The sequence below is a fragment of the Podarcis pityusensis genome (genome assembly GCF_964106645.2).
Source record: "Podarcis pityusensis genome assembly, chromosome: 2".
Taxonomy (NCBI): domain Eukaryota; kingdom Metazoa; phylum Chordata; class Lepidosauria; order Squamata; family Lacertidae; genus Podarcis; species Podarcis pityusensis.
In genome coordinates this window covers 85,070,663-85,214,393 of record NC_138029.1, presented here as the reverse complement: position 1 = coordinate 85,214,393, position 143,731 = coordinate 85,070,663, and the positions used below count along the sequence as shown (strand labels likewise).

The 143,731-nt window shown below is 46.1% G+C and overlaps 3 protein-coding genes and 1 long non-coding RNA gene across 4 annotated transcripts in view; 1 reads left to right on the top strand and 3 right to left on the bottom strand.

Moving 5' to 3' along the window:
- The window catches only part of UQCRC1 (ubiquinol-cytochrome c reductase core protein 1), a 15,610-nt gene extending 10,847 nt beyond the window's left edge, over positions 1 to 4,763 (bottom strand). The window contains exons 1-3 of the mRNA XM_080996049.1: positions 4,605 to 4,763; positions 1,808 to 1,948; positions 183 to 269 (exon numbers count right to left, since the gene is read on the bottom strand). Of these exons, the coding sequence (XP_080852175.1) occupies positions 183 to 269; positions 1,808 to 1,948; positions 4,605 to 4,679 (303 nt within the window). The 5' untranslated portion in view covers positions 4,680 to 4,763. The remainder of the gene's footprint in view (positions 1 to 182; positions 270 to 1,807; positions 1,949 to 4,604) is intronic.
- LOC308471777 lies at positions 4,764 to 11,425 on the top strand. The gene is made up of 2 exons (XR_013983151.1): positions 4,764 to 4,854; positions 10,466 to 11,425. It is a non-coding gene; the product is annotated as an uncharacterized lncRNA (long non-coding RNA).
- A 110-nt stretch (positions 11,426 to 11,535) lies between these two features.
- On the bottom strand, positions 11,536 to 44,702 carry SLC26A6 (solute carrier family 26 member 6). Its single transcript, XM_080996774.1, has 21 exons — positions 44,607 to 44,702; positions 38,252 to 38,426; positions 36,136 to 36,275; positions 35,248 to 35,358; positions 34,055 to 34,230; positions 33,085 to 33,249; positions 30,291 to 30,443; positions 28,636 to 28,718; positions 27,486 to 27,633; positions 25,999 to 26,112; positions 24,889 to 24,966; positions 24,391 to 24,486; positions 22,239 to 22,345; positions 21,597 to 21,666; positions 20,484 to 20,576; positions 20,100 to 20,192; positions 19,244 to 19,330; positions 16,691 to 16,891; positions 15,775 to 15,829; positions 14,166 to 14,302; positions 11,536 to 13,130 (listed from the first exon to the last, which is right to left on the bottom strand). Exons 2-21 carry the CDS (start codon positions 38,380 to 38,382, stop codon positions 13,107 to 13,109), a joined length of 2,262 nt encoding a protein of 753 aa, XP_080852900.1. The 5' UTR covers positions 38,383 to 38,426; positions 44,607 to 44,702; the 3' UTR covers positions 11,536 to 13,106.
- Positions 44,703 to 54,307: 9,605 nt separating this feature from the next.
- CELSR3 (cadherin EGF LAG seven-pass G-type receptor 3) lies at positions 54,308 to 141,523 on the bottom strand. The gene is made up of 36 exons (XM_080996631.1): positions 137,472 to 141,523; positions 108,904 to 109,536; positions 98,391 to 98,613; positions 96,838 to 96,953; positions 94,143 to 94,231; positions 93,316 to 93,473; positions 90,744 to 90,907; positions 89,890 to 90,015; positions 88,885 to 89,054; positions 88,440 to 88,625; positions 88,086 to 88,196; positions 87,380 to 87,548; positions 86,790 to 86,931; positions 86,246 to 86,366; positions 84,598 to 84,781; positions 83,506 to 83,607; positions 82,170 to 82,184; positions 78,318 to 78,412; positions 76,474 to 76,683; positions 74,459 to 74,642; positions 73,621 to 73,770; positions 72,459 to 72,645; positions 72,097 to 72,264; positions 71,339 to 71,465; positions 70,782 to 70,988; positions 70,264 to 70,438; positions 69,576 to 69,688; positions 68,477 to 68,556; positions 67,890 to 68,016; positions 66,357 to 66,470; positions 65,822 to 65,958; positions 64,944 to 65,050; positions 63,909 to 64,082; positions 63,058 to 63,258; positions 60,376 to 61,498; positions 54,308 to 59,889 (listed from the first exon to the last, which is right to left on the bottom strand). Exons 1-36 carry the CDS (start codon positions 141,493 to 141,495, stop codon positions 59,862 to 59,864), a joined length of 10,440 nt encoding a protein of 3,479 aa, XP_080852757.1. The 5' UTR covers positions 141,496 to 141,523; the 3' UTR covers positions 54,308 to 59,861.
- Positions 141,524 to 143,731: the final 2,208 nt, after the last annotated feature.

Sequence of the window (143,731 nt, the reverse complement as noted above, 5' to 3'; positions counted from 1 at the left end):
CTAGCAGGATTCAAAATGCCAATCAACTGTATCCAACAAGACAAAAGCCTGCTCCATGATCTAAGGAAACATCATGCAAAATTTGGTTACAATAGCCTTAGAGGTCTCCAAATGCATAGTGAACAAACAACTCTCCAAAAATACATAGAAGATATTGATAAGAGAATAACTTGCCACCTCACCTTGAAAGCCAGGTGTTCCACAAAGTTGCCAACTCCATTGTTCTTCTCAGTTTCATAGCGGCTTCCCACTCTGATCCACACCCCAACCTGACAAAAAAGAAACAGTGAGTAAATACACTACGTATTAGACCAACTTTCCAGACATTTGCCTGCTATTAAGACAGAGTGCACAGAAAGCAGTAGCTTAGCTACAATTTCCACTACGCAGAGAATGACAATTACACTCTTAAATCCGTATTTCTCCCTGTATTTTGTAGTTTACAGAGGCTTTTCTTACTGAGGCACAGCCTTTCTACTAATTGAATTTGTTCAAAGCATAATTGGAACTGAGAGTACAACAGGGGTTTGGTTCTAAAGCCTCCTCAGTGGTGGCACCCCTGGTGTGGAATAGCCACCACAAAGATGCTTGCCTGGCACCTTTCTTATGGCTGTTTTCATGCCAGATTAAGACCTTTTCATTATATTAGGCTCTTAAAATCTTAATTTTTATCCCACTGATTATATGCAGCAATGCCTTTAAAAATATTGTCATATATTGCATTTTATTATTTTATGCCTAGGAATGGCTTGAGTGTAGGTACAGCTTATTAGAACTATAAAGGTGTCTCTATTTCTAGCAATCTGGCTCAAGTTATTTATTCCACTCCATGGCCTTAAGGTACCCCAAGTGAACCAGAGTTACATTATAGAACAGTGTTTTAGTAAGAAGAGCAATTCTTTCCTTTAGCAGCAAACTGCCTTTAAAACTATGAAGTGGCCATTATAATAAGTCCTAAAAACAGGGCTGCTGTTGAAGAATATTCGAAGGCTATAAATGGGCAGAAACCAGTAAATATGTCAATGGGATGTCAAAAGCATAATACACTCCAGAATTTCACTAGCCTTTCATACACTTTTCAGAGCCATTCAGACCTCATATGACCAAGATACGTTCTTCCTGTATCTTCTTACAATGTCTATCACCACTCTAGGTAAGTTGTTTTTAGACATTAACCTTGAGAGAAATCTTTCCACGTTGACTTGTCTACTGAGGTCAGAAGTCCTGTGTGCCTTGTAGAAGATTCTGAAGCATATTTTAGGGAATGGCTCAGCCAGCTGGTCCTCACTGTTGCCCTGCCTGAACTGAAACTGAACCCAAGAAAACACTCAACGGCTATACACTGAAAAGTAGATCAGTTGCGCTGGACATGTTTCAGGAACATTTGCCTGTCATTCTGGCCTTCTCACGGAGAAGCCCCAGATAAGTTTCCACAGGAACCTTAGGATTCTTCAGAATAAAGCCTGAGAATCACTGCCATTGATCAGTAACAAGCAAAGAACAAGCAAGCAAAGTCCGAAGAGATGGACAGTTGCTGCTTCATAGCTGTGAATTCCTTTTCCTGGAGAGTCACTGAACATTTTTTGAATCATTGAGAGGAATTATTTAGTGTTTGCTCCTCATTTAGTTTGATATTTATCTTTTAGAATTATCTTTTCTGTTTTTCAAAAATAGTACTTTTTAACTTGAAACTCAGAAAGATGGCAGGTTATGCGCTTCAATAAAAAATAACAAACTTTAACTGAAGATAGGCCCAAGTGAAACAACAGAGACTCTAATAATTTTCAGAACCCCATATTATGCTTACCGTACAAGTAGGCTGGCCAGATTGTTCAGAAGCCACATGTAAGCCATTGTCTAGAGTGGTGACATGCGTCTCAGGAATATTATGCAGCACCTGAGCATAAGATGCAGTGCTTCCTCTTCTTGTCAAACTCCATAAAGCTGGCTAAAGAAAAGTTTATTGTCAAAAGCACAATTCATATAACAAGATAAATACACAAAGAGTTATATAAAGACATCAGATACATGTGAAAAATTACTTGTATGCAATTTTATGTTGTTACAGAAACCACCTGATGAAATGTGACCACCACCAAAAAAATCACAGCGTTAATACAAAAAATAACTTCTGATCAGAAAGAGGACACCATGGGATAAGCATACATCATATACCTGAATGGAGTTTTCAGTACAGTCATACCTTGGGTTACAGACGCTTCAGGTTACGCATTTTCGGGTTGCACACCACGCCGAACCAGGAAATACTGGAATGGGTTACTTCCAAGTTTTGGCGCTTGCACAAGCACAGAAGCTCTAAATTGCGCATAAGTACCGAATTGTGACCCGTGCATGCGCAGACGCGTCGCTGCAGGTTGCAAATGCTGCGGGTTACGAACGTGCCTCCCGCATGGATCATTGTATTACATCACCAGTATCTAACTGACCTAACCAATTCCTTCCTATAAGGGTCCAACACAGCAGAAAATCCATTTTTGTTCAATCAATCTCAATTTTAAATATAAAGAAGCACTAAAGAGAGATGGCTTTGCAACTTTCCACTGACTGAGCTGAATGTAGCACACTTTTATTGCATTTTGTCTCTAAGATCTGAAACATCCCATCTACAACATTGCAATAAACATTTATAAACAACTATTTAAAATTTAGGTAAAGGTAAAGGTACCCCTGCCCGTACGGGCCAGTCTTGACAGACTCGAGGGTTGTGCGCTCATCTCACTCTAGAGGCCGGGAGCCAGCGTTGTCCGCAGACACTTCCGGGTCACGTGGCCAGCGTGACAAGCTGCATCTGGCGAGCCAGCGCAGCACACGGAACGCCGCTTACCTTCCCGCTGGTAAGCAGTCCCTATTTATCTACTTGCACCCGGGGGTGCTTTCAAACTGCTAGGTTGGCAAGCGCTGGGACCGAAGGACGGGAGCGCACCCCGCCGCGGGGATTCGAACCGCCGACCATGCGATCGGCAAGTCCTAGGCGCTGAGGTTTTACCCACAGCGCCACCCGCGTCCCAATTTAAAACTAAATTTAAAATTTAGTTTTCTGCAAAAACACAGTTATTTGCCCCGGCAATAAAGGAGAGTCCAAGGCACTCAAAGTCAATGGTCTATAAATAGTCACTAAAAGGTGCTGCTATTAAAGATATTGCCATTTGGCAGTAGCAGGTAAGCAGTATCTAAAGTACAAAACTGAAAACAACAAATTCTCCATCCAGTCCCATTTATTGTTCTAATGTATACATCTCACTATAACCTACATCTTTCATAAATAGGACTGCCTCAGATTACTGCCCACCAGTTAGCTTAGCATGTGCATTTGTCAAAGTGTAATGATGAGCGATTCTATGCCATGCCTCCCTAGCCACTGAAATTTCAAATGAAAGCAGGCATTTTGTAGATCCCAATGCCATCCATCCACAGAGGGGTGTCAAATACATCAACTCCAAAATTACCTGTTCAGGAGGATTTGCAGAAAAAGGCTTTACAATCATTGTACTATTAGCTAAAAAGAATGCCTTATGAAATCTTCCTTCCAGTACTGAAAACTACATCTTTTAAAGTGAAAAATGAGGTGCAGAGGTTCCGCCAAATAAACTTGTGAATTCCTACATTAAATCTTGGCAAATGCACTTGGGGAAATACACAAATGAACACCACAAAGCATATAAATTACCTGTAGCAGAACATTAAACTTAAAGGTATTAAACTTGCCCCAAATACTAAGTCAAAATAAGGATTATCTTTCTAGATAGATTGATGACAGAGATAGCTCATTATTTATTATAAATTCAATGTATAAATTCATTTGGGAAATGTCTCTAACAATTAAAACATCCCCAAATTTCATTAAATGACCTGAACTCCTAATTCTATTATCCCATGAATCAAATCTGACGTGCGCACATCAGAAGCTTATTTTGCAACACAAAAACGGAGAGATTTTTACATCCGCATAAAGGGGGCAAATTGACAATTTCTGCCCAATCTCACTTTAGCTCAACAATGAATTTAAGAGCTCTGGGTCTACCACCACAAACGTTTCGGAAAACATGTTTCTTCCTCTTTTTTGGGCTATGTTCCCAGAACGCTACCCAGCAAGATGTGGTCAGTACTACCCGCCTAAAAAGAACTGCACCACTTGACTTCAGAAAGAAACCCTGCCCCTTCTTATGAAGTCTTAGAAAGGATAAACACTCTGCAGCTGCTCAGAGGCACGTTTTATTTTTGCTCCAAAGGACACGGCCAATGTGAGGATATGGGTGGGTAAGTGGCGATGCTGTCAAAATGAGCACCGCCCCAGCAACGGCGGCGGCGGCGGGGGGGGGCGTGAAGGTTGGTAGTGGGGCCTGCAACCCACGATATCTGTAGAATGTCACGATTTGCGCTTCCATCGCCGGCAGCTCTCAGCCACTAGGCCTCGCCCGGCTGGTGAAATGGGCGGCCTGGACGGGCGCCGTGACCTTCGCGGGCGGCTTCCCCACGGGCTCCGCACACACTCCCCGCTTCTTCCGCTCCCCCTCGACCCACCACCGCCGCCCCTTCCTCCTCCTCTTCCACCCCGTCAGCGGCCCACCCGGTCAGGCACTCACCGGAGCGTGAGGACCCCGCAGAAGGGCCCGGCTGGCCACACAACCCGCGGCCCGGCACACAGAGGACGCCGCCATCTTGCCGCCTTAACCCCGGCAGCTCGGCAGGAGGAGAGGGAAGAGCGCGTGCGCGGGAGGAGGAGGGGGGGAATCAGAGATGGGGCAAGACATCCGCATGCGCAGGAGAAAGATGGTAGGGCCCGTAGACGTCGTAAAGGGACTGTCTGTATTAAGAGGGAGTCACCAGAGAGAGGTAAGAAAGAGTTAAGAGTCACACACACAGGCTAAACTTACGGTAAAAGATTGAAGGCCGCCGTTGGTCAGGGGCCTCTCCCTGGGCGTCGCTCGCTTGCGTCATTTGAGGGAAGAGGCCTATACCTCGCATGGGAAGCCTGAGTGGAAAACTTGTTCCAGTTTAGACCGGAAGTGTGTCAAGAGGAGCTAGCAGTGCTTTTGGCGAATCTTCTACCTCTATGAGGGCAGAAGCCCGTGCTGTTTCTTTCAAAGTTAGCCCGGAATCTGACCCCGTGCTTGTGTGTTTCCGTATTTCCTAAGATATATTTTTTTAATTTTTTTATTCAAAATTAAAACAAATCATATTATTCAAAAACATATCATCCTTATTTCCCCCCCGTTTTTCCTCCCTCTCCCCACCCTCCCACACAAAACCCACCCCCCAGCCCCGGCTTCCCTCATTTCCAGTCTTTGGTTTCTCTGAGAATGCTGTTTTTTGCATGTTACAAAGTTGTATAGATCCTCAAACTATTTGGCTGATTATTAACAATAACAAGTTTGTGAATGTTTATTCAAAGCCAGCCAAGGAGTCCAGTTCGCTTTGTTGCGTCTTCAAATACTTTGTAAAGGGTTCCCATTCATCTTTAAAGTCGCAGTTATCCTTGTCCCGTAGCTTATATGTCAATTTTGCCAGTTCTGCATAGTCCATCAATTTTTCTTGCCATGATTCTTTAGTTGGGGTTTCTTCAGTCTTCCATCCTTGTACTATTAGAACTCTCGCAGCCGTTGTCGCATACATGAAGATGTTTTTCAGCTTTTTTGACAGATCTTTCCCTACAATCCCTAACAAAAACGCACCAGGTTTTTTAACAAATGTTAAATGGAACATTTTCTTCAATTCGTTGTATATCATTTCCCAAATTTTTAAAATTACATTACAATCCCACCACATACGATAAAATGTCCCTGTGTTTCCTAAGATTTAATTCTTTCTCTTAAACATAAAAAGTCAGAGATAGGGAGGCTGAAGAAAAGAAGAACCCATCTCATAAAATGGACAGGCCGTTGGTAAAATCTTCCACTGTCCTGGGAGAGAGGATTTATAACGAGGGGGTTCCAAATTAGGTCTTTGACCAGGGTGAAATAAAGCCTAGTTTCGCCTCTGCCTTTTCCCCTGACAGGGACTCAAAGCGGCTTACTGCTAAAATAAAAGCAGCTAAAAACGGGGAAAGCAATCATTAAAAAACACACACAATCAAACATTAATAGAATCAAACTTCTAAAAATTCATCTCTTTATCCTCATTTTAATCCAAACGGGAAAATATTAAAACGTCCGTCCCCCCACTTGCACAAAAGGTTCTTCAAGGCAGTGGGACCTGCAACATGATGTTTCAGCGTGGAGCATTGATGTTCAGGGTTCGGTAGTGGCTGTGTTTAGTGAGATGGAGCTATGAAGCCACCATCCTGACACTTGCGCTGCTCCTGCTTTCCTGGATGGGGCTGGGGGCAGGGCAATGGTGAGGTTGGGGCAATATGGCACTCCTGCCAGTTCAACCACACAGCCCTGATCTCGCCGCCACCTTGCCCCAGGCCTGTTAAAAAAAAGTGTCCATCCCAGCATATGCGCTGCTCCTCTCAGTGTTTTATGCCCTCTACCAGGGTATTTCATTCCGTTCCCTCTGGCCCCTCTCCTGATTTTCCATTCCCTTCCACAACAGCCAGGCTACATTCTGTGGTTGCTGAGCACTTTTGGTCCTCTTTGGGCTGCTTATTGTTACAGAAGTCTGGAAACCTCTTTTTACTATGTGAGCAGGGTTATTTGGAGACAAGAAATCTGTTTTTGTCCATTTTAAACATTGTTCTTATTTATAGCATTTATATCTTACCTTTTTCTCCAAGGAGCTGAAGGTGGCATATGTGATTCTCCTCTTCCTCATTTAATCCCCACAACAACCTTGTGAGGTAGGTTAGGCTGAGTAGCAGTGACTGGCCCAAGGTCGCCCAGAGAGCTTCATGGCCAAGTGAGGATTTGAAATCTGGCCTCCCAGATCCTTGTCCAACACTCTAACCACCATACCATACTAACTTGCAAAACTATTTACCTGGGGAGAGCCCCTATTTCCGGTATCCATCATCAGCAAACCCTTGACCTTACTTTGCCTCTTGGGGCAGTTTTGGAGACACCACTTTGAAAATGGTTGTCATGTGTGCCACTGTGCGCTAGAGGCCACTATCTTCCTTTCAGCCACTGCTACAACTGCTTATTGAGATGAGTTGCAACTATTCTATAATAAGCACAAATAGATTCAGAGTAAGACTAAACATTCTCAAACTTTTTTTTTAAAAAAGGAAACAGTGGTGGTTTACGCTTTGCTTCAGAAGCCGTTTCGGTAAAAAAATAAAACAAAAACTGTACAGGCGATTTCTCGGAAAATCTATAGAGTTTACAGTAGACAGAAATAGCCTTCACCAGTGTTGCAGCAGTTGAGGGGGTATGTGTTAGCAAAGTCACTTACGGTAAAGCAGATGGAGTCCAGAGAGAAAAGAAATCTTGATATTGCTTTACTGAGGAAAAAACAGGATAATTGAGAAAGGAACAGAGAGGTTTTGCCTTGCTTTACTTCAGGCCTTGTGCAGACAGGGAGACATTCAGCTAAACATGCAGAGGAAAACTCCCTCAGAACTACCCAACCAATTATGGCACGTGATACCTCATCAAATATCACACCACTGTGCACGGTTACTAAGCAATACCTCCAACTGTCCACCTCTTGGCTAGTTGACTTTAACACTTACCGTTAGACTGCACATGGAATGATCTCTGCTGTTGCACTTTGCACAGGGAGTGAAGCTATAGAGCCACCCCCTTGACACTGGTGTTGTTGCTGCTTACTTGGACAGGGTAGGGTAGGTGCTGGGGAGATCAAGGCTGCATGGGTGGCACCAGCAAGAGAGCCAAATTGGTCCCAATGGGGCACCTCTGTAGCCTGAACCTCACCACCAAGTTAGCATCAGAGTCACTGGTGTCAGGGGGATGGCACTGTGGTCTAAACCACTGAGCCTCTTGAGCATGCCGATCGGAAAGTCGGCTGTTCAAATCCCCATGATGGGGTGAGCTCCTGTTCCTCTGTCCCAGCTTCAGCCAACCTAGCAGTTCGAAAGCATGCCAGTGCAAGTTGATAAATAGGTACCGCTGTGGCAGGAAGGTAAATGGCATTTCCGTGACCCAGAAAGCTGTCTGTGGACAAACGTCGGCTCCCTCAGCCTGCAAGCAAGATGAGTCCCGCAACCCCATAGTCGCCTTTGACTGCACTTAACTGTCCAGAGGTCCTTTACCTTTTACCTTTCTTCCCCGTCATCAGTGTTGCTACTGCCAATGTGTAAAGTGGGAGATTAGCATACCTTCCAACACCTCAACAGCAAAATCCTGGGACGCAATCTTCCTTGACACCATCTTCCCGTTTTCTTCTCATGAGAGGATGGCAGCCGTTTTGGACATAATGATCTCGCACAATTTCACACCCTGATTTCTCCCCGAAAAAAGCGCTTTCCTCAGGCACGGTGCCCAAAACTGCACGCTTTGGGGTGCTGAGCAAGATCATTGCCCCAGGAAATATCATGGTGAGAAAATGCTCAAGATCACTGCTTCCAAAATGTCAACCATTCTCTCACGAGAAAAAAACGGGATGTCCTGGTTTTTCTGGGACACTTGCGGGGTATGGGATAGAGGACTCAGACAATGACCCTTGCTGTAAGAACCAGTTTGTAGTGCATGTGTGCACACAAGAAACTTGCCTGGGCAGGCCTGAGAAAGAGCTTAGTGCAGTCACAGTGGCCAAGGGTGATCAACTATGACTAATCATTGGCAGGGATACCTTGCCCACAGTGTTTCATGTGCTGGTAACTGAAGGAAAGCATTGCTTTTGCACATGACTGCGGCATGATGGGAAGCTTTGCTTCTGCACATGACTGTGGCATGATGGGAAGTCTTGCTTCTAAGCTTTGTTCTGCTCATGCTGCACAAACCGTGCTGATGCTAAGACATTCCCTCATCACCCTGGTACGTTCTGTTCACCTTGAGTTCACACCATATCAATCTGTACTTACCCCTCCTTGTACATTCCTTTTCGTACCACCCTGGTACAGGCAGCCCATTAGTAGCACCACATCGATCATGATAAGAAGGAAACCATGTCTGTGTAAACTCCGCGTTCCTTTTCCCAACCTTTAATCTGTCTATGATTAATGTCTTATATGCAATAATTAATGTCTTATATGCAACCCTTGCTTTGTACTTATGTTAACCAATCAGCAACAAGCACACACGTGGCAAACGCAGTAATATTCAATAAAAGGGACTCTCCAAGGCTTGCTTGGAGACGCCTCCCGTATGACACCTACCTATTCGTCTGTCGTTCATTTCAACCCAACAGGTAACCTCGTGTTTGCATTATTGCAATGTGCTCTAAGTGGGGCTGCTTTTGAGCTTGGTTTGGAAGTTTCAGTTATTGCAGAACACTGTGGTTGGGCCAGGGGAGAGGAACCTTTTTCAACCTGAGGGCAGAGGAAGTTTTAGGGTAGCACAACCAGTGTGGTTGTACTGGGTGCCACACTGCAGGGGATGCCACAAGAATACTGTAGAACAGAGCTCGAGAGGTGGGGTGTGTGTGTGAATTTTAGCATAGCAAAGACCACGAGCCCAAAGTCCACCACTTCTTAGGGACACATTTCTTCCTGAGCAACCTTCTCATATCTCTGCTGCATCAATGTGTTTTGCTGCTGTCAATGTTTTAAAATGTTATATTATTTTGCATAACTTACATTTTATTATGTGCTTTGTCAGTTATTTTGTGCCCTACTCTGGGATATTTAAAAAAATAAATAAATAAAGAGCAGGTTAGAAATCTTCTAAATAAATAAATTATATTTTAGCCTCCCCACCCCCAGTACCACCACTCAATTGAGCAATGAAGCCAAAAATTCCTGGTGAATTAATTATGAAGGCCTTTTATGTATTATTTAGGTTGTATTCAATTTTTTTGTCTCAGCAGTCAAATGTAATATCATTTGGGCCTTTGGGCTTTGGGTAAAATTCTGAGTCACTGGAGGGGACTTAAATGGAGGTGGGAGGATTCTCAAAGGAGCACAGTAAAAACAAAGCAGGACAATGTTGCATAAAACCCAGGATTAGATTTATAGCAATTTACCATCCTTGATTTATCAGAAAAGAAGTTATCTTCTGGCAGCTTTGAGGCCGAAATCAAAAGGTCACTTGCCAGAATGTATAGAGATTATTATTTTTTCTGCATTAGCAACTGCTAACACTGAAACATTAAAAGTACAGTTACATTGTTTATCTGCAATCCCATATAGCTACTTGCATGGGAGGAAGTCATATTGAACTAAATCAGGCTCTCTTCTGCATAGCAGAAGCATGGAGCCTTTTTTAGCCTGAGGTCCACATTCCCTTGTTGGCAACCTGCTTGGGGCCACTTGTAAGTTGTGAGCGGGGCAAGAAGCAAAAGTGGGCGGAGCAATGGGTGTGAACGTTACCATTGTCCAGTCAGCTAGTTTTTACTTGCCTGTTGTGTGTACACCTTCGCACACCCCTCTCTGTCTTCTGTCCAGGGCAACCAAGGGTTATCCTTCAAGCTGTGAGATACAAGGCGTGTTATTCTGTACCAGAAGGTACCCTTTAATGGTGAGCCATGAAGCAACCTCGCTTCCCCTTCCATGACCATGGTACAACCAGAAGGAAAACTCAGATCCTAAATCCCCACTGCCTTGCGGGATATCTTCAGGAGAAGAAAATGCTAAGGAGTAAACCCTACATGAATCTGGTGGGATGGCGCCTCGTATACCTCCTTCTGACAACTCCTGCAGACAAGCTGGTGCCAAATGTTTTGCCCTGCCATAAGAAGGGGGACAGGAAGGGCAATTTGTGCAAATCCCTGTCTTGTTTAGTCGTTTTTGGGGGTGATGCATAAACCCTAGCAGGGTGGCCCAGCTTTTCATACCAAGATGGCCACAAGGGTACTTCAACATGGAACCTGCAGGCTGCTCACAGCCTTGTCACGTGGAGGTGGTGGCAGGAGTGGGGGGAAGCAAGCCCAGAATTTGGCACCCCCCCACCCAACCCTCGTACTGTCTTCCCAAAGCTGGCTAAGTGAAGTTTCTACCACCCATCTGGCTGGGTTTCCCCAGCCACTCTGGGCGGCTTCCAACAAAAGATTAAAAATACATTAAAACATCAGTCATTAAAAACTTCCCTAAACAGGGCTACATGTGGCCTTTGGGCTGTGCATTGGACCACTCTGTGCCTAGACCATAGAGACTTGTGTGTGACTTGGCCATTATGGTAATTAGCAGCTTTTGGATAATAATGCATTTCATTATTTGATTTGAAATGTTAACTTATTTTACATGCGATGTCTAAAATTCTCATTAGTTGTTGACCATGCTCTGAATGCATCTGAGAATGAACTGCTGTTCCATTCCGCCCTAATACTTGGGCAGATTATTCTGGAAATAATTTGGTATGATGGGAACCATAAATTGCATAAGTGATAAATAATGTTACAAAAGTTATGTGCCTCTCTCTGTGTGTGTGTCAGTTGGTGGCAAGAGTCCATGGCATTCCAGGCAGTCACCCAGGGTCTGTGGTCCTTTGGAGAATTGAGACATGGCAGAAACAATCATAGCTTTCAGAAATACAGTTTATTCACCTATTTACATCTTCAGTCTGCATGGCGGGAGTCCAGATCTTGGTCATTTCAAGCATGGTCATTTCAAGAGAATGCAGCCCTGGAGTCTAAGGCATCTCTCCCATCCAGCCTGCAGCCAGCCTCCCCAAAGATGGATCCCAGCCTTTCTTCCTCTTTTTCCTTCCCAGAACCCCTTGCTTCCGGACTCCCTTTTCCTGTCACCTCAGACACACCCACCCCATGACCTTGGCAGCATCTGTCTCCCCAGGTCAATGGATTCCTCTCAGATGGCCCATCAACCCCTTTTGTCATGTTAACAGATTTACTCTTCACTAGGCCAGCCAGGCTGGTTTGCATAAGCCAGCCCAGGGATTCCTGGTCTGGCACAGTCCTGCAGCTTGTACTTTCATCCATTAATCAAAAACCTACCATTTATTAATTTTTAGGGTTTGGGGGGGGGTCCCCCACAAATTTATAACAATAATAAAGGACATAGTATCTCATTTCTTACAAGAGTTTTCCTAAGTAAAATCTGTACATATTTACATTTTTCTTGACCTTGGGGTTTGGGGTTTGCATTCATTGATTTCTTCTGAAGTGAATGGAGTTTAGCAAAGCTTAGCAAAACTGGAACAGCACTCAGGCAGAACAAAAATGTATGTCCGGAATATTTTCTGCAATTACACCAGTTGTTAGTCGCACTCTGCTAAATGTATACCTCATACAAAATGGGCAAGGACATTTGATATATAAGATTCCACATATCTAAAACAAATTAAGAGGTGGGCACCAGCGCATCCCACCCATTCCAGTGGGGCTCTTTCACATGAAATCTTTCTCAGGTCAGACTTCCATTCATTTATTATTTCAATACATCTATAATTTTCCAGAAGCAGTAATATTCCTCTTGACCTTGCCTCCTGTACGTTGTCTCAGCAAGCTGTAGATAGGGTCTATTGAAATGGGGCAAGTTCAAAGATATAAAGCTGCTTTATACAGAGTCCGTCTAGATCCACCTTTTCTGCTCTGGATGATGGCGGCTCTCCAACAGGTCCTTTTTATCACTGATTATTTGATCCTTGTAACTGGAGATGCCATGGACATGGTTTTAAAATTGCAATCCAGGAGAGAAGGAATAAGTAGGACTCAAGGTCCCCAGAGGGAATATGTTAGTGTTCTGCCTCTCCAGCTTGATAGGCACTTTGACACAGGTAGAGAATGCTGCAGATGACCCTGTGCTTCACCAAATCAGTTGGCAGGATTCAGTGGAAAAATCCAAAAGTATCCATAGCAACAAGTGAGGCACTTCCAATGTCTGAAAGGGGTCTCCCCCACCCACCCTGGCAGGAATTGTGGAGTTTTGAAGTAGGTGGGCAGGAAGGCCCTCAACCGAGTCTCAGTTTCTTGAAGGTCCCAATAAGTCTCTCCAAAAAAAGCCAAAGCAGGTTCCCACCACCCAGTGGTGGAGAATCCCACATAACTATTTTGAAAAAGGCAATTCATACAGTCATCTGAAAAGGTGCTGGCTCCTCTGTGAGAACTGGAGGAGCAGATGATTCCGCTGGTTACATTTTAGTGGCGTTGTTATCCTGTGAAGATGAAGAATAAAGTTGCTAGCATAGATTTCTGAGAACCTCAAATTAACTCAACATTTCTCTTCCGTTTACTTGTTCACTATCTGAGGTATCCATATCTCTGATAGAGATGTATATAGATTCCTCTAGCGCCTGTTCAGTCATAGCCTTTACATGTCCATCAAAGAAGCTGTCAAGATCTGCCTAAGGAATAACTCTTGTACAAACTGGATGGTAAATAGCTTCTTGTTTTCACAACATCCCCTCTAAGGGAGCTTCCAGGCCAGCAGTTTACTGAGCATTTACAAGTAACTTGCACAGATGTTATACAATGTCACTGGCTTATTGAGCGATCATCCTGACATGTCTGCACGAATGTTACACAACACTGCCAGTTAGAGGCTGTTATCCTACAATTTCTACTGCAATTTCCCATCACTTTTCTTGTCAAACTTTTTGCAACGAGAAAAGTGATGGGATAATTTTACCAGAACATGCGGATCAACAACCAACATTTGTGCAAACAGACTTGCCTGCAATTAAAACACGTATGTTGGGGGTTTGCACGACTGCTCAGGTATAGCAATTCCTACAAGATAAGTCCCATGTTACAGTTGTAGAAGCAAGGTCAAGGCGAAGAAGTAATGACTTGCCTCAGGCAAACTAGTAGTCCATGGTAAAGAAGGCATTTGATCAAGCCACTTCCTGGTTAGTATATTGGCTGTGTCTTAGTTAAAGCAATGTACATTTGATGGGCAGAGCACACAATGGATGGGGAGAGTCTTCCTAGCACACTCGAGATATGGTGCACCCATTCTACAGATCTGGCTGTGGAGTGTGCACTGGCCTTTCAATGTAGGGAGGCCTAATGACATATATGATGGAACCCAGAGCTGAGCAAGGAAGATGAACAGGTCCATCACTGTAGTCTGAATGCCTGGCTTGGAAGTAGCAATGCGATATTGCCCTGTGAGATTTCTAGGACTAAAGTTTCCAGCCAGAAAAGAAAAAGGAAAGGAAAGGAAAGGAAAGGAAAGGCTAACCACGTACTGTGACAGTTTGTGGCAAGCTCTCTCCCCGGTTCCTGGTAACATAGGTAACAGCATCATGTACAGATGGGAAAAGGTGCTGCTTGGTTATTGTCTGGCTGAAGAAATTGCCTCTTTCCAGCTGGGTAATGACGGAAGCTGCAGGGGGAAAGACAAGGAAAAGCCATGTGAGGGTGCCATTTCAGCTCACTTCCGCCAACTGATGCCAGCCACACTAACCATGAATGCTCAAACCCACCTATCACCTGCTTTTTCCTCTAAGCCAAGAACATAGGGATTTGCTGGCTGGATCAGACTAAGCGTTTGTCTCCAGTGCTGGCTGCCCAGATATCCCTGGAAGCTCACAAGTTGGGCATGACTTAAGAGCCATGGCACAGAGCAGCTTCTCCACTTAGGACCAAACCAGGCGTAATGCTGTGGGAAATCTACAATTAGGACCTCCCACTGAGTGTGAGGAGTGTGTCTGCTTAGCTAACTAGCAGCCCCCTGCAGTTGCTCTGGGAACTGGTGCTCTGGAAAAGAGTCTTTCACCTTTTCATCCCTTTCCCTGATCTAAATCATTCCCGGATGCTATTACCACCACAGGGGAGATGGGAGACACTTTTGCTCTTGAAGTTGCTGATCTAATGGGGGGGGGCAGAGGAAGATGTAGACTGGGCAAAGGTCGGCTGCTGTGATGCCTTCCAGATGTTGTGGGACCCCAACCAGTAGCAGCTGAAGCAAATGTAGTGAATTCTCAGCGTTATACAAGGACTTTTGTGCCACATATCCTGAATCGTTAACAAGACTCAGGTTCAAACTTTAGCATGAGCAACTGTGCGTCCCACTGTCATTTAACACAAATTATAGTCATTTATGTCCTGGATCCTCTGCCACAGCATCTGAATCACTGGCTCCTTCTGCCCTTCAGTAGTACATTTTTAACCAATTCAAAGGCTTGATGGAATAATGTGACTATGAAACAGAAGAAGTCAAAAGGGCAGGAGGAAGTACTCATCCAGGACAAGGCTGAGAACGGAGGAATCACCAGTGATAGAAGATGCACACACTCTCAGGTTATGTTAGGCTTTGGGGAATCGGATCCCTCCCCCCGGTGGCAGTGAATAAGCAGATCAAATGAAAGGAGCGTTCTTTCCAGTTAGTTTCTTTAATAATCACAGCGAGAGACAAAGGAATGTGTATCTCTTCTAGAAATGGCGTTGTTCCCAGTAAAGGCTCACCTTCTCCCCCATTAATCTACATCACTCCTACGCCAGGTAATCTGAGCTTGTTGCCTCTGCTTTCTCTGTTCTATCACTCTCAAAGCCCACCTAGTCTTAGGCGAAGAGGGGGGGTCAGGAATGCTGTCCAAAGATACTGAACCTGCTAGCTGTCTCTTTCCTGGTGTTTCCTCTTCTAGCTGTTCCTCACCCAGTATTTCCCAGCTTTTCCCCTCTGGACTATGCCCCTCTGCAAACCATTGTTCTAAATCAATACTGTCCTCCTGCCCTTGTGAAGGTTCAGGAGAAGGGTGTGTGTGGCTCCCACCATTCCTCCCCAGTCCAGCCCCTGACAGGCTATGACTTGCTTACTGCAGTGTGGCTGACCCGTGACTTCCTAGAACTCCTTACCATGGCAACCGACGAGAAACACATCCACTTCAATCTCTTGAAAATCTTTAAATATCTGCCAAGGACAACAAGCATAAACAACTGAGACAAGATACTTCACAGGAACCTGAGAGGTTGCATTTGCCTATCCTGCCACGGCAGGGCAGCTTCAGATACTAGGAAGTTATTCCACAAAGCCCACATGTTATCTGCATGGACCTCCCTGTGCAATCTTTTGCTGAAATCGATGAATTTTATGTGGGTAGTAATGGCCATTGGGCAGTGGTTAAGATGTCTGCCAAAGTAAAACAGAGAAAATAAAATGCCTTCCTCACATTTGGCTGATTTGGATTATTTGGTGTCTTAAATGCCAGTAATTTCTGTGACAGATGTGATTGGCAGAGAGAGAGAGAAGCAATTAACAGATGAAAGCCGGTGATGAGCAAGGTTCAGAAGCACAGATTAGCCATCACAATGTAATCGAAGCCACAGTTTGTTGGAAACCCCTTTTGAAGGGCCAACGAGACACGATGTTAAATCTCTCCTTTAAAGTTAGTATTAGCACCAGTGGGGAATGCAAAAAACAAAAACCCAAAACAAACACCAGCTTCAGAGGAGGGATTTTCCTCAGGACTCCAGCAGGGGAGGAAAGGGCTTAATTCCTTCTGCTACATATCAATCCCCTCCTCACAGCACCTTCAGCTGGTGCTGTCTGCATTTTAAGAAACCTACAGGTTTAGATGCAAAGCTGCATTTAACCTCACATGGAGTTTGGCTCTCAGTCATCTAGCTGGCAGTCAAACAGCTCAGGCCATCTGAAACCCCTCCCTTTCCAGAGGTCTTCCTCATGAGGCAGATTTGCCTTTTAGATTTGGCTGCACATAGAACAACCCTCTTATGACGGGTGTCCCTCTTCTGATGGTTGACCCCTCCTTACGTTTTTAAAGGTCTTTATGCAGACGGTGTCCACAAAGTTGACAGGGGTGAGGTCCAGGATGAGCGAGTGAAGAGGAGGCTTCTTCAGTCCCAGGGAATGCAAAGTGGGTTTGCCAGAAGGTTGTGGCTGGCTCTGGGTTTGTGGGGCCAAGTCAGTCACACTTCCATTAGCAGCAGTGGCTGCTGTGTCATTTCCCTGTTCCTGTGAGGAAAGAAAAATCACAGTATTTCCCCCCAACATGAAAGTGTTCTGGTCATTGGGTTTTCTCAGGTTGGTTCTGCTCATAATGTGTCTCAGCAACACTAAGGGTGGGTGAGAAATTCAATTCACTTCAAATTTAATTTGCATGTTCCAAAACACTATATGGAACAAAACACAACCACCCTTGGAAATTCACACTTCTGCAAATTTCGCAGTGCAGTTCTCTAGTCAAGCAATGTGCACAAGAATGCACATACTGCAGTAAAGTGTGCCTAAAAATGCATATGTGTCAGGGAACTGACATTGGAGCTAGAGACGGAGGGAAGGCTCTCAAATGATGCTGGAGAAGGGCCCAGCAGGGAGAGAGGCAGCTCCGCAGATGGGGAAGCAAATCAGCGCTACACCAGGGATAAGAAGGGGCTGATGGGGGAATCGGCGAGAGGGCTCCAGGACTCTTCACCGGACACCAGCGGGGAGAGCACGGGTGCCCTGCTACCCACGCCCACCCTGTTCAGAAGACTTCCGTGCAGAGAGAGTAGAAGGAGACTGGGTGTCAAACAACTTTTATGTTGGAAAAGATTTAAGAAACGCCCACTGATGGATTCTGCTAGCGACTGAGGCAGCCACGAAGTGAAGGGCTGCCCAGACTGAAAGGTTTAGCAAGGCAACAAAGCCTGGAGAGGCGGCAACTTACGCACGAGCAACCCATACACATCACAATATGCTAGCGCACTTATATTAATACAGTGGTACCTCAGGTTAAGTACTTAATTCGTTCCAGAGGTCCGTTCTTAACCTGAAACTGTTCTTAACCTGAAGCACCACTTTAGCTAATGGGGCCTCCTGCTGCCGCCGCTGGAGCACGATTTCTGTTCTCATCCTGAAACAAAGTTTTTAACCTGAAGCACTATTTCTGGGTCAGTGGAGTCTGTAACCTGAAGCGTATGTAACCCGAGGTACCACTGTATGATAAAAGTGATTCATATTAAGGGAAATATAAAAATTAGGGAAAATATGCTTTGCATAAAATCTGGATATATGGCAAAATTGCATACAAAATGCGTATATTAAAAGTTCGAACTGAAATGCTGCTGAATTTTCATAAGGACTTTAAAAATAATCACAAACCGATGTGGAAATGTGGAGAATTGAAGTTAAGTTTGGGGAAATGAGGAACTAAGAGAAACCAAAACTGGCAGATTCACCCATCTCTATTCAGAAGATGTACAGAGAGCTGCAGCCGCAAGAACAGCCCTTTTGGAAAAGGAGCAGGGGTGGACTTTGCTAATCTTTTTTAATATGGCCAAAATTTGGCACTCCCGAATGGATCGTCTCAATTATGGATCATCTCAATTTTGCTCCCCCTTGGCTTGGAGCCCTGTGCAAGGGAACGGCCCGCAGTGCCCTAAATCTGGCACTGAAAGGTGGTTTCCATCTCCCTCATAATATGCTGGACTCTGACATCTTTGGGATGTTTCTTTGCACAGGTAGGCAGCCTATCGGATATTTTGTATCTCATATTGTTTGGGGTTTATTCCATTTATTACAATCAATTTATGAGTTGTCTAAAAGAAAAAATCCTTTAGGCAACAGGTTCTGTTCTCATTGGCCTGGTTCACATGTCATGTCATGCCAAGTCATGGCATTGCAGGGAACTCATGGGCTCCCAGGGAGGAAACTGCAGCTGCTGGGCTCCTCAGCGATTGTTCTGTTGCTGTGCTGAGTGAAGCCATGATTTCACTTAACATGTTGTCGGAAACCAGGCTTGTAGTTCAGGACAAACCTTGGTTATAACTTGTGGTCAGCCTGGAGAGTGCTAACTCACAAGCCTAGGTTCACATGACACATTAAGCCAAATCAGGGCATAGCAGAGCAGCAGAGTGACAGGAGAGGAGCAAAAAAGCCACAGCCTCTTCTCTGGGAGCCAGCACATTTCCACTAAGCCATGGTTTGACTTTGTATGACATGTGAACCAGGCCAATGGGAAGGTGTGCGTACAGTCCTTGCAGTGGGGAAGCTCCTCAGTGAAGAAGAGGCATAGAACTGATTGCAAACAGAAAGAACAGGTCACTTTGTGTTTTGCAACCCTCTCTTTGTGCCACAGCTTTTCTAGCAGCTCTGGTGGGGAGTCACTTTATCAACAGTATGAAGGGTCTGCGGCAAGTCTACTCGGAGACAGACCAACACATTTTGGTGCCTGAGACAACAAATCCAGATTGTTCCCCACGGTACCAAACATCATCATCATCACCAACAACATCATCATATGGGTTTTACTCATATGATCATGTTAAATGCCTGCTCCAGGAAATGTTGACCACAACTTTCTTTCATGCCCAGATTGATAAATACCTGTGGCCTTGCCTCCATATCTATATTCACAAACGCCAGGTTGTTGCTCCCAGAGTCACACACCGTTTTGATCTGAGAAGTCATTTTCTGTTACCAAAACAAGAGCAGAACAGAAGTCCGAGTAAACTCAAAGCAATTGTGTCTCCATGTGACATTTTGAGAAGCTCCATAAATTACTTCTGGGACAAAGAATAGCAGGGCAGAAGGAACAGAGAAGTTACATCTTCTGGCTTGAGCTTCTATAGAAAGCTTCAAACCCTGTGTCCTTATGGCTGGAAGATGTCCTTGAACTATGACATACACGATAGAGCAAGGTGTGTAAGCATGTGTAGAAACTAGACCCACCCTACTGTTCATTGCTCTGGCCACTTTTGCCTCTGGCCCTGCTGACCTCTGGTTTGTGGCCACTGTAAGGCTGCCGAAATGGAATATGGCCCTTGTGCTGAAAAAGATTCCCCACCTAAATGGATCTCACTTCAGGTTGAAAATGGGGTAACTATCCTGTAAACCTCCAGATGCTGGGGGACTCCAATCCCCATCAGCTCCAACCAGCATGGCCAGTGGTTGGGAATGATGGGAGTTGTAGTCCAACAGCATCTGAAGGGCTACAGGTTAATGATCCCCGAGTTAAAACATGGCTGCCTTAGGCTGTATTAACAAAATCTGCAAGTATTTACAAAACACCAAAGGTCCTTTTAGCAAAAGCGTGCTTAGTGTCATGTGTGAACAGGTCCCCACATGAAAACAATGATTTAGCCGCCTTTCCTTCTTGCCTCAAATTATTTATGAATTAACTACACACACAATAAACTTCATGGAGACACACTAATTAGTAATTTAGAAGAAAATGGTCCACCTTTGCCTTCTTGGCTTCCTTCTTGTCTTTCTTCTGCTTCTTCTTTAGGGCTTTTTTCTTCTTTTCAACAAGACGGTCCACATCAAAGCCACACTGAAAAAGAGACATATATTTATGTACCAGCAGCTATTGGTTTTAGCAAGGTATAGATCACTCTAGCCTGTTTGCTTGCTTCTTATGTGCTCCTTGTACATGTTATATAGTGATACCCATAGCCATGGTCTATGAGCCTCTTTCATACTATGAATTCTGTTTGGCTTCTGCAAGTGAGGCCCAACTTTGGAATACAGTCCAAAGCCATTTTATTTCTAATGCATTGGTCAGCATGGAGACCCTCTGCCCCCCCCCAAGAAATATGAGGGACATCTTCTGAACCCTCCTCACCTTCTTCTTTAGGGCTTCTGCATACAGGTCAGCATTAGCAAAATAGATCGTAGCAGAGGAGCGGAAAATCTTCACGCCTGGGATCTCCTCAGCCTAGAAACAGAACAAAACAAGGCGTTAGTACGGTGTCATAGCAGCTTGAACTCAAGGAGACTTTTGTTCAGATCCTCACTCAGCCACAAAGCTCACCAGCTCGCTGTGGACAAATTACAATCTAACATCCCTCAAAGTGGTGTTGTGAAAATAAAGCAGAAAGTAAGTTCATGGTTGATCTCCTGTGCTTCTTGTTAGGATTCTTGCCCCGTGTTGCAGTCATGGGATTGGTTTTATCACATGATGGTGTATGTTTTCATTCCACATAGTGGGAAGTGACGGAGACAGGATGTTTGTATTACTGTGTTTCCGTGATGTAGGACGTTTGTTCCTTTGTCTCTTTCTCTTTGCTGTTTGATGCTGACGAGGAAGGAGCTGAGTTAGAATGCTCCGAGTGTATTATACGTAAATAAAGTAGTTTAGCCAAAATGCTGTGCTACTGAGTCTGTTACCCGGACTGCCAGGACTCTGCTGATCCTGAAGTGTGCTGATGCCTGCAAGGCATCAATCGCTGTGATGTTCGGGCTGGAGAAAGCTTTTGAAGCTCCAGAACGACCGACCAGGAGGGAGAGAACATGCCAGTCGGGCATGTGTCTCTGCTGGATGCCTACTCATGTGCAGGACCTCCTAACAGGTGGGATAAGTATTTGATAAACAAACAAACAAACAAACAAACAAACAAACAAACAAACAAAGGCTAGGCTTTTGTACAGGGCATGTGATTTCTGTGGCTAGAAATCTGGATTCGAGATAGCACTTGGTGAAATGCTTTGTGGTTGAACAGAGGTTGCTCCTAGTAAGATGTGAGCAAAAGGGCTTGAGAAGGATAAACCCTTCTGCATCTTGCGATTGTCTCATCCCAGCCCTCCATTAGACATGTACATCTTCCAGGCTCTTTCCGCTCATGTTTGCTTTGGTCGAAGAGGAAGCACAGTGCTTTGTTTTTCAAAGCACACACGCCATTTTCTACATAGCCCCTCCATAGTCGTCTCCCCGAGTCATTTTCCAAATGTACTTTACCTTTTGATATTCAGCTACATCTCTGTAAACATCGGTTGTGGGCACTTGTCCTAAAATGGAATAATGGGGCCTTAGAGAAGATGGAAAAAGAGGGATTAGCAAAGACTCTGTTCAGGCTACTTAGCAACAACTTCATGACACCTGGAATTTTATGTTGATGGAGAAGTTGCCAAATTCATATGGGTGAAAGTTGGAACTTGTTCAATACACCAGTCTGAAATTATGTTAAGTGTCAGTTCTGGCTAGAAGTATCTCCTGGGAGCTGAACACATTGGTCAGACATCAACACACTTTCATCATTACAGACAGCTGCATTGATGAATGCCAAAGACTAACACAGTTCCTTTAATATTTATTTATTCCCAAATGTCTGGCCACTGGCTGTCCTTAAGAAGAAGGGCTATGAAGTGCTTCTGTTCAGGCTAAAACTACTGGTAATGATACATCTTTCCTGGCTATGGCTTGCTCTCTGCTTTGGCTCTGATTCCTGGCTTGATCTTCTGGGTTCCTGGCTCAGCTCTGACATTTTAACTGAGTGGCACCAGGAGGTGGTACCAGAATGCTACCATTTTTCTGCTACCTGGCAAAGGGCCATTCCCAAGCCCACCTCCCCCTCTCCTTTGCAGGCCAAGGAATACTCACATCTGGGTCCGGAAGATTACGGTGAGAAGTGAAAAGGCCACAGCAACCCCCAGCCCCATGTCAAGATTCAACACAATAGTAGCTATAAAGGTTACAACCCAGATCAGCTTCAGAGCGTGGGAGGGGAGAGAGAGAGAGAGAGAGAGAGAGAGAGAGAGAGAGAGAGAGAAACAATAGAGAAAGTGTAAGTACAATTGCCCCCAAATAGCAACAGAAGACTTAAGGAAAACCAGCGGCGTAGCGTGAGTTGTCAGCACCCGGGGCAAGGCAAGTAATTTGCGCCCCCTAACCCGGGGCAAGGCAAGTAATTTGTGCCCCCCCAACCCCTAACCTGCCGATCTGAGTCGAGTTGCTGCTGGCGCTGCCGCCCAAACCACGCCGCTTGCCCGGAGGAGGAGGGGGGAAGAGAGGCGAGGAAAATGCAACATGGCCCAGCAGCTGCAGCAGCAGCAGCGGAGGCGGGGCTGTGAGGAGGGGCTGCCTGGCACGTCCTCCGCGGCCCTGACGCGCGGGGCTGAGAGCCGCTGCCTGCCGGACGCCTTCAGCCCGGGCGCGCGCACAGCTCGTCGGTTCCACGAGACATGGGGCTCTGCTACAGCCTGCGCCCGAGGCTCTTCGGCGACTCCGGAGGCAGCGAGCGCGCCCCCCCAGATGTTGCGCCCGGTGCGGCCGGCCCCCCTGGCACCCCCCACGCTACGCCACTGAGGAAAACTTGCTGAATTATGCAACTGTCTGTCCTGATCTACAACTGTTCCCTGTTGCACCAAGCCATTGGGACTGTTCAGAAGCGTCAAGGCAATGACACAGAGGTCTGTTGCCTCCATGGCAACTGCAGAGTTATCCAGTGGGTGGCAGAGGGTGGCTAATATACATTGTGCAGGCTACTGTGGAGCCCCTGGGTGCTCCTATGCATTATTATTATATTTATACCCCTTTCTCTTTACTGAAGGGACGTGGGTGGTGCTGTGGGTTAAACCACAAAGCCTAGGACTTGCCGATCAGAAGGTCGGTGGTTTGAATCCCTGTGACGGGGTGAGCTCCTGTTGCTCAGTCCCATCTCCTGCCAACCTAGCAGTTCGAAAGCATGTCAAAGTGCAAGTGGATAAATAGGTACTGCTCTGGCAGGAAGGTAAACGGCGTTTCCGTGCGCTGCTCTGGTTCACCAGAAGCAGCTTAGTCATGCTGGCCACATGACCCGGAAGCTGTACGCCGGCTCCTTCGGCCAATAAAGCGAGATGAGTGCCGCAACCCCAGAGTCGGCCACGACTGGACCTAATGGTCAGGGCTCCCTTTACCTTTTACTCTTTACTGAAGTACACAAGGCAGCATAAAATAGTGCAATGCAAACAAAATATGAAAGATAGCCTAAAAACTAAAGCAGAGCTAAAACAATAGCTTTAAGCCAGCAATTTTAAAGAGCATGCATGGAATCATCCAGGGATGTGCTGTTCCTGCATGTACCAGGAGATGCAAGGAAGCATGGGTCCTGGATGCACCGTGGGACGCATGGTAGCCTTTGTGAAGGCTGTCGCTTTGATCATGTAAGCTGAGCTTTCTGTACTTCACTGCAAAGTTTGCAACGAGCCCAAGCCTGTCAGCTGCAGTTGCCAACATTTATGGCACTGCCATGTGCCAGGAGCAGCAGGCAAAACAGTCGCTGGGGTAACGAAGCCAGACACACAGCAGGGGTCTGGAAAATACTTCAATAAATGTAAATTATTTGCAAGTGAGATCTGCAGGAAATACATATTTGAATGCTGCCCCTACTTTCATTTTTGGGTAAAACAACAACAACAACAGAAACATTCTGGCACATAGAAAACTAGAATGTTTGGGATAAAAACTGAGCACTGAGATTTCTTCATGACTCAAGGGTTCTATGTGCAGGGATTCCCCAAACCCCCACTCCTGAGGGGAAGCATTCAAACATGCAATCCTGTGTGTTTTAGTTAGGGAGGACCAGTTTGGTTTCACATATTTTTCCAGGTGTCTGCTAGACAGACCTCTGGTTTGCTGTTCTGGAGTTTAGCAAGAACTGCACTGCGTGATCGTGCTGATTGTGTGGTGCAGCAGTGTCAAAGCAGGGCCACAGCAGGCTAGCAGATGAACAGACTTCCCCTTATTTCTATGGAGCTCCTCTTTTCTTCCTTACCAGGTCAGTAACGTTGGATCTCCAAAGCATACGGATATCTCTAAACTGCTTGAACATGCCCTTCAGGTTGACAATAATGATAGAAGCTAAAATGGCCTGAGGAACAAGGAAATTGCAAAGATATAACAGAGAACAGGGAGTATCATAACACCCACAACACAGAAAACAACATAAAAGCCTCAGTTTAAAGAGACTTTTATTGCATAGTTGTGAAGTCTTCAAAGGGAGATGTGGCTGTTTAGTCTTGTGTGTAAATGATAGTTTTCTTTGATATTCTATGTGCCCCTCTGCTGCTGTTGTCTTTCACAAGCTAGATACATATGGCGCTGGCACATATAAAGACACCCCCTGCCCCAATAGTTAATCCCACCAACAGGTAAAATGAAACAAACAGTATACTCCTGTGCATGTTTACACAGAAATAAGTCCTGTTGAGCTTATTCCCGCATGTTTAGGATTGTAGCCAAAAACTGAGAGCACTAAGTTTGTTTAACGTACCTTGGGCAGCTGTTCAAAAAGTGCCCCAATCTTCAAAATGGTCACTAGGAGGATGAGACAGGAGACCAGGGCAGCCACCTGCAGAGGAGAGCATAGAGATGAGTAAGTGCAAGGCTGGTTGGAGTAGAAAAGGGCAATAACCCCCCCCCCCCAATGCACACACATACACCCTCCCTTTTCTAAACTACTGACGACATTCCATTCGTTTTCCTTGTGAAAAACCTAGAGCTCCTCCAGACTTATGAACATTCCTCCTGTTTGGATTGCACAAAGCTGACATGGAGGTTAGACTATGCCTGGTCTTTACTGAGCATTCATCCTGATTTGCTTGCAGGGTGCTTATACCCCGTTCCCATGAATCATTCATCCAGTGCATTTCCCCCTTGCTTTTCCAATCTGGAAAAAGACTGCTTCTTCATTTTTTTTTTTTAAAAAGGGGGGGCATTGTTGCACTGGAGTGAGAGAGCACTTTAACCCACTTTAATTGTGCAAAGCCATGTTTCTCAGAAGGTGCTCGAATCCCTCCTGAAAAACACTTGACAGTCTGGAGCAGGGGTCAGCAAACCTTTTCAGCAGGGGGCCAGTTCACTGTCCCTTAGACCTTGTGGGGGGCCGGACTATATGAACGAATTCCTATGCCCCACAAATAACCCAGAGATGCATTTTAAATAAAAGCACACATTCTGCCCATGTAAAAACACGCTGATTCCCAGACCACCCGTGGGCCAGATTTAGAAGGTGATTGGGCCGCATCTGGCCCCCGGGCCTTAGTTTGCCTACCCATGGTCTGGAGGCACCCCTAGGCTCATGCCTTGCCCTCAGACTGGATACGGTTCCCTGTGATTGGATAGCCAAACCATCCTCAGCACATCAAGTCATTTGTGTTCTATGTTCTGTGAAAATAATGGCAGGGAGAGGGAGATTTGAACTAGGCATTTGATGCAAGAGAGGGACGGCAAATCCTAGTTACCTAACTTAGCCCAGGATGCTGTTCCATTAGCTCCAAGTGAGCTCTCTCTGCAACGCGGGCTCCAATGCTCATCAGCTAGATTTAGAAACTGCTACCTGCTCCTACCAGAAAAAAGATGACATCCTACATTGGGGACGTACCTGGCTGTTGCCTCCAGTGCTCTCCTGCACAAGGGAGCGGGACATGGAGCAGCTGATGCTGTAACATTGGAAAAAACTGCCCACGAAGTTACTGAGCCCCAAGGCTATCAGCTCCTGCAAGAGACATACCATGGAAAAGGGCTGAGAGTCTGCGTGGCTCTGTGGTCCAGTTTCACATTACACAGGGAAACTCATAAGGATTGACTAGGATGTTCCTATTGTGCAGCCTGCTCTTTTAAGGGCTGCCTGGCCCAAAGCCAATTGAAAGATCAAGGACCAAACACAGGCCTTGAAGATGCCCGTCAGCAGCACCTGGACCGGAGACTGAGCAGGCACACAGGTCAAGGGATATGCTGCATTTCTGTCCAAAATTAATACAATCATTTCTAAGTGTGCATCTATGCATATAGTTTCAGATGTGCAAATTTTATGCACACCTGCGGCCTGTTTGGTCTTTTCTTTGGTTTCCTCACCTTTGGTGGTGTATAAATGGCCAACCTGGGACTGACAGGCAGAATATATGGATGCTCCCCAAACTGAAGACCCACTTGTATCATAAGTACTCAACTATCCAACGATAAATTAAAACAGATGATAAGATGGGTCAGAGAACCCAACTTCTTGCAGAAGGAAGCACCTACAGATCAATCCACATCTGACACAAAGAAAACATGTCCTGCAAATGCAGTAACAATATTATAGCACAACAGTAGTTTTCAAGCTCAGTGAGACTCAGGCCTCACTTTCAACCCAAACTCGCATTAGGAGACCCATTTCTTAATCATTTGCCATATATTTGCATGGTGGTATGTCTCCTGCTGCAGCCCACCTAGGATCAGGCTGCGACCCATTAGCGGGTCCTAACCTGCCAGTTGAAGACCAGTGTAGGACAAGACAGAAAGAAAAGCCAGTCCATAATAAATGAAGGTTTGTGTCTGAAGCAAGTAATGTAAGCAACAACGTAAGTCTGAAGTAAGTAAAGTAAGCAATGCAAGTAAGTAATGCAATAATCCTAGCCAACACAAAGGGAAGTCCAATGATCCAATCGCTCAAAACCGCATTACTTCACTGGCTGAACATATCAGTTGTACTGACTCATACTGACTCAGCAGAATGCTGCTCATAAATCAGTTTCAGCTTATTACCTTAGTCATGAATTCCTGATAATCATATCCTGAAAATGCAAGATAAGCCAGATGTAAAGCAACACCTGTACTCAGCAAACCCTCAGGAAGAAGGTTCTCCTGAAGCGCTCTCACCACCGAGTCTCCACCGTTCTTCACAGCTCTACAGTGCCCGCTTCCGCCACCCCTCTCCAGGAAATACATAACAGAAGGAAGGGCGGGGGGGGGGCTCTCTTTTCGATGGAGTGGGATGCGGGAGTGGGAAAGAAGTAGATAGCAAAGGCAGAGAACACAAAGCAGCGACAGGGTAAAGGTGAAAGTAATGAAAACCAGGGAGCCAGATAACGGCCAGAGCCTCCTTACCTGGTTGCTGTCCACTTTGTAGCCATGCTTGAGAGCAAAGATCTTGCCGAGCGAGATAGCAATAACGTAGCTAACCATTGCGATGGCAAAGGCATTTCCTACCACCTTCTCAAAATAGTGTACTTTGGGGGCCTGAGGGGGTCTCATCCTGCAATAAGGAAACACAGACGCAGTGAGGCACTTCTGGTCCACAGACAATACAAGGCAAGGTGAGTGAGGAAAAGCTTAATGCCTCCCTGAGCAGTTCTTCTCTACCTGGAGATGGGTGTGGGTTGAGGGGGCAGGAAAGGGAGCTCAGTTTAGTTTCCTGGGGCCCAGGGGTGAGGAACCTCTGCATCATGGGCTAACAGGCCTCCCCCATCTGGCCCGAGAGGTCATTTTGGCCAAGCCATACCCTTGCATCTAATGTCATATATTTGGCGTCAGGAGTGGGGCAGGAAAAGGTTTAGCTCAGCCAAATTGTGTTTTGTAGGTGCCACTGATCAGTTGCTGGGAAGTGCCTGCAAAGCCCATTGCACAGGGCTTCACAAGACCTGCCAATTGTCACCTCTTGTGAAGCCCCTTCCAAAGCACTTTGAGGCCCATGTCTGTGCCTGCATGGTTTGATTTCAAACTATGTGAGCCAAAATGGGTAATAACAGCTTTTTGCAAGCTCTCCGACCCAGATAAATTAACCAGTGCACAACATGATCAAGTGAAAATCTGGATGAACCCTTATTTTCACCATGAGGTCCCAGAGTGGGTTACAAAATTAATATCCTCTTAAAACAAACAAGAAAGCCAACAAATATTTAAAACGACAGCACCATAGGTCTAAAAAATAGGTCTAAACAAATATTTAAAACGACAAATATTTAAAACGACAGCACCATAGGTCTAAAAAATAGGTCAGCACAGTAGGTCTAAAAAATATTTTCCAGCTGTCAAAGGCCAGGGAAAACAGGTGCATCTTTAGCAATCAATTCTAGCTATAAAGCAAAGATGCATCTCTCTGTCAGGAGAGACTCCAAATTCCCTCTCCCAGGACACTACCACCTAAACTTCTGAAAACAGCAGAGCTAGCAAGAGAACTTCATCTCCCCATCAACACCCAGGAAGAGAAAAATTGCATGTCCTAAGGTGGTTATGGGAAGCAGCCAGAGTGACTCACCCGCTGGGGATTTCACCCACGATGCTAATCCCAAAATTTTCATTCAGCTTGGCAAAGTAGGAGATCACTGTGGATATAATAATCTGAAAACAGGTGGCAGGGTGAGAGGAAGGACTTGGCCACATCTGAGCATTGTTTATATGTTCATCCACTTTCCCCCCATTCAAATTCGACCAGAGTAGTCCACACTCACATGCATTTGAATTCAAATTCAAATCAAAGGATTCAAAGGATCAACTTTGATCTTTCTCATTCATGCCGGTAGCCATTCCCTTTTGTGTTTGTCCTTGCCTTCTAATTTGTTGATTCTATTATGCCTAGTAGGGACCAACAGGACATTTGTGCAGGCAGCTTTGTGCATGCCTTAAAAAAAAATCCCCACCCAATAAGTGTGCAAAATCACAGTCAGGCAGTGGTAAACTTGCCTGTGCATTCTTCTGAGTTTGTGCAAATGTGAGGAATCAGAAGAAATATATGTATATACTGTATATATAAGGCCAGTGTGATTTGACTATGTAGTATTCTGGTTTTGTACAAATATGAATGATCTTAAGAACTGTCATCTCTTCTGCTTCTCGTTTCTGATATCCAAAGGTCACAAGTCAACTCCTATTGGCAGATCCATGAGTAAAGATGAGCTATTCCCACCCAGAGGTAGATGGGATGCTCTGGTCTAGTGAAAGCTAAATGTTTGTAGCATATTTGTTAGGGGAGGCAGGACTTTTGTTAAGGGGGCCAGATTAGTTGGTTGGTCAGTTAGTTAGTTAAGTATTTCTATTGCTTTACTTGATCAAGGGGGGCAGCTGCCCCCCTGCCCCCTCCAGCTGCACCCATGTTTGTAGAATGAAGCTGATCCAGACTAGACTAGTCTGCCTTGACTTTCCATAATGGATAATTGCTGGCTATGCAAACACAATCAAAACTACTGAGTAGAGCCTCCCAAAATATGGGGGAGATCAAGCAATTTTGCCCATTTAACTAACCTGCACTGTGCTATATAAAGGAGAGAAAGCACTGCGGAGTCAATTCCAGAGAAGAACTCCATGTTAAAAGTGAAGGTCCAGTAGCATGGCTTTCAGGTTGTCATCTTCCATTACAGGTGATTCCCTGGGTTGCTCAACCACTGGATGCAGAGCAGGTAGGTGCTTTGGACCCCCCCCAAACCTGGTACCCTCCAGATGTTTTGGACTCCCACTCTCATCAGCAGGCTGAGGCTGTTGGGAGTTGTAGTCCAAAACATCTGGATGGCACCAGGTTAGGTGCTGCTACTTCAGACACAGCCTTTTCGGTTGCAGCCCCCAAACCTAGAGCCACCTCTGAAGAGAGATATGCCTGGCCCTTTTGTTACTCACTTCTGGCTAAGCAGCAAAAAGTGCTTTCATTTCAGTGGTCCTTATTAAAATACTGCTTTTTAATAAGAACTTAGCTCCTGCCATTTTGTTGTTTTAGTTTGTTAGTCTTCCTAATAATTGTTAAACATGATTAAATAAATCCCATTCATTTTTCCGGAAAGTTCTAAGGATGATTTAATAGCTACTACAATGTTGTTTCTTGCTAATTTACTGTTTGTGAGCCCACCATGCTATTTTTATTTTTATTTTTCTAAAAAAAAGAGGGACAGGGTAGAAATCCTAGAAATACAGAGAATAAATTACCGTGAGAAGCTCGATGGGGATTGGGATCGGAAGCTTCTTGCCAATTTTGTCATTGAGCAGCTTCACAAGCAGGATCGAAACCATGGCGACCAGAGAAGTGACCAAGGTGCCCACATTGGTATTTGGCAATTTTGAGCAAACTTCCAAAAAGGTCTGTAGGGGAGGCACAAAGCAGGGGAAGTAATTGTGAAAGAGGAAACGTGAGAGGAGCAACCAGAGACCCCAATGCAGTGTAATGTTCTACACTCCCTTCACCTAAACTCGGGGATAAATATGTGTAAATAAACCATATTTCTTAAAGATACCACCATTTCTGCTGTGCCTCAAACCATGGCTTAGTGTCAAGACCCCTGGAATTTTGCTAATGCTCAGCAAAATGGTAATGGTAACACTATGGTTTGTGAATGACCCTCCTTTGATACAGACATGCTGATCTCTTTTATTGTGGTGGGTTTCCATTTTTAATGCTGCTTTCTTGGTTTGTCCTCCGTATATTTCAATTGATTTGAATAATTGTTTATTGTTTAGATCCCATCTTTAAAGAATAAAAATATATATTTGCAAGGAAAAACACCAAGCAACAGCAATAAAAAGAGCCACGCCTGCAATCAATGGCGGTTATTCTTCGTAGCGTGGCATGCATAAAAGCCAACAGAGGAACAGTTTTAGTATTCCAAAATCTTTTATATGCCTTGCTGTGGGTCCATTGGGGCGGAAAGGAGGAGTATTAAAGGACTGCAGACAAAAGAAAACAAAGGAGCCGACACTTGTCCCTTAAAGTGAAGTGATTCTCCTCAATCCCCAGTTGATCTTTGCTGTAAATTACGTTTCCATGAGACTTTCTCTGCTGTGGGCACACTTTGCAACCATTGTCAGTGGCAATCTGCTGACAGCATCAACATTCCGCAGGAGAAAATAGGGATGTTTCATGTTTTACCCCCATTCCGATACCAAGGCCTTGTCCACACCTCACCTCCCTACTGCCACTTCCCCCCAAGAAAACCTGCGGTTTACTGCTGAATCAGACCAATCCATAGATTGCCATTTGTTTCAATTCAGCAGTAAAGATCATGTTTCTCAGGGGAAAGCTGTGGGGCAAAGCAAAACTGCTCAGACCAGTGCCAAGGAAGCTCAGGACAAGCGGAAAATTGCTTGGACCTGAACTTTCTGGGTGCTGGACAAGCAGAATTGTGGAGGAGCCCTCTCTGTCTGACCCCTCTCTGGCCTTCCTTGATTCTTCTCTGACTGTAGTATTCATTTTCTCAGAAATAGGCTGTCCTGCCCTGACTATGGAAGCAAAGCTATTTATTAGTAAACAGACCACAACAGCTTCCTTCCTTCAAGGCTTAAGAATTTTTAATCTCACAGTGAATCTAAGTGTGCTTTTTATAGAACCACTGCGCCACAAACGTTTTCAGAAACATTTACAGTCTTTATAGGGAGTTATGGGGAGCTGGTGGTGATGGTGGGGTGGGGAGAGCTCTTCTACAGTATGCATGCTCACACCAATAACGTTTTCAAAAAGTAAAATAAAATCAAGCATCCAAAATCCTCCTAAAAGAGGCAAAGCGGAGATATAACTGGGGTAGTGATTTACCAAAGCTGCGTACCAGAAAATGGGAAACAGGTGCATTTGGCATGTATGGATTTGTGCATGCTTAAAATAGCATGGAATCTTTATATTGGGATTTATTACACCTGCCAGACATAGCTAGTGATTCAGAAAACATGATCTGAATCCCTGGAAGTCACACAAGGGAAGGCACTGGCATCTTCCTGGAAGCTGTGGCACTGCACTTGCCATGATGGGATGGGCAGAGCAAGGTGGCTCTGAGGTTGGGGTAGCTCCAGGGCAGTGGAGGCCAACCTGCTGCTCTCCTGACCTCACCCTCCCTCGCCCTGCTCCATCCTTATCCCAGCAAACACAGCCCTGTGACATCAGGAGGAGGCCACTGCCTTCCCTCGTGTGGCTTCCAGGGATTTAGATTGTGTTTTCTGAACCTCTCTGTGGCATGAGAGGATGAGTTCATTCACACAAGCTAGAGGAACAAGCATGTATAAAAATGTCATGTGGAACATGGTTAAGAAAGGGCAGGAGTCATTGGCACCCTTGGGGGTTTCCCTCCCAATGCAAGTAGCAGCCTCAGGGAGACGATCAGTGCTTTTTTTCTTAAAAAATGTTTAAGGGTACTCTCATTTTGACTCAAGAAAATCACCATTTTATAGTTTAAATTGGGAAAAATAAATATAGTAAATGAACAAAAGTACAAAGATCCACAAAACGTTTAGGGGTGTATGCGTACCCTTGCGTCCCCCCAGAAAAAAGCACTGGAGACTATTATTATTTGGACCTCACAGCAAGTGGGGAGGAGGGTTTAACTCTCCTTTTCTAATGCTACAGTCTGGCTGTTGTTTGGTAAACCTGCCCAACAATCAACAACAAACAAACATGCATATTAATAGCCTCCGTAGATAAATAGGTACCGCTCCGGCGGGAAGGTAAACGGCGTTTCCATGTGCTGCTCTGGTTCGCCAGAAGCGGCTTAGTCATGCTGGCCACATGACCCGGAAGCTGTATGTTGGCTCCCTCGGCCAGTAAAGCGAGATGAGCACCACAACCCCAGAGTCAGCCACGACTGGACCTAATGATCAGGGGTCCCTTTACCTTTACTTTAATGTTGACTTTACATCTAGCATGTTGCTAAGATAGCTTCCAGCTCCAAAAGATTTCAAACTCCTCCACCGACTCCTCTCTAGCCTAAACCTGCCCTTTCCCGGGCCCAACTGTACTTACATAGATTATTGACAATGGCCCTGCATACTCCTTCACAGTCACCCCAAAGATGTACTTCAGCTGGGAGATCAGCACTTGGATAGAGGCCGCTGTGGTGTAGCCCCGCACCAAGGGCTCAGAAAGGTAGGTGGCCACAAACCCAAACTGAAGTAGACCAAGGGCAATCTAAAAAAAAGAAAGCAGAGGGAATAAGATCCTCATGTTGTCTCTCACACACAACTCCCTTCCAGAAATCTCCCTGTGGGACACAATAGATCTGGGGGTGTATTGCAGAGGTATCTTGCTATGAAGCCTGCTGCGACTTGCCAGAGACCCAGGACAGAAAACAGAACATAAGATCAACCAGTTCTGTCCCTGTGAGATGGGGCCAAACATAAAGGCTTATTTAAAAGCCTGTCAGGTTGCAGGAGAAAAACCTGAGACTTTAGAACAGGGGTAGACAATGAGCTAGACAATGTTGCTGGACTAGAAAAAGTGCATTATATTAGGGAAAATTACAAACAAAACCAAACATATTAGAAGAAATATGCATGGAAATGTACACAACCTTGTGTGTGAACTTATAAAATATATTTACAGTGGTACCTTGGGTCACATACGCTTCAGGTTAAATACGCTTCAGGTTACAGACTCTGCTAACCCAGAAATATTACCTCGGATTAAGAACTTTGCTTCAGGATGAGAACAGAAATCGTGGTCTGGTGGCGCAGCAGCAGCAGGAGGCCCCCTTAGCTAAAGTGGTACCTCAGGTTAAGAACAGTTTCAGGTTAAGAATGGACCTCCGGAACGAATTAAGTACTTAACCCGAGGTACCACTGTACAATAATCACAATCTAATGGGGAAATGGGCTGGACTGAGCTTAAGGCTGTAAAAATGATGAACTGAGACATAATTGGCAGATTCATTCATTCTTGCCTCCTTTGTAATTGTTGAGAGAGAACATGCACACTTTTGGGTCCCACCACTCACCTGAAATATGCCAACCAAGAAGGCGAGTGCACCCACCAGTTCCACTCTGGCAGCATCCCTCAGAGTCTCATTGACAATGGTGACATTCGTACCGTTAACTGCCTCCATGTACTTTCCGCTTGGTTCCAGTGAATCTGTCACACTCCCGATCATCACAGAGATGATAGCAAATGGGCCTGTGAGGAGGAGACAGAGGCTTGGGCCAAGAGATCAGCTACCTGTCCAACCTTGCATCCCACAAGAATCCAGTCCTCTTTTGTCACAAGCTCAGTTGGCTTTGCTTATCCATCCACATCACCAAGATAGCAGGATTTACATTGGGTGCCAAAGGATCACAATTTAGGGCCAGAGGAAGAAGATCCCAGCTTCCTGCCTTTAAGGGTATTTTGATGATGATGATGATGATGATAACAGAATAATAATAATAATAATAATAATAATAATAATAATAATAATAAAGTGATAAACCATCAAACATTAAAAACTTCCCAAAACAGGGCTGCCTTCAGATGTCTTCTAGAAGTCAGATAGTTGTTTATTTCCTTGACATCTGATGGGAGGGTGTTCCACAGGGCAGGCGCCACTACCGAGAAGGCCCTTTTTGAACAAAGAGGGCTTGTCCCCTTACACCTCACCAGTCACCTGGTTCGAGATAGCAAATGAGTCTTGTGAAGCAGGGCAAGTGGCAATTAAGCCAACTTAAATTAATTTGAAGATGCGTATACAAAACTGCCAAGTGGAAAATCAGAAGTCATTATTTCCTTTTTTTAAATTTCTCTTCTTATCTCTTTTAAAAATCTTTTTTTCGCTATGATTTTTAAACACTGTTCTTTTTCGTTAACTCTTATCTATATTTATGTTCTGTGATGGATGGAAGATGAGAGGCAGGGCAGAGAGGATCTCCCAAGTTAGGAGGCTGGGGAAGAGGAGGAAGCCCCCAGGTGAGATGTAGGGATGGCTTACCTCCTTTGGTGTGGATGAAGAGTAAAGCTATAACCTAGATAGAGGGCTTTGTATTTTCCTATCTTTTCCTATTCTCTTCCATCTTCTTCTTCTTACTCCTTTTTTTTTTACGCTTTCCCTTTTCTGTTTTCCCTCTCTGCTTTGCTTTTATTGTAATCTAAAACTTTCAATAAAAACTGAACTCCTACGCAGATCCCAGAAGGCCTCTTTTCCCAGCATCCCCTGCTCACCCACAGAGATGTGCCTGGAGGTCCCAAAGAAGAAATACAGCAGGACGGGATAGAAGGCGGAATACAAGCCGATGACGGGAGGCAGCCCTGCTAGAAGCGCATAGGCCAAACCTAGGCAAAATAAAGGCGGGTGTTAATACGCAGCCACTGCTTGGTACCTTTGCTTAGAACGCAGGCTCCATTGTATCCTAGGCACCCCACTCAGACGTGCTGTAGTTTTATCCACCCACCAAGCCTATGTATGCAGGCAACTTACACGGCCTCCTGCTATTTCCCAGCATGGTTTAGTGGTTACAGCCATGAACCTCACTGGGTGGCCTTGGGCCGGTCGCTGACCCTCACCCGCACCTACCTCACAAGATTGTGGTGGGGTTTAAATGAAGGGTGGGGCCCATACACGCCACCTTGGAGAAAAAGGTGGGATAGAAATGCAATAAGGTTGATAAATAAATATGAGTCTGTCTCAGAAATTCTAGATTGCACCCTTCATGTACATCCCCTTCTCATCTAGCTTTTTTAGCCAAAGCTTTGTTTTCCCCAAGGTCCTCAAGGCCGTATTTCCAACAGTAACTTAAATTGGAAGCATGTTTTCATTTGGGTTCCCTATCCAGTAGCGTTTTGGTATCTGGCAGCTCCTCCAATGTTTATGAAAGTTCAGCACAATATAGCAGAAAGACATGGCCTCTTGTTAATCTGGTGTCAATGGCACACCTATGCCAGGTACACAGACAAGGACCTGTCCACTTAAGACTGAAACCCAGAAGGGCCACAAAACCTCAAGGAGGCTCTTTGCTCTCCAAGAACAGGGGAAGAAATGGATGACAGTCAGGGCTGTCATTAATGGCCTTGTGGGGTACAAGGTTGACAACTGGCTCCCTGAAAGCTTACCCTGAGGGAGATGCATGATTCCTACACTGAATCCTGAGATGATGTCCCCTAGCAGCCAATCCTTGACTGGGTACCGCGGTAGCCATTTCAGGATGGGGAAGAACTTGAACAGCAAGGACTTTGCAGTCGAACCTGAGCATCTGTGAGGGAAAAGTGCAAAAAGGCATGTCTGAGAGGGAAGTTTGGTCTTCAAATTGCACTGTGGCCCAGCAATGGAAGAACTGGGAGGTCAAAAATACCCCGTTCTATCTTGGGCATGCCTCTTCTTGCAAGAACATGACTGTCAGGGAACTGCCATCAGAACAGGGGAGGGAGGCAGGGGGATACAGAGAGCCTCCGACTCTTCTCCAGCGGTAGGGAAAGCCACACCTCCAGTGGAGCAGAGGCGGAAGGGGCCAGCCAAGCGAGGAGAGGGCTCCGAGATGATACTGAGAGCCCAAGCACCTCATCTAGCCTGGCTGGCCAGAAGGCAGACGCGCCGTTTCCGTTGCCCAGCTTGCGCAGATGGGTGAAATGTAAGGAGGGGAGGTGGAGATTTGGGGTGTCTAAGTTCTTATGTTGGGAGAGAAACCAGAAGGGGCCACTCCTGGAATCTGCAAGTGACTAAGACAGACATGAACTCTGTGGTTCTGCACTGTAAATAGTTTGCATCAATAAACATGTAAAAGACAGGTCGGAGTCCTGCCTGGTTACTCATGAGTAACCACCACCAGCGCCTAACAATGACTGTTAGCCAGCAGGCGTCTCCTTCAGAGACAGAAGGGACCAAATTCCACATCTGTAACATTTGGGCAGATGTGGAGGCTAAAGAAGGCAATGAAGGAGGTGGGATTGCCCCGCCCACCGCTAAACTACTCATGTGCAAAGCACAGTCTCTAGCTCTTCCTGCCCCTTTCGGTTCAGGGACTTGGCCAGGAGTTCAGCAGGGCTTGGGAGGGGAGGCTCCGGACTTGAAGCCCTCCCACAGGCCTTCTGACTGGTAATTGGTGGAAGGAACTGGCTACAACCCAAAGATTAAAATCTTTAAAGTGGTAGAAGCAAAAGAGCACAGCACCCTCCATTTTCAGGGTTGGTGTGCATGACTGTGAGCCACTTCAAAGGTACAGTTCATATGCACATAATATAGTCCTTTGAGGTCTGATTCACTTGTGACTGCAGAAGAGAGTCTCACATCTTTGTCCATGGAAAAAGTCCTTGCATAAGGAAAGCTTGCATATCAAGGACAGGGTTCATCTAAAGCCCCTTCTCACAAAATGCCAGTATTCCATGGGAAAGAAGGTTTTGTTACAAAGGGAACATGCAATGCCCTCCACTACCAGCACCACACATTCGCTGCAACCCTAAGTGGAATGACATTAGAAGGGCAATATCTTGTCTGATGCGTGTTCTCTGTGACAAGAACATGCATTGAGGTTTTTTTTCCTTTTAAGGGAGACTAGTGGGATCCATGACAAAATGTTGCAGCATGGAGTGCTGTTGTTCATTGTGTCAGTCAGCTAGCCAGCCAGCCAGTCACACCCTCCTCCATGATGCTCCATTCCAGACCCCCTCCACCGAGTTTTCAATCTATTTCCCCCACCCAACAGTCAGCGTTCTGTAACTAACATACTTAGCTGTCATTAGCCCTTTGGGTGGTTTCCTGCCCCTTAAGGCTTTTTCTTGAAAAGCTTTTAGTAAACCTTGGGTAATCCCCAAATAACTCCTTTTTGTGTGATGGTGGCATTTTTGGCTCTATAAGCAACAGCACACATTTTATTTTATTTTTGTCACATTTTGTCACACAAGCATCAGAAGTAGAAAGAGAAAGAAGGATAAACCAATGGAAGTGACTGGAGCACTGGTCTATGGTCCTCCTGGTTTCTAATCAAGTCATTCTTCTTTTCAGGCTGTGTAGATCCCATACATTTAAAGCATACAACTTACCCCAAAGAATCCTGGGAACTATAGTGTTTGGAGTTGTGGCTGTTAGGCTGAACTACTGTTCCCATAATTCTTTGGGGGAAGTCATGTGCTTTAAATGTATTGGTATGTATACAAATTCAGGGCTTGCAAGTTCCACAAGGTGCTCTACAGCCTTCCCAAAAAGTCCCTTTAGTGAGCTATAGAAACATCATACCTTATCTTCTGGATCTTGGTAGAGAGAGAGGTTGAAGGAGCCTCATTTCTCAGGCCAATCGTCTCTAGTTCAGCCTCAGTCAATGTATGATGCTCGGCCCTGGAGCGGCACGACACTTCGTTTTCTTTCATCTCCTTGGCAATAATGCCACCTGCTTTATGGACTCACTCTGAGGCTAGGGAGAGGGGAAGGAAGCAAGAGGGCCATTAAGACCACCTGCCACTCTGAGAACTTTGCAACCTTGGATTCTGCCACACATTTTCTTTTAAATGGGCCTGGGAATAGAGCATTTAAAATAAATACAGTATAGGCCAAGGATGTGGAACCTGTGGCCCATCTGTGGTGGTGACGGCACTGGGCTGTTTCATCTAAAGTGCCACAACACTTGGGCCTTTAATACCCAAAGGCTCCATGGTCAATGGTCAGGATGACAGGAATTGTAGAACCATAGAATTGTAGAGTTTGGAAGGGACCCAAGGGTCATCTAATTCACGAACAACATAAACGGAATATAGAGGTTCCCGTTATATGAAATTGTGGGCAACTCATGTCATGCAAGAATGAAATAACACAACCTCTTTAAAATAAAGATAATAACCAGTTATCTGATGCTGAGCAAAATGTTGGACCTCTGGCCTATAACTCCGAGAAGTCAAATGAGGTTTCCCCTGGCAGATCGGGACAAATATATTACTGTTTTAGTGGCTTCCTTTTTAGTCACAATTTTACCTGAAAGGGTTCCCAATGAACCATCCTTTCGGGGAACAGACAGGGCGAAGCAGAATATCTAAGTGCACATGATCATAGTGTGACCTTAGGACCCTTGACAGCTTCACCCTTGTCCTTTTAATTATCCCTGTGACCTGAAATGCTTTATACTGCGATGCCAATAAAGGTATTTGATTTGCAAATATTGTTCAACAATAGTCCTAATATACATTTTTAATTCATTTTGATATTATTATCCAATAATGTTTGTAAATGAATATAGACAGACAACAACAATTGTATATATACAGATAGGTAGCCGTGTTGGTCTGCCATAATCAAAATAAAAAAAATCCTTCCAGTAGCACCTTTAAGACCAACTAAGTTAGTTCTTGGTATGAGCTTTCGTGTGTGTATCTGACTTGCACACGAAAGCTCATACCAAGAACTAACTTAGTTGGTCTTAAAGGTGCTACTGGAAGGATTTTTTTTTTTTTAATTGTATATATAGAAAGATTTATTTGTTTACAGACATTTTATGGAAAAAATTGAATAACAATTATATATAAAATGGACAAAGACAATGCGAAAAGTTAAAGACGACATAAAAAAGCCGGAAGGAGGAAGGAGGAAAGTTCGCTTGGGAGAGCAAGAACAAATGTGAAACATAATGTATGTGTATGTATAGTATGTAACTAAAAATTCAATAAAGATCATCTTTTTTTAAAAAAAGGTATTTGATTTGATTTGATTTGATAACCAGTTATTGGATGTCTGAAGGCTACTGAAGGCCTGACCATTTCCTGAGCTGGCATGCTCGCGAAACAGAGCAGGTACATGACCCCATATAGTTCAGCGCAAGTGTTCAGGGAGGAAGCAGCAACGGAAGTTTGAGGAGGGAAGGGAAAGGACTGGGGAAACTGTGGCCCTCCAGATGTTGCTGAACCACAACTCTCATCAACCAGATCATTGGCCATGCTGGCTTGGACTTATGGGAGCCATAGTCAAAGAAGTTCCCCATGCCAGAACAAAGTGGAAGTCTTCCTCTGGGCAGATTTAAGGCCCCCGGCCTCCAGAAAGATCATAGGCTGGCAGCAATGGCCAAACATCAGGCATCTAGAATGCCTAGTTGCCTACTGTTATATCAATTATATTAATTCATTCATATACAATTCCTGTGTGGGCACTCAGTGTTTGGATGGTAAGTCTGTGGCAGCAAAGCCCACCCTTGTTTTAACCATATGGTACAAAACATCTCGAAGGAATAAAACATATACAACCAATTATATATATGAAAACAGTTTTAAATCCAATACATATACAAAGTCAAGTATCTTCAGAAAATGAAGATGGTGCTGCTGTAGGAGAAGGGCTGTAGCTCAATGGCAGAAGATCAGGTCCCAGGTTCAAATCCTGACACCCCCAGGTAGAGTTAGGGTCAGAAACCGAGAGACCTACTACCAGTCAGCATAGACAATACTGACCTAGATGGATGAATGGTCTGCCTCAGTATAGGGCAGTTTCTTATGTGCTTCTATGTAAGAGGCTGCAGTGTTGTTTTCTCTTCAGAACTGTTGTGCAGTTCTTTAGGTGCATAACAGCTAAGAACATATTTATTGCTCTGCAGTTTGCGAGTACAAGTAGTATTCCCTGCCGTGCACATTTTTTATAATGTTTTTAATTAACAGCACAAAGTTCAGTAACTCGTTATATGCCTTTATCATTTCATGCATAGGCTGACTTGGAACGGCCTGCCCTGCTGAGTATCTATAACCATCTGAGGTTTACTTTATGGGAACTATAAAATGATGATGCACATTTCCAATATGAAATTGAATGCATATTTTAAAAGCATTGTTTATATTTACGAAGGAATCGGGCTCTCTAAAGAGTGGAAGATTTGACACTAGAGTTGTCTTTTTAAGAGACTGCTTTTTCCTCGCACGATGGAGAATTCATAAGGGTATTCTGTTAATTGTGGTACTCAGATCGGTGCACAGAAGCTAACACCTTCATCTTGCAGCCTATGGGCTAGTTTTATGATTTAACAATGTTATAACTTAAGAAGACTCTGATAGCATATATGACTTGTTATGCCGAAATTTTTATTGCTCGTAAAAGTGTTGTGAAATGATTGTTTGTAATGAGTCTTAGTAGTGATCCTAGGGCTGTGTACACACCATACATTTAAAGCACCTCTCCCTAAGAGTCCTGGGAACTCTTTTTCAAGAGGAAATGTGCTTTAGATGTATGGTGTGAATAACAACAACAACAACAACAACAACATATTTATACCCTGCCCATCTGGCTGGGTTTCCCCAGCCACTCTGGGCGGCTCCCAACAGAATATTAAAAACACTATAAAAATCAAACATTAAAAACTTCCCTAGAAAGGGTTGCATTCAGATAACAACAACAACAACAACGATTTATTTATTTGTACCCCGCCCATCTGGCTGAGTTTCCCGAGCCACTCTGGGCGGCTCCTAATCGAGTGTTAAAAAAATACAGCATTATATATTAAAAACTTCCCTAAACAGGGCTGCCTTCAGATGTCTTTTAAAGATAGTATAGCTGCTTATTTCCTTCACATCTGAAGGGAGGGCGTTCCACAGGGCAGGTGCCACTACCGAGAAGGCCCTGCAGCCTATCTGTTTCATTGGGAGTAAACAAAGCAAAACTAAAACTTAAACCAAGTCAGCCATATAGCCATTGTACTACCTTGCAGAAAAACTCATGAGAAAATGATCTCAGTTAATGCCCTAGCTAGCCCCTGCCCCCTCTCTCTAACAACTCCTTGTCCCTCCAAGCTGAGCTCTATAATTGGGTATAAAGGTGGCATTAACTAAGATTTTATTTCCTCCTCAAGAGGATGCAATTAAGGACATGCCTCCCTGGCCAACTAGATGCCATTTAAGGACAAGTCTAGGTGTTGACTGAAGGAGCAAGTGAAAAGGTATAACTTGAAATGCCCTAAAGTTAGACTCTGGACTGCAGCTATTAGCCATTTTGGAAACCTCCCTGGGCACTTGAGGACACAGGCAAGTGGAACTGCACTACATAAAGGCAGGCACGCAAGGATATGTGTAATGACTCCCCACTAGGTACTATTACAAGGAGAAACTGCAGGGCACGTTAAATGCATTTTCCATCCAATGTGCCGGGTCTGAATAATGAAAAAAGCACCAGCTAGAGTGGGAGGGAGGAGACTGGTAATGAATGAGATTCGGTGATTTACTCCCATTGCGAATATCAGCTTCAGAAGAGAGATTTTCTTAAGAGCCCAGCAGTGGAGAAAGGGGCTAAATCCCCTCCTTGTGTCTGCTCTGAGCCTGTTAATTATTAGCACCCTCAAAGGAAGATATTCCCTTTTTTAAAAACATGCACATTAGGGCTTATCCACACTTCCTCTTGTCATGTTGCGTTCCCCTGGGGAAACTGCTCTTCAGTGCTCAGTCGGGAAAAAATGGCAATTTGGGTTTCCTTCAGATTGATGATTGTTCTAATTTATTGCTAAAGAGCAGGTTTTCCCTGGGAAAGGAGTGGGGAAAGGGGAAAACCGCTCATCCCTGTGGTTTTAAGGCATGGGACAAGCAGAAGTGTGGACAAGCCCTCTGACGCAAAGGAGTATTTGACCCCATATCTAGTTTGGCCCTGATAAATGTAGCAAAAAAATTACACTGGAGGATTCCTCTGACAACAGAGAAAGGTTTTGATACCACAAAATGCAATATAGGACTAGGACAATGTGGGGAATCTTTGGCGGTCCCAGGCACCCCATCTACCCCATTTGGATTTGGACCCCAAAGACCACAGGAACTTGTGGGTGCATGGAAGGTAAGCTGTAAGCAAGCACAATTTGTGACAGTGCACAACACCATTGCTTGTCTTTTATGGCATCATCCTTAGCTTCCACTTCCCCAAGCTTAAGCCAACATGAGATAGGCTTACATTGCTCTTAAGCCTGCAGGTCTTTTAGTCACCAAACATAATAGAATTCTCAGCCATCTGGATCAAATCACAATTCACAGAAGTACTTGTGGTCAGCCGTGACAATTCATCTGGCAAGTTTATATTTATACCATAGATTTTTTTTTTACTTGTCTACAAATACTGACATGGCGCTGTTGGAGAAAATTTTTTTGGGGGGAGTAGGGTGCTGAAAGGGAGCACATTCAGTCATTATTTTAGGAGCCCACCTGTAAATCTCCATAAAAGGACACAACTTTGCATAAAATTTACATATGGTAATATTGTTATGCGCACCCCAATCTCTAAGTAGCGAGAGACATCGGGGTGCCAGCACTTTCCTTGGAATGAAGGTCAATGAAAACTGGTATATTGGTTTTATTTACACATCTATGCAGGCTGTGCATAAGGTGGAAGAGCTCACAGCATTAACTCTCCAACAGATCTTGCTCCCCCATTAAGTTTCCAGGGAGGCTCCCAAAGCTATAGCTTTGGTTTCAGCACAGAGAGCAAGTCAGGTCTCTGTGCCTTCCTAGCTGAGGCAAGAGAGATGTGCCCTGGCCTATTGTCCTGGACTTGGCCTCCAGCCAGGTGAGGGTGGGGGAGGAAGAAGAAGACCTAGCCCCTCCTTATGGAAGCATCACTGGATAGTTGTTTCTATGGCAACACATCTGTACTTAGCCTTAGGTACCTAAGAAGATCCTGATGGAGCAAGCCAAAGGCTCATCTAGTCCAGCATCCTGGTCTCGCAGTGGCCAGCCAGATGCCTGTGGGAAGGACCATCTCTTGTAAAAAGGATGCTCAACATGCTTGGTTAGGGCCATTAACATAACAAAAAACCTAGTCTGCCCATTTTCAGCAGTTCCATCTATTACACATTCCCATCTTACAGATATAGAATCCCAGGTCTGGAGGGACCAAAACATATCATTCAAACCACACACCCCATCCTATAACACTACACACACATAGATGAACTATAATTTAAATAATAACCCGATGCACCTCATCCCAGCATAAAGACTGTGATCTGTGTGCCCACTCAGTCTGCTTTGCAGGCGCTTACTGCTGATGGGCAACTTCAAGCAGTTGGGTTGAAGAATTACAACCCCCCCCCAAAAAAAAGGAGATGGGAGAGGGAGAACTAAAGGGGCAAACCCTCCCCAACAGATTGATGAGCAGGACTGAACATGCTCACTGGATTTTACACCAAGTGTTCAGCTTCAGCCAATCCCAGTTTCCTGTTGAGTGTACCTCTATAAGGCTATATAAACACTGAACCTATAAAGCACATTTGAAGCACATTTTCCACCGCCTTCAAAGAATCGTGGGCACTGTAGTTTGTTCAGGGTTGCTAGGAATTGGAAACTACAGTGAACAGTAAACTACAGTGTCCAGAATACTTTGGGGGGGGGAATGTGCTCCAAATATACTTTAAAGATACCGTGTATGCAGCCAAAGCTAGGTTTTCAAATTTCCACACTAGTTATATTCACAGTTTGCATTTTGGGTGTATGATTGGTGAGGAGGACAGCATAGCTGTGGCATTCAGATGGCAGCTAATCTCTCTCTCACTCACTCTCTCTCACACACTCACTCCATTCTGTCTGTACCAGTGGCTCCTCCTTCCCTTCCCTGGGGAATGCTAGAAAGGGAATCCCAAGAATCGCCCTCTTACCTGATGTGTGATAAAAGGCAGCAGGATTGGCAATGTGTGCTGTGGCCGGACGGCTTTCTAACTGTGTGCTCCCCTTTGCTCACTATTAATACCTGACGGTGATCTTTGAGACACCACTCCCTCCTTGGCTCCCTTGCTGTTAAGTTGACTGCACTACGTCTTGGGTCACTGGGTTTCCGTTCGCCATAAGCGTGGCTCTTGGGCTTCCTGGATCTGAGCCATGGGGTGAGCAAGCTGATGGACTCATTGACCCAAGAAGAGAACCTAGATATAATGGACACATGAACATGCTGTAGAAGGAATTGAGGGGCAGGTGGGGCTCATCGACATGGGAATGGAACATCCACCTATATCTGTAATCAATAAAATGGTGGCCATTTCTGATCCAGATCATTGCCTGTTTGCAACAAAGCAAGACTCCATTTAGGTTTTGTCCTAACAAGTTAGAATTGTTGAACATATCCATCTTGTAATAACACATAAATCTTAAAATCTAAAGCATCTAACGCAGTAATAGTTCTTAAACATTTATTGTTACAAATTTTAAAAGGAGAGCTTTTGTTTAAGTCCAAAATGTTACCCAGTTCTGTATGAAAGCTCACCTGCTGACAGTGCAGAGGTGGGGATATCAGGTGGTGGGATGAGTTTCGTTTCAACTTTTATGACTCTCAATTTTGTCATGTTTGCATACTCCCTACACAAAATGTATTCCATTATTTCTAGACTAGTAATTGATAAGCCAAACTTCAGGTACACTTTTGACCTTCAATTATAGATTGACCATCTAACAAACTTCAGATAAACTCTGGCCTTGATCATTAAAATTCCTCAAATAACCCTTTGACCCTTAGCAACAGGGATTTAACTCAATACTCTTTCCTTTTTGTACCCAAAGCCCCTTGGGAATTTTATGCTACCCAGAATTCATTATGAACTTGCTTTGTCTTTGTGTCCCCCCCTTAAAGCAATCACTATTCTTTGCTTATTTACATCTTCAAAGACTTGGCCATCCTGCATGACCGTTCTCATTTGCCTATGCTATAGCCTACCTTTATAAAATAAGATATTTTCTGTTTCTTGTTCAGAGATGGATTGGTGCTGTTCTCGGTTGCCATTCTTACCAATTCCAGGAAAGCTAAATAGACTCTCCCTTTAGGAGACTTTTTTTTGTTTTATTTGGTTCTCATTTAAAAAACAAAATGAAAACACAGCTGTTGCATTTTTAATTATATATTTTATTGTAGTTTTTAAAAATTGTGGGATGTTATTGAATAAATAAAAAAAGAAAATTTACATTTGCCCTTCTAGAAGTTTCTCAAGAAATGTGGGATAAGTAACACTGAATAGCTTGGTTTTTTCCCCTTTATGTAATATGGAGCATTTTATTTTTGGTACACCTTGTGCCTCTGATGGTTTCAGCTATAGGTTTATGTTTCTGTATATTCCGAAAGTCATGTGCACCACACTCCTGTTCTCTCCTTTCTTACGAAGGTACTCTCCACTTACCTGTCTGTATCTCATTGCAAATATCTGTATAACCAGCTTTATCATTTTTTCTTGTGAATGAATATAACAGCCCATGCCAGCCTTTGTTTGGTTTGGTTTGGTTTTCATGTGTTTGTCCCAGGAAATTCTATTTTGTTATTTGGACTATATGGGCAACAATTAATAAAAAATACTTTTAAAAACATTTTATTTCCAAGTCACCTTGAGATAACCTGTTCCTAAAGGTGGAAAATAAACAAACTATGAACAAAGAATGTAAACTGTACCCATTTATTTTTTGGGGGGAACACACTTCTAGACACAGGTATCAGGCAGTGGATGGCAAGACTAGGTGCTCCCTCCCCACAAATCATTGAGACTGGAAATATTAGCAGAAAGTCAGTAACTGGGTGACTCTCACCATCTCTGCTCCACCAGTGTTGGCATGTTCACATCAACCAGTGAGAATTCAGAAGCAGAGTGCCTTAATCGTATTAGTCTCATCTTCCTTCTCTGTCCCTTTCCCTCCTCATGAGTAGAGCCCTGCTTGATCAGGCCAAAGGCCCATCTGGTCCAGCATATTGTTCTCGCAGTGGCCAATCATAGGTCTATGGGAAGCCCACAAGCAGGACTTGAGTGCAGTAGAACATGCTAGAATCTGAAGGCTTCTTCTTTGGCTTCAGAGGTCTAGGGCAGAGGTGGGCAGCCTCAGGCATGGGGTCAAAGCTGATCCTTAGGCATCTCTAACCACCCTTCAGGACTCTCCTCAGGCCACAGCCACTCCCCAGACAACACACCTCACAGATTCTGCTCCATGTCCTCTTCTAGTACTGTTGTCTGGCTGAAATGTTTTTGCATCTGAACTCATCTATGTATAAATAAACCATATAACATAAAGATACCAGTCTCTGTTCTGGTATCCGTTACTGAATCTGTTATTGAATCTGAGGAGACTCACATAGGAAATGCAAATGCTCCTGGCAGATGTCTCCTACAATCAGCAACCATTGGTAAGTGCTGGTGTTTGCCAAACCCTGGGGAACATGGTGTGCTCTTTTCTGTGGAATCATGGCCCATGCAATTATGAGTTACACACATGGAAGGCCCCAATCACCTTCCTTATCTTGTTATGAAATTATAGATCGCAGATGGCAATTCAATCCTTTGTGTACTCCATGACCTTGATAACAAGATCAGATGTTGGACTGTGGTGGGTTTTGTTTTTGTTTTTTGTCTCGTTAAGTTCTCTGTTGCTGAATCATGACCAGAGGACAGCATGCCATGCCACCTTGTTATTTTTAGATTATTACAGTAGGAAATGAATTAAATGACAACAATAAAGCTTGGGTCACACACTCAAGATGCAAATGTGATACAGTCAAGCCAATGAGAGCGATCACGGGATTTTCCAGTGCTTCATATAGCCCATGCAGCAATGCCATTAGGAAATTTCAGATTGTGAACTTAATGGTCTTATGGGGGTGGGGTCATCTTTAGAATGATGACAACATATTGTTATGAATTTGTCGGTGCCAGGCTTCTAATCCTTATAAATCTAGCTTCTGCTGCTTCTGTAACTACTGGTCTTAAGTCTTATTGCTGTGATAGCAGCTTGTGTGCTACGCTTTTCTAATCTGAGCCATGCTTTCCTCAGGGAGTTGAGAATGTTGTTGATATCTGTTTTGGCAGTGTCATTAAAACATCTGTTTTTATTTGTCTCTGTGTGCCACAACTCTGGGTCCGTTCTCTTTCCTCTTTTTGGCCTCTCCTCTTATACCACAAAACCTATGGCCTTCCAGATACAACTCCCATCATTCCTGACCTTTGACAGTGCTGGCCAGAGCCAATGGTATTTGCATCCTAGGACTCTCATTCCTGCTTTATATAGTTAGCTTTGCTTGCAGTTATTCTGTTTAAGGTATGAAAAGAATTATTCTACAGCCTCCAGCGAATTACCAGTCTCCCAAAATTCTGTCTTTCTCCATAATTCCATTACTAAGCAGTTTTTATCTAGTGCACAACCATTAAAAATGTAATAGACCTGTAGGATCAAGCCAAAGGCTCATCTATTCCATCACTCTGCTCTCACAGTGGCTAACCGTGGTTTGTTTTGCTTTTGCTCTTGCTTTTATTATGTGTTTTGTGTTTTTTATCTTGTATTTTTATGTAGTGAACCGCCCTGAGATTTTTGGATGAAGGGCAGGATACAAATTTAACCAACAAATAAATAAAAATGAGTGTTCAAATATAGGTCAGGCTAGCTTCCTCATGAGGTGATTGCCAGGGCCATTAAAACAAAAGAGGGAAAGGGGCCCTGTGCCAGGAGACAAATGGGTGGGGCCCCTCCTCCAGCTCTTAGATGGTTAGAAAGACAAAGCCCGAGTTTTTAGGGCAAAGCTTTGTGTGATGTTAAGAAGCTATGGGAAAAACAGCAAGCAGAGGGTTAGCAATGCTTGATATCTGTTTGAATCCGAGGCTGCAGCTATGAGAGAAGCAGGATCTTTTTGGGGTGTTAACACTGTGAACCCCTCCATCGTAGACTCAGGTTGCATATATGTGTAAATAAACCATATATCATAAAGATACCAGTCTCTACTGTGCCTCATTTCCAAAAGGAAATGCAAACCCAAAGGGGAAAGCATCTGGAACTCTTTGAGTCTTGCACCACCTGGAGACTGGGATGACATCAGAGGACACACCCTACACAAACTCTGCTCCATGTCTTCTTTGAGTGCTATTGTCTGGCTGACATGTTATTGCATCTGAGGAGACTCACATTGGAAGTGCAAATTCTCCTGGCTGATGTGTTCTACAATCAGCATCCACTGGCAAGTGCTGGTGTTTGCCAAACCCTGGAGAACATGGTGTGCTCTTTTCTGTGGAATCGTGGCCCATGCTATTATGAGTTACACACATGGAAGGCCCCAATCACCTTCCTTATCTTGTTATGAAATTATAGATCGCAGATGGCAATTCAATCCTTTGTGTACTCCATGACCTTGATAACAAGATCAGGTGTGGGACAGCAGTGGGTTTTGTTTTTGTGTCTTCTTAAACCCTTTGAATCATGACCAGTATGCCACCTTACTATTTTTAGATGATTATGGGGGAAATGAATGAAATGACAACAATGAAGCCTGGCTTGCAGATTCAAGACCCAAATGTGATGCAGTCAAGCCAATGAGAACAATCACAGGACTTTCCAGCAGGCCATGCGGCAATACTGTTAGGAAATTTCAGATTGTGGACTTAGTGGTCTTATGGGTTTGGGGTCATCTTTAGAATGATGGCAACACATACACATATATGGTTGTGTATATGTGGTTACTGCATTTGGAAGGGGACAGGGCAGAGAATGGCGGTTGGGGGCAGACTCCAACTCATTCTGCTGAGTGGGGCCCTGGTAGAGTTTAGAAAAGGTCAACTGAAATGACCAAGGGGATGAAGTGACTCCTTGGTGAAAAAAGGCTGAAGAATTTGGGACTTCTTAGTTCAGAGAAAAGGTGAGAAAGCAGCAACATGATAAAGTTTATAAAGTTTTGCATGGCATGGAGAAACAGAAAATGGCAAATGTAAGTACAATCGTACTTTGGTTCTCAAACAGAATGCGTTCCAGGGGTCTGTTCGACTCCCAGAACCGTTCGAAAACCAAAGCGCGGCTTCCGATTGGCTGCAGGAGCATCCTGCAGCCTATTGGAAGCTACACTGGACGTTCAGCTTTTGAAAATCGTTCAAAAACCAGAACACTCACTTCCGGGTTTCGATTGTTCGGGAGCCAATTTGTTCAGGAGCCAAGGCATTCGGCTTCCAAGGTATCAGTGTACTGTACACATTGGGGCAAAAATGGTCACAGTCATATATTCTGTGTTATGTACTGAAGTTCTCACCCTGGGCCAGCAGGGGGATTCTGTAGATAGTTTTCACTCAGGTCCACATATGCAAATAAGGGATTGAAAGTGATGTTCAGTGATTGGGTAGTTACAGAAAGTGGTTACTGTTGCATTCTAGTGGAGCTGTATATAAGCAGGCTGGCTGAAGCCTTCAGTTCAGTTCTGTTCTGGCCTGTGAATAAACACGAGCTGTTTGAAGAATCACTGTTTCGTCTGATATGTTCACCCAGAACTTAACATTCCGTATTATTCCATTTGAGTTTGTTTGTTTTTGTACAATCAAGCAGTGTATAAATTCTGTGAAATTAGTAAATAAGGCTGTTCATTTTTGGACATCTAATAAAGTTGAACGTTGGACAATTCAGGACTGATGAAAGAAAATACTTCACACAGCACCTAGCTAAATTATGGAACGTTGTCCCACAAAGACAGTGGGGGGGGGGTCACCAGCAGCTTGGATGGCTTCACAAGAGGATGAGTCAAATTCTCATAGGATAAGATTATCAGGGGCTACTAACCCTGATGGGTATGTTCTACCTCCTCAGTGAGAGGTGGCATGCTTCTGAATAGCGGTTGCTGGAAAGTTCATTAGGGCAGAGTGCTCTTGTGCCCAGATCCTGCTTATGGGCTCCCCTTGGGCACCTGGCTGGCCATGGTGAGAACTGATCGCTGGACCAGATAGGTCTTATGTCTATAGCAATATGGCTAGAGCCAAGAGCAAGGCAGACTTTAGGCTTTGTTCTTCCCCTCCTCCTATCCGGTTACTGGCTATTGGATTCCCATTAAACCACTCCTTTCCTTATCTGCTTGTTCAAGGCTGAATTGCCACTTAAGCAAGAGAGACACAACCCCTCAATTAAGCTATAAACGAGGTCCTTGCAGAAAAGGACCCAGAGACCTTTCAGTCTTATCACTTATGCTTTCACTCTCCTGTGCCTGCCTAGTTTTCTTTGCTCGCTTTCTTGTAGTAGGTTCTTGCTTCTTACTCGCCCATGAGTTCTCTTGCTTCATAGCTAATTTTCGGTCCTCTTCACAATCAGGAAGGTGCAAATCCTGTGTAGACAAATGGCATCCCAAAGCCAGCGTTCTACAGCAGCTGAACTGCCAGTTGGATTTACCTGCTGTTATGGCTGCTGGCTGACAAACTTAACTTTATTTTTCAACTCCTCAAAAATACATATAACAAACAATCCCCATATTACCACCCCCCACAGAAACATCCCACGCATAAACAATGTTAATGATGTACTCAAACATTATGCAGGTCTGTGTAATGGTTTAGAGTTGGTTATATCAGGTAAGTGCCTTCCACCCTCTGTTTCAACCAGTTTTCCCAGAGTGAGCCATGCGGAGGTGGCGGTGAGAGGACACCATCCTTTCCAGTTCCCCGAATGGGCCATGCAGTTTCAAAGCTGTCTTTGTGTTTCTTAGCGCTCCAAGATGCTTAGTTTCTCCATAAGGGTTTGTGTTCCATCTTCCTGTGGATGATGTTGAGATTCCTGCATTGCTGGGATTTGGACTGGATGACCCCCAGGTCCCTTTCAGCTCTGCAATTCTATTCTGCTAGCATTCTGAAGCAAAAGAGAAGACGGGAAGTGCGAGATGCCTGCCACTGTTTGTGTGAACCCGACAGTTACATATGAACAGGGAAGGTTAGAGGTAAGTGAGGTGTGTCAGCCTCACATTGCAACGTATTGTAACTGCATACTCAAAGTTCTTTTGTTTGGAATCAAGAAAGCAGGGTATGAGTCAGCACGGGGGTAACTGAGCATGTCCAGACAGCAGAAGAAGAAACCAGACCTACACAAGCATCAGCAGGGAACAAAGAAACATAAACTGTGCATGGCTGTAGTTCAAAAAATTTCTGATCATTTATTTGTTAAATGTGTATACCACCATTCATCAGTAGATCTCAGGGCGGTTTGCAGGATAAAAGGACTGTGGTTCTCTTTGTTCGAGGCAGTTAGACTCATTCTGTGGAGGCTGTCCTTTGCTGCAGCAGAGAATAAAGAGGGCACCCAGCTTGATGCCATGCTTCAGATTTTTTTTTAAAAAAATATTGTCAAGGAAATGCCCTTAGGTGTTTGTCCCAGGTGGGATTAAACAAAGACGCGACCATGAGAAGTGCTAAGCAAGGCACCCAGCTAGGGGCATCCTCCGCACCACCATGCCTCTAGGGTTAAGTTAGTAGAAGTTTTCCAATATTTCCATCTGCAGCCATGAAGAAGATTAGTAGGTCTTTAAGCAGTAAATCATTAAGTTCATCTATAGATTCAACAAAGCAAGCCTTGGATCAGGTTGTATATCACCTGTCCCATAACAGAAGAAACTTCTTCGGAGATTCTTTTTCCAAAACAATTGTACCAGTTTGCAATCCCAACCATATATGGAAATATGGAACATAGCTGTTGACATCCTCTTCAACATAAAGCAGTTGAAACAGAAATTAACCTGTGGCATTTCGTGGGTGTCTGGTGCCATCTGTGCCACTTTCCCTCATTTTAGCAAACACTGACTTCAAAGGGTTTCCCCACCAAGTTTTCGCCAGTCTGCGTTGTCAGTTCCACAGTGTACATGCATTTCCAATACAGATTTTAATGAGATTAGATCCCCTGTGATCACAGCACAGATAATCTTGTAGATATTTGAGGGAAGTTTTTTTAAAAAATGTCTATGTATAATTAAAAACTAGTTGTTCAAATGTAGATTACTAGTTAACAATTCAGGATGGTTGACATTCCATCAGTGGGACCTGATGCTTAAGAGATGGGCACAATTCAAAGCGTTGGTGCTGACCTTTAAAGCCCTAAACGGCCTTGGCCCAGTATACCTGACGGAGCATCTCCCCAGAGAGGTTGAGGAGGCCCGGCCAGACGGGTGGGGTATTATTATTATTATTAATTATCATCATCATCATTATTATTATAATCAAAGCTTGGATAAGGTGACCTACTCTTGCTTTTATATCTGTCAGTGGCTTTTAGCAGGTATAGGCAAACTCGGCCCTCCAGATGTTTTGGGACTACAAATCCCTGGCCCTGTTAGCTAGGGATGATGGGAGTTGTAGTCCCAAAACATCTGGAGGGCCAAGTTTGCCTATGCCTGGCTTTCAGTCATGATGTATCAACAGAGCCTCTATGTATCAGTTACTGGAGATGGAGGACAGGGGAATGTCCCTCCATTCATGCCTTGCTTGTGACCACCCAGTCATTTGACTGGTTTCTGTTGAAAATGGGACGCTACAGTAGAGCGACCTTTGGTCTGTCCTAGCAAAGCAATTGCTCATATGCCCTTTACAAGCTTTTCACTCTGGAGTCAGCTCAAATAGTAGCCGGAAGAAGACAGCAAGTTTAAGATTGCTCATGGGGTGGAGTGGAGGGTGGATCCATTGTTTGCTGTAAATATTTATCCCTCTTCACTGTCAGAGGAAAATAAAACTCTGGTATGCTCAGTAACGCATTCCTTGAGTGTTCCAAAGTTGGGCAAAGCTATTGGGTTACTTTTTCTTCCTTCCACGTTTAGCTATTGTTTTCAAAGAGATACTTATCCAACTATGATGACTGACCATCAATAAAAAAATTAGTAATCAATTAATGTCAGTGTTTTTTTCCTGGGGGGACACAGGGGGACACATACCCCTAAATATTTTGTGAATCTAAGTTTGGCCTCATTGAGGGGCAGTATTTCAATATGAGTAGGAAAATGAGAGTACCCCTAAACATATTTTTAGAAAAACAGCACTGATGTCATTCATGATTAAGGCTGCAAGCCTTTGTAACGCTTACCCATGATTAAGTTCCACTGAACTCAACAGAAATGACTTTTGAGGAGACATGCAGAGAGGAGTGTGTCCTGCACACATTTACTTGGAAGCAGGTAGGCTGTATTGAAATGTGGGACTTAAATCTTGAGGAGGTAGGCACAGACTCACATTGTAAATTGAACAGAATACGCCCTACAGTCCAATAATTCTCCAAGTGATTCTTACTGGTTTACCAGGGTGGTTAACCAGGAGCCCTTCTGGTGTTGATGGACTACAACTCCCATCACCGTGGACCACTGATCACGCTAGCGGGGACTGATGGGTGCTGGAGTCCAATGACATCTGGAGGGCCATAGGCTCCCTAGTCTTGTTCAGTGGGGTACCATTTTATCCAGTGGAGAGGACCAATCTTTTAATTTCCTCATCCTCATCATGAAACTTTCAAAAACCCTGGAACTTCAGCACTGTTCATCATCATATAAGCATTTCTGCCATACTTTTTTCCGTGAATGAAAAATTTAGAAGAAGTAAGAAGCAGACAGGCACAAAACGAGGAGCCACACTGTGTTTTATCTTTTATTTCCAAATCTGTTGCTTTCATGGTACAATTTTACATGGCTGGGGAGGACGTCCACAGACCTCTCTCTGCCAACAAACTGGAGAGGGGGAGGGAAAGACGAAAAATAGAATTAACCAACCAAAACAAATGCTCTCCAGAGCCTAGGCCACCACATGTACAATCAAAGAACCGCTCTGCAGATTCGCACGGCAACTTCATCTCCCGGGAAAGAGACGGGGATAGGGATTGCCTCCTCCCAGGAACATTCTGAGCTCTTCAAGGCAGTGATAAGAGTGCCAGCTGTCAGCAGCAACACAGCAAACAACTAGGAAGGCATGAGAGAGGCTGACACTTTTGCCTATAGCTCAGTGTCATTCTTTTTGGCACACATCTCTGCGAAGCGTTTGATGAGTTTGGTGGATCCTTTCCTTACCCACAAAGAGGCATGCAAACCTCTCGGGCAGAAGTAGCGCCTCTGAACATGACCCATCTGCTTTCTTCCTCAAACTAACAAACAGGGTTGGTGTTGTTAAAGGAGTGCCCTGGTAGACCAGGACAATCTGCACACAGCTTGGGTGGGTTTGATGGCCTCGCACCCCTCCAAGACAAAACCATGTTCAGCATGCTGGGAAGTAGAAGTGGAGGTTCTGAAAATGGAAGCCTCCTTCTAAGAAAGATCTGTACTGATGCAGTTATGTGTGTGTGTGTGTGAGAGAGAGATGAGGGCTTTCCTTTGATGGCATGGCCTCTTCTAGATATTGAATCGAACCCACAAGAAAACATAGCCACTCACCCAATCAAGCCCTTCCCGAAGAGAGAAAAATCAGTTTAAAATGAAAACAGAAACTCCAGTATTCCACCAACCCACCAACTAGCTTTCTTTTCTTTTCTTTTCTTTTTGATGATCAATAAACATTGCAGACATCAATTGAATTATAAAGAGGGTAGAAAGTACAAACAGCATCCAAAGAAAGTAGGAGACAATCTTTCTTGAGATCAGTGGAACAAAGAGAAAATCTGGATCCTGGTTTGGCTATATATACATACACAGACTGAAAAACCCCCAGTGTAAACAAGCTCTTTAATGGAGCCCAACAGGTCACATTCAGGGATGATGAGTACACAAAGGACTTTTGCATTCAGCACGTCTGGAATGATTTGCACTTTTACATGAGAAAGAAGTTGCATTTCATTTCTTTTACATATTTGCACAAAAGCATGCCTGGGTCTTTGCTTGCTTCTCAGCCTCATTTCCTCCTAGCTTGATTCTTATAAACAAGTAAGTTCTGCTTAATTTTTTTTTCTGGGCCCAATCCCCCATCTTCTGCCTTTGCAAGGGTCAGTGATAACTGTGCCCTCTGCTTGGCAGCAGAGGTAGATTGCCACCTGCCTCTTGGCTTGGCACATAATGGTTTCCTCCAATTCTACATGGGAGGATAAAGGCAGCTCTGACCAAAAGCTGGAGCAATCCCACCTTTGCTCAGGCAACAAGTGGGAAAGGTCAGAAGGCTAACGGGAGCCCTTTCCCTCCCAGGGTAACAGACTGTGGAATGTATTTGAGAATCATTAAAAAAGAAAAACCCCATTCCTTTTTCTTAGTCACAATTAGACCAATCAAAAGGCGTCTGGCCTGAGCGAGTGGAAGGGGTGGCCACAAGCCAGCTGCCACCCACCTTGGACCATCACAGAAAAAAAGTCCCCCAGTGTAAACATTAAGTCAGTTTTGTTTAACATTAAGCTGTAGCATTCTGTGGTAATAAGGCAGTAAACGGAGCATTGTCGCCGCTGAAAGTGAGTTAAGAGACATCAACATGCAAGGGAAGCCTGAGATTGGAAGTAGATCTTATATAGCACCAAAAGACCAGTTGCTTCTCTTATAAGCACAATCCTCTCGGCCACCAGAGCTAGAAATTTAAACATTCAGACAGATATGTGGTACACTCCTGTGTGTGTGTGTGTGTGTGTGTGGTGTTATTTGGAAGCAACCTTCTCAAATTATCCCTGTATTTGGAAGAAAACAAATTTAACATATCTGGGAGGAGGCTGCCTTCTCCCTAACTTGGAGATTTTAATGGACGGTTCTGCTTTCAAACAGGCAATTCTTGGTGATGGTTCTGAGAGAACGCATTGCCACAAAGGGACTGTATCACTTGCCGTTATGAACATTCAGGTCCTACTCTCTGATCTGGGTGAGGGCAAGGGTTTTATTGGTTGTTCTGCAACATTTCCTCAGTGTCACCACATTATTGCTGTCTGGAAAGGCACTCTTCCGCTCTGGCGCAATAAAAGTGGGGCACTTCTTCACCTACCTCAGCCCATTTGTGGAGTGAAAAGTCACAGGATTTCTGCAGGAAGCTTATGGGACACACACCAACTTGTTTGTCTACCCTGAAACTTTTGCAGGAGCAAACAGTACTGGAAGGGATTGCGTATTACTGCCCTGACACCATCATGAGTGCAAATCATCATGAATGCACAATGAAAAGGTAATCTGGAGAGGCGCAGAGTCCTAAGTGGAGTTAAACATCACTAGTGCTACCCCACTATTGCTTTAAAAAAGTGTGGTTAAAAAGAAAACAAACAGTTGTGCACCGAGACCCCAAAATTAACTGGGTGCCCTTGAGAGGTGACTAGACTGCCACACTCCTGGGACAAAGAAGAAATGAGTATATGGGCACCCAAAGGAAGAGTGGAAGAAAGTGTGAAAAGCACATTAGAATTACAGGTTGTTGCTTTATGTGTGTTTGTGTGCATTTTGCATTTCTATTTCAATTTAAATAAACACAAGTGCAGTGATGAGGGCCGTTTCTTCTAATGCCTGGATTGAAAGGATGGCTTTTGACAGCAAAGCAGCTTTTCTGAATCTTTTAAGGCCATTGAGAGCTATAATTTGTTAAAAACAAAAGCACCTGGAAATGCATTTGGTTTAGAGCTGGAGGTGTGTGTGTGTCCATGTACAACTACATACAATGATGTAAATGTTTACTTCATTTCAAGACAAGAGAGAAATGCTTACAGTCTAGGGAGTAAGAAATCATGTACTGTACTGTGAAAAAATGAGCAAGTCAAAGCTATTGACTAATTCTGGAATAAGTGAGGCAAAAGTGTACAGTTAAAATGCTTTGGTACTACTGTAATGAGACTTAGGGCTACAGTCCTTATGCATACTTACTCACTAGAGAGTAAACTCCATAAAAATAGTGGGACATTTCCATGCAAACAATAGGATTGCACCATAACATGTATAGGATTGCGCCATAACATATATAGGATTGCACCATAAATCACAACTGGATTTCACTAGTTTCTACCTAGAGAACATATTTGTGTTGTTTTGTATATATGCACACCAGGACATGAACTGCTAAATGAAAACGATGAATGAAGGATTTCCTCCCTTGTTTAATTCGGTTGTGGTCTATAGCTCATATTCGTAGGTTTTCTAGATCCGTATCAGTATCCAAACTGCAGAATTACAGAGAGAACTCCTGGAAGATTAGCACTTGCTTATGAATGCCAGGAGTCAGTGGCAGACCTGAGCAGCAGCATGAAAGGTATGGAGAGATGGTGGAAGCAAGTCAGGTGCCACTTCTGCGTAAGCTTGGGGTGCCACTCTGGTACCCTTCTCCAACCTGGTGCCCTCCAGATGTTTTGGGCTCCCATCGTCCCTGACCATTGGCGACCATGGTACTGATACTGATGGGAATTGGGGAAGGCTGGCACTATGGGATAAGCCTCAGATTGACATAGATACTTCCTGAGTAATCAAGAACCTCACCACATGTGGAATACATCAGTGGTATAGCATACCACAAATATAAAATAATGCTATTCCACGGATGGGGAAACCATTGAAGGACCCTTTTAAAAACAAGGTTTTGAAAATAATGCAGAAAAGCATCCTGTCAGTTTAGGCCAATCACTGCCAAGATGAATGAGATCAGCATCACATTAATGGAATGTCTGGAATCCTCAGAATGCTTTCTTCTTCATTTGATGAGAGGGAACATGCAGAGGTTTGGTGGAAGGAAATAAGTTTTCCACAAAGGATTTCTTTTGAAACCTCAGGGCGGGGGTCCCATTCAAAATGGGATGCTTTGGAGAATTCTCCAATCTCTCTTTCAGCTTTTAGTGAAGGTTGCCCATTTCCCCCCCCCCCCACACACCCCAGGCAGGACTTCTGAACTTTTGTTTTTTAAACATATCATTCTGAATTTTTCAATGCTGTGTGATGCCAAAAAAATTCAGCAGGCGGCTGTAGTCAGGGGTAGATCCTGACCTGCTAAATTCCTCCTGCTGTTAAATGTAAGAGCCCCACGGGGGGGGGGGGGGGAAAGCAAGCCACCCTGTTTTCGAAGTTGTGTCCTAAACACTGTATACCATGACATTCACACTCAGGGCCCAAGGAATAGGAAATTGGTAGGAGAAGGTAGGCTGACAGCGAAGCACTGTAGTTAATGCCCTTGTCAAGAAGGAAGAAAATGAATGAGAAAGAGGAAGAGAAAGGCAAGTTTCTCATGTGCACCATGGCTGGATCAAGGCTACATTTAGGAAGATGCACCTTAGAGGGCTCAGATTCTTCCATCTCTTCACTGTCAGCCCAGCCTCACAAGACGGATGGTTCCCAATACCCACTCTGGCTGCAAAAATGTCTGAGAAGAGGATGGAGGCCGTGTATGGAAGAGCATATAAAATATATGCGAGGCCTCTAAATTGAAGCAGTAAAGCTGTGCCCACATGGGGAAGCATTCACAAGAGCTCCACGAAAGCTCCTGGCTAAGGGAATGTGGGAATTTTGGCGCATTCAAGGGTCCAATCACGGGACTGACGGCTTGGGCCAGTGGTGGGTGTGTTTGGGCCTGCCCCTTCCCCAGCAAGATGGCTGCCACTTAGTGCTGCTACCGTGAGGATGTCAGACGGGGGCCTGCCTAAAGGGCAGTCTGAAGAGGGCCTTCAAATGATCTGTCGCTCCATTTTTCCTACCCTGCAAGGCCCTCTGAGGAGCCCTCACTTGGAGAAGAAGCCTGCATAGCATCATGCCACAGTTCGGACATTATCACTGCCAAAGACAAATGAGATCAGCATCACGGCAACGGAAACAGCAGGACCGTAAAAATAACCATAGAAATTTCTCTTCTCTCTGATTACAAAGTTACAAAAATGTATAAAAAACCCCTTCCCGGACCCTCCCACCCTTTCACGGTTGCACAGAGTATAGAAATGTATCAGAAAGGAAGATTTCAATTGGTCTGGGTTGTTGTTGTTGTTGTTTATATGATTTGCTCATGGTGTGTTAACTTCCCCACCTCATTCCCTCGGAGCAGGGAGAGTGGCCAGTGTGGCACAGAGGTACCCCCCCTTCAAAGACACCTTTCTTCCACAGCCAGGTCTTGCCTGACTCTCGGCCCACGAGTTCTCCACGTGGTTGATCTGGGCCCCCAGTCAGCCTCAGTCCTTCCGTGGTAGGTGCCCTGAGGGATTCCCAATCCTCAGCTGGAAGTGCCTGGCCCCAGCAACCATTCCTGCTTCTTCCTTTGTTCTCACAGCAGCTGGACCCCTCAGGAATGACCTTCACTTCTTGTTATTCTTTGCAGGGGGGATGGGAAGAAAGGAAAGATATAATTAAGATGGACACTCCTTTCTTAAGACTCCTAAAAACAGAACATCTCTGTTCAGAACGAACTGCGTATATGAGTTTAAGGAAATGTGCCCCCTCCCCAGATTATGCCAGCAATTCTGCACAATTTTCCAACTTCCTGACTGCTTCCCAATTTTCAGCCAAAACTTCTCCAGCGAGAATTTTCAGCTCAGTCCTGCAACTGATGGGGCTTTTAGACCACACTGAGTGGTGGTGAATCCTAAGCACCTAGTTCAGGGCAAGAAAATCACAACCCTTCCTGAAATGCGAATACCTTCTCCACCCCTGAATCAAGATTTTCTCTCGTTCAGCTGTTTTCTCTTCAACAAAGAGATCCACATTTCTAACTTCACCCACCTTACTTGATAGGTCACAGGCAACATGAATTGGACCAAGGAGGGGGGAAATGCCCCCTCAGAAAGGAAGCCACTTACTCTGAGTCTGGCGAGAGCTCGGAAATACTGTGGGATGTTGCAGAGCGAGGTGGTGAAGGGCACGGCATGGATGGTGTCGAGGAAGTCTGGGCCGCGGAAGGCGTGGGTGTGGTCTGTGGGCCTGAGGGCGTGCTGGATGATTGCACAGAGGACAGGACAGAGGAGTTAAAAGATGCTAGGATGGAAGAAAGGATATCTAATTGCTCTGTGGAGGGGTGACGGCTGGGGATGGCTTCTAGATTTTCTCTAGAAGGGAGCCTCCTGGAGAGGAGTTCAAGGTTTTCCCTGGAAGGCTGCTGTCTGGAAAGAGGCTCCAGGTTTTCCCGGGAAGCCTGCCTGCCAGGCACTATGTCCAGATGCTCTCTGGAATTAGATCTTCTGGATAAAAAGTCCAGCTGCTCTCTCGACGTCTGCCTAGCTGTTGCCAGCTGCTCCCTCAGAGGCTGCTTCCTGGAAAGCAGATCCAGCTGTTCTCGAGAAGGGTCTCGACTTGGCAGTGTGTCCGTCCGATCTCTCGAGGCTTGCCTGTTCGGCATAGTGTTTAGCCATTCCCTAGAGAACTCCCTGACTGCTCCCCCACAGTCTAGTGGTTCTCTTGACCCAAATCTACAGGGCAAAGTATCTAGATGGTCTCTAGATCCCTGCCTCCTGGGTAGGGTGTTCCCGTGATCTCTTTGATCCTGTCCAGAAGCTGCTTCTGCTACATTTTCTTGAGACCCATGCCTGCTGGGTATGCTTGCAAGGTGCTCTCTGGACCCGTGGCAGCTGAGGATCGTGTCTAGGTGCTCCCTTGACCCAGGCCTGTTCAGGATGGTGTCCAAACGCTCTCGAGAGCTGTGCCTGCTGGCAACTGCTTCGAGACACTCGCCGGAGATGTTGCGGCTCAGCTGCTCTCTGGACATCTGCCTCCTCATCAGCATGTCCAGCTGCTCCCGGGAAGAGTAGCGGCTCGCGGGCTGAGAGAGGCTGCCTGCCCCCGAATAGATCCTGCCATAAGAAGCGGCAGGGACGGCCCGGTGGCCCAAGGTGGAGGTTTTGTACCAGGAAAGGTCATTGGCCATCCTGCCCACGGAGGGCAGGCCTTGCAAAGTCGGAGGGTACTGGAGCCGATTCTTCAGGATACCTAGACAATGTAAGCAAAGCAGAAGGTGAGAAGGATGAGACTCTCTCCCAGGGCTCTCTCTGAGAGCTTCCCATTGGCAATGCCCATCCTATCTATAGTCATCTTACTCTATCCTGTTTCCTAATAGCAGGTCACTTTTGCATTTCTGTTGATAGGAGAAAGCTTCCTTATCCTACATTTACTCTTCTCTGTAAATATCCCTCCTCTGGTGTCTCTCTTATGACCTCTTCCTGCTGTTTCTGCTTACTTGAAGAATACCTTATCCTTTGTATATCCACTCAACTGCTTCAGTTTGTGGAATTAGCATTTAACAAGTGATATACAATGTTGGAAGGATTCTATCCTTCATTATGGCAGAACCTACACTCTGGAAATCCCTGTCCACGGAGGCACCTTTTCTGTATTTTTGGCATATGCCAAAACCCTTTTTTAATGCTACCCCAGACGTGTTCATTTGGCATGTGTTATAACATGCAATTGTATTTCATTAGGTATATTTTTAAATTGGCTATTTTATTTAAAATCTAGGCCATCTTGTTTTTAACATCTTGTGTTTGCTGGTGTTTCAAATGTATATTTTATGTAAACTGCTTTGTGGCTTTGATGATTAAGCAGTATATAAATCCTCTTACGTGAAAAATAAGGAAGGTTAGTGGATGACATACTAACCATTGATAATAATACATTTACTAAATTTATTAGCCATGTGTTGTAGTTGTATTTGAGCAGATTATTCTGTATTGCGACACAGGAGTTTGTTTATTCCAAGTCAGAACACTGGCCCATTTATCTCAGGATCCCCTTCTATACTGACCAGTAGTAGCTCTACCTGTTTGAGACAGGAGTTTTCCCCAGCCATTTCTGGAGACATCAGGGATCTTTCTCATTCAAAGCATGTGTTCTAACACTACACTATGCCCCTGACTTTCCCTGGACCCCAAGCTACCCAGCAAGCATCATGGATGAGTAGGGATTTGCCACTAGGCCATCTTAGAGGCCCATTTAGGCCTGGGTCACTTCTTTCTGAGCTTCTGAGCCATAATAAAGGCAGCGACAATAAAATTATGACACATGAAAACAAAACAAGGTGCTCCCCCTCCCTGGACAAAAGAAATAAAAGAAAAAGGAGTGAGACATAATCTGAATAGCTTTAACAAATTCATATTTCTGTGCAAATGCACTCATTACGGAGGGAAATATGCTTTTGTGGAATTTCACAGATGATAATGATTAATTCAATTTATATACCACCCTTTATCCGAAGATCCCAGGGAGGTGTACAACATTAAAAACATAATTGACATAGCATAATAATAAAAGACAATGCAACAATCACGGGGGGGGGGGGGGGATTCATAATAACAGCTCTAAGCTGATGAGTGTGACACAATTTGATCCACTACTCATAAAAGCAGCTGTGATGCTTATAAAAAGTCAAAAAAATCAACAAGCATCTGAATGGGAAGCCTCCTTTGAGCTTGAGGCCTGGGCCACATGGCTCTCCCACATTGGCCCTGCTTGCCACTACAGCACACTGGCTGCAGTTCCGTTTCTCTTACCTTTCCGCTGCCTCTGGGTCTGGGTGAGGGAGTTCTCGTCGCCACTGGTCAAGGCCAGGTCCGGCTGGTTGTTGTTGGCAGCGTCCTTACTGGCATCGAACCCAAGTTTCCGCTCAGAGCCCCATTTCTGGAGGGAGCAGGGGTGAACTTCGCATTCGCCCAGTGCTGGCCAATAGGACATCAGGTCATTGCCATCTACGTCTAGAGGGAGGACATGGCTGGTATATTACAAGGCGGACAAAGAGCATCTCAGCAGATTAATGTGAGAATTCGCCAGGGTATTTGATTATGTGCTGTGAGGAAGAATTGGTTACGTTTTTCATCCTTTGCAGTGGATGGTGCAAAACTACTAGGGATGTGGCACATTGCCAGCTCCCCGCTGTGTAGCACCCACTGCATGCTGCTCAACTCTGGGGGCAGAGAAATAAGAAGTGCCTGGATGACACCTGTACTGAAGGTAATATACAGACCATCAGGTAACGCCCCCTTTGGGATGTTTGCAGAGATCTCAGAGTGCCTGCATGAGTTGGAAGAGATCATGCAAGAAGACTAAGACAGCAATTAAGTATTTAGGTTAATTCACATGCACAATTATTTTTCTTCTTCGCAGTGAATTAGGGCTCCTTAATCTTAAGAGGAGCTACCCACAGGCAAATCCTTGACCACTGGGCCATGTGGGCTGTGGATTATGGGAAATGGAGTCCAAGAGACCACAAGATCTACACTCCTGTCTTAAGATGTGCGTTCCATGTTTTGTAATGGGCCCCGACATGTTACACAGTGCATAGCTCAGAGCTTGTTGCCCAGCTTGGCCTGAGAGTCAAGGTGTTTCTCTGCCCAGGGGCACTTACCTTTGGGTGTGGTGTTGGAAGGGTTGGTGAGGAGCCTCTCGCTGTGTGCTGCCCTTTTGAACTGGCGCTGGAACCTGCCGCGGAGATGCACGTTTTCCTCGCTCTCTGATGATGGAATCGAGAGGCTGCGCTCTTCGTCAAGAGAGAGGTCGCTGTCCGAGTCAGAGTCTTGATCTGCAGGGAGATATGTAACACATGTGAAGAAGGTGGGGTTGAGGGAACAGCTTTTCAAGTGATGGCTAATAGCTTTCCAGTACATAAACTGCCCTCTCCTGAGCAAGCTGAAGTTATGAACTCTGCCAAACTGGAACAGTGGGTTGGTCTAGCAGCACATACCATGTCACTGGTTCAAAGCCTCTAAAGGACAAAACATTAGAATGGTGGTTCCCAAATGTTTTGGGGCCACTGTCAGGGACTGGTTGGATGCAGAGGAATTGTGGGAAGAACCAGCTGAGGAACCCCGAAGGGAAGAAGGCTCAGAGCCCAGGAAGTGGCAGTGGGACAATGATGAGAGGTCAGAGGGAGAAGACCAGGAGGAGGAGGTATTGGAAGCTGAAGGGACAACAGGGCTGTGTGAGCTGGGAGAGTCTGTGTCAGACAGCAGTCCAGGATCAGAGGCAGAAGCTGAGGCAGGAGAAGAGGGAAGCTAAGAGGCAGAGATGAGTCAGGCTGGTGAAGAGTCACAAGTGTCTCCCCCTCCTGCTGTGACAAGATCCCACCCACTGGTCACCCAGAACTAGAAGAGGCATGAAAATATCAGAGAAGTTAGTTTTGCACAGGCGCAGTCTCAGATTGCTAAGGAAAAATCCTGGAGGGGAGGGAACTTGCTACTTCTTCCCTTCCCTAGAAAAGTCTGCTCACTTAGTCACTTGCCCTTGTTGCAGGCCTGGTCAGTGCTCAGTATATATAAAGATATGTCAAGATGACATACAGCATTGGAAGATTTCTTTTTAATTTGGGATCTGGAGACACCCCTTCATCTTTGACAGCCACAGACTTCCCCATCAGAAGCAGGCTCCTGGATTTTGGCCTTACCTGGTCCTGCGTCACGATGAAACATTGCTATGTCAAGGTCTGTTGGACCAGCATGGTTGAGCAAGTTGTTATCCAGAGCAGAGCCTTGATGCGCCATCATGTTCTCTCTGAAACTCGTAAGAGAGAAATACTCAGAACTCTCGTCTGTCTCTTCAAGTGAGAGGTCAGAAATCAACGTTGGGAAATGCACAGTGGTAAAAAGGTTTGTTAGACAGGCCTAGTTCATGGACACCTATCATAGGGTGGAATTCAACATAGTGCTAAGCAGATTGTTCTGTCAACGCAAGCATTTCCACATGCCTGATGGAACGAACTCCCCTCTCCGGTCCCACGTGCTGTTCTGGGAGTTCTCTCAATGCTTCGGAGCAAATCCTTGTGTAGTAGGGAGGAAAATTGGGGAAAGCGCCACTGGGCTAGTGGGATTCCTTGCACTAGCTTCTGCTAGCAGAACTGATTAAGAATCATAGAACTGTAGAGTTGGGAAGGGACCCTGAGGTCCAACCCCCTGCAATGCAGGAATTAGTTGAATCCAGCCCATAGTAAAAGTATAGTCCATGAGCTCTGTTGCTGGGTTTTTAAAAATATTATTATTATTACGAGCTCTCTTCTTCTGGGAATCTCTTTTCTGCATCAAGAGAGAAATGTGGAGGTGAGCGGTGTTTTTTTGAGGGATGAGAGGGAAAGAACCATTCTGATCTGCATTGCCATTCCATTTGCTTTCATACCTAGCCTCGCAAACAGAGGAACCGCAATTAAGTCCCAGGGGCTGCTTTGGTTTCCAGTGGAAAGACTACCCTTCTCAGCATGCAAGTGCCTACAGCTGGGGGTGGTGCTGGGGGTGGGCAGGACAGAGACTCATCCCTGCTGCTGCTGCTTACCTGAGGTATCCCCGCTGGCTGGAATGGGTCCGAGCTGAGCGCACACTGCTGACAGAAGAGATGGTGGAGGCTCCCAGGGTGATACGGATGAGGCCGCTTTCCTCAAAGAGCGCTGTGTTGTTGTAGGCATTGGGACCCTGGAGTGGGAGAGTGGGGGGGGGGGAAACACACACCACAGAGTAGCCTCTCTAGGAAGATGCCTGAGGCGCTTCCATGCCAACCTGTCAAAACTGGCCTGCCCAAGAGTGGTTCAGTTCTGGATTTGACCTTCAGACTGGAAAAGGCTCCCCTTGCCCCGGATACACTAAAAGGACTATTTCTTTTAGAAGTAATGCGGGCAGTAGGAGGAAGGCCTGAACCCCTTCAAGGATGCATGCCTGGGATAGGCCAGGTGACTACAAGGCAGTCCTCCTGCACTTTTTGATCAAAGTGTTAAGGTCTCTTTCGGGAGAGGACAGTATCCTAGGCTTTGGATGGAGCAAGTTATCCTCCCATCTCCCTTAACCCAACAAGTAAGATCAAACGCAGCTCCCACCTGACCGCTTCTGGTGGATTCCTCGCCCTGAACCTTCTTGCCAAGGCAGGCTAGTTTCCAGGCTTCCTGTACCTCCTTGTTCAGCACACAGAACAGAATCAGTACTGCCAAGCCCTGGGGGGGGGGGGGGAGAGGGAAGAGGGGCTGTGAATCTGAAACTTAGGAATTGTGTTACGCTGTGTCAGGCCATTGGCATTCTGACTAGAAGCAGCTCTCCAGATTCCAGGCAGCTGTACCTGGAGATGCCAGGGGCTGAAGAGGAATCTTCTGTAGGCAGCACATATGCTCTGCCACTGGCCTATGCGCATTTACTGAATCTGAGCCACAAATGCCATTTACGAGTCACCAAAGATGGACCAGGAAAGTGGGGTGCGCACCATCCACTTGTCCTGTCTTGCATGGCATATAGCCATCCAAATTCTTCCTCTGTGTTACGGAACATGCACAAAACCACTACTACATAAATGCTGAGTGTTAATGATCTAATTACCAGAATGACTACATTAGCTTTCCGCTAGAGGGAGCAATTAGTCTCTATGTGAGCTCAAAGATAGGAAAACTCTACATAGAAGCAGGCAAATATGAATCATCATATAATCTAAACATAAACTACAGGAAGCTCTGTGAGTATAGAGATCTAACAAGACTACAGCAAATCAGAAGTACTGAAATAAGCATACAGCCACCACGGGTATCTCAAAATGCCTGCAAAGTCACACGATATTTAATCTGCCTTTAAGTAATATTTTGCAAGAATCTTAGCAAGTGAATTCCAGGGTGGTGGTAGACTAATTTCTGTCCCCCCTCTATATGTTTCACTCATTAATTCCTTGCTTCCTATTTAATTTTTTTCATGCAAATGCCTTTTGTAAAAGCTTTAATGTATGTACAGTACTTGAAAATAGGGATGTGCAAATCTGGTCAATTTTGTATTCTCTGTTTTTGACCACCGCCAGTCTTAAATTCAGTTTGCTGCATTTTCAGTTTGCAATGTGTTTTAAGGAAAATTCCTCATGTGCATTTTGTACCATGTATTTTGGTTGGAGAAATCCATGGCAAAATTTGGAAACAGCATGCATTGTTTTGGAAAATGTGAATTAGGTAGGTTCATATTAAAAGACAAAATGTCTTGCTTCTGGACTGGAAGGGCTGCCATCATGCATTGCTTGGTATGTTAATCACCACACACTTGCTGGCTGATATATCGCCACTTACAAAGCATGTGCAATTTACAACAAATGTGCCAGATGCGTTTGCAATTTATTTAGATCTGCACACCCTCAAACGTAATGTAATAGAGCAATCACACCAGATTGGCGCATGTGACTTGATCAAGAGAAATTTGCAACCAGTTCTGTGAGTGAAGAAGGTGTAGACTTTGACACCCAAACCAAATGTGGTTCGTTTGGGGGAACTGGTGATAATTAGTTATGTTCTGCAGGATTGCTCCCACCAGAAGCCACTATCCTCTTTGTCTGCTCCACCATATCCTGATTCCTGCCTAACCATCTCTATCCTAGCGCAGAGAGTTACCTGAAGGCTGCAGAGGACAGTGTAGAGGTAGTGGAAAGCCAGGACACTGTTGTTGACAGCCAAGAGGCCAAAGAGCCAAGCAGTGCTAATAACTAGAAGCAGAACGAAGGAGCTTCGCAGCGTCATACTGGAGAGAGAGAGAGAGAGAGAGAGAGAGACGGAGAGAAAGAGCCATCCAGAAGGACAGACGCAGAGGTTAGAATCTGTGGTTGAGCTGCAGGGCAAGAGACACTAAGGAGGGTCACAAACCCATTTCTACACAATCCAGCCACACCCATAAAATGCTCTGGGAACAGGCTCCCAAGAGGGCAACTCTTTACTGCTGAGGGCGCAGGGTGTTTCCCTAACTCACAAAACAAGTGACAGCGGCCAATACTAGCTGAGTACTGACAAAACTCACCACTCCTGCCTCAAGCAATTTCAGTTGTGGAGGAGGCAGACAATCTAGATGACATTTAGAAGGAGAGCATCTCAAGGCAGAATGACAGAAAAGTGGAAGGACACTTATGGGGAATGGAAAAGTGATGCTCAGGCACTATAGAGCACGTTTCTGTCTGAGCAGATCATTGTGATAAGTTAATACTCACAGAACCGATTTCTTCTTGGCTTCCTTCTGGCCTGGTGAGCACAGCATCTTTGCAACCAGCAGAAACATCACCCCATTCATCTGGAAGCAGACTGGCTAGTTAGGAACAGGCACTCAAGGGGAAAGCTCTGTTTTGTTTTATATTTATTGTCTATATCCCACCCTTCCTCACTTTCATGATCCTGCTTGTCAACACTGCCCACACTGTCTTTGAGGACACTGTATTTGGTGTGCATTGCACAGCTGGCTTCATTAGACTCTGCAAAAGAAATGCTTTGTCTCCCCTCTTCTGACTCCTCTTCCGATTCATGGGACAGGGCAAAAGATGAGAAGATCGCCAAGGATGGGGTCACAATGCTTAAAGGCTCACAAGCCCCCAGAGTCATAAACTGCGGAAAAGTACATGAAAGTTGAGCTGGATCAGGCCAGGAGCCCATCTGTGTCCAGCATCCCCAAACAGATGCCCACAGGAAACTTGCAAGAAGGACTTGAGCGCCAGAGCACTCTCCTCTCCTGAGGTTTCCAGCAACTGGAATGCAGAAGCATATTGCCTCTTACACTGGAGCAACAGCTGGTACCAGTGATAGCCTTGTCCTCCATGAATCTGTCTAATCCTCTTTTAAAGCCATCCAAGTTGGTAGCCATTACTGCCTCCTGTGAGAGCCAATTCCATAATTTAACTATGTGCTCTGGGAAGAATTACTTTCTTTTGTCTGTCCTGAATCATTCAACATTCAGCTTTATTGAATGTCTGAAAGTTCTAGTCTTTTAAGAGAGAGAGAGAGAGAGAGAGAGAGAGAGAGAGAGAGAGAACTTTTCTCTGTCCACTTTCTCCATACTGTGCATTATTTTATTCACTTGTATTATGTCACATATTTCTAGAGACTGGACAGAAATGATAAAATAAGAATGAAGGGCCAAACTGGGGGGGGGGGGGCAGGGGGAGAGGAGAGAGAAGAAAAATAAGTGCAACACTAAACATTAATGACAGGAAAAGGAAGCAGAGGTACAGCAGAACAGGGACCAAATATGCTGAACAAGGAAACGGAAAGGCTACAGCATCCTGGCAAAGAGACTGAACAAATGTGAGAAGTGCTTACCACAATGACAACAGCAACGGGCCCTGCAAAACTCCAGATCAGTTTATCATGGATGGAAATCCAGCAGAAATCTGGATTCCCAAAGCCCTCTGGATCTAAGCCAACAGATAATCCTGTCCAAAAGGAAGGAAGAAGGTCAGCTGAACAATGTATTATGTTCTACATTCCTAGTCAATATACTTTCCACATCCTTGTAGGTCAATGTAAACCTGCTTCCTCTGTTCTCCTTTGATCTCCTAAGCTTCTGATGCAATCATGAACAGGAATGCTACAAACAGAACTCTCCAGTGGTCTTGCTTCTGAAAAGGCTTTTATACCCCAGGAGGCTCATTTCTATGACAGAGCCTCTGATCTGTGAGACTTGCTGCTGACTAGCCACACAAAAGAAGACCTGAAGTCTTGGCTCCCCAGAGACATAGGCTTATGACTGACACAAGCAGTTACCTGCAGCATTTCAGCTGAGCAACGGCTGTGGGAACTGGGGCGATCCACACTGCAATGCCTGCAGCTTATGCATAACGTCTTGGTCACATGGCATTGCAGAAAAGGCACGGTTTGAAGCACTACTGTAGGTTTGTTCCAAACTAAGCACGTTCTGCATGTCAATTGCCAGGATACATTTCTTTCTAGAGGCTGAGAGAGAGAGGGAAAAAGGAAACCCTCACTTCCTAAACACATCTGCACTTACCAGTGATTATAGCAGGGACACCCCAGCCAATGGCATAGTAGAACCTCATAGCTCCATAGTTGATGTTGCGGGCCTCCGTCTGCATGCGGTAGATGTGGAGGCCTTGCACAAAAAGCCAAGCAAAAGTCGAGAGGAAGAAGTAGTGCAGCAAGATGGCAATCACAGTGCAGAAGAACTGAAACAAGCAAGAGCACCACAATTCAAAGGCGTCCTCTAAAATAGTGTGAGTAGCTTGCCCCTGATCTGAAACTAATATTGTACAACATTTCCCTCTATTGCTTCAGGAGCCCAAGACATTTTGTGGCTTAAGGCAAAGCACAATATGCCTCCTCCAAAATTCCATATGCAGCAGCTGACAGGTTTGGCAGCTGAATCTTATTTCAGTACTGGCAGTGGGACAGTGTCCTAGACTAAGAGCAGCAGTCTTAGTTGGGGGGTGCAGACCGTGTGGCACACATAGCTCAAAACCTCCAAACATGCTGAACCTAGGACTTGCCTCTTGCTCCTCCTCCTCTCACCTGGTTTTCAGTGCGGTTGATACCCAAGAGGAAGAGCAGCTCAGAGAAGAAGAGGGTGACCGAGATGTTGCAGTGGATTCCCCGTGTGTTGGACTTGAGACCTTTCAGGCATATCAGGAAGGAGAAGGCCAGCAGCAAGAACAGAAGGGAGAGGGACACCAAGGAATAGGTCACAATGGCCAAAGTCTCCAGGTCACCTTCCAGTTGCTGCAAGGAGAAACCAAAGGCAAAAGGAGAAGTCAGAGAGGAAGCACACAGTAACCTGATGGGCATGTTAACACCAAGCCATGGTTTATTAACCATGGTTTACTAAACACCAACAACACTCTTGTGGCTCCATGGTGTTTCCTTGCCAGCCACTCCTGGAAATTAGACCTCCCACTCATTCCCTGCTTTATACATTGTACATGAGTAAACAAACATGGCTGTCTCTGACTCATCTAGTTTGGTCTTCAGCGATACCAAGGCCCACTGTTTTGCTTTTTATCTCTGGCCTCTCTGATCACACCTCACTTATCACTTTCTAGATCTTGCTGTGACCTTGTCATCAGAATTACCTCTCGGTGGGAGCTGTCCATCAGGACCCCAAAAGTGCCAAACTGTGAGCAATGGCAGCGAACATGCGTGGCGTTTCGATAAACAAGATCACAGTCCCGTGCTGTCCAGAAGCCAGTGGGCTCAATCCTGCAGTCACAAAGAAATCCAAAAAGAGAGGCCTCAAAGGAAAGAGTCTTCAAGGGGACATTTTCTTTTAGAGGCAGGCATGAGGATACTCACTGAGGATCTATGAATTATGCTTGAATTATCGACCTTTTCGGGTCAGACTCAGGTCCATTGATTTTAATGCATTTTCTCTGAGTATAACTAACAATAGCTATCACCCTATATCTTTAAGTTACTATGGAGGGTGCCTGTGAATGGAATTCAGCAGACTGAGGTGAACAGTCCATCAATGCAAGGATTTCTTTTTGTGCCGTGGAATCTACCCCCACCTCTTGCCGGCACACACACCCTAAATCTTTTCTAGGGATTCTCCCCAATGTTCTGGAGCAGATTTGGGGATGGCGCAGGGTATGTGCAGGGGGAGGAATGCTTAACTGTGAAAGCTGAAGCTGTTCCACATGCACAATTATTTACTTGAAGACCGCTAATTGTATTTATGCTTTTAATAATTTTTATGTCCATCATGAAATCCATTGGGCAAAGGGTGGCTTAGAAGCATTTCAAATGAATAGAATAATGTCAAGGGCCTCCCTCAAAGTAAAAAAGGAAGCAAAGGATGGCTCCCTGGGAAAGAGGCAGCAAAGCAACTTACTGGCTGGAGTGATTCCACTGGACACAGAGGGGCTTGCTGCGGTTGGCTGTCTCCAGCAGGCGGAATTCTAGCACTAACGGGGTCGCCAAAGTGCTCTGGAGGAAAGTGTGGTTGCTGAAGACAGACACACTCACTATGGGGGAGTTCATAACAGGGTTTTTGGGCAGCCTGCAAAGAACAAAGGCAACTTGTTACTTGATGCCACCTGGCAACACCACTGCACCCAGACTGGTCCATGCAACGGGAGAGTGGGCTACTGCTGACCAATCCTCGACAAACTGTTTATGGTCCATTCAAGTCGGAGTTGTAGGACTTGAGATGGTAGCAAAGAGCCTAGAAGAGGAGTAAGCAATGAGTGGTACCTGAGATTGCGCCGATCCACCTGGTAGCGGGCAGGAAGAAGTCCTCCTAGAGTACGGTAAATTATGAGGATGAGGATGGTTACAGCAGGCTCAGGTTCCGGCAGGAAGTGCTTGGGAGGGGAGGTTTCCACAGTGTCATTGGTTTCACTGTTTACCAGTGTCAGTGCTGCTGTGCTGGGAGCTGGAGCTGGGACGGCAGAACAGAAAGGAACCAATGGTATGCACCATTTTGAGGCAGGACAGAAGAGGAGAGAGGTGCCTAGCGTTGTGGTGGTATCATCTCTCATGTTCTTATACTTTGACTGAGCTGAGCCCATTGAGCCCAACGGGCCAATCCTTTGCTGCAGAAGGAAATTCCTCCCCCTTCAACACAGGGGTAGGGAACCTATTTGGCCCAGCAGGCCAGATATTTATCTCCCTCTAACCCCAGGAGTGAATTCTTGACAGATGGGCGAGATCACACACCTGTCAATCATCTGACATCATAGTGACACCAAGTGATTGACTGGTGGGTGGTCCTGACCACTTGTCAAAGTCAACCAGTGGGGTGGGCACGGGGTGATAGTGACCAAGCAGCATTGAAACCCCCCAACCAATCACCTGATGGGCAGAGGGTTCAAGTCTGCTTTCTTCAGGCATTGACCATCAAACCCTCCCATCTGCTAATATCATCCACCCATTGAGCAGAGGTAATCTGATTAACAAGGTGTGGTTTCACAAAAACGGCAACATGGGCCAAATTGGAATCCCTGGTGGGCCAAGTTCAGCCCATGGGCTAAAGGTTCCCCACCCCTGGTCCCAGAGAAGAGCTGTCTTTTTGTTGCTCAGAAGGTGCTGCTCCCCATCAGAAACTTCTCCTGGGTCTTTCTCTCATGGGAAGCAAAGGTCTTCTTCTGTTACAAAGCCAACTGATCATAAACTTCTAATAATGCTTCAAGTAAATTAAACAGCCCTTCTCCAAGGCTCCAAAAGAAGAATGGGAAGCTCTCTGAGACATCCATGAGACATCCATGAGACATCCGTCTCTTTCCCCGGAGCACTGCCCAAAGGAACATAAATGGGTGCCCAGTGCAACCTGAATGAAGCATGCTGGGAAGGAGGCAATCACTTCTTGGTTACCTTGATTACCTTGCTCTGGGCCTGGTGGAGCTCAGTCACTTACCTTCCACTTTGTGGGGTGTAAGGACTGAGAGGGGAAGCACGACGTGGGTGTGTGGGTCCCACATGACCTGGCCACGGAAGAGGGTGCTGTGATATCGGGGGTAACGCCTCCTGAAGTGGGTGTGGTTCTCCATGCGGTCAATGCTGAGCACTGCATAGAGAGGGAGGGAGAGAGAGAGAGAGAGGAGCAGATACGAGGTCTCTGAGTTGGCCTATCTGAGTGAATGATGAGAAATGAAAAGGGCCCCTTGGCCAGAGAGATGCTTCCAGCTTCGATGGAAAAACATGCATAAGGATCAAGTAAGGCACAAATATGCTGGTTTATGTTTACTGGTGGAGCATGTTTGATGCTCTCAGAGCTACTTTCCACAGTGGTTTCTAGTAAATAGATGTACATGGGCAATGTGGTCATAGGCATCTGTTTGTTAAGAGAAGGCCTGCTTTGGGAGGTTTCCTGCCCAACTGCAGAAAACATACCTGTATTACTTCTGCATGCATGAGGAGTGAAGCACCTACATGGGACGAAGCCAATGGCTTGCCAACACTTGCCCACAAAACTTAAAAGGAACAGTGTAAGGCAGGCCAAGAAATGCCTGACCTCCCACTGGTGTGGCATTCTAGCACTCCACTCCACCTGTGCTGCCTTGCTCCCATGATTGAGCCTGTGCTACTCCAGCTTCTACCCCAGAAACCCAATGCATCCTCAGCAAGCCCATGGCTGCCTGCAAGTCAGGAGTTCACAGATGGTGGCACAGATCATACAGATCTTCAGGGTGGTCAGTGAGCTGCTTGCGGCCTTCCAGCAACACCTCCCCTCCCCACGCAGTGCTTCTACTTACCAATATTGGGGGTCACCACGCCAACAGGGTTGAGGTAGGTGAGTTTCATGTTGCTGGCCAGTGTGCCTGTGTACTCTCTCAGCTGTTCCATCAGTCCTGCGCTGCTGTGGTCGTTCTGCAACAATGCTTCCCAGTGCTCTTGGTTATCTAAGGCCAGCACCGAGCTGCCGGCCCGCAGCAGGTTCTACAGGGCAAAGATCAGAGGTGGAACATCAGAGGATGTAGAAATACTCCTCGCACAATGGGCTGCATCCCACTCAGTGCTACTTAGAATAGACACAAAGAAATTAATGATCCAAAGCAAGTCATGTCTATTAATTTCAGCAGATCTGCTCTGAATAGGACTCGCGTGGGACACAACAACACTGTCTTTTAGAAGGCTGCAGTTTCCAGAACTATTTGGCTTTTAAATCATTTATTTCATTTGTAGCCCACCTTTCTTCCACGATGGAGCCCAGGGGAGCATACATTGGTTCCCAAGCAATCTCCCATCCAGGCGCTGACCAGATGGGGAAAGGCTGTATCTCGTGGCTGAGCACGTATTTTTAATGCAGATGGTCTCAGGTTTAATCCCTGACATCTCAATCTTAAACTGGATGGGTACATGGATCTTTTAGGTGGGAGGCTAATCACAGAAGAAAGATAATAAATTGCCTTTTCAAATCAGGCACTTCTTCTTGTCTAGACACCTGCCTCAAGAATCTATTAGAGGCTACTTGTTTTGAGGCTTTTGGAAACTGCAGACAGTAGGTGCAAGAGGCTTTATTTCAGAATTATGCAAGTGTTGTATAAGGTGGATTTGGGGTGGAGGGAAGACCCGGGTAAAGAGGGGGCAGTGGAGGGATGGCTGGATATTTGAAGAGCAAATGCTTCTAATCAGAGTCTTTTCCTATAAGCCCGTGAGCAGATGGGTATACCACACAGGAACCAATTAAAAGTATGTGTAGAAAGGGCAATGGGAAATGTGGGAAAGGTTGCGAAGAAAATAAGGAGATTATTTTCTCATGTGGCAGTCGTGCAAATAAATAAAACAGCGCAAAGGAAAGGGGGGTTTGGATAAAACAAAACAGGTGAGAATAAATAAAGGGCCTCTAGATTCACAAGTTATCCCGTTGAAATGGTTGTTTGAAAGAAACATTGCTGCTGTGAGAAAATGCTCGCAGATAAGGTGCACACAGTGAAAAGAAAGAAAAAGAGCACTTGTGGAAACTTGGCACTTTGCTCCAAAACTCCTAATGACCACCCCCAATGGCTTCATATAGATGCTAAATAACACTGGGGACAAAATGGTGCCCTCTGGAATCTCTGTGCTGTGGGTACAAAGAGCATTCCCCAATGTTACCCCCTGGACTTGAACATGCTGGTGGAAGAGGAACCACTGTAGTACTCAGATACCTACCCCAGAAGTTGATGCAGGAGGGCACCATGGTGAAGGGTATCAAAGGCAATAACATAATGCAATAACATTGAGGAAGCATTGTAGTATAACCAATGAAGCAGAATGGGGAAGTCCAGTGTAACTCCATCCTAGTATATACACCTCACTTGGCTGGAGTTTCTGCACTGCAAAATTTGCACTAGTACGAATTTCAGTTTGTGTATTGATTTGGAAAGTGCTGATTAGGTATATTCCCCTTGAAATGCAAACTGAATCAAATTGCTCCCCCCCATCCTTACCTACAGCTAAGCCATCTTTGCTGAAGACATTTTAAATATCTTAAATCATTTTTATTGTAAACTGCCCAATCTAGAGATATAGTAAGTAAATAAATAAGCAAGCCCTGTAGCATGAGTGAAGCAGGTAGGAAATGTCCTGTTATGTTTTGTGTTTCTTTGGCAGCATCTTCTGTGATCAGCTTCATAGAGAAAAGCATCTAAGCCCTGCGACTCCCCCTGCCACCCACTTCTTTGAGGATTCTACCTGCCAGTAGGATGGGCGAGCAGCTTCCTTGCGGCCTAAATCCCCCTCCATCCATGTTCCTAGCATGCTCAGTAACCAGAAAAAGTCCTCTCACCTCATTGAAGTGGGCATCCTGGGTGGCTGTCAGGCCAAAGCCCTGCTGCCTGCTCTCAAACGCCATCAGGTGGGACAAAAGGCGATAGGTGATGTGAACGTCATTGCCGAAGTAGCGCTCCATCTGATCGGTCACTGCCCGCAGTTGGTGGGCCAGCTTCTTGGCTTCTATGGTGTTCAGTTCCGTCTCGTTCCTTTCCAGACCTTCCAGCTACCAACACAGAAAACAAGGGAGGTGGGTGTGTGTGGGACCATGCAGTGCCTCTAGGAACTGAAACATAGCTCCTGTTTTTAAAGAGATACAAATCACACAGAGAGGAAAGGGGCTTCTTATGATGTTGCTGATGAAGTGGTGGGGATTAGGGACCACTGGAAACCGTGAAACAGAACGAGCTAGAGGTGAAACTGCTACTGTGTTCATGACCAAATTCTAGCATTTACTGTGTCAACAAGGGAATGAGAGAAGAGAAACATCTAGTTAACAGATGGTTCTGATATTAAATCCTCTGGGGGGAAAGGAAGCAGAAAGAGAGAGAGAGAGGATTTTATGGTAAAGCAATAAAAAAGGTAAAGGTAAAGGACCCCTGGACGGTTAGGTCCAGTCAAAGGCGACTATGGGGTTGTGGTGCTCATCTCACTTTCAGGCCAAGGGATCCAGCGTTTGTCCACAGACAGCTTTCTGGGTCAAGTGGCCAGCATGACTAAACTGCTTCTGGCATAATGGAACACTGTGACAGAAACCAGAGTGCATGGAAACACCATTTACCTTCTAACCACAGTGGTACCTATTTATCTACTTGCACTGGTGTGCTTTCGAACTGCTAGGTTGGCAGGAGCTGGGAAAGAGCAATGGGAGCTCACCCCGTCATGGGGATTCGAACCACCAACCTTCCGATTGGCAAGCCCAAGAGGCTCAGTGGTTTAGATCACAGCGCCACCGGCGTCCCTGTCTCTTAATAATATATAACCCTTAACACTTGCCAACATATGTCCTCACATTTCTGTACTTTATCCCCACCCTCACCCTGCTTTTCTCTATGAAAGAGCCATATGGATCTTAGGTAAAACTACCTATGCTAAGTTTCTTTACCATGCCTGGTGTATATGATGTCATGTAAGCAGGATGCGTAAAGGCATTTGTTTCTATAGAGTGATGGGAGCAGATTCCCTCTTATTGATAGGGTGGTAGAAGCATCTAAGTATTTGGCTAATGGTATAACAATGGAGGCAGGAGTCTCACTGCAGAGAGATGGGGTGGGCAGAAGCTGCTCATTCTGCTTTCCTAACGTTCAATTAGCTGTCTCTTCTAATTCCAGGCAACTCAACTGAGTGGTGATTGATCTGACTGGATGGCACACAGTTTATGGCCTAGTCAGTTTCAGCCCTAAGGGGAAGTTCTGCACTTTGAATGCCCTCAATGGGCTACTTAATTTAGTCAGACCTCAGCATCCTTTATGCTTTAGAAGTTATTGCTGTACAAGCCGCTGCTTGCACTGTCACCTTTGCTGTGGGTCAGCAGAATCAAACCAACAGATTCGGTGCAGGCTTTTTGCAGGAACGAGTTCAGAGTCATTGCACAAAACAGGCCAGGAAAGTTTGAAAACCACTGTTTTAGCATAAACGTAGGCATAACACTTGGGAGAGAAGCCATGCACTGCTGACAACATTCATCCTGAAGCAGGTTGTATGTATGCAGCCCATAACACAGATTATCTGCTGTGCAGACATACTAGGGCAGTCAGCGTAGGCTTTGCACAGATACTGTGTTGCTTATGCAACTCAGAAATACCACAACTGTGAGCCAAGCAAAGCCCACCCAGACAGGAGACAGACAGAGAGGGTTACCAATGCTGAGAGCTCCTTAAAGGCAGGTGATGTGCAGTTGAAGAGATCGGGTTCCAACCAGCCTCTTTCCTCATCGCAGTGCCGAACTGCTGCACCTAAGAGAAGGAAGAATGCCTAAGTTAATAAATGCGTGACTGAGGAGGACATTCCCTGCTGTTGCTGCTGCCTCCCACTAAGAGATTGTCAGGGCAACAGCATCATGCCAGGTCAGGCTCACTGAACGAAGCACTGGCAATACCACCAACACAGAACACCAGCATCAGTGAGGGAACAGATTCAGAGGAGGCTGCACAGACCCTACATTAGCACCTATGAACCCTTTGCTAAGGTCACCACCCTGATTTTACATTCACAAATTTGAATTTTGTGAGAGGCCCCAATGCTGGGGTTAATTGTTTTCAAGCTGGGCCTGGGAGAACTCATCAGTCACAGATTCTCTGTCATGCATCTAGCACATCACATGATATTTCAGTTATCCCATGAATGGACAGATAAAAGCTTTTGAAGGAGAGGGGTAAATATTATGTTGTGCAAACCCTTATCAAGCTCAAAAACAATTTCTGATTTGTAAGACTTTCTGGACTACCGCAAGAGTCACTTGAGACGACTCCACAAAGAAGGATCAATGCACAGCTACAGCAAATCAGAACTGATGTAGAATTAAAATTTCATTGGTCAAGCTAACATAGCTCATTATCAGCCTCTGGCTGAATGCGGTCTTTTCTATTTTTTGCCTTGTGCACTCCTGAGAATGAACCATCTCTCACTGTACGCCCGCAGAGCCGATCAAACGAGGGGAGGAAGTTTTGAATCATGATAATGATTTGTCAAGTGCTACTGGGAGGGACAACTGCTCTCCAAACCGAGATTGCAATTTTTTATTTTATTTTTTTTAAAAAGAAAACTGGGCTAGTTCTCATACAGACATCCAGCAAGTTTGACCAACTAGTTGTATGGGACTTTAGCATGACTAGGTTTCTCTGGATTGGGGCAAGATTTTATTCCCTTATCAATTATGTTTGAAGAACTGATGCTTCTTTGACAGTGACACATTTGATAAGGAAAGTTGGGGAGGACTCTAGAGGGTAGGAGGCATGTACAAACATAGGGAGAAGGAAGGAAGAGATGAGGATCTGAGTGAAGTATGAAAGATCCACACCCAGGACAAGTGGGGGTGGGGACCCCTCGCTAAACCTCTTTTGGGAAAAGGCAACAGCTCAGTGGTAGGACATCTGCTTTGCATGCAGAGGATTTCAAGTTCAATTCCCAGCATTGCCAGGTAGAGCCGAGAGATTCCCCTGTCTGAAATCCTGGGGAGCTGCTTCCTGTCAGTGCAGACAACACTGAGCTAGATAGGCCAAAGGTTAGACTCAGAGCAAGGCAGTTTTCTATGTTCCTCTTAGATTCTGAGTGACAGCCAGATCAGATGTTACAGGCAATTGTCTAATTTGGAGAGACAAAAACGGAAGATGACGGAAGAGGCTACATGGACTATTTGGAGCAGAAAAATGCCATCTTTCCTCCACTGTTTCTCCACTCCACATCACCTCCTCCACATCACAAGCCATTTTTCAGAGGGGAGGAGAGGTATGTTTGGGGCAAAGCACACATGTTTGCACATAACGTTTGGCTTAGCCCCGACACGCCACCTGCATGTTTTCAATTTTTCTGCAACCCAAAGGGCTAAAGACTTGGATGTTTTAAGTCAAAGAAATGTGACAGTCCCAAATTGTGTTTAAGCCACAGAACACTGCACTGGAGCGCAAGGTCCCACCATTTGTGGCACCAATCACAGCCATGCAGCTTTCTAGAACACTTGAATTGTCACCAGCATCACAAAAAGCCAGAAGGCCCACACTACCAATATCTATACAGAAGTGATATAGATATCTAGTGGGAGCATTAAGACACCCTTAATGCTATATTCCATATCACAAACAGCACTGACACCATTATCAGCATGACCTGCGCCATCTGCCATCCTCACCGGTGGCACTAGAAGTGTGTTCAGCAATGACCTGAATGGGAAAGACATCAGCAAAGTAACAACAGCTGTGATCTCTAATAGTTCAAAAGCATGGCAGGTGAATCTGTCATCTTTGCTGCTTTACAAATGGGGAGGGGAAATGAAGTTATGGCAGGGCCAGGATTACATAGATCAATGCTGGAGGCAAACGAATGCTGCTCCTTAGCAAGTATATCTGAGCTGAGATCTCCTGTGTTGAATAGAGTGTCCACAGTCCAGTCAACTGAGATGCCCCAGGCAGTTGCTAAAGCTTCCACAGTGGAAGGCTACCCATTCTGCTAGCTCAAGATTCTAGGCTCAATCCTCCACACTTTTTGTTAAACGCTGTCAGGGAGAAAGTCTGGGAAAGTCCTTTCGAAGGGCTAGGATATCATGAGCCCTGCAGATCTATGTTGCTCAGCTGGTCCAGCGGTCCAGAATTACAGCGATGAATGTCTGGCCCTTGTGCCAGTCCCCAGCCCCTTCACAGAGCAGTGTAAAAAAACTACCTGTAAAAAACTGAGGGGAAGCATCAAGGAAAAGGTTTGAGCAGTTAATCATGCAAGGCTCTTGAGGTTAAACAACAATAGCAAGAAAGTTGGCCTGCCTGAAGCACAAGAACTAGAATCCAAAGATTGTACATGTGGTGTTACAAGGTGGGGTAGAAACTGAGCTTACTCCACAGTAGAAAATGTTGCACGTGAAGATAAGTCTGCATGCAGCCAACCCTCTTACTGCACAATTCAATGCCCTTCTTTCCTTTTTATTAGAAAGTGGCACCCTGGGCTGCTTTTTGAGATGTGCACCTAAGACATTTAAGCAGACACAGATGGAGGCTGGTGCCCATTGGGATGGATAGGGTGGAAAGCAAGGAGGCAACACTACATGGAACCACAGCCAATGAAAGATGGAGTCTGCTCTGATTTTGTCCCTATCATCCTCCACCTTGCTGAATTCTACAAGAGCAAAACTGAGACTAAGGAGGAGCATGCTGACAGCCAGTGCCACCCCCTAAACTAGTTGTAAGTAAGGAGGCAAGTACGTGGGGGCTGGCTAAGGGCAGGCAAAGTTTGGTGGGGTTGTGCCCCATCTGCCCAATGGACCAGCCTCCACTGGCGTATACCTAAAAATGTGAAGGGTGAATGCAGCAACTGAGGGTCTGCAAACATGTGTATTTATGTATCTTCATCCAGTGAGCCAGGACTGGCTGCATCTCCTTGCTGAGAGCACACTTGGTAAAACATGTGGCATGGCCAAGACAATAATTAGCAGAAAGCAAGAAAGCCAACACAACAGGCAACAACCAAGCCGATTTCTTATGTTCATACTAGCTTTTGCCAACACGTGCTCCATCATCATCATCATCACCACCATCACCATTATTATTATTATTATTATTATGTCCTGAAACTGAGAGGTGGAAACCAGGCACAGTCTACACCATTGGCTGTGCTGGCATTCCACCTCTCAGTTTCAGGGCTCATTGGTTGGTAGGGATGGTTGAGGAATTGCTCATAATTCCTAAGAGAACATCAAGGCAGTAAGCAGAAGCGGAAGCAGGTTATACAAGCACAGAGGGAGTGGGAGGAAATAAAAAGGGGGAATTGCAGGCCATTTTCTGCAGGTTAGTGTCTGGTGAAAGGCAAAGAAGCTGAAGGTTAAGGCAGGATTACAAGGAAATCAGGGCCAAGCAAGGCAAGAACGATAGTGCCAGCAGCCCTTGCAGCTGATGGGGAAAGTGTGGGGTCCAGCGGTGTCTCAAGCAGGAAGCAGGGAATGGAGAAGCCACACAAAGCAGCCCTTATAAAGCAGGTGAGGGGAGGAAAAGAGATAGCAATAGGCCTTACCTGCACCCCGCAAACCTGCACAGGTGGAAGAGAAAGAAACGTAGAGAAAAGGGACAACATTAAAAGTTCTAAAGCAATGCTAATGCGCTGTGAGTTTCCCAGGACAGAGTCTCTGCTGAAAGACAACTGTGCAGAAGGTTCCCACTCCTGTATGTGTATCGATCCTCAAAACTTATCCAAAAAGTGTATTTACCACAAAACTTATATGTAACACAAAACTTATCCAAAGAGTATATTTGGATTCAAGCAAGCAATGGCTTAAACAAAACAACGGTGCGACTCCCCCCCCGCAATCTGTAAACATTCCAAGGCAACCCATCTCCTTGAGCCTAAAAGACAACACTTCCCCAAATCATTCTGTCAAATGCTGTGCCTTGATCAGAGCATCTATATGTGGGAATGGATGGGACTGCCCAATGCCCTGCAACCCACTCCCCCACTAAGGACGGCAGTAGTACAAGGCAGTGCTAGAACTAATAGGTGAGAATAGAAGGGTAGCACATTTCAGATTAAACTTGAGGAGAAACCTCCTAGTGGTAAGAGCTTTCTAGTGGACAGGTTGCCCCAGGAGATGATTGGCTCTCATTTGCTGGAAGTATTTATTTGTTGATCAGATAAATAGTTGTGCTAGTGCAATGGGCCTTCCTCCCTCTCTTCTCCCCTGTGCCACCTATGCACCCCCAATTTGGCCCCCTCAAAGCAGCACATGGGGGGGGGAAGAGGAGAGATTGTTCTGTAGGGCAAGCAGAAATGCTTGCACTAACTAGTGATCTCCTTAGCACCTCTTTGAATTCCACCCTACATCTCTCACCTTTCCACCCAGTAGCGATCAAGAATTCAAAGGCAGTAAAAAACACTAGAACAGCAACAAAAGTACAAAGGAAAGCACAGCAATAAGAAGGCTAAGATAATGCAAAACAACCACCACCTGTTAAAAGCACCATCAATATATTTACAAATCATCTTGACGGGGATGCTATGGAGATTTCTGCACTGAGCCAGGGGTGGGCGATTGGGCTGGAGGATCTCCAAAGGTCCCTTCCAACTGAAAAATCCTGAACCCTGGCAGCATCACCAACACATTTCTATTTACTGTCAGAAATAGTCTATTGCCAGGACAACAAACATCTTTGAGCCTACTTCAGAAGGCCCAATTTCTTCAAAATCTTATTGATGACAATGGCTCACAGAAATCAGCTAGGACAGTGTTGGAAAAAAGAAGACAGAAAAGATATGACTTAGAAGGGGGACTAGCAGTGACTTGGGTCTGCTGAAACCAAACAGGACAGATCCAATCTGTCCATAAAGTCATCGCCCTGCAAGTGGAAACACTTACCCAGTGAACCTTTGGGACAAGGCACCACAGCTGTCAAGCCGAACTTGGTTTGAGGCCACCACACCCCAGATTTCAAAGATTTAGGACATGCATCGTAGAGCACTGTGAAGCCAAACACAGAAACATAAGTCACAGGGAATCTAAGGTAGGGGTTTTATTCCACACAATGCCTTGATTGAAGACAGGGAGGCCTTTGAAGAACTCTCAAAACACATCGAATAAAATATAACATTGTCTAAAATGAAATTTCAATTTTCAATGGTATTTAATAGCTTATAAAGCACAAAAAAGGAACCTAGAGCATAAAACTACAGAGGCAGCAGATTTTATACGCATACAGTGGCATACAGTGAGAAAAATCTAAAATTACTGCGGGGGATGATACAACTCATTAAAGAAATATTAGGCTGTGAACTGCTGAAGGCACCCAGAGGGGCAACTTCCAAATCCTTTGCAGCATAGACCCGAGTTGTGTGATACAGAATCTGTGTAGAGCTGTGTTCTGCAGAAAGAATTTCATATAGTACTTGAGCAGCAGCGACCAGGAAGCCTCTATGATGGATAAATGTCTCAAATATGGTCATGCTAACTAATTATGTTAAAATATGGAATGAATAAAGGTGGGAAGGTTGGCTCATTGGGAACGAGATGATTTGCATTTAGTCCTGAAACAAGAAATGTACTGATCCAGTTCAGATTTTTTCTATGTTGCCTGTACTGTGAATTGCTTGTCTTTCAGCTTAAGCTGACATCTTTCATGAAGTTTCAGTGCTGAAGCTGCTCTCATGAAGAACCCCTCTTAAAGCATCCTGAGTTTACTCTTCCATCAACTTACGACAAAGCCATTGGCGAATGAGAGGAGAGATATATCCCCCCTTCCAAAAATTGGGGAAAATGACTATTCCTCTCAAATCGGCTATTACGTTCACCTGAACGTATTTATTTGGACTTCCTGAAGGGCCAGAAGCAAAAACGGGCAGAGCAAGCCCAGCTCTGGGGAATGGGCAGCTACAGGTGGAGCAATCTCCCCAGTTTGACAGGGGAGATGAGAGGCTCCCTCAGAACTGTTTAGAAACGTGGACGCCTACTCACCCTGGCACCCGCTGGGTGTCACCTCGGCAAAAGGGCTGTCGCAGCTGTTGCACTGCCGGCCAATCACGCCAGGCCTGCAGTGGCACTGGCCCACTTCCTGGTCACAGGAACGGGAGGAGGAGCCGATGGGGTAGCAGTCACAGGGGAGGCAAGTGTTGCTCCCTTTGGGGCGGTAGTGGAACTCCTGCGGGGAGAAGGGAGAGGAGTAGGGGAGGCGGTTAGAGAGCTGGGTCGCAGGAGGAGGAGGGGGCAGCAGAGGGAGTGAAGGGCAAACTGTGGGAAAGAAGGGAGGGCCGACATAAGGGAGCCCAACGAAACAAGCAGGAGAAAGGGAGCAGGGCCTGGTGGGACAAAGAGAGGAGCACTGTTAGGGCAGCAGAAAGCAGAGCCTGGCCCAGCCCAGTCCAGCCGGTCAGTCAGAACAGGGAGATTCAATACAGTGTTTCTCCAACTTGGGTCCCTGGCTGTTGTTGGACTACAACTCCCATCATCCCAATAGTCCTGCTAGCTAGTGATCAGGGGTGATGGGAGTTGTAGTCCAACAATAGCTGGAGACCCAAGTTGCAGAAACACATAAGCTGTTCCTGCCTCCCAGGCCTGGTACTGGCAGCCAGTCAGCTTGGGGACACTGGTTCAGGGTCCCAGGGGCTCAGAAGGTTCCTTTGCTGACCTGATCCAGCTCTGCTGCTGGGCCCTGCCCTGCCCTTGGCAGCTGCTTTTGAGTGAAAGCCAAACTTGGCTGCACAAGTGGGTGTGGATGTTAGTAGGGGGGTGGGATTGGCAGCACTGTGCCAGCCCTGCTTCCTCCATTCCAGTGCTCCCAAAGTGCTTTTGGCCATCTGATGATGCAGGGTCTTCCCAATCCACCATGCCTAGGAAGCGCCAGAGTGAACAGCAGCTTCTCGGTTCCTTAAACAGTCTCTATCCTGGTTCAAGCACTATTCCTAAGCCTGTAGCGTTGGGTTTGGGTCAAGGAGTGACGTGCTGATAACAGGCAAGAAGGCAGGCAGGCACAGGTATTGAGAGAAGGAAATGGAGGACTCTTGCCAGGTGGCGCATAGAAACATAGAAATGGAAGGGACCTCAAGGGTCGTCCAGTCCAACCTCCTGCAATGCAGGAAACTTTTGTCCAATGTGTGGCTCAAACCCAGGACCCCGAGATGAAGAGTCTCATACTCTACTATCCCAGCAATCACACAATTTTTATTGATTTATTTCCCACCTTTCCTCCAAGAGGCTCAAGGTTGGTATACATGGTTCTTGTGATTCCTCCCACTACCCATTTATCTTTGCAACAATCCTGCGAGCTAGGCTAGACTGAGTGAGATTGACCAGGCTAAGATCACTCAGGGAGCTTCATGGCTGAGCAGGGATTTGAACCCTGGTCATCTCAGGTCCGAGTCCAAGACTCTAACCGCTATGCTGCACTGGGTCAAGAGACCTGAGAACGAAAACTGGAAATGCATGAGAATGAATATCAAGGTGAGGTTTACATTCCCATAGCTCGGTGCAAGCATTATGACATTGGAGAGGGTTGAAAGGCTATATTGTGGGTGGTGGGCAAAGTGAGTCAAATGCTTCCTCAGATCCTAAGGGGAGCAGAGCCCCAAAACATTTCACAGAGAGAAAGAAAACTCAGTTTTCTTACCTTACAGCGACATTGCCCATTGGTCTTATTACAGTCTGGGTCAAATCCTTTGGCCGCATCGCAGTTGCAGGGCCCACATGTTGGATTCCCCCACCATCCCTTGGGGCACTGCTGATCCATCCTGCAGGGGGGGAAGTCAGATGGATCCCTGATGTTATACACCCAGCACAGCACAACAGCCATCTTTATCAGTCTTCCAGCAGCTTGATCGCCTTCTTGGTTTTCCTCTCTTCCCCAAATTGCATAAATGAGGGTAGGGGCTGCCGGTCACCTGCCTTGGTGGGTCACGAATTGTGCAGGCCTGCCCCATCTCACACTGATACGCTCAGATCACCTCACTGCTAATTAGCCATGTCCAAAGTAAGCTGCTAATCAACTCTAATGGGAGGAACAAATGGATGCACAAAGAACGAAATTCTCTGGTTTTTCTCCTCAGTGGCCTATCTGTTAAAGACTGGAGTGGAGGAAACCAAATGAATAGGGAAAAGAGCTTTACCTAGGCCCATAGGATGTTGAGAAGTACGGGAGCAGTCCTGGATCTCACCTGTGCTCACAATATTGCCCAAAGTGATTCTCTCCACATTCGCAGACATAGCCATGGGGAGCCCCAGGCTTCCGCCGACACACTGACTTGTTCTTGCAGGGGTTCAGATGACAGGCGTCAACGCAGTTGGCACCATAGTAACCTGGAAGGACAGGTTAGAAGTAATGTTCTAACTGAACCCAGCGAGTTTATTAAGGTGGAGTGGATTGCAGTGCCAAGCCCTTATCAATTCTCTCTTACACCCACCCATCCAAAAAGAAAATCCTGCAACAGAAGACGCCAAAGGCTATGATTGAGGTATAGGGATTGTGCAAATCTGCTTGATTTACACACCTCTGGCTGAAAAATTTGGCTTATTTGATCACTGAACTGAGGACACCCCCACCTCCACACACACAAAATGACTGGGCAGCTTGTGAAAATCATGGGCAAGTGAAGGATCTGTGTTGCTTGTGCATCTCCTACTTGGCTGGGTTAGGGTTAGGGTTAGGGTTGGGTTAGGGTTAGGGTTAGGGTTAGGGTTAGGGTTAGGGTTGGGGTTGGGGTTGGGGTTGGGGTTGGGGTTGGGGTTAGGGTTGTGCATCTCCTACCTGGCTGGCAGACGCAAGTGTAGCTTTGCCACTTGTCCTGGCACAGACTGTTGGCAGGGCAAGGGTTGGAGTCACAAGGGTTGGGCACAGTACATCCTGCTTCCACGTTCAGAGCGCTGCTGGGCTTGGGTAATGCCATCCCCGTGGCTGTGTCACCCAGGCGTACTCCCTGAAAGCCAAGTGAAAGGGGCATTATACAGGATCTCTTTAGGAAAGCCAATGGACCATTTGGCCAGCCTCTCAAGTAGTAGCGACTCTTTTATAAAATTGCCAAGCTTTCCTGATGTTTTCTCTTCCCTTATTACCAACTGTTCAGGTGTCCTATAGAAAGCCGCCCCACCACTTCTGCCCACAAAGAGTGGCAGTCCCTGCAAGGGGAAAAATCTGTGGCTTGTGTCACATCTGTACTATAGATTTAAAGCACTCTTATACCACTTTAACAGTCATGGCTTCCCCCAAAGAACCCTGGGAGCTGTAGTTTGTTAAGGATGCTGAACTCCCAAATACTCAATTTCCAGCACCCTTAACCAATGAAGGTCCCCAAGATTCTCTGTGACTGTTCAAAGTGGTATAGTGATGCTTTAACGTACGGTATGGATGTGACCTTTGCGTTTCTTTGTTTTCTTAAATCTCCCATTTGTGAAAACTGCCTGTCACAGAATCAAAACGGAGAAGGTTTGACATTTGGAAAACTGCCGGGACTTACCTGGATGCAACCCTCCAAACCGTGATGCACTTTACCAGACTCCAGGATTCCCCCAACATGGAGATGCTTCACTTTCAGGCCATGTAGCTCATTTCCAACAACTACAGTGTCCTGAGAAAAGAAACCCAACCAATAGCAATTTCATACTTTACATGTTCTCTACATGTTCTAAAAAGAAGCTCTCAGTTACAAGGCTGGAAGAGACCATTAGTATTGGTCATATATAGAGAGAGAGAGGGAGAGAGAGAAGGAAGCAGGCAACAAGGTTCTGTTAAGGAACACTCAAAAGGGTGGAAGAAGACTCACAAAATGTGGATCATTTGGGGATAATGTGCCCCCACCTTCAGGGCTCACCTGGTAAGAGCCAAAGTCCAGGTTGAGGGTGATGATGTAACGTGTGTCTCGACCACTCCGGACGTCCTGTAGCTGTAGCTGGAGGTCGTGCCACGTCCCATCATTCAAGTGCATCTGATCCAGGAGGAGCTTGGTGGTGCGTCCAGAGCCCCTGTTCACCATGAAGGAGAGCAGGCCGGAGTCCAGCTAAAGAAAGGGCAACTTTAGAATGGAGCAAATTCTACCCAGGGAACAAGACCCAAGAAAGCTCAGAGTGAGGCTGGTAAGAGATGGATCCAAGGGAGATTTCCAAAGGCCAGAGAGGCCTGGAGTGTGGAGGGTCACAGTCAGCCCCTGAGCTAGATGAGCTTTGGTTTTACAGCTTTGAGTGGAATGAATACCTGTCACAATGCTCACAGCACAGAGTGGAAGCAGATGATAGGCTTGTGGGTACTGGGAACGGTACCTGGCAGAGTATGGTGGTGTACTGGCCAGCATGGGCCTGAAGCAGCACTCCGTTCAGTTTGCGTGTCCGGAATGCCAGGCCCATATACCAGGGGGTGGAGATCTTCACTTCATTCTTGAAGTCCCAGAAAAGGATGCTGTTGCCACGGAAATGGTGAGGGTGATGCATGGCTGGAAAAGAAAAGAGGAGCATCAGAACAGATGCTGGAGATCAGAACAGTGTGATGAAACTTGTGACGGGAGATGCCCCAAAGCCCCCCTTGCTTCCTTCACTCCAATGACTTTTGTGCCATTTTGTGCCAAGGAAATGCCCCTGGATTAGGCCTGAGGAGAGGAGCTGGAGGTTTAATCTCACTTAAAATGCCGAGGAGTGGACACACTGTGCAGAAGGAAGGCAAGCTACATGACCAGATGGCAGGTTTAGCAGGTCTGGGCCAAACACTTGAGAACTGCAAATTTCAATGATTCTACAGACTGAAAAAAAACATTTGAGGGCTGGCTTTTTTTTTTTTTTAAGGTAAGTGTTAGAGCACGTGCTTTGCATGTAGGTTCAATCCCATGCATCTCCAAGTTGGGCTGGGAGAGACCTTGGTCTGAAATCCTGAACGGTTGCTGCCAGTCAGTGAGATAATACTGAGCAAGATGGGCCAATGGCCTGACTCAGTCAAGCCTATGTTCCTCTGTGAAATTGTGCTTTTCTCTTCAACATCCTCAAAACTGATGCCTGATTCTTTCCTGACCACCATTCACATGCAGTTTAAAGGGAAAAGTCACAATTTAGATATACATATGTGCTCTATAAGGCAGCATGTTTTGACACTGAATACAAAACGTACTATCAGTTTTGCCTGACTTTCCTTGGGAACTCACATCCCCTTCCAACAGAACCTTTCCAAGGCTGAAGTGTTGTGTTTCGTTTTGACCATACCTCCTGGCTGGCACTCGCATGACAGTCCCAGCCACCCCTTCCACGTGCCTCCTGAATATTTCACCAAGTTACACTCACCATGCCTGCACTCCTTGCCTCCAAAGCCTACTGGGCATTCACAGGAGAAGGAAGACCAGCCCACAGTGCAGGTGCCACTGTTCTTGCAGGGGTTGGAATCACAGAAGGAGTGCTTGGCATGGCAACCTGGGGACATTGCAGATGGACAGCACAAGTGAAGACAAAGGATGTTACTTGGAATAGCTTCTTCTTTGGCTTCAACTCCCAACTTTCCTAAACTATGATAACAGGCCCTCAATGTTGAACATTAACAATAGGCAGGAACATCTCCTGATGCCATCAATTTCCTCATTCAGTCCTTCAAGCACTGCCTTTCTTCATAATGTCTGGAAGCTGCAGCAGACACCAAGAATGGTCCTCTCCAAGTCTCACCTTTCCCCCTGGAAATGCCTTTCTGGTTAAGCACAACAAGTATGAAGTCCCCAAGAAATCCACAGTGGGAAAGACTGATTTGGGATGGTGACCTGAGGATACAGAGCCTTTCCCATTAGGTCAGTGGTTTGGGTCTGGCCCACGTCCTGCCCAGGCAATGAGAAAGCAGAGGTGCCCTTATTAGTATTACAATCGTAGCGTCAGCCAAATGGTCATGCACGTTCGTTAGATAAAACAAAGGGCCAATAAACATACAGGGCTGAACCTCTCTTCTTCCAGGAGTCTTGCCAGAGCTACAAAAGAGAGGGCCAGCTGGTACTGGTGCAGCCTTTGGTATAATTAAAACAACGGCCTGGTTCACTGAACATCAAGCCAGCTATAGCCAAGCTCTTTGCAACACTGCAATGGAAGGCAAGGATGATATGGTTGAGGAATGAGCCATGGCTTGGGAGAGCCATCCATGGTTAAGCAGCTGACATTACCTGTTGCGGTCCCATTGTTTGCAATGTAGGAAGCCAGGTCAATGCGTTTACTGTCAATGTACAGATCTCTCATGCACCCCACAAACTCCCTGTGCTCCACTGGAAAGTTCTCAGGCAGATTGGGGACCCCTCCAAGGAGCAAAGGCCCAGTGAGGTCCAGCGATCTGGAGGAAGAAAAGGCCCGTAAGTGGTATTTGCTGCGGGTCAGCTTTCCGAAAGGTTACCTTTAAGCTAGAAATGGGAGTATAATGGGAAAGGGGACAAGCGTTTTGCTTAATCTACAGATCAGGGAAATGCAGAAGCCCCGTGCACAGGCGTTTTGACATTAAATGCAGCCATACTGTTCAGGTAGTCCCACCCTCCCTGAGCCAAGCATGCAGGATTTAGGACAAGCCATTGGCAGCCAGGACTGTGGTGGGACACCAGATCTTCCACGTATCACCACAAGGAAGGAAGAAAAAATGAAAGTCATCCCACCAGCCCACACTCTCATTGATGCTGTTAGATATTTAGCATATAGAGTCCTCTAGGGTCTTGCCATTATAACTTTGACAAACAGTATGTAATATCAACCTACCTTGCAAGGTTGCTGTAAGCATTACTGAGATGACATATAATTAGTGCTCGGAACATTCAAAATACGCTATATAAACTACACAGAAGCCTAGTTTGGTATCAAGCGGTGGAAAATAAATATATAAATAAAATGAAGCTATCATAGTTGTCCTTACTACAGAATAGTTACCACTCACAATTTTAATTTTCATCCCTACTTTGTATACGTGAACTGAAATGACAGGAAGACCTCTAGACACTGAATTAACCACCCCTGATTTTGTGTGTTACAAGATTGTTAAAGGGTAGACCAATTTGTGTTCAATGGTCTTAGACATTCTGAAGAACACCATGAGAAAGGCCGGTGTAGTGGGAAATTTGGGGGTTTTCTTAATGAAAGTCATTGATAAAAAACCTTTACACGCCCACCATTTCATTTGGTTCACTGAAAAGCAAGTGTTAGCATCCAAGAGCCAATGCAAATAAGGCTGTTGAATGATTACCTGAGACCCATGACCGATTCTGACACTCACAAACGAACACAATACACTAATCCCAACTAAGGAAAATCCTTAAAATGAAGCTTGACTTGTATAAAGTCTTCGACAGTGTTCTTTCCAAAACAGACACTCCAAGGCCTCTTGTTATTTCAGAAGTCATGTTCAAACTTTTCTCATGTCCCATTCCCTTGCATCTATTTTTCATTATATCCAGCTCTTCTTTTGAGTAGAGGCTTGCATGTAGTGTGTGTGTGTGTGTGTGTGTGTGTGTGTGTGTCCCTAGTCCAGTATAAGGACTATCTTCTTTCCTTGTAATTCATTCCTATTTGCTTCTAACTTTCTCTGCCTTTCAGTGCGTTTGCAATCTCCACTTCCCCTCTTCCCACCCTTTCCTTAACCCCCATTCCATTTTTGCCCTGCTATCCTCAACTCCCCACTTTCCTCTCTCGGCCCCCTTTCTGGAGGTGACTTCTGATGCATGACTTAGTCACACAGAAACAGCCACAAGCAAAACAAAATTCGCAAAACGAAAAACTAATATTTCCCTTGCCTGGATCGAAGCTCTGGACTGCTTTGTGCATATGCAATGCTTTCTAGCCAGTCTGAGCCATCACACACAGGCAAGTGCAGTGGACCTGACAAGTAGGGTGTCCAGAGGATTGCCCGAGGCTCCTGCTTGCAATTGCTACACTGTTCTAAAGGTACTGCTTTATTGTGCATTTTAATTATGGATATTTGTATTTCTTTGGTTTTGTAAAAGTCTATTTTGGCATTAGACAGCATGTGTGCATGTGTGTGTATCGGGGTAGCCAAAGTTGTGCCCTCCAGATGTTCCTGGACTACAACTCCCAGCATCCCTGACAATTGACTATTTATTTATTGTTTATTGATTTCTATCCCACTGTTTCCTTCCAGGAGCTCAAGATGACATACATGGTTCTCCCCCTCCTCAATTAATCCCCTCAACAGACCTATGAGGTGGATTAGGCTGAGAGGCAGTGGCTGGCCCGAGGTCGCCCAGTGAGCTTCATGGCAGAGTAGGGATTTGAACCCTGGTCTCCCAGGCCCTAGTCTGACACTCTTATCACTACACCACACTGGCTGGTGGGTGTTATGCTGGCTGGTCAGGGTTGAAGGGTGTTGGAGTCCAACTACATATGGAGGGTCACAGGTTAACTGTTGCTCCTATATAGGATACAGAGCTGAGTAATAAAAACTGCAGCTGCCTCTGTAGCTGTGGGATGGGGAGGCAGGCAAAAACCCAGAGAGAGACAATGGCACAGAGCAGTCTGTATGGGTAACTGTGAGACTCCCGCTCACACTGCAGTAGGGTGTGGCTTATTATAAATCATGTGACCACACTCCAAGCTTCTCATTCCCAACTTGAGCATGAAGTGGAGAGGGAGCTTTGACTGCATTGGGGCGGGGGGGGGGGGGTTAAGGAAAGGTGTTTCTACTTAGCTCTTTGAAGAGTGGGCAGCACATTTCTGGTCTAGCTGCAAGTGGGAAGCACTCACTTTTTGGAACTGGACTGCACCCCCTCTGCTGCACAGGAGTAGTTCCCAATCTCGTTGCCGAACTGCAGTGCCACAGACGCATCGCATTTGTCCACCATCAGAATGGCCACTTTTTCTTTGGAAGGTCCCTGCACAGAGCCCAGGGAGCTGATCTTGGGCTGAAATGATAAAGCAAGGACTAAGCAGGCATCACCCAAACAAAATAGCCACATTGCCTTATTCTCAATTCATTAATGTTCCAATGAAACATTCAGGAAAAAAAGACAAGTCAGAATGCAAGATGTGGGTGGGGTGGGGAGCAGAATCCCTTCAGATAGAAAACTAGCAAGGGACAAAGAATATCAGATTCTTATTTAATGTAACCCTCCCGACGCATGTCTGCAGAAAATCCTTCCTTTGAAGCAATGGTTAGCATTAGAAGGAAAATCTGCTGCAAAGCAAAGACCATTTTCAGAACAGAGGGTTTTTTTCTCAAGACTGCAACTAGGCTAATTTCCCTCTCCAGAAGGAAAGTGTTCAACTACCTCTCCATTCCTGGTCTGATCCCATTAATTATCAGCACTACACCCCTGCTAATGCAATTCACATTTTTTTAAAGCCAGCGTATTTGATACGAAGAAGTGGTTTGCTGGGTGGGGCAGCAGTTAGCCAGGTTAAAAAAAAAGTACAAGAAACAAAATCAGGCCAGAGAGAAAAATCTGACAGAATGAATCTGTATCATATTTCCCCTTAAAATCCATGGCACGTGGAAAAGAACTGCAGAGGAAGACAGAACCAGGTTAACAAAATAATCACAATGGCAGAAAGCCAAAGGTGCTAGTACCTACCTTGTTGTAATAGTGAAGCTGCACTGTATGCCATTGCCCATCACTCACACCTCCGGGCACATAGGGAGCAACAATGGTGCTAGACTCTCCTGCAAGGAGAGACATCATGAAATGTCAGCCAGGAAGACTTTAGGTCAAACTAGACAATATGTAAAATGTGTGATTTTTTAAATTTTAACCCTTTTCCTTCTTTAAAAATGGCAGTCATAGGGAACCAAACAGGAGCAGGACCATGGCACAGGGTGGCATGCTAATTCTTCTCCACTGTGCTGCAGACCCACCGAGAAGGGTTAAATCGCACCCCAGTTGTCATTGCCATATCCTGGAATCCTGATCCTGCTTGGGAGCCTCGTACAGCTGTTACTTTTGAAGGGAAAGGGCACATTTGGCCCTTTGTCAAACCCTAAGGGAACACTGCTAATGTGTGGTAGCAGTATCACTCTTCCAAACCTATCAAGGTAAGAGAGTCTCACTTTGGCCCATATAATCACTGACAGTTCATCACATGTAGGCATGTATGTAAAAGCACAACTTGTGGAAGACAGCATGATAACACAAGTGCTGTGCAGATGCACAAAGATAGAGAGAAGTTGCTTTGAAACATGCAGTAGCATTGATTTAGTATTTCTAGATACACTTTCTAAGAAATGAATAAGGCACTACAATGTTAGGAAGAAGGCATGCACCCTTCAATGTGATTCAGTCGAATGGTTCCAAGTATATTGGCAAGGGAACACAGGAAAGGCAGCTGCCTTGGAGCTAATCTTTGCCTGGCCCTTCCAAACATCAGCTCCCCGTGTTGAACAGCTTGTGAAAAAAGAACCTGTTACAGCCAAATCCTGTCTAGGATATGTAACAACTTGGTAGTGTCTTTTTGAAGAGGATTAAATTTGAGGAACGGGAGGTGATTGGCGGCTTTTAGTATGACTTTTTAAAAAGACAACAGAGAGAATCAACCCCCTAAAAAATTTGTGGTTCCCTCCTTCATTCTTTGTATTTTTGATCGTTTATTAAATAGGTTGATTGTTTAATTTAATTGGTTATGGGATATTAGGATTGAAAGGCGGAATGTAAATAATATAAATCCACCGTGCACATAAACATGCATGCACTCCTAAGCAAAGCTGAGGAGTCCAGTATCACAGTCTTGATCTGATTTCCCCCCCTGCAACTAAGCAAGCAAACAAGCTGATGCTCTTGGGTTCCTATTTGTGGCTGTGGTCAGCCATTGCACCCCGACCATCGACTCAGAGACATTAAGAGTCCCGGAAATAACAGCCCTTTCAGTAACTATATTTAAGGCACTTGACACCTGAACATTGCCTTTGAAGTTGAGCAGCCCACAAAAGGCTATATCTCTTCACATGTAAAACCGACATGGTTTTGGGTGGGTGGTCTTGTCGTGTCATATAACAGGATGCCTTTTAAACCACAGCTTAAAACAGAACATGGCTTCCCACTGACGCAGCTCCATCATTCATCCCAACACAAAAAGCATGCTTAACTAGTCCTCTGAGACACAATCTAATTTGACTGTTTGTGACCTTCAGACCCAACATGATACGACGATGTACAAATACATATTATACAGGCACGCGAACACAAACATTGCTGCGCATACAAATATGTTCCCTTGCAATCTACACCATTTGATGCTTTTTTTTCCAGCTTCATGCCTGCTCACACCCTATACCTACATATAAATAGTACCCTTGTGGTTTCCCATTAACACTCTTTAATTATAATAAGAATTTATTAAATTTCTATACTGCCCTTCATCCGAAGTTCAAAGGGCAGTTTACAACAATACATACCATAATAATGAACAAAAACTATACATGCCCTCAGTTTAAAAGGCCATAGATTAAAGGCCTGAGAATGTCTTTGCCTAACACCTAAAGATGTTGTGAAGGTGCCAGGTGAACATCCTTGGGGTAGCTTTTGCACTCAGCCCTTTTGCCCTGTGCAAAGCATCACCCAGGATTCCTCTTCAGTCCCAGTGGTAGCAAATGCAAGTGCAACACACTGATTGCAAACACAGTGCAACACAGAAACCCAGCCCACCAGCTTATCCCGTTCTACCCCTGCCTTCAATGTCTCAACACACAGATTCACAAAGAATCCTACATTCAGGTACAGACCCTGAAGACACAAGGCACACACCAGGAGTTCAAACCTGAATGCTATCCTGAAGCCCCATGCTCCTCTGCAGGGCTGCTAATATGATTTTCTGGGCCAGGTACACTGTTTGTGTTCAGTCCTCACCCCCAACCCATCATGTGTTAGTCCTTTTGAGCTCTGGAACCCACTTGAGTTCTAGTGGATCCCCACAACAGTTTCACTTGCACCTCCTTTCTGCAGTCCTGCATTGCTGATTCTGCTTTCTCTCCAATAAAGCTCCTTCCATCGCATCCTATTCTACCATGAACATGTTTTGCAGTACCAGGGGTCCCCAAAAACCACAGACATTGGCCATCACTCTTCTGTTGCTAAGAGAATGGAGCCTGGTGCCCCTTAGAGCTGGTAGGGCAGAAGGCAGGGAGGCCAACAGTAGGTGGCCCCAAACCCAATGTCTGGCAGAGCCAAGTCATTCTGGTTTCGCCCTCTTCCTCCTCCCTGCTCAGCTCTGCAAAAGAGGCACCCCCATTGTAAGAAAGTAGGCAAGTAGTACTGCAGAACCATCTACATCACCTACCTGTGGAGTACTTCAGCTGGACCTGCCCATCCACAATCTCTACAGCCAAGAAGTCATGCTTCTCATTTAGACGTCCGTTGTAGATTAGGAGGCCACTGCGCTCTAAGGTGGCAAATCTAAACAAAGCAATTCAGTGATAAAGCAGAGAAAGAATAAGCATTTCTGAAAGTTAATAATTAGGTAGCTTGGGCCTGAGAGAATTATGACATTTCCTGGGGCAATACTTCATCGGGTACAATTGGCTGAAGAGAATGTTGCAACTGCAGAATGATTAAGATTAAGATTAAGATTCAACCATCAAGAAAAAGGAGGGTTGGTGTCTTTCTTTTTCTGCCTTAAATGGCAGGCCAACATTCAACAAGTGAGAGCTAACATTGCATCCCATATCTGGTAAAGCTGCACTTGTTGAATTTCTATTGTATTGTGTTTTTTAATTGCTGCACCCCACCTTGGGACCTTATGGTGAAGGGTGGGTAAGATAGATTAAGATGATAAGATAAGATGATAAGATAAGATTGTTAGGATATTTCCGTTCCACCTTAAGAAGGGAGCAGGTTGTTGTGTCACAGCCTGCGTATTTCCTGTTCACAGGATGTTTCTCTTTTGTTATATAGCTGTTATTTTCTTTCTCTCTGTGCCTGGAGACATCGAAGCAGGCAGTCATGTTTTTTCCTTTGTTCTGACCAACGCTGAATAAAGTTGTAAATAATGCTCTCCTGAGTGCATCTTTCGCTGTGCGAACTCTGCTGAAAGAGCGTGCACCAGCCTTGGAAAGTGGCATGTTATTTCTGAGGCTCGTGTCGCTAATTGACTGATACTGCATTTCTACGGGAGATCGATGGATCGTCCGGAGACGGCATGGGGGCATGATGGCCTTTGTCTCCCTGGCAGTATCCCAACAAAGATAAGAGCCCTTCTGCAAGGAGAAAAAAAGGGGCTGACAATTCTAATAATGCGGAACACGGGTGGCGCAGTGGTCTAAACCACTGAGCCTAGGGCTTGCCGATCGGAAGTTCGGCGGTTTGAATCCCTGCAACGGGGTGAGCTCCCGTTGCTCAGTCCCAGCTCCTGCCAACCTAGCAGTTCAAAAGCATGTCAAAGTGCAAGTAGATAAATAGGTACCACTCTGGCAGGAAGGTAAACAGCATTTCTGTGCGCTGCTCTGGTTTCGCCAGAAACGGCTTAGTCATGCTGGCCACATGACCCGGAAAAACTGTCTGTGGACAAACGTCAGGTCCCTTGGCTAGTAAAGCGAGATGAGCACCGCAACCCCAGAGTCATTCGCGACTGGACTTAACTGTCAAGGGTCGTTTACCTTTACCTTAATTCTAATAATCTTCTTTTCTTCCAGCTAGATTATAAAAAGTCACATTTGAAGAGTAGACACTCAGCTAGAGCTCATATCTCAGCCCAATCTAGTATGAAGGAGAAACCCAGAAAGGTCAGGCAAATGCATTTTGGAGAGCAGAATGGAAAATGATTATCATCAGCTGCAGCTGAAAAATGGCTATTCTGTTAACTGACATGACAAGGCTCCAGCTCAAATAACTTACGAGAGGGAGAGGGTCAGGTGGAACCTCTGGCGAAGTCCTCGGAACATGATGAAAGACTTTGGGGGGAAGGAACGTGTAGACACTTCACAGTAAGGCTTTTCGAAGCCCCCAGGTGGGCATTGACATTGAAAGCCACCATCGGCAGAATTGGTGCAGGTGCCTCCATTCCTACATACGCCAGGGACGCAGCGTCCGGCCCGACTATCCACCTCACAATTATCACCTGTTGGGGGGAAAAACAGAAGAAAAGAGATCAAGGGGCTTCTGGGAGTGGAAGGGGCAAAGGCTGAGAGTTCCTGGCATTGAACAGGGTGGAGTAATATATATATAGATTGCTAAGAAAAGCCACCTAATATGTCTGCATACTGTCAATCATGTTTGCAGTGCTCCAGAAACGCCAACCAGCTGCAACAGCTTCCAGCCTGATAAGCCTCTTCCTCCTGATTATACCCTATGTAAAACTTCATGTATCAAAGCGTTCTAGTTTAGGAAGCCATGCTTTGGAGATCTAAAACCCCGTCCACTGCCATATACACCAAGGAAAACCATGAAAACTCAAAGCATGGCATCTTCTTCAGACTCCAGCTTTATCTCAAGGACCTCAACTCCATCACCCTGAAAGCTGCTGGTCGCTTTGCATGGCCGAGGAGAAACTTATGCTGAACTCTCAGTGAATATCTCCTGTGAACTAATTTGAAAAGGTCTATTAGATCAGCTCCTTTACACACAAGGCAAACATTTACTCGTATTAGAATTGGTGTCTTCCAGTCACCCAAAGAAAGAGATTGTGTGAAGTCGCTGATGGGCTGGCCATAACAGCAGATCCCTCAGTTGAGTCCTCCTTACCAGGAACAAAATCCTTACATATAGTTCCATGTATGTTTGCAGGAATTTTTCCATGAGCGACTGGCAAAGTAAAACACTGAAAGGCAGAGTGACCATTTCTCATTTTAAGAAATGAGAATAATACCTGTACATTTTGTCTCATGTCTCAGGTTCTACAAGTGCTAAAAGCTTGCTTAAAAATCAAAGGCTGGTAATTATGGTTCATACAGGAGAGGGTAAACTGCCTCTCTCCTGTGGACACCCATGTATGGTTCTCCTCACAAAAGCACATTAAACTCAGCTGAGGAATTTCTCTCAGGTTTATAAACATATCAAAAGCCCTTGTTCTTGTCAAACCAGCTACATAGGCCTACTCTCCTGAGGCTTCAGCAGGCCTCATTTCCAGGCATATACGCTAAAACAGCTTGGGATGGGGACTAGCAATTCCCTCACCATTTCATGCATTAAAAAGATTTGTTTTCTAACACGAGTATCGCCAGAGCCATCACCTGGGGACTCATAATTAGCTGATAAGAGCATGAAACACCAAGGTCATCCATCCAGATAGAAATGTTCAACGGGGAGCATTTTGTAAGAGCTAGTATGACAATGTGCATATATTAGCAGTTTCCACTCGCAGGCAGGGTACATGGGGCTGCCATCACCACTGTGCTTGTTGACTACTGAGGAGGCAGCAAGAAGCCTATTGCTCCAGTTTAAAGCAGGCCAGGCAGCTGCCCTAGGGGAAATGGACATCATCTATCTCTTTCAAAAGAAGAACCACAGTTGCTGGACGGGCACCATCAGGTGCTCCTGGCAGTAGTTAGCAACAGCAAATCTCTCTGCTCATTACAGCTGCCAAGTTGAGGCAGTTTTCAACACAACTGGGATCTGTGTCCCTAAATGTGGCTTCTGGAAGATCTCTCCTGTTTGTATTGTTGTGCCCCCAAAGAGCCACTTGGTGTCGCCATCTACCATTTGGTGCCTTGGGGAACCTGAAGCAGAGCCATCAGATTCCACACACCGTCCTTCCGACAAGCTGAACTGACAAGCTGAACTCTTCGCTGTCGTCACCAATACCAGGCATGTCAGGTTTGCTGCTATAGTTTTCCCTTGGCTGAGCAAGAATGCAGGGAAAGGGGAGTTCTCTTTGCCAGTGGTTTGTCAGTGCGTACACAGGTGAGGAGACAACTCTCGGGCCCAGCTGAGAGCTAATTCCTTCGAACCGCTTGTCGGCAAGGCTCATATCCTATGCATCGCAGCACACATGAGTTCAAATACTTCTCTGGTTCACTAGAGCACAGAGTCTAGCCCTCGCATGGGCATTAAACTCACTCGCACCTTCCAAGTCTGACAGAAGTATGCTACTGGGCTCATGTTTTCCTTGTGGACTTTTCATAGGTCATTTGAGAGCAGACTGCTGGACTAAATGGGCCTTTTAATCTGATCCAGCAAGTCTCTTTGCATGTTCGTAGGACTAATGCTGATTACAGAAGATGGTATGGGCTCAGGACGGGGGGGGGGGGTCCCTGCTCTTCCACCAATATTCAGTTATGATGAGGGCCACACAGCCTTGAATCCAACAGCCTTGAATCCAACAGCCTTGAATCCAATTGCTTCTTGCCAGATTGTGGCAGGAAAAGACAATTAGTTTGCAAATGTCAATATCCTCCCACCTCCACTTCTCTAAAGCTGAAACAAGAAAGGAGTTTAAGAGACAGAGGCAAAGAGAGGGCTGGCTAGGATCTAAGGAGCCCATCATGCCTCTAGTTTGCTGAAAGAGGCTCTCTGGAATGGCAGTATTACAAATCTAGGCAGATCTAGAACTGTGGATGGAAAACTAACCACAAGGAGCATGGAAAGATGAACACCTCCTGCTACACTACTGGACAGTTGCCACAGCTACCAGGCCAACATACAACTCACCCAGTCCATTGGTTTTGTTGCTAACAAACTGGTCTCAAGCAGCATTGGAGGACATGTGCTATGCATCTCCAGCAGCACTATTTAAGCAGATGGTTTTGTAAAAGACTGTCTCTGAAGCCAGTAAGAGATCTGGAAGGCTAAGGGTCTTGTGGGGGGAGATGGGGCAGTTAGTTATGTACCGTACTTATTTATAAAATTTCTTAATTGCTTTATGTCCAAAAGAATCTCAAAGCAATGTACCAAACAGAAATGGATACAATTTGATGAATACCAGATAAAAACCCATTAAAATGACCTTATACTGTTCCAAAATTAATAGTGACCAGGCCAGGATCATCATTCTAGGAAGGCCTGGTGGAATAAAAAGGTCCTCAATGGGTGCCGAATTCCCAAAAGGGTTGGAGCCCGTCTGATATTCACCAGAAGGCAGTTCCAAAACACTTATTCAAAAGACAAGGCTTGTAATTACAGATTATAGTCATCCCTGGTTGACAGATCAAACTTCTGTTGTTTTCACAATCCAAATTTACAGTCATCTCACAGTACAAATCTGTCTGGCTGACACTGGAATAGGCCCTAATGCCAGTAAACAACAATGCAATAAGGAAGGTAATCTAGAAAACTCAGCAGGGCTGGAACAGATTAAATGAGAGAAAAAAATGCTTTCCCAAGTGGCCCTAGGACAGCTTTCTTTTTAATATCCAGGAGATTTGTTATTTGTCTCTGCACCACAACACTCAGAGATGGTCCTACCCATCATAGGTAATAATTGTGATGATTTGGAGGAAGCTGAGTAATGAGTGCTAGAGTCATAGTCCTTAAAAGGACTATGATTCATCCAGAAGGAGATAACGTCTATAGAGGACGGACCAAATTACCTGTACACACAATCCAACACAAGCTAAGGTAAAGGTAAAGGGACCCCTGACCATTAGGTCCAGTCGTGACCGACTCTGGGGTTGCGGCACTCATCTTGCTTTATTGGCCGAGGGAGCCGGCGTACAGCTTCCGGGTCATGTGCCCAGTATGACTAAGCCGCTTCTGCCGAACCAGAGCAGCGCACGGAAACGCCGTTTACCTTCCCGCCGGAGCGGTACCTATTGATCTACTTGCACTTTGACGTGCTTTCGAACTGCCAGGTTGGCAGGAGCAGGGACAGAGGAACAGGAGCTAACCCTGTCACGGGGATTCGAACCGCCGACCTTCTGATCGGCAAGTCCTAGGCTCTGTGGTTTAACCCACAGCGCCACTCGCATCCCCTAACACAAGCCAGCAATGCCTATTTGGGCTCAGAGGGCATCCTGATTCAGGGCTGAGAAAAGTGCTGTTTGCAAGACACCTTCCTTCATCAATCTGCTCCTTCATTTCATCCCCTTTCTGCTAAATATGAAGGATGATCTATGCAGCTATTGAAGAGGGAGCTGCCACCTCTTTAAATCTAGGAAGAGGGAATGGTGGGGCTTCGTGTAGTCTGTCCCCAGGGGAACCTGAGGCATTTCCCATTGTCTCTGAAATGAAAGCGCCCTCTCTTTGATGAGATCTGTAATGATTCCCTCCAGTCTGATACCAGGGGGAGTGAAGACGGGAGCGGGAGCCACATTTAATCTGTTACAACTGGAAAGACAGAAGCTACCTGCTTTGCAAATATTCATGGGCTTCAAACTTCCATAGCACCAGCTGCTGCTGCTGCTGTTCCTACACCTCTGGTTCTTTTGGGCTGTACCACACTAATGACCCTTTCTTGGGTCTTGAATCAAAGACATTCACCAGGTATGCTAGCTCCAGCAGGGCGGGCGCGTGTCCTGCTTTACAGTCCTCTATCTGAAGGGCTATCTGGTCTTCAGTTCAGAGAGAAAGACCCACAAGAAGGGAGAGCAGCAGGGGCCTTGTGGATGCTCATTAGCAGTTAGAAACTCCTGCATAGAAGAACAAGCAAACACGCAGGTCACCCGGTCGCAATCTTCCTCATTGTGGTGAGATGGATTGCATTTTAATTATAGCCGCTGTTTTGCTTCTATCTGAAGTCTCTCGCTTGTGAGCCCCAACCTGAGCCTATGGGAGCCAAGGTTAGGCAATTGCGGGTTGCTCCAATGACTCCCAAATTGCAGATATCATTTCAGGAGGCCCATTCTGAGTGATGTAGGAATTGGCCCTTTAGTGTGGCAGCATTTGCCCTCTGGAACGACCTTCCTGCTACAGATTCAACCGGCACCTCCACTCTTGTACTTTAGCACCTTCCTACTTCAAGCAGCCTTTCAAGAGGAGATTTCTTTCTATCCCAGTTTGTATCTGCACTGAAGTTGTTTGTATCTATGAAATTGTTTTAATGGTTGACGTTTCTGTTGGAAACATTTTATAGGAAACAATTCATAAATGCAAATAAACACAGAGCATCTCTTTGGCTATACTTTTGAATGTGCACATTTTATGTAAATCTATTTCTGCCTTTTCCCACTTACGATAGTGATGCCTTTCTGGGGATAGCAATGGTGCCATGCTCAGGGTGTGCCTCTGTGTCCTGTTTGTGGCCGTCCTGGAAGCATAATCTAGTTGGCAATGTGGGCAGCAGGAGAGTGGACCTGATGGACCTTTGATCTGACCCAGCTGGGCTCTCCTTGCCCCCTAATGGTCACTTCCGGTTGGCCTGCCAGTTCCAGATACTGAGCATCACCACATGGGAGTTTATAGGGTCACCAATTCACACCCCACAGATGCTGCTCATACCTTTGCCAGTTGCGAAGTAGCATGGGAGAAAGGGTAAGTGTGACTTCTCCTACCCTGTTCTCTCTCACCTATTGCAGCAGGCAATGATCAGGGGAAGCAGCGGGACTGGGCAACTCTTGTCTCCCCCAGCCACTGCACAGGTGAAAGCAGCATCTCTGCGTTGTGGCCTGGTGACCCAGGAGCTTACCCACAGTAATGCTAAAAATTAGAAGAGCAGAAGCAGTGGCCCAAAGGAAGACCCCTCATGCGCGGCAAGATTGCGCACCAGGCTGACTGACTACAAAGGAAGATATTTCACAGCTGTATAGAGGAGGGGGATTTTGGCAAGCAAAGCTTGCCACATATGGGCGAGAAAACCTGAAACCTATTCAGAAATACCAAAGGCCCTGCCTTCCTCTGCATCTGCTCACCTTATGTCTCCTGTTTTCATTGCTGTGTTGTTTTAATGCGGTTGCTTTATTGCCGATTCTAATGATAGATGTTTGAATGGGGTTGCTTTGTATTTCAGTGCAATTGATTTTTACGCTTGTATAACTGGTCACAAGCCTATTGAGTGGCTTACAAATTAAATAATGAATGTAAGTATTCATAATAATAACATAAATAGTGAGAGTGATAAACACAGAGAATCTGATGGGGAGGTACTTCTTCATCCACCAGTCCGTCTGTTGGGTAGGCTCAGCTCAGCACAGAGCTACTTAGCAACAGCCTGTAAGGGGAGGGGCAGAATGAAACCATCCCCTCCCTCCTCTAATTCCTCCACTGGTTCTTTGCTCTGTTCTTTTGGTCCTGTCCACTCTCCTAAGGAAATGGGGGAGATGCCAGGAAGTGACAGGGAAGCAAGTGCACATTAACCCTCCTCCTAATGTGGGCTTGCACTTCAGACGCTCAGGGTTAATTACCATTGACTTTGCTTATCTCTTCCCCAGCCAGGCTTGGAGGCAGGTCTCTCCCTCCTGGCAGGCCGAGGTGTGCAAAGCCAGTTTACCCATTGCCTCATCCTTTTATCAACCGCCAGCCCCTGGCTCCTCTGTTCCTGATTGTCTGTCCGGTGAAGACGTGATCTACCCTGTAGATCAAGGGCACAGGAGGCTTGCTAGGGATGATATGTTAATAGCTGTCTCAGCTGCAAGAAACCATCCATGTGTGAGTATCTAAGCGAAAGAACTGCAATGCCTATCTTCACATCCATCCTGCTCATGAAAAGACCATGTCACAATTACATGAACGAAGCCTCATTAAGCTCAGTAGGTCTTCCTTCCGTGTATAAAAGGCTCAGGATCAGGCTTGCATTTCTGTAAACCATTAGGCTGCTTAAATCCTGTTAAAGTCCATTCAGCTAAGTTTTACTCAGCATGGATCTACTAAAAAGAATAAATATGACTGTGTTAGGTCCGTTAACTTCAAAAGGTCTACTCTGGCTAAAACTTAGGTTTCTTTATATTGTTGTAATGCTGTTATAGTTTAATTACTCTTTTATATGTTTTAAACCTTCTGTGTTTTAATTTGTGTAAGCTGCCTGGAGTCCCAGTCTGACTACCAGTGGAACATCTAAGAAGCTTGATTAATGCAACAGAAAAACTGCTGTCACAACTCTGCAACCTTTGGAACACAACAGCCAAGACCACATAACACTGGTTCTGAAAGACCTACATTGGTTCCCAGTACATTTCTGAGCACAATTCAAAGTGTTGGTGCTGACCTTTAAAGCCCTAAACGGCCTCAGCCCAGTATACCTGAAGGAGCATCTCCACCACCATTGTTCAGCCCGGACACTGAGGTCCAGCTTCCTTCATTGTGAGAAGTGAGGTTACAGGGAACAAGGCAGAGGGTCTTCTTGGTAGTGGCGCCCGCCCTGTGGAACGCCCTCCCATCAGATGTCAAGGAAATAAACAACTACCTGACTTTTAGAAGACATCTGAAGGCAGGCCTGTTTTGGGAAGTTTTAAATGATTTATGTTTTATTGTGTTTTTAATATTTTGTTGGAAGCCGCCCAGAGTGGCTGGAGAAACCCAGCCATTTGGGCAGGGTATAAATAAATAAATAAATAAATAAATAAATAAATATTACAGCTCTGTGTCTATGCCTAAAGCAACCTTTTTCTTAGGACAGCATTAAGTAACACATTGGAATACTAAGCAGGTTTCCCAGGAACAAGTACACAGATATTTGATGACATTTCTTCAAGTATATTTTACTTCCAAACTCTAGGCATCTGCTGGAGAAATCAACACTTCAACCTCAGTTATTCCTGCAGCCCTGAGAACAACCTCTCATCCATGGGATAGCTCAGTTGGTAGGGCATGAAACACATAATCCCAGGGTCATAATACTAGCTTCACGTTGGGCAAAAGATTCCTGCATTGCAGGAGGTTGGACTAGATGAACCTTGTAGTCCCTTCTGACTCTACAGTTCTATTATTCTCATCTTTGATGACAAGCAGACTCTGGAAACACAACCCTGATGCCTGTATTTCTAATTTGGTGAACTAAGCTCTTTTTGTAACACACAACAGTCTCCGCCCCTTCTGCTGCCATCCTAGAGCCTGCACTTTTCAGTCTTAAGCAGACTGGCATGAACGATTTCCCTGGAGGAAAGTGTGGTTGTAAAGATTTATAACTCACAGCCTGTCCATCTCTGCAATTCTCTCACTACCTTCTTTTGCAAGATAGCCTGCCTGTTGAGCCTTAAGCTGGAACCCTGCTAGTAAGTAACTAGGTCTGCTTGAAAATCTTCTCCATTGCTGCTGGCCATGTAGCCTGACTATGGAATGGAAAATACCTGCCGATCACCATAACATTTTCCTCTCCTCCCAGCTGGCTCCCTGCTACTCTCCACCTGCTGGCAGACGAGTGCTTACATTATAGTAAACCCAAAGCTCTAAAGCAAGAACGGGGAATCATTTCTAGCCTGCAGACCAGATATTTATCTCCCCACCCCAGCAGTGCCAGTTTTGACAGGCGGGCAGGGAACTGGATCCCACAACTCCAGCCCTTACAATAGGGATGTGGGACCTGTGGCCCTGCAGACCATCAGTCTTCCAGTTAGCCTTAAAACTCTTGAGTGAACAGCATTTTTTTTAAAAAAAAAAGATAAATAAAACATTAGCACAATATTGCTTAAAGGAAAGGTTTACAATGCTAACTTTCTAAAAGAATAAATGGGGAGGACCTGTTCATCATGGGTTCTTCCTCCAGATTAAACTCTTCCAATCAACAATTCTTATTTTAAAAATGAAATGTTAGTTAAATAACACTTACGTAAAATAACGTTAGAGATTTATAGCAAAATAATGCTAATAAAGGGGGGGGGGGACGACACTTTTCAATCACTGTCATTTTAGCAACATTATTCCACCCTCATCAATTAAATGCTTCCAGTCACAAACCAACATTATCTACTTTTGTTTATGGGCATTTCATGGGTAGCAATGGGGAATCATGCTTAAATTAATAAGTGCTAGGCGTGCACACACACACACACACACACCCCTTTTAAAAAAGGGATTCCTTGCATTCTGCCTTGCCCACTTCCAAATGGCTGCTCAGGTGGGCTGGATCTTCCCTCCCCCTTCCACAGCCGCTGTGTCGTGCCCATGAACAGGCAGAAAAAGTGCAATATCCCCAGTAGTGTAGAAAGTCAATTGCAATTCCACTTATAGCTTACAGTGGAAAAGCAGTGATTTATTAGCGCTCAGAGCCTCCCGTTTGGAAGCAGCTTTGGTATAAGCTTTGGTTGGTTAGTCAGGCTTGCAGACCAATAATCCAATATCTTGCGAGAAGGTGATTGAGGGAAAGTTTTTCTTCTAGTCACAGTTGTTGTAACTTAAAGCCCCCGTAACAGAGGTTGTGCACAAACCATGCACTTAAAGCACCAAGAATCCTTGGTGTTGGTAGTTAAAGGTGCTGGGAATGGTAGCTCTTTGAGGGGTAAACTACAGTTCCCAAGATTCTTGAGAGCAAGCCATGTGTTTTAAATGTGCATTTTTAAAAATGGCTATTAAAAAAAGTACCGTATTTTTTGCTCTATAAGACTCAGTTTTTCCCTCCTAAAAAGTAAGTGGAGATGTGTGTGCGTCTTATGGAGCGAATGCAGGCTGCACAGCTATCCCAGAAGCCAGAACAGCAAGAGGGATTGCTGCTTTCACCTCTTGCTGTTCTGGCTTCTGAGATTCAGAATATATTTTTTCTTGTTTTCCTCCTCCAAAAACTAGGTGCGTCTTGTGGTCTGGTGCGTCTTATAGAGCGAAAAATACAGTAATAGGCAAGGTGATGATGATGATGATGATAATAATTTATCTATACCCTGCCATCTAGCTGGATTTCCCCAGCCACTCTGGGCAGCTCCCAACAGAATATTAAAAACATGATAAAGCATCAATCATTAAAAACTTCCCAAAACAGGGCTGCTGCCCTTCAGATGTCTTCTAAAAGTCACATAGTTGTTTGTTTCCTTGACATCTGATGGGAGGGCGTTCCACAGGGTGGGCACCACTACTGAGAAGGCCCTCTGCCTGGTTCCCTGTAACCTTACAGTGAGGGAACGATCAGAAGGCCCTTGTCACTGGACCTCAGTGTCCAGGCAGAATGATGGGGATGGAGACGCTCCTTCAGGTATACTGGGCTGAGGCCATTTAGGACTTTGAATTGTGCTCGGAAATATACAGGGAGCCAATGTAGGTCTTTCAGGACCCGTGATATATGGTCTCAGCGGCCACAAGCATGTTCTATTGTAAGAATATTCCAGGAGGCAGATTAGAGTCCAATCTCCCTCCAGCATACATGTTTACGGGTAGTGCCTATATTGAGCCTTAATTATTATTATTTTTAAAATCAGTGTGACGAGAAACATGAACCCACACAAGTAAAGCACGTCTAGTATCCTCAGTGCAGAATGTGGATCCCTTTGGCACAAGGACTCCGCCTGGTCCTAAGTAGGCATATGGAAGCCCCTGAGAGCAGAATTTCATTTGGGAAAACACTGCCCCCGCCCCACAGCAAGCCTCCTCTTTCGCTGAGGTTCGACCATGGCCTTACCTGTGAAGTGCTGGTGGCAGATGCAGGTATAGCCGCCCTCCTTGCGGGTGCAGACCCCTCCGTTGCGGCAGGGGTTGGAGTAGCAGAGGTTGATCTCCATCTCGCAGTAGTCTCCGGTGAAGCCCTGGGGGCAGCGGCAGCGCAGGCCCGTGATGGGGTGGATGGGCCGGAAGAGGGTGGAGACGGAGGCGATGAAGGGAGCCGAGCTGTCAAACTTGAGCACCGAGATGCACTTCATGTAGTTCTGGCAGGGCTCGCGGAGGCAGACGTTGTCGTCGAAGGGGAGCACCTCCAGCATGGAGACCGCGGTCAGAGTCATGCGCTTCATGTACAGCTGTTCCTGGAGCTCCTCCGAGCTGAAGAAATGGCCACTGCGGGGCGCCATGGCGGAGAAGCTGACATTCAGCACCTGCCCGCCGACGTCCGTGTCATTCTGGATGTTGAAGATGAAGACGTCCTCCTTTGGGGTGGCCAGGACAGTGGCCACGCCCTCCAGGAAATTGGCCAGGAGGGGAGAGAGGAAGCGCTCCTGCCACATGTTCTCCAGGCGCACCGTGATGCTGTTGGCCAGCATGTCCTCGGTGATGACAATGACGCGCAGGACACACTGGGCTGTCACACTGTGGATCCCGTCTGCAGGGCAGAGAAGGGAGAGGTTAGGACAGGGATTCAGAGGGAAGGGCTTCAAACACAGACACCTGATACAAGAGAAATTGGCTCACAAATTGAGACTGGCAAGAGGAGCAAAGCACAACAACAGCAACAGCAACAGCAACAGCAACAGCAACAGAAGCAACAACAATTTATTTCATTATTATTTATACCCTGTCCATCTGGCTGGGTTTCCCCAGCCACTCTGGGTGGCTCCCAACAGAATATTAAAAACACGATAAAGCATCAATCATTAAAAACTTCCCAAAACAGGGCTGCTGCCCTTCAGATGTCTTCTAAAAGTCAGATAGTTGTTTATTTCCTTGACATCTGATGGGAGGGCGTTCCACAGGGTGGGTGCCACTACCGAGAAGTCCCTCTGCCTGGTTCCCTGTAACCTCACTTCTCGCAGTGAGGGAACTACCAGAAGGCCCTCGGAGTTGGACCTCAGTGTCCAGGCTGAACAATGTGGGTGCATATCTTTGCGGGAGAATGGCAGAGCTTTCTTCCTTTTACCAATCCTCCAGGAAACCACAGACCAGTTCCAAAGCTTGTGGGTCACTTAACAGGAATGTGTTTTTCAGAAGTACACTGCTAAAAGTTGTGGTGTTATGTATGGGAATATGAGTTTTGCATACTTTATTTCTTTGGGAGGGAGTCTCTGAATGGGGAGGGAGGAGCAGGGGTTCTGGAAGTGGATTATCGCAAGCTCCCACAAATCAAGAGCATAGAACACTCTGTCCCCCATAAAGGCAGCTAAGGGGAACAATGCACATGTGGAGGGTCACTTCCGATATGGTGAACCAATCACCTGATGAAGCCAACCAAGAATACTACAGCAACTTAAGCACTAACTGTTTTAGTCTAAGCTTTCGTTGAATAGAGCCCACTTCATCTGATGCATCTCACAGACGCGCATAGGTGGAAAAAGGCAGGTGATTCGTGTGAATTCCTTCCACCTCCTGCAGCTTCTATACAATGATTAAAGTTGCAGGAGCCTGCCCTCTTTGGCATTGGACCAGCCTAGCCAGCAGGAGACTCTCCTATGAGCAGGGTTCTACTCTCAGGTAGTTATGGCCTAGGTTTCTACAATAAAATATATAGCTATGGTGGAACAGACACAAGTCACACCCCTACCATGCATTTAAAGCACACCTGATGCACATTTAAAGTGCATGGCTCCCCCTCCCCAAAGAATCCTGGAAACTGTAGTTTTGCCGTCACAGAGCTACAGTTCCCAGCTGCCTTAACAAACAAGAGTTCCCAGGATCCGGGGGGGGGGGGGGGACTGCATAGTTTAAACACACTTTAAATCAGGCATAGGCAAACTCCAGGTGTTTTGGGACTACAACTCCCATCATCCCTGACCACTGGTCCTGTTAGCTAGGGATGATGGGAGTTGTAGTCTCAAAACATCTGGAGGGCCGAGTTTGCCTATGCCTGCTTTAAATATATAGTGTGGATGTGGGACTGGTGCTTCTAATGCACGCAAGTTTTTCACACATCAAAATGCCACCCCATATTTCCCCACCCCCATTTAATCCGGGGAAAATCCAATAAGAAAGAAGTCTGTTGCCAATTACTGATTTGCCACAACTCAATGGCTCCCTTGCAGTATTAAACTCGCACCTGAAAGCACCAGGGGAATTTAACAAGGGGTTGGCTCTGGGCTGTTCACAGCCATATGGACAGGGATGCATCGGAATGGAAGGTGAGGCCGTGTGCTGGGGAAAGTGGAAGGCAACGCGCTGTGGCTCAGTGGTATAACACCAATGGTCTAATCCTCTGTTTTGGCATAATACAGCTCCCTCTGTCCCTGTTAGCCATCTATTGGTATTAATTGCAGCTTCCCGACTCCAGAGGCTCAGACCAGAGGAGAGAACTGGGTCCCTGCGGCATGCTTTTCCGCGGCCTGCACAAACTTCTGCAAAAAACATTGCTAGAATCTCGTGAGCGATTTGCCTTGAAATACATCTTTCATCTGTAAGCTCTTCAGGGCAGGGTTGTTGCTTATGGATACTCAGCAAGAGACGGAGGAAATTTACAGGACTGTAGCAATGTTTTACAATCACCATAAGGAGCCTTGCCATTCACCACCAAATGGTGTACTCCATCTTCAGACTTAACTCGCATGCTATTTGTCACTTTGTCTTAAAGCACACACACACACACACACACACACACACACACACACCACGTGCTCTCTGCCTAGTGGCTTTGCTTGCCTTGCGATTGCCAGCTACCCTTCTCTTCCTGGAGCAGGGTGGGGGCTGTATGAGGGTTAGGAAAGGGGTAGAAATTAAATACAGTTCATGGCTAAAGGCAAACCTCCCTCCTTGTCCCAAACACACCCAGACCAGCGAGAACAATTAACTGGAGCCTTGAAGGGTTGTACAGTGGTACCTTGGGTTACAGACGCTTCAGGTTACTGACTCCACTAACCCAGAAGTAGTACCTCGGGATAAGAACTTTGCTTCAGGATGAGAACAGAAATCGTGCTCCATTGGCCCCATTGGCTAAAGTGGCAGGAGGCAGGAGGCCCCATTGGCTAAAGTGGTATCTCAGGTTAAGAACAGTTTCAGGTTAAGAACGGACCTCCAGAACAAATTAAGTACTTAACTTGAGGTACCACTGTACTATTATGGGGCCCCAATGAGGTCTGGGTAGCCACTGTTATATTCTTCAATGGGGTTGTTTACAACAACCTTTACAACATATGTGCTACTAACTCTCAATCTGTGAGATAGCTGAAATACATGCAACCAAAAAATCAATTTGAGTTGTGCAACTCAAATTGCATGTACTAAACCCATTTTATTTAAGCAATGTGGACTAAAGTTGTTTTTGGGGTACTTCCAGGATTAGGGGCTCTGAAACTTAAGCTTCATTAGTTTCATAGTAGATCAGCCCCTGACCTAGTTGTCTAGGCAACCTAGGACCGTGGACCTGTGCCCCGTCTCAGACCGTGGACCTGTGCCTCCTCTCAACTCCCCTCTTCCACCACCACCTGCAGCTGCTCGTGGATAGCACAGAACCCCAGAAATCACTGGCTCCTCCCCCTGGATCATCCTCCTCCCCAACTGCCTCCTTGGCCCATGCATCCCCCCACTTCTCCGGCTCCTGCCCATCGCTGACACTCATACGTACTTTCTAGAACAGTACGCAAGCTGAAACACAGTCATCCTTCAAAATTTGCACTTCTCCGAATTTTGCAATGCAGTTCTCCGGTTGACTGTACAAAAAATGCATATACTAGGGTAAAGTGTGCATTAAAACACATATATTAGTGAAAGTGGCATTAAAATGCATTACTGGGGGGAATGTTTTTGCAAAAATGAGTATTTTTGGCAAAATTGCGGACGAATGCTTTTATTAGGAGAAGTTTGCTAGTGGATTTTGAACGAGGAATTTAGAATAAAATCACATACGGGTGTCGAAATGTGTAGAACTGAACTTAAGATTGTGGGGGGTGAGAAATGGAGAGAAATGGTTAAAATGGTAGCATTCTGTGGTAGATCTAGGAAGAACCCCTGCCTGAAACCCTGGGAAACTGCAGTCAGTCAGAGCATATCCCAATATAAACCAATGCCTCAGCTTGGTCTAAGACAGATTCTCATGTTTCTACAGTTGGACCTGTGTTATGGACAATTGTTTCTCTTTGCTGGTGCCCTCTTTCCTAGCTTGAACCTCCCCCTTTCTCTGACAGTCCCCGACAATAGCTGTAGTGAGAGGGAGAGAGAGAGAAAGCAGGGAGAGATGGCATGACTGTGATGGAATAGTCCCCTCCTGGAAAAGAGTTTCTGAGGAATAAGAAGTCAAGCCATTACTCCCTGCCCATATGTCTTTGCTCTCTTTGTGCTTTTATTTATACACATTTCATATTTTCTCCTGCAGCTGAAAAATGGCGAGGTGCAGCTGTGGCTATTTATAACCAGAGTGTGCGCTCCTCTCAGCTATAACAAAGCACCACGGGACATCCAGCCAGAGCGGCCACTGCATTAGCAGAACTCTGCGCCCTCGGCAATGCGCTGTGGTTGCACAACAGTTATAATGGTGCCCGCAAGTGTCAACAGGTAGCGAGCTGCCTTAACTCTGCACAGAGGACTTTTTGAGTTAGAAGATTCTAGGAACATATAGGAAGCTGCCTTATCCAGAGTCAGGTAAAGGTAAAAGGTAAAGGACCCCTGGATGGTTAAGTCCAGTCAAAAGCAGCTATCGGGTGCAGCACTCATCTCACTTTCAGGCCGAGGGAGCCGACGTTTGTCCACAGACAGCTTTCCGGGTCATGTGACCAGCATGACTAAACCGCTTCTGGTGCAATGGAACACTGTGACGGAAACTAGAGCGCAGAGAAACGCTGTTTACCTTCCCGCTACAGCGGTACCTATTTATCTACTCACCCTGGTATGCTTTCGAACTGCTAGGTTGGCAGGAGCTGGGACAGAGCAACAGGAACTAACTCCGTCGCGGGGATTCGAACTGCCAACCTTCTGATCAGCAAGCCCGGGGCTCAGTGGTTTAGACCTCAGTGCCATCCACATCCAGAGTCAGACCATTGTTCCAGCTGGCCCAATATTGTCTGCACTAACAGTCAGAAGCTCTCCAGGGTTTTAGGCAGGAACTCTATCCCAGCTCTACCTGGAGACACAGCGGATGCAACTCAGATGCTCTATGGCCCTCTCTCACAAATTCCACATGGTGGAGTAGTGGATTACAGGCGTGCTCCCTGTTCAGGATGCCAGCCGCTCCCCTCCATCCCCTGCTCCTGGTTATCCATTTCCCCCTCCACAATCAGTCAACGTTCTATTATTCTATTATGAATTTATAAGCTGCCCTTTATCTGAAAATCACAGGGCAGTTAAAAACATAACAATGCAAAACAAGAACACAAAATACGTAATACACAATAAAACAAAAACAAACCAATAATGCCTCCTCCCACATTCTATGGCCACTGAGCATGCTCAGTCCTGATTAGGCTGATTAGGCTTCTGCAAACATTGGGATTCTCCCAAGCCTTCCAATACTTCCCCTTTGTGCCTAGATGCTGCTGCTTTAGCTACATAAGCCACGACACTCATGTGCCACACCCTGTAAACACCAGGAATTATACCTCCCCAATCCCAGATTGCCCTGTTCTAAAGGTTTTTGTGATGAATACTGCATGCTGAGGTGTGCAGCAGGACTTTTGAATCCTGTCTCTCCAATAGCAACTCCCCATGCCTATGGGGCCTTCTTTGTGGCAGCCCCAAAGCTGTGAAACTCACTCCCTATAGAGTTTTTTGGACTTGCACCATAAGTCTTTGGTCGCCCTCCCTGTAAATGGTGTTATTAGTTGTATTTGTTTTATGCTTTGATTGCTGTCATTTTATGGTTTGTTGAATATTCAATTTTTCATTATTGGATTTTGTTTTATGTCACCTGCTCTGGGACCTGAAGGGGGAGAGTAGGTAAGAAATACCAGAAATAAGCTGCTCCAACTCTTAGCAATGTGATTCCACACAGCCCCACACAGAAAACTGCTTACAAACATTTCCCCATAGATTACTCCATAGATTACTGGTACTTGCTGGGAACCAGATCTGCAGCACAGTTCAGAGGCTCACGTGGGTGTGGGTGGGTGTGGAGAGAGAGAGAGAGAGAGAGAGAGAGAGAGAGAGAGAGAGAGACTAAGATTGGTAGGGTAGGGTGAGAAGACTGTGTCCAAATTTTTATTAGTATTTCCCCCTATCATTCTCTGACCAGCTCACTCAAGGTAACTAGCAAAGCAGAATACACATCTACACATCATGCTGGCAAGAACTGATGAGAATTGTAGTCCAAGTCACCTGAAGGACACTAGGTTGAGGAAGGCTGCTAGAAGCTATGAATCAAAAAGAAATCCAGCACACTCCTAAAAAAACATGATAAACTGTTTAAAAAATATGTATATTTTAAAAGCCTTTTTGCAACTAATTTCTAGCAGCAACCATAGTGACAACATTGACACAGGTCAGTTACCTTGCAGTAGGTGGAAGATAGACAAATCTTTTCCTTTAGCATGCATATCCAGAATGTGAGCCCTTCCCCAAGCATTCAAAAAGTTATCTGCATCCAGTTACTGTAGTTCAGTCAGGCTTCATTCAACTGGAAGATGCTCAAGAACTTGACGAAACTAATGATTCTTAAGATGCCATTAACATATCTAATAAAGTTCTTGCCAAAGTGTTTTTTATGATTCCACACTCTCCCAGCATATGAAGAACAGATGCTTTAGATGAGTCACAGCAACAACAGCCACAACTTGTCACTCCATTAGCAAACAGGCACAGTGGAGTCCAATAAGCTCCGTGGCAGTATCATCAACACAATTAGTTCAAAGCGAGGATCAGAACAGAGGATTGCATGTTCTGCAATATTACAGAGGAACTATTTAAAAAAATGTATTAGAAACAGCAACACAGTGTAGTCAGGACTTTCAAAGGGTCCCTCCTGACTGGCGTTGTTGCTGCTGTTTGCAGGGTTGAATCCTGCATCATGCCACTAAAACAATATTTGTGCATCAGTGGCGGATTTATCCTGGACTGTCCACACATCATTTCCCTTCATGAGTTGCTCCTGCACTGTCATTGCATCATTGTCTCTTACCCTGCAGTGGGACAAAAGTGGGACAGCATCCAAATATTTGTAATATAAAAAGTTACAGGAATTCAATGTGCGCTCATTGGTCAACAGAGCATTTGTCCGCCCCAGAATCTTTGCAGGCACAAACAGTTCTGGAAAGCGGGATTCCATGGAACTGCCCTGATACTGTCACGAGCAACAAATCACCACAACTACACAATAAAAAAAGACCCCTGGAGGGTCTTTGTGTTCATTTCTTCTCCCACCTTCAAAGCTTATAGGCCACTATGGAATAAAATCTTGCAACTGAAATACATGCACATTCTCTTCTCCCTGTTTTCTATTATATCCTTTGCCTCTCTTGTCTCCTCTATATTGAATTTTAGACTGTAAGTTCTTCAGGGCAGGGGTCCTTTTCTTTCGGGACTTTGCTAAGCATTTGGATGGTGTTAAATAAACAAGCAATGCCTTAGGAGGCATTACGATAGATTGTGTAGGTGGGCTCATTCATTGCATTGCTCATAACAAGACATTCTGTGAATAGAACTCGTGAGTTGGCCATGGATATAGGTGGGGGTGGGCATGGAATCATCCACTTAGAGCACTGACCCAGAGTTCAAATCCTACCTACCCACCACACACTTAACCATGAAGCCCCCTGGGTGACTTTGGGCCAGTCACCACTGCTCTGCCGCAACCGCCCCGTGATCCTTGGATAAAGAGCAGTATAGGCATTTAATAAATAAACAACCTTCCAGGGTTGTGGCGAGGATACAACAGGGAGGGGGAGAGCTGTGTACCCCACCTTGAGCATCTTGGAGGAATTGTGGGATATAAATGTCCTCATAAATAAATGACATAGAAATCATCATTTGCGGTGTGAAAAACAAAAGGAGAAATGCCCCCCCTTCCTTACCCTATATTAATGGTGCCACTGCAGAGATGCAATTCTGAGACATCTGTACAGACTACTCCAATGGATTGTAATACTGGAGGCAGTGCCTTGTCAATTGCATAATTGTACCAAGCTTGGTAGTTTTGAGCACTATATATATATATATATATATATATATATATATATATATATGATGACCGTATGTAACAGAAGAGACCTTGGAAGAGGTGCTAAGAGAGGGCTGGCAGGCTGAGCATCTTCAGCAAGCCATACAGGTACATCTCTGTGTCAGCATCCCACTTCTCCCGTTCCCAGGTTGAAGCCTGGCAATGAAAAGTGGCTCAAGCTTAAGCCCTGGGCTCTGTCACCTAAGCCAGCTTCCTCAATAGACTTGTGACAGGAAAAGCCCGGGGGTCATGAGCTGTTAACACGGCGCATAGGGAGGCATTGTATTGCAGGGACAGCACAGCGGGAGCATCTTTTCCGCTCCCCTCTCTATGCATGAGCTGCCAGCCCTGCAGAATGGCAGATAATTGCATCTGGTGTCTCCCGCAGCGCTGACATAACCTAGACTTCAAGGCAGAGCACACAACAAATGGGCCCTGTCTGCCGGGGAGACCCACAAGGGGGTTCATGCTCCACTTGTCACGCTGGACGGCAGGCTGCAAGGGAGGCTCGTCTGGGGAGCATCGAGGCCGGCTCCCCGCCACCACCCACAATGCTTTGGATTGCAAAAGGCAGCAACATCCAATGCAAAACCCCACCTGCATTTCAGAGAGATGCACAGGTAGGTGTGTGGATTAATCCCGTTTAGCGTGCATATAGGACTCCAGGCACTTTGCAACCTCCCTATACAGTGGTACCTTGGGTTACATATGCTTCAGGTTACACACGCTTCAGGTTACAGACTCCGCTAACCCAGAAATAGTACCTCAGGTTAAGAACTTTGCTTCAGGATGAGAACAGAAATTGTGTTCTGGCGGTGCGGCAGCAGCAGGAGGCCCCATTAGCTAAAGTGGTGCTTCAGGTTAAGAACAGTTTCAGGTTAAGAACAGATCTACGGAACGAATTAAGTACTTAACCGGAGGTACCACTGTATAGGCCAATATTCGAGAGGGAATGTATTTGTTCAGAGACATCCCAAAAGTTATCACGTAGGGTATGTTATACGCATTACACAGATGACAGGCTGGGAGGCTTGCCTAGGGCCACCTAGTGAGTTCATGGCTGATTGGGATTTGAACGGAGGATTTTCTGTCTGACAGCTCAGGTTAGCCAGCACACTCCACTAACTTGCCCCCTGCAGAAGCTGCAAATGCATTTCCCACATTCTATCAATGCACCGTTTTTAAAAAGCAGCCAGAGGCATTAGAGCTGGAAGGGAATGGGGATCTGAAGACAGGCCGGACCGCCTTTCCTAGGAGAGGTCCTCTGCACCATGACGTCTTTAATGCATTAGCTACATCATCCATGGGATTGCTAAACACCCTTGAAGAGGTGTCTGTAGAATAGTAAACCAATACAGAAAGCTCAGGCAATCGGCCAATGCTGCATGCTCCCTGGGAGGTTAGGGCTGCATCAAAAGGCAGAGAGATCCCCCCCTGCGGCATCTCAGGCCAGGAAATGCTTCACCCACTGAATGCTCACTTTACTGTGTGACTGTTAAAGAAGTAAAAGACGGTGCTAACCTCCTGAGGGATTCAGTAAAATGACCTCCTAAATACAGGACAGAAATAAGGGGAACTGCCTTATATTAGGTAAGGTTATTAGATCCATGTAGCTCAGTATTGTTTGCTCTGTTGCCTGTTCATTTCAACAGGACATGCCAGGGATTGAAGCTGAGGTCTTCTCCATGCAAAACATGTGCCATGCGCTCAAGTTGTTCTCCATCCCTTAAATGGGCCTTGCCCATTGTGGGGCTCTCCAGCTGTTCTGGACTACGATTCTGGTCAGACTCATGACCAAAGATAAGGGGGTGATGGGGATTGTGGTCCAAAACATCTGGGGAAACCAGACTGGGTGAGGCTGCCTTAAAGCAATCAGGCCCTGAACTTGAAATCGAAAGCCGCTCTTGCATTCTGCCTGATATCCCACCTGCAGCTGCAGTAAGGGCTGATGTTTCCAAAGAAGTCGGCTTTTCCTGCACCTCAATTGCTACCTTCAAGACCTAATCCAGGGGTCTGCAACCTTTAAGACAAAAAGAGCCACTTGGACCCGTTTCCGAAGGGAAAAAACCTGGGAGCCGCAAAACCATTGTGACATTTAAAACAAATATATCTCCGGAGCCGCGATCTGACAGCGGGCGGGAAGGTAACATCGGGACGGTGCGTGACTAACGCACGCACCGCCCCCATGCGACGTCACAGCCAGTACAGAGCCCGCCACAGTGGGGAGTGTCGGGGCGCACAATGCACCTCCTCCCCTCGCTAGTATCCGCCCCGGAGCCACGGCAAAGGTGTAAAAGAGCCACATGCGGCTCCGGAGCCACGGGTTGCAGACCCCTGACCTAATCCATTCCTACATCAGAGGAATAAGCTAGGCAGGACTCCGCTGCTGGAGTACAAATCCATTTCTGATGGACAACCAAGTCGTAGAATGTTCGCACAGAATGCTGGATTTGGCAGCTTTTTATTAACATTTTCTTATTATTATTTATTAAATTTGTATACTGCCCTTCATCCAAAGATCAGAACATAAAAATACAAAATAAGAACACAAAATAATACATAATAAAAACAAAAACATACCCCCAAAAACCTGTCTCCCACAAATACATTTAAACAGCCATAAAATGTTAATCAGTCAAAGGCCTGATTAATTAAAGGCCTGATAGAGAAACATTTTCACCTGGTGCCTAAATATATGCAACAAAGGCGTCAGGTTAGCCTCCTTGGGGAGAGCATCCCGTAAACAGGGAGCCACCACAGAAAAGGCCTGTTCTCGTGTTGCCACCCTCCTGACCTCTCAAGGAGGCACATGAAAAAAGGCCTCAGATGATGATTAGAGGGTCCGGGGCAGTTCATATGGGGAAAGGCGGTCCTTGATCTGATCCAAGGCAGCACACATACGATCAGTTTGTCATGTCTATTGACTCCAGAGTAAAGTGAGGTTAGGATCACAGCCTTCATCATGTCCATTGATTTCAATGGGCCTACTCTGAGCATGCCTAAGCACTAGATATGGCCCTACCTTTCCTCCTCAGGTGTTCATGGTTCAGGAACATCTCTGTAAGGGAACTTGGTGCAAGTCCCCCTGTAAATAACAACAACAACAACAACAACACACACACACACCTCTGGGTGGCTCCCAACAGAATATTAAAAATGCAATAAAACATCAAACATTAAAAACTTCCCTAAGCAGGGCTGCCTTCAGATGTCTTCTAAAAGTCAGATAGTTGTTTTTTTCCTTGACATCTGATGGGAGGGTGTTCCACAGGGTGGGTACCACTACTGAGATGGCCCTCTGTCTGGTTCTCTGTAACCTCACTTCTTGCAGTGAGGGAACCACCAAAAGGCCCTTGGAGCTGGACCTCCGTGTCCAGGCTGAACAATGGGGGTGGAGACGCTCCTTCAGGTATACTATCATGTTTGCGGGATTTGGTGGAAGCAGAAACAGCCAGCCATGGATATGGCCAGGGTAATAAGCAAGGGTGCTTCCATCACAGCCCCCCAAAGCACCCCAGTCCCCCACACTTTGAAGCTGCTCTAATTGGGAACCAATATTCCAGGAAGGAAGCAGTGTTGTAAAAAAGAGAGAGAGAAACGCCCTCCTTCTGCTGACCCAATGAGCAGGCAGTTGATGGCACCCCCTCCATGTACGGCTCAGGTCTGATTGTCTTCTTCTCCCTTGGCAGCCACAGAGCCCAGACACAAGCGCTTTGATTCCTCTCGTTCCTGTTTGAAGTTAACGGCTCTGGAAGATTTAACGATGGAAATGGCTCTTCCTTCCCCTTCTTCTTCTTTTGTCCTTTAAAGAGTGAGAGTTTCTTTGGCAGCCCTGGAAAATTCCAGAGGAAGCCTCAGGTGCTGGCACCAACAACCCCTGGAGCTCTGGAGATAAGACAGAGCTGGTGGAAGGGGGGTGGGAATGTGTGGAGGGAGGAATAAGAGAGCAAATAGAGGCACCGGTGCAATAACACAGGAACTAATCTTCTCGATGGCGGAGTCAGAGATGTAGGGGGTGTGGAGCACAGGGGGCTTTCGTTTCTCCTTTGAATCGTCCCTTTTTAAGCCTCATGTGGAACCAAAGCAGGAAATTCTGCTGTGGATCCTCATGCCTTGAGAAAGACATTTCCCCACCCCCACCTGCTCCTCTGCCTCAGGGAAAGAAATACAGTTAAGTAATTCTAAATCTGGACTTCATGGTCTTGGGGTTGCTAATGCTTTGGGGCCTGTAGGTGCACTTACAAACTGGAGGGTCTGTTCTCGTGATTGTGCTGTTCTAAAATTTTAGGGTGCACACACATAGCAGACACACACTCCAAAGTAAATCCAGGCCTTCACCCTTCAAAACTGAGGAAATATTCCTTGAGAAAATTACACTTTATTTTAGTGCATAGAACAACCCACATCTTGTCTCTTCTAATGACTCTAAATATTTCCTCCTCAGCCATGAAGCCTAACCAGCCTCACAGGGTTGTTGTGAGGGTAAAACATGTATACATGTACAGTGGTACCTCAGGTTACAGACACTTCAGGTTACAGACGCTTCAGGTTACAGACTCCGCTAAGCCAGAAATAGTATCTTGGGTTAAGAACTTTGCTTCAGGATGAGAACAGAAATCGTGTGGCGGCGCGACTTCCGGGGTGGCGCCATCGGTAATGGCGGATTCCCTCTGATTCGGAGGGACTGGCTCCACGGAAAACGGGTCTTTCCCGCTACGGCGAAGCGGGGACCCTTTGAAAAATCACAGGCGGATGAAGCCTGTGACCATGGGACTCGGCGGGCACCTTTCGCGCCCCCCCAACTCGTAAAGGATCCCAGTTACGGGCTCCGGAGCGAAGAGGGGCAAGTGGCACGGTGCTGAGAGTCAACTGCTTCTTCCGTGGAGCGAAGCCGCACAGCCGTTGCCGGAGAGAGCTGCCTTTTTCCTGGGACAATTTGGCTACTAAAACAACTACCCGTGAGTAGCTTAAATTCGGACAATTGGACTTTAAACAAAGACTTGTGAGTAGAAAGGAAAATTGGACTAAGAAATTTTTCTTAATTTGGCACTGAAACGGGAAGGTCTAAACAGGAAGTCAGCCTTCCGTTTCTTGTAGATAGATTAAAGCAAAGACATGGCAAACTAGAGTTCAGAAAATCGTTTGTAAAGGATTAACTTTCATCATTTAAAATTGTTGAACCCCCTTCGGAAGCAGGAGAAGAGGGGGGATTTTTTCCGGACTGTTTAAACCTGCAGAAGAGAGTGTAAAGAAAAGTAATTTTCCACCGTCTTGAACCTGGGAGCGGGGTGTCAGGACTGACGTTTTTGGGAAGTTCATTGACTATAGACAAACGTCTTTGACAGACAGTTAAAAGAAGAGAAACATAGTGATTCCATTGTTCTCCTTCGCATTTTAAAGGAACAAATATTGACAAAATATCTGAAAAAGGAAACCTTGTTGTTAGATCTGCTTTTAAAAAAAAAAGAAAAAAAAGAGAAAGGAGATGGATACAAATAGAAGTTCTTCCCCTAGAGGGAGCCTGTGAAACTGTTACTAAATTTGAACCGGGGAGCTCTGCAGCTGCAACAGATTAAGATCGTGGGAATAGACTTCTGACCTTGTATAACAATGTATTCAGAAGCCCTGGTGCGTGCTTTCTGCAAAACAAGTGCCCTATTGGAACAGTTACATGAGAAGACGGACTTGATGACTGTTGCGATCAGAAATTTTGGACAGGTAGTGAGTAACTATATAGAACCCACCCAGGAACCAACTCAGGAGTGTGCTCTGACAGATCAGATGAGGGAGGAGGATGTTGCTGGACCTTGGGTGCCAGAGATGGAGGGAGCTGTGGCCCAGCAGGAACATGAGTTGTTGGATTTGACAAATGAACTTGGAAAAAGCCAGATTTGGAGAGATAGAGTTTTGTTTGGTTTGGAAATGGGGGGTTGGATAGACCCCCCTATGCAGGGATGTTTTGACTCTTCAAGTCTGGCAATGGGCCGTGAGATGTTTGGGGGTGTGGGGGTTCTTAACTCTGGAGGGACTTTGAAACATGTTTTTAAATACCACATGGAGTTTAGTGTGGACTCTGGAAAAGGGGCTGATTTGCCGAGAAGGGACAAAAATACTGTCAAATTGGAGTTTCCACGAGTGAAAGGAGCAGGAGAAAAAGTCAAGTACAGGTATAAATATGAAGAAGATCTGCGGAAGGGACATGGAAGAGACTTAAGGGCCTCGGACATAAGATTACCAGGTTAAGGTTAATGAGCTAGATGGATGGGATAGAAAGGACTGACAAAACCCGGGACCAGGAGGAAGAGACGTTTGATGAAGATTGGAAGAAAGTTTCAAAAATTTTATTAGGATTGTTTTATAAAATTGATGAATGTTAGAAAAATGTTGGAACGAAATTATTTGGCTTTAGCAGAAATGTTAAAAGAATTATGTAAGAATATGTTATGGTTATGAGAAATTGGTATAAATAGAATCTAAGCTTTAAGTTTTAGGGTCTTTCATAGTAAGATAAGGTTAAAATAGATTAAGGTAATTTAATGACAGAATACTATGAAAAATGGAAAGGATTTGCTGTGATAATTAACAAATAGAATACAAAAAAGGGGAGGAGTGAGGAGGTCGATGAAATAAGGTAAGGACAGTTAAGGATTTGGGAATATTGGATTTGTTTTTAAATCTTTGTGGTTTATTTTTGCTTTTTTGATTGTAATGTGTTACGTGTTTTGTTGTTTTTTGAGTTTGATTTTTATCAATTTCTATTGTTTGATTGTGGTTTGTTTTTCTTTTATTTTCTTTTTCTTCTTTTTCTCTTTGTTTTTCCTGTAATTTTAAAATTCTTAATAAATATCATTAAAAAAAAAAAAAGAAATCGTGTGGCGGCAGCGGGAGGCCCCATTAGCTAAAGTGGTACCTCGGGTTAAGAACGGTTTCAGGTTAAGAACAGTCCTCCAGAACTAATTAAGTTCTTAACCCGAGGTACCACTGTAATAATAAACCAACTACCAATTCATTTAAAAGAATAGACATATGGCCTGTGATACCAGATTATATCATATCTATATGCTACTCCTCCTGTAGGCACCTCAGATTGACATACAGGGGGATTCCCATGCAGATTCCCGACAGGGATTTACCAGATTGAGATGTATTCAAACGCTTACAACGTAACAGCAGCACCACACACCCAAGTACCGTCCAATTGCTCTGTGGGCAGCTCATCCGTGCCACTGTGGGAGAGATGCACAACTTCCCTGTTTGAATATTACACCAGAAGAAGGACAAAAACAAACACAAGTAATTCTATTTTTCAATGTGGCATCCAAAGATCCACTTCCTGGTTCTCGCCTTCCAAAGAACAAAGAGAAACACTTTCCCTGAGCCTCACGTTGCACCTTGCCCGCTGCCCCTCCATGCTCACCCCTGACCCCACACATGGCCTTTATACCATCTCGCTTGTTCCCAGAGGCCCAGCCACCTCTTCTTCCTGCCCCTTTCTGGAGCCGCCTGTTCCTGCCCTTTGCGGAACAGACAGCTACAGTGCCCACTCCCACTGCTCACATCTGGGCCAGGCAGCACCTTATCGATAGCAAACATTGATTTGCCCCAGCAGGTCACAGTGTGTCAGGGATCACTGCTGCTGCCGCTGCTGCACAAGGATAGTTTTGGGTTATGGCAGTGGGTTTAAATGAAGGATGGAAACAACTGAACGGTGCTCGGTGGACCTGGGTAAACTTTCCATATCGAAGTTCCTGCTTTCAAACCCTGGCACTGACAACTTAGGGACACTAGGAGCATGGGCTGGAGAAATCACCTGCCCAAGACTCTGGGAGGGGCTGACAGGCAGAGAGTAAGCAGGACAGCACTAGATGGACCATTAGGCTGACAGGGGGGCTGGCTGATGCCTCTGATGCGGCAAAACAGAGAAGAAAAAAGCCTTCCCCACACAGAGCATGGCACTACTCATTATGCAAAGCAAGCTGCAGAGCAGAAACTGCCTTCCTGAGAGGAGGCAAGGCAGAACAGCCACCTCAAGCAGTGAGGTTGGGAGGCAATCAACCTTTTAGTGTGCCATCACCTACTCTCTGGAACCCATGAATATTAGACAGCATCTGGTCCTTTAATTAATCGTTTCCTGATGACCCTTTAATTAGTTGTTTCCTTCTTGTAGGCCAAGCAACCTTACTATTTATATATTCTCATAACTGTGCAATTGTGATGATGATGATGATGGGAAGAAGCAGCAGCAGAAGAAGAATGGGACTGCTTAGGCTTTGAGTAGGAAGCAACTAATTAAATGGCCAGTTGTGCCTGGAAGTTGCCCATAATGATTTATTAAAGATTCAGTAGCAAAGAGAAGTCACAGTTGCATTTTGCCACTCTATATGGGCCCTGTGGTTGTCTTTAAAGTGCCATATCACACAACCCAGCCATAGGACTAAGCTGCCATTGGATGCCCTGATGGATGAACTTTACAGAAAGCAACCTTGCTTCTCAGCCTCTCTGTGGCTTTTCATGGTATCCCCCTGGACTGGCTTCATAGAATGGGAACTGAGGGAAGGAACTGTGTTACAGTGGTTCCGGCCCTTCCTATGGAACTGAGTCCAGACAGGAGCATTGGGAGAACGATTTCTGCTTCCTTGGTGGTTCTATCCCCAGGACTACTGAATATTTCTATGAAGCTGCTGGCAGTGGTCATTAGGAGTCTTGGGGCAAGGGACCATCAGTATACTGACAACACTGAGCTCTATTTCTCCATAGCATCTGACTCAGGAGAGGCTGTGTGAGCCATGGACCAGTGTTTCGATGCAGTGGTGGATGAAAGAAGATAAGCTGAGCTTGAATCCTGGCAAGACTGTGGCACTGTGCATGAGTGGTTCCTTTGGCAGAGAAACTGGTCAACTCCTTGCCCTGGATGGGGCTGCACCCCCTCTGAAGGAGCAGGTACACAGTTTGGGGGTGCTTCTGGACCCAGCTCAGTCACTGAAGGCCCAGGTCTCGGTGGGTAGAAGCATCTTTTACCACCTGGAATTTCTGCAATAGCCACAGCAGTCCTGGACTGGGAGGGCTTGACTGCAGCAGTTCACTGTGCTATTTTGAATGCCCACTTAAAACATTTTTATTTAGGCTTGCCTATCCAGACACATAAAAAGAGATGCAGGTGGCGCTGTGGTCTAAACCACAGAGCCTAGGGCTTGCCAATCAGGAGGTTGGCGGTTCGAATCCCCGCGACGAGGTGAGCTCCCATTGCTCAGTCCAGGCTCCTGCCAACCTAGCAGTTCGAAAGCACATCAAAGTGCAAGTAGATAAATAGGTACCGCTCTGGCGGGAAGGTAAACGGCGTTTTCGTGCACTGCTTTGGTTCACCAGAAGTGGCTTAGTCATGCTGGCCACATGACCCAGAAGCTGTACGCCGGCTCCCTCGGCCAGTAAAGCGAGATGAACACCACAACCCCAGAGTCATTCGCGACTGGACTTAACGGTCCGGGGTCCCTTTACCTTTACCGTATCCAGACACATCAAAGCTACACATGTTTTATTTCTTTTTAACTGCTTCAGCTGTTAACCATCTTTTGAACATTTCAAAATGCCTGCTTTCTATCTATAATTTTAATACTTTATATTTTTGTAAACTGCTTAGAGGTTTTGTTGTTTGTTTTACAATCAAGCAGTCTATAGATAGACTTAAATATATAAATAATAATAAATGGAAGGGCAACAGAGAGAACATTGGATTGTAGGGATTCGACGGCGATGTCATCTGACTCTTCTGTAAGAAGTGAGCGAACAAATTAAACCCACCTAGGAGAAAATGGCTTGGAAAGCAACGCATATCAGCACTCATCGAATATCTTGTAAAGTGGGGAGGAGAACAACATTTACCACACATTCAGTTCTGGACAGAGATCTCTAGGATTAAGGGAGCGGTCAATTCTTCTGACCAATTCATTCCCCACATAGCTCCGAGCACATAGTGGTAAGCTGGCAATCTCGCAAGCTTTCTTGGGAACAATGCGTCATCATGAAACACTGTGTGCAAGCAAGGCGGTCTTGTGGGCAGAACGGGTGCATGTGCACATGCAGAAACACACACACAAATGTATGCTACGAGGGTTATTTTTAGGGGCTGTGTTACGTTGCGAGTAGCGCTTGCAGTGCAATCCTGACTGGTAGCTCCGGCCTCTTGCCCAGACTCACAATCTGTTCAACATTAAAGGGAAGCAGATGGTTAAGAGGAGGACCCCCCTCCCCCTCCCCACCTTTCAATCGACACACAAAGGCAGCCCAAAGCCTGCTGGAAGCGCCAACCCCCCCAGGAGTAATTTTAATCAGAGAGCCTCAGCCATTCTCGACAAACGCAGGCCCTGGCAACTGATGAAGAGCCAGAGGCTGGTGAATATTCATGTCCCTCTCCCACAGGGAGCTTCCTCAACATGTAGTTGCAGGCGCACGAAGGCAGGCACAGCAAGTGGTTGCATGGACAGGTCACGGTGGCTTTCGCCAAACATTTATGCGCATCTAGAGTGGGGTTATGGTTGCAGAGAGCTAAGCGGAATGTTCCTCTGCTCCTGGAATATTACAGGAGTGAGCCCAGGCAGCACTTGGTGGCAAAGGGAGCATCCACACTTATGCTTGTCCCCTGCCTAGAAATCACAGGTCTGAGCACTTTCCTGCTTGTCCCATGTTCTCTAGGCATGGGTCCGAGCATTTTTGCCCTTTCCCTTTAGCGTTAAATCAGAGCTAATGTCAATCCGGAGAAAACCCAGCTGACGTTTGCTGATTCAACAGTAAGCAGGGGCTTCCCTGGGGGAAGTGGCAGGGCAAGCAGAAGTGTGGATGAGCCCAGGGGTGAAACTATGCTTTATTTCATCCGGGTCAAAAATTCAGTTTGGCACTCCCAGCATGCAAATTTGCGTACACACACATCTCGACACATTTGACTGTGCCTGCAGCTTATAAGCTTCAGCTTGGTAGGAACTTGCTGCAAATGAACTCTGGGAGGTGTCTTCCCTTCTCCCGTCCCGTCTCCCAATTAACCTCTGTCTCCAGGGTCTGTCCCTGTGACATCACCAGGGGCCACCCCTTGGTCTCAGGTTTGGATCCTGAAATCTCAGGGTCAGGGATGCTGCTGATCTGTTAACCCTATTTCCTGTTTTGCTGGCCATCTTAGAAGTGGTTTTCAGAAGATACTCTGTGAACCTTTTTGGCTAAAGGGTGGGCTATTAATGCCTTGGAGGCTTCACCCAGGGCATAAAAACAACACCCCAACTAGCACCCCCTGTAGCCACCCCTTGTAGCCATGGCACTGGATGAGCCAGTGGATCCATGGCACTGGATGATACAAATGGGGAAAGGGATCAATGCTCAGCTGCTTTGATCAATTCCCCCAGGAAGGAAGCTCCTCTTCGTCTCCTTACAAAGCATACACAGGCCACATGCTAAAAGTGGGTGGATGCTCACATGCCTCACTGCATGGTCCATTGACGCTCTCCCTTAAGGGACAACAAGAGTGATTACATTTTCTCAGCCTAGCCTAGAACAGAATAATAATAATATATAATAATAATTTCTTATTTCTACGATGTCCATTCGGCTAGGTCTCCTCAGCCACTCTGGGCGACTTCCAACAGAAGGTTAAAAATACATTAAAACATCAGTTATTAAAAACTTCCCTGAACAGGGCTGCCTTCAGATGTCTTGTAAATGTCAGATAGTTGTTTATTTCTTTGACATCTGATGGGAGGGCATTCCACAGGGCGGATGCCACTACCACTACCACAGAAGTCAACAACTCAGTTGCATTCAGTGAAATGGCTGCTGATGCAAAAGGGGAAGGCCCAAACCAGACGTCATTCAAATCTATGATAAGTCTGAACCCACTCAATTTACTTCTCCAGTCCATTGTTTCTAGAGGAAGTTGGGCTTTTTCACACAAGAACTCTGCCCAACCTAAAATCCACACTTGGAATTAAAACTCAGCTGTGTTCATAGCTGTAGGGTGGCCAGATTGACTAAAAGGTAAAGGTAAAGGAACCTCTGACAACTAAGTCCAGCCGCAAACAACTCTGGGGTTGCGGCGCTCATCTCGCTTTACAGGCCGAGGGAGCCCGCATGTGGCCAGCATGACTAACTCAGCAGCGCACAAAAACGCCGTTTACTTTCCCGCCGGAACAGTATCTATTTATCTACTTGCACTGTGTGCTTTTGAACTGCTAGGTTGGCAGGAGCTGGGACCGAGCAACGGGAGCTTACCCCGTCATGGGGATTCGAACCTCGACCTTTCAATCGGCAAGCTCAAGCGGCCCAGTGGTTTAACCCACCTGTGTCCAGATGGACTACTACACCCTTAATAGTTGTGCGGAGGAGGGGATTTGGGCAGGGGTAACTTGTGGTACAGCACAAGGAACTCAGTAGTGGGAGACCTTCAGAGTATCTAGAAAATCATATACATATATCAGGAAGGTTGAACCCCAGCTGCTCCCAGTCCTAGGTAGGGCTGGACCACCTGGTATATGACCCTCTTAGTGCAAAATGAGAAGATAGTCCAAAACTTCTAGGGATAGCCTCTCACCTCTCATGCCTGCCCATCTTGCAAGCTGCTGTTTGGCCTGGCAGAGGAGCTAACTGCACACCATTTCTGATCTGGCAGGTGTCACCCCTGGCACAAATAATACTTTTGTGCTGGGAAAGGCACTTGATATGTGAGGATTGGAGCAAGAGCTGGGGTTGCTTTTTTGGCCTCGCAGTGTTATTTCCTGCGCAAATATTTGTCGGGGGTGTTTAATGCTAGGCCACTTTGACACCATCCCTGCCAATTGGCGCCTATGAAATGAAGCGACACATTTGCACATACATATATATATATGTGTGTGGGATCTATGCACCACCGGTCAAATCATACACCTGATTATGCACATGAGCACTTTCAGGAGCAGCTGCAAGGAGGAAAGCAACTGGGAAATGGGGCTGATCTTGTCCTAACATTTGCACTAGCTGGTTCCCTTTTCATGCCGTTCACATGCTACAGTGACTGGTAAAGGAGATTGGTCTTGGCTCGACGGCATTTCTATTTTTCAACGCACACTGAGTGCTGGGAAATGATGCCTCTTGGCGGATCGGTTTACCCAGGGCAATTGGACTACACACAAAAGAGCACTCTAGCCTTGACAAAAGGATGCTGTGGCCATGAATTTGTGTCCAAGTGGATGGAACTAATTGGTCCCTAATGCGGGACCATCCATATTGGCTTTTGAGTACGGAAGCACTCCAGGGGACAGTTAACGGTGTGTGGTTATAACTGTGCAATGTTTTAGCCCTACATCAGAATAATTTCAGCAGGATGTGCTCCCCCCACCCCCACCCCATCCCCACCAAGACTAAGAGCTTTTCCTCTTCCATATACAGCATTAAATCCAAGTCGCAGCAGTAGTGACAGCAACAAGAATGTGGGATGCCAGACTGCCACTGTTTTCAAGAAAAAGTTTAGATTTGTACAATTTAAACTGATTAAAGCACTCTAGCACTGGTGCAACAAATCCACTTTAAAAACAACAACAGACAACCCAGCAGACTTCTTGTGGTTAGGAAGGTGCACTGGAAATGAATGAATGATTAATGGGAAGACACATAAACCCCCTGCAAGCAAGTCGCGATGGATGCTCCCCAAAGACCGGACTAACTTTTGTTTAAGTTTTGTGCAAGCAAATCAGGATGGATTCTGTATAAGCAGTTTGCCTGGAGGCGCCCATAATTGCCCAGGCAGGCACGAAGGATATCACACACAGAGACCAATGATTTTCAGGTCATAAAAGAAGGAAAATGACTCATCTTTCAAGTCTGTATGTTTTCATGGGATTTTTGTGGACTAAACTCACAATCCTAAACACATGTACCAGGATGTCAACTAACCAAATTTAATTGGCATATACCTCTGGGTTAAAATGCTTCCGATTGCTCACTGCCCCATGAAAAAAAGAGGAATGGCAAAAACAAAAGCTGCTTGTTTTTGAAGCAAATGCTTCTTTACTTGGTCCCCCCCTCCCTTGTTATTTTCTTCTGCAAGGCATCCACAGCTCTTTAAAGTTCCTGGTGATTATTTGGGGGAATTAAGCGATTTTGCAAATCAGGTCAAATTTGGCTTTCACGATGCATTATTACTAATTTAATTAAAGTGCCTCTTGCCTTGGAAACTTTAAATGTGGAGATTAAAACACACAATCCAAGGACACTACAAAACTGTTAATTAACAGCTAACCTAAATACATGCAGCTTGCATGACACCCTGAAAATGACTAGCCTGGAGCTCTGGCAGACCTACAAGGGAGCAAATCCCAAAGATGGGACCCCTCCAGAGAAACATCTGGCACAAAACAGAGGGTGAACTCAGCTCCAGGGTAATTTGATTGACTTCAGTGGAGAAACACACATGAAGCTTTTCAAGTTGAAGTCTTGACAGCAAGCGCATTCCGGGGGCTCTAGATGGCCATGACAGCTTGAGAATTCCAGATCTTCAAAGACGTTCTACGATGTGAATTTCCCTCACCCTGATACCTATTTTTAACCACATCAAGAAAAATCAAGTTGCAGAGGATGGCATGTAGACTTCCGACAGTCTTTGTGGTTCCACCTGCAGTCCATAGGATCATTGTCAGTGGTCCTAAGTGACTTCATTCCAGTTTGCATGAAGGAATGATGGAAAGCTGCATGTAGCCCGCTGTGGTTTTACAACACCAGTCAAATAATTGACTGACAGCCTAATTTCAGAAGTCGGTTGGAAGGCCTGTGTGGAGCTTAGTCCTTAGGGTTCCCAAGCCAGTTTTCCTGCTTGCTGAATCTCAAGCCCCATGCTAGGCTTGCCAGTTGTGCTTGCCAGTGTTATACCAGTGGCTGCTGTGGTATACATGGAAAACATTAGTGCACATCTCTGAATTTTAGTGTGTGTGCCAGGGAACCATGACTGGGTCCATGCCTCCCAGACACATACCCACTGGGTGTCTGGAGATGCGCAGTGCCTCCCCTGTGTTGCCTGCTGTAGACAGCAGTGCAAAACTGGTGCAACCATGAAACCCACGATTGCTGCGTAAAAGGTGAAGCAACCGATCTGGCTCCACCCATGAAGAGTAAGAACTTTGACACAGCTGTGCCTGGTAGGGGTGCTGGATTTATTTGGAAGCCAGCGTTGCTGCTGGAAGGGGGGGGCAACACCAAAGGGGTGTTTCATGAGCAGAGCACCTAATCCCCAACAATTGGTGCGCGCAAAAATGGGTCACCTTGTGTCATTGGGACGTCAGATGATGGGAAGGGGTTGGCCCCCATCCACCTGTCACCCTTGGCCCACGGAGCATGCGTGGAGAAAAGGATCCAGTCAGATCTCTGAACGAGGGGCTACAAAGAAGGAGCTGCATACAGAGTAGGGCTTTTTCTTTTCTTTTCCGTGACTGTCTCATCTTCCTTATAATATCAAGCTTTGCCCTTGGTCTGTTAGAAGTGCTTCCCACCACCAGGCTGGTTAGGCAGCTTTGTATCTCCAGAATTAATTTTTTTAAGCAGCAGCAGCAGCAGCAGCAGCAGCAGCAGACATCCGCTTGCGCTTCCTGTCTCTACGGAACAAGCTCCCGCCTCGGCACTAGCTGTTTTGACATGAGGCCTTTCACAGAAATAATTGAAGGATCTGGGAGGAATCCTGCCCTCCCACTTCCAAGGAAACTCCGTTAGCTGATTCATACTCACTTCCCTTTGGGAAGAATCATTTTGATCGTAGTAATGTAAAGTTTTAGTCAAGCCTATTAGTATGATGCAGCTCATTCTCTCTATTTATCAATAGCTTTATTAAGTCTGTTCCTAAAGGGATAGCGTTGGCTTACACCTCTCATTTTAATTCTTCGCATGAACAGGATTAAACCCACTCATGACAGCATCTTCTGATCCAGCATCAGTAGCTAGGATAGTATACACATTCACCCTGTAATTTGGCAAGCGTGAGGCTATAATTTTAGTATCATTTATATACCACGCTGACTCTCCAAAGTGCTTTACACTTTTAGCACATGGGGGATCTGTGCATGGGTGCTCAGCCACATTGCGATGCTCCTCTGGGCCTTCCTGAATTGTTGGGATGTGTCTTTTGAGCTGGGTGGCAATGCATACCCTTTTCCCGCGGTGGCTCTCTGCTGTGCGAGACCATCTCCATGCGTCCACAGCAAAAGCAGAACCAACGGGTGCTCCAGAAGTGGTGGCACTGAATCAGTTGCTGAGTTGAGATATGAACCTGGCTTTGTAGTTCTCACAGTCCTGGGACGCCATTGGCACCATCAGCAAGAGTGTCTTTTAAAAAGGAGATTGCAGGCACTGGGGCACCTAATCTGGATCAGGACCCTGGCATGGAGGGTGGGGAGGCCTTTAACAGTTTCCCACCAATCCATATTGAGATTTAGACACTTACAACTTACTTTTTTAAAAAAGCATTTCGCAGAATTACTGATTTGTCCAGCCTGGCCCTCAGTTAAATGTTCCATCTATTGGAAGTTGCTGAGTTCATGGGATGAGAAGGAATGAAAGATAATAATAATAATAATAATAATAATAATAATAATAATAATAATGCTGCAATACAGTTGTACCTTGGTTGTTGAACGCCTTGGTACTCATACGTTTTGGCTCTCGAATGCCGCAAACCCAGAAGTGAATGCTCCGGTTTGCGAACATTCTTTGGAACCCGAACATCTGACAGGGCTTCCGTGGCTTCTGATTGGCTGTAGGAAGCTCTTGCAGCCAATTGGAAGCCACACCTTGGTTTTCAAACATTTTCGGAAGTCAAATGGACTTCCAGAACAGATTCTGTTTGAGAACCAAGGTACGACTGTAATAATAACAACAGTTGCTGATCTTCTGAAATAAATGTGTGCTCCATGATACAGACTGAGGCTTGCCATCTTAATTTCTGGGTGGGGCCTGTGCATTATTGAGCAAGGTAGTAAGTCTGGGGTTTCCATCCATTAAGATCCTTTTTCGTAAATTGCTCCCTCCTCTTCCCTAGACAAGACTAATTGTGCATTGATTCCAGCCACCAGCTCTGGCACGTGTTTCCACTGGATCAACTTGGCATGGGAAGTACTCCACAAACAATAGATTCTTTTTTAAAAAAAGAAAAGAAAAGAAAAAACACAACAAAAATAAAATCCAGGGGTTGCAAGAAGTGCTTGAACAAAATGGCCTGAGCATCCTCAGCCACCACCAGAGCCAACAAAAGGCGCAGCCCCCCCCCGCTCCCCCTACACCTCTCCCCCACCTCCTCGCCTGCCCCCAGGGAGGGCTCCTTTGCCTAATTCCCTTTCCATGCTTCTCCTCGCCTGCATGAGCTTAGCCTTTTCTCTCCTCATTTCCACACTGGAAGCTGGGGAAATGACAACACCGTCCTTTCGAGAGCCTTGTTGTTCTAAGGCAGTTTAATGTGAGACCCGAAAATGTGATTTCTCCCTGCCTTTGTGCGGGGTTAAGTGTGTTAGGGAGGCAGAGCCAGCGTCAGCAGCGCACCCTGGCAGAAGCATGAAAAGGTCAGCTTAGCTCTCCAGTAATCAGCGCCCAATGCCTGCCTGTGTGCCTGAATACGATATCGCCCTGCCCTGCAGTTACAATTAACCCCTGAAGAACCCCAATCTAGCAATGAGCCCCAGCAGAACACATCGCCTGCACCCCCCATCCTTTTGAAGGAAACAAGGGCTGCCTTTTCCGAGCCCACTCCCTAAATTAGTCGGGGGGGGGGTTATAGGAGAGGGCTAGATGATAGCTAAGGATGTGGGGAAAGTCATGAATAATGTAAGTCTCCCTAGACACAGCTGGGTAACTAAGCCTGTGAGCCACTGATACATACAACCTCCTTCCTCTGTCTCTCCCCACTCCCCATAAACAGGGGCCTCCTCCCACACCCGTTTGCACAAGTCACAGTTGGGTTATTTGGCATAATTAGGCTCCATTTTCAAGCACACCTATTGCTAGCAACAGAAGGAAGGGGGTGGCCTTATGGAAAGAGCGAAAGATTGTAGCAGCTCAAGCAATCTATGTCTTATTCCTGGCCGTAACGTAGATTTTCCTTGATGGCCTTTGGCTATTGGTGTAATTCCTCTCCTATGACTGCTTCCCTCTAATAAAATTAAAACATCTCCTTACAGTGCAGGGGAAGTTTTCTAGAGACACATTTGTTTTTTATATGTCTAGACCTGACCTACGAAAGTGCCATCTATGGTATTACACTCAGGCACAAAACTAGTTTATGCCAGTACAGCAAATGGGCCTTTGAAAAATGGACCCAGCAAAATCGATAATGATAAAGGTAACATTAAAAAGGAGTAGGATTAATATCCCAAGCCCATGTAAACTCTGTTTAGTAGGAGGGCAGGGAGGACAAAGAAGGGGCTGGAGCCAAGACAGACATGCTGACATGTTAACATGACCAATTAAGTGAATTAAATGAAAAAGAGCAGTTTTGATGAAATCTGACCATCAGGCCAAATCCTGATGAAGATGAGTGAGTTGTGGCTTGGGCAAAGCCTGTTAAGACGCCAAATAGCACTGGGAACAATTTTCCATCTTACAGCAAGAGGGGGACTGACGTTTTCAGTGCCTAGGTCTGAGGCAGCATCTAAGAGCCAGCTAGAGTAATATCAGTTTGGCCATGGGGGATCAACTTGTTTTTAAGCGAAAACTCCAAAGCATTCAATTATGTGTACCTGAGCCACGCGAGAGAGGGAGTCAAGACCTTGAGAAAGGCAGCTGATCCATAGGCTTAGAGATGCATTTAATGGACATGTCTAGCATGGGATTCTTAAAAGAAGAGGAGCTGGGGTTGAATATATGACCAGATGTCATGTCTTCTGTCCCAGAAGCCTTTAACTCTCAAAGCCAGATGTGCAAATGCTGTTATTGGGCAAGGGAAAGACAGCCCAATTAAGCTCAGAGCCACTCTCTTCATTACTACTTCCTCTTTTAAGGCTGAGCCCTGACATCCTAGACAATTCCGAGGCTAAGTTCTAGTTGGCATTCAAACATATTACAAAAAACCTAATGGGCTGGCACTTTCTTTTTGCATTTTGCTAGCAAGGCAGCTTGCAAAAGTAACTCCGCCTTGCCATGGTTTGCAGGTGGGAAAGCTGAAGTCTGGGAGATGGGAGACTTGTTGGCATATGCTTGAGGGCAATAAGCCATCATTGCCATCACGGTATCCCTAAGCCAATTTAAAAGGAACTCCCTTCAGCATGGCAACAAGAGTAGGTCTTTCCATGCCGCTCAGTTCCTTGCTGGGAAGGCCAGAATGACAGATAGTCATGGACAGTTGCACCAAATCTCAGAACAAAATCCTTCCCCCCCCCCACCCCCTGTCTGCAGCCAAGGTACTTTTTGGTGCTGAGCATGCTAAACCACTGTGCCAGAAACCCACAAGCCCTGTGGAAACTGTGGTAGTCATCATGCTGCTTCCAGCTAGTCCAGGCTAGTCCAATGGAAGGCTGGGAGATTTAAAATCAACAGAGGAGCATGGTCTGAACAAAACAGCAACCGTGCCTCAGAAATCCTGCACTAGGTGGTATCCTTTTCTCTGGGCAACCCTTAACCTGCTCCCTCCCTCTTCCCACCCAATTCCAATTAAGTTCCACAGCTGTGGGGAAAGCTCCTAGGAAGGCAAAGCTCTCCAGGCTACATCACTTGTTGCAACCAAACCCAGACGCAGATTCTCCTCTTGCAAAGGCCTTGCTGGAACACACTCTACATTTAGTGAGCTGTTTCCAGCACTGAACAAAAGAAAGCCAAGAAAAGAGCCGGGAAGCCACTCCAGCCATTCCCCCCTTTTTTAATCCTCCCCGCAACAAGCAGGTTTGTCTCAGCCCATTTGCATCCGTTCTCCCTTCCTTTGTGCGCACTTTATCTAATTTAGATTGTAAACTCTTCAGGGCAGGAACCTGGCTCTGCCTAATAAATTATGAAATGAGTCTGCCACGAGATAATAGCGAGCAATCAAATCTTGCCTTTTTGGTAGCCCACTGAGCTATTACGCCCTAAAGGAAGCAGGGGGAAAATAAATAAAAGATCCACCAGCATAATTACCATCAAAGTCTCTCCCCATCCCCCTTATCCTCCACCCCCGGCATAATGGTCCAGTACTGAGAGTCTGGCGCCATTTAACATGGCTAAAAGGCTGGCCCAGTTGTCATAAGTCAAGGAAATGCAACCTTTCCAGTCACCAAAAGCACTGAAACTGCCTTTACCTGTGACGGTCACCAGCATGGAGGCCACCAAAGGACGATTGTTGTCCAGCTTGCGACTCAGCCGGAGTTCCCCACTAGTCTGGTTGACAATCAACAAGTGCAGCTCATTCCCTCGTTCGAAGGTGTAGAACAGTCTGTCAGATGCATCTGGGTCATACGCAGGGATCTTCCCTATAACCCCAGAAGGGAAGGTATTGGATTTGTTGGAGACGTAGTTGTTAAAGAGAATCTGGAAGTTTTTAAGGATGGGGCTGTTATCATTCTGGTCAATGAGCTTGATGTGGACTGTGGCTCTGCTGACTAGGGGGGCAGAGGTGGCCTGGACTACAATCACATACTCTGCCTTGCTCTCATAGTCCAGGTCAATCAGGGCTGTGAGCTCACCCGAAAATATGTCCATCTGGAAAATTTCAGGGATGTTGCCTTCCACAATCTGATACATGATCTGTGCATTGGGCCCTTCATCTGGATCAACAGCTGTAATCTGAGCCACCACAGAGCCCACAATGCTATTTTCCTTCACTAAAACCTCAAACTCTTCAGCTGGGAAGACAGGAGCATTGTCATTCACATCTTGCACGGTGACTTGAATATGGACAGGTGTCCTCTGGGGAGGGATGCCTCTATCCACGGCATAGGCAGTGAGTTCGTAGACTGGGATGCTCTCCCGGTCCAGCCTGCGGACAGTGCGGATAATCCCAGACGTGGGTTCTATTGTGAAATCTCCATCCCCATCATCCCCATTCTGGAAGGTGTACTGCACTCGTCCGTTGGCATGGGCATCCCGGTCTGTGGCGGAGATCTGGAGCACGCTGGTGAAGGGAGGGCTGTCTTCTGAGATGATGCCTTGGTAGTGAGCGCTAACAAACTGAGGGGCATTGTCATTGACATCGTTCACCATGATTTCTACGTAGGTGGTGTCTGCTTTCTGAGGGATGCCGTTATCTTTGGCTGTAATGGCCAGGGTGTAGGTCACTTGGTCCTCGTAATCCAACTGTGCTTGTAACGTGATGGCGCCAGTGTCTGCGTCAATGCGAAACTGAGGAATGTTGTCCTCCAAGTAGTAGGTAATCCTGGCATTTTCCCCTACATCATCATCAGTGGCACTGATCACCACCACAGTGCTGCCGACAGGGCGGTCCTCGTTAACACTTACTGAGTAATGGGCGCTCTGGAACACTGGCCTATGGGTGTTGGCATCAGTGATGTTGATATGGACGTGACAAGTGTCATGCAAAGTCCGGTCAGAGGCTGTCACTGTCAGCACAAAGCGCCTCTCCTGCTTGTAATCCAGGGGCAAAGAGAGGGTGATTAGTCCCACTCCTGCCTGGGTACTGATGGCAAAACGGTTCCGGGTGTTCCCACCTGTTACCTGATAGCTGATGGCACTGTTCACATCCCGGTCAATTGCCGTGACACTCAGAACACTGGTCCCCACGGAAGCATCTTCGTTGAGACGGATAAAATATTCTTTCTGGGTAAATTCAGGCCGATTGTCATTTACATCCATTACCGTGATGGTGACACTAGCAGAGGCAGACAATGCTGGGGAGCCGTGATCCCGGGCCTCTACTCCAAAGAAGTAGTGCTCCACCGTTTCTCGATCCAAGGGGCCGCTCACAGTAATCCACCCAGTGGCACTGTTCACCACAAAGGGGGTGTCAGATGAGACCCCAGTGAGTTTGTACTCCAGGCGAGAGTTCTCTCCATAATCTGCATCCACAGCCTGGATGTGGATCACCGAGTGGCCAAAAGGGGCATTTTCTAACACTGATATTTGAAAAGGGGTGCTGACAAAGATGGGAGCATGATCGTTGATGTCCACTACTTGGATGCTGATCATGCCTGTGTTGTTGGACAGAGGAGGCCGCCCTGCATCCTGGGCACGTATCCTCAGTGCATATTCCCGCTCAACCTCAAAATCCAAAGGAGCCACTACCTGTATTTCCCCAGTCACACTGTCAATGGAAAACTGGCCCCTGCTGTTCCCACTGATGATGTTATAATGAACTAAAGCATTATTGTCTTTGTCCAAGTCAGTGGCAGTAACTCTCAAAATTTCCGAGTGGGGTCTGATATCCTCTCTTACCTGGACTATGTACCGCTTCTCACTGAACTGTGGGACATTGTCATTCTCGTCAAGGACTGTGATATAGACTCTAACTGTGGCCGATCGAGGGCCAGGCTCCTTACCTTGATCATTTGCCTCCACCACTAAAGAATATTTCTCCATTTTCTCCCTGTCCACTTGCCCACTGGTGGTGATCAGCCCTGACCGGGAGTCTATTTCAAAGACAGAGTGAGCTGCTTGCTCATTTACAAAACGATATCTGATGTTGGCATTGGGTGGGGAGTCCACATCTGTGGCCCTCAGCTGTAAGATAGGGTAGCCCTCTTCAACATTTTCTCGGATAGTCTCTCTGTACTCACTCTGCTCAAATACTGGATTGTGGTCATTCCTGTCTGCCACTGTAATGGCAACCATGGTGGTGGCAGAAAGACGGGGAACCCCGTGATCCACCGCGGTCACTCGAAAGTAGTGCAGGTCCATATTTTCTCTGTCCAAAACTTCAGTGGTGGTGATGAGGCCATTTTGGGAATCAATACTAAACAACTCCAGGGACCTGCTGTTCATCAGGGCATCCATGGAATAGAGCAGGCGCCCACCTTCACCTGAATCGGGGTCTTGGGCTGCCATCGTGATCACAGGGGTCCCGGGAGGCTGGTTTTCGGCCACTTGGACCTGGTAATTATACTGAGGGAAGAGCGGGTGGCGATTGGCTGCTCTCCGAGTCCTTAGCAAAGGGAGCAATGCCCCGTCTCTCCTCCGTTTCTTGGCACACGAGGAATGGGTTAGCTCATTCTGCATAGTTGGGTGAGTAGGTTTTAGCGGCAGGTAGGGAAAGAAGTCTGGAGTGGAGGGACTCCTAAAACCCACACCGAAACAAAGAGTTTGTAAACAGCCTTTGGTGGAGTCGAGCGGGTGGAAGAGAAGGCAGAGCTCCGGCTTCCTCCGTTCTCCGTCTGGGTGGGCGCCCAGCGAGACGCCGGGAGCTGTCCTGCGCGGTGGTGGTGCTGAAACAGCTCCTGCCCAGCCTCTCCCTCCCCAAGGCTGGAGGCAGCATTGCTCCTGGCCGGCTCCGCAGCACTCGCCGCCGGCACAGCGACGGGAAGCCCCCGAGTGCCCCGCTTGCCCCGCGCGGAGCTGGAGGCAGGTCAGCAAGGCGAGCCATCCGCAGACGGGCGAGCGGGAAAAAGAAGCAAGGCGCATTCTCGAGAGCCAAAGGGGCTTCGCCGGCGTTGCGGCTCCTTTCGTCGCTCCTGCGCCGGATCTCAGCAGCCCACGCGGGTCCGTGTCGTTCCACACGCGGGGAAATCTCTGCCCGCAGAGGCGCACTCGCCGGCTCCGGGTGTGGAGACCCGATGCGCGCAGGCGGGATTGGGATGGGGCCGCCCGGCTAGTCTCTCTATAAGCTCCATTGTCCGGCTTTCCGACGCCGGGCTTGCAAGGGCTGGAGGAGGTGCCCGCCTGCTCCCAGTCCGCCCCGAGCCTGGCTCGCTGGAGAAGGCATTCCCGGGTAGTCCCGGGAAGAAGTGCGGAAGCGTTTATAATCCACAAGCAGCGGGAGCAGCTGCCCCACGCCCCCGGGGCGCTCGCTGGACGCCGGCTCCTCTTCTTATCCGGCGGTGGGGTCACGTAGCCAGCCCAGGAGGCACTGCCGGCCCCCGGCGGGGGCTGAGAGAAGGTGCCGTCGCAGCCCCAGCCGCCCCCTCGGGCACTGGCTACGGAGGAGGCTCCCCACCGTCCCCCGACGAGAGCGCAGCAGCGCAGCTCGCAGCTCGGCCCTCCCGGCGCAGCCAAGCGGGCGCAGCCCAAGCCCCCTCTGTCCGACGGCTCCCCCAAGCTGAGGGGAAACAAAGGGAGGAGAAGGAGCAGCAGCAGCCCCAGCCGGCGGCACTGGCGAGGACGGCGGCGGCGGCGGTTTGGTAGTCCCGGCTGCTGCTGCTGCCGCCGTTCAGCCATGGTCCCTCGGCCCCTTCCCCGCCCCCCTGCCCGGGCCTGGCGCTGCTCCGGCCCCGCCTCGCCTCTGGCTCTGCCCCCTTCTCCGCCTGCGCCGCCGCCGCCGCCACCACCATCTATCTAGAAGCGGCGGCGGCTCCTGCCTTCCCTGCGGGCCTGGCTGCTCCGCGGCGGCGGCGGCAGCATCGCCTCCTCCCGCAGCCCCAACATGGCTCCCGGCTGCCCCGATGGTCCGCTCCGCCCTCCCTCCCACTCCCTGCCGTGGTAGCGCCCACCCGTCTGGCGTAGGCGGCTGAAGCCACCGCCTCCGCCATCTTCGCTGTGGGCAGGTGGGATCGGAAGGGAAGGGGCTGGAGGAGGAAGAGGAGGAGGAGGGGTCGTCTGGCTGAGGCTGGCGGAAGGTCTCGTCGGGGCTGAAAGGGGGCGTGCCCGCCGCGACGCCGGGCTTGGCTAAACGCTCCGAGGGCGCCGAGAGCTGTCCGACGTGCTGATCTAGAACTATGCTTTGGGCTGTTTAGGAAATAGGTGGGGTCTCCGCTGGAGTCGTTTGGGGAGAATTAGATGGGGTAGAACGCGCCATCAAGACGCTGGTGTAGAGGCAAGGAGCGGACTGTTTTGAGAACTCGATCTCATTGCTTTGTCCCTAGGGGCATATGTTCAAAGTTCTCACAATGCAAGGTTATCCTGTAGCACAATCTGAACAGTTTTTTGTACACACACAGGTAGGGTGAAGTGGGTACCCACCTGTTTAATGCAGGCATGTAAAAGGTAAAGAAGGTTAAGGTAAAGGACCCCTGGATGGTTAAGTCCAGTCAAAAGTGACTATGGGGTGAGGCGCTCATCTTGCTTCAGGCCGAGAGAGCCTGCATTTGTCCACAGACAGCTTTCCGGGTCATGTGGCCAGCATGACTAAACGGCTTCTGGCGCAATGGGACACATGACGAGTGCCAGAGTGCACAGAAACACCATTTGCCTTCCTGCCACAGAGGTACCTATTTATCTACTTGCACTGGTGTGCTTTTGAACTGCTAGGTTGGCAGAAGCTGGGACAGAGCAACAGGAGCTCACCCCCTCACGTGGATTTGAACCACCGACCTTCCTATCAGCAAGCCAAGAGCCTCAGTGGTTTAGATCACAGTGCCACCCGCAGGCATATGGGCATTATGCACCAGGTTGGTAATTGAAATGAATCAGCTGAGTAGTTATTTTCTCCAGATTAGAGCAGAGAACAATGGTTAGATGGTATATGCTGTTTACTTTTATTTAAAAAGAAAAAAGGCACCAGCTATTTTTTCTATCCCAACAAAAGTAGTTCCAGACTACTTTTTAAAATATCATTAGTCTATAAGAAATGAGACATTCAGGCTAACTGATCTGCCACCAGATCCCATGCGTGTTTGTTCAGAAGTAAATCCCACCAAGACCAATGAGGTTTGTACCCATATGTGAGTGCTTAGGACCAAAGACTTAATTAGATCTCCATTCATTAAGAGCATTCAATGAAGCTTGGTGTGCTCCTGGCCACAGTGAAGCAAGTTGTTTCTACAGGATTAGAATATGTTGCAGGGGCCAAGGGAATGAAAGATCTAGAGACAAATTATACGACACTGGAAGATTATAAGGATGCCAGAATTAGCATAGCTGCTGAAGATGACGGTGGCAAGATGTTTGGGGGAAGGGTCATGTAGAATGAGGATCGGAGGGGCAGGATGAGGAAGGTAACCTCACTGGAGGGCAGCAAAGAATAAAGCTACAGGGAGTGTGTTGGGAATAAAGGACTCCTAGTCAATGAATTGAGCTCCCGTTGCTCAGTCCCTGCTCCTGCCAACCTAGCAGTTTGAAAGCACGTCAAAGTGCAAGTAGATAAATACTTGCGGGAAGGTAAACGGTGTTTCCGTGTGCTGCTCTGGTTCGCCAGAAGCAGCTTAGTCATGCTGGCTCCCTCGGCCAATAAAGCGAGATGAGCGCCGCAACCCCAGAGTCGGTCACGACTGGACCTAATGGTCAGGGGTCCCTTTACCTTTAGTCAATGAATTATAGGATATGGGGCAGCCCCAAACTTATTTGACAGCACAGCAGCAATTAAACACCAGTTTTTTATTCAACAGCTTAGGGAGTTTTCTTTTGAATAAGCAAACAAAACTGGACTATGACTCCCAGCACCCTGATCATCAGCCATGGTAGTTGGGCTTGTGGGAACTGAAGCTCAGCAACCTCTGGCGGGAAAAAGTTTCTCCAG

Bases quoted from the DNA above. Each gene is read 5' to 3' on its own strand.
- SLC26A6 (XM_080996774.1), bottom strand. From the start codon at position 38,382: ATGAAAGAAAACGAAGTGTCGTGCCGCTCCAGGGCCGAGCATCATACA. The intron at 27,634-28,635 runs GTGAGTCACTCT...TCCTTATTGCAG, and splicing joins GTGGGTGAAATCCCCAGCGG to GATGAGACCCCCTCAGGCCC. The intron at 15,830-16,690 runs GTAAGGAGGGGT...TGTCCTTGGCAG, and splicing joins GCATAAAGACCTTTAAAAAC to ATATTTAAAGATTTTCAAGA.
- CELSR3 (XM_080996631.1), bottom strand. From the start codon at position 141,495: ATGGCTGAACGGCGGCAGCAGCAGCAGCCGGGACTACCAAACCGCCGC. The intron at 96,954-98,390 runs GTAAGTTATTTG...TGCTTTGTTTAG, and splicing joins CACCTGACCCTCTCCCTCTC to ATTTGCCACCTTAGAGCGCA. The intron at 84,782-86,245 runs GTAAGAAAACTG...TTCTCCCCGCAG, and splicing joins ATGGGCAATGTCGCTGTAAG to GAGTTCCACTACCGCCCCAA.